Source organism: Sabethes cyaneus, chromosome 2 (genome assembly GCF_943734655.1).
Source record: "Sabethes cyaneus chromosome 2, idSabCyanKW18_F2, whole genome shotgun sequence".
NCBI classification, from domain to species: Eukaryota; Metazoa; Arthropoda; class Insecta; order Diptera; family Culicidae; genus Sabethes; species Sabethes cyaneus.
Genome location: NC_071354.1, coordinates 59,900,104 through 60,044,282, shown reverse-complemented (window position 1 = coordinate 60,044,282; position 144,179 = coordinate 59,900,104). Strand labels below are relative to the sequence as shown.

The 144,179-nt window shown below is 40.1% G+C and overlaps 9 protein-coding genes across 9 annotated transcripts; 4 read left to right on the top strand and 5 right to left on the bottom strand.

Moving 5' to 3' along the window:
- Nucleotides 1–16,383: 16,383 nt before the first annotated feature.
- On the bottom strand, nucleotides 16,384–21,080 carry LOC128738946 (toll-like receptor 6). Its single transcript, XM_053834444.1, has one exon. It carries the CDS (start codon nucleotides 20,794–20,796, stop codon nucleotides 16,885–16,887), a length of 3,912 nt encoding a protein of 1,303 aa, XP_053690419.1. The 5' UTR covers nucleotides 20,797–21,080; the 3' UTR covers nucleotides 16,384–16,884.
- A 2,342-nt stretch (nucleotides 21,081–23,422) lies between these two features.
- On the bottom strand, nucleotides 23,423–28,765 carry LOC128735481 (uncharacterized protein K02A2.6-like). The gene is made up of 3 exons (XM_053829962.1): nucleotides 28,315–28,765; nucleotides 27,671–28,159; nucleotides 23,423–27,604 (listed from the first exon to the last, which is right to left on the bottom strand). The coding sequence occupies exon 3, from the start codon at nucleotides 27,581–27,583 to the stop codon at nucleotides 23,423–23,425; it is 4,161 nt and encodes a 1,386-aa protein (XP_053685937.1). The 5' UTR covers nucleotides 27,584–27,604; nucleotides 27,671–28,159; nucleotides 28,315–28,765.
- Nucleotides 28,766–53,226: 24,461 nt separating this feature from the next.
- Nucleotides 53,227–54,470, top strand: LOC128735480 (uncharacterized). The gene is made up of 2 exons (XM_053829961.1): nucleotides 53,227–53,336; nucleotides 53,531–54,470. The coding sequence occupies exons 1-2, from the start codon at nucleotides 53,227–53,229 to the stop codon at nucleotides 54,468–54,470; spliced, it is 1,050 nt and encodes a 349-aa protein (XP_053685936.1).
- A 6,144-nt stretch (nucleotides 54,471–60,614) lies between these two features.
- On the bottom strand, nucleotides 60,615–62,168 carry LOC128735478 (uncharacterized). The gene is made up of 4 exons (XM_053829960.1): nucleotides 62,148–62,168; nucleotides 61,520–61,667; nucleotides 61,311–61,461; nucleotides 60,615–60,927 (listed from the first exon to the last, which is right to left on the bottom strand). The coding sequence occupies exons 1-4, from the start codon at nucleotides 62,166–62,168 to the stop codon at nucleotides 60,615–60,617; spliced, it is 633 nt and encodes a 210-aa protein (XP_053685935.1).
- A 6,085-nt stretch (nucleotides 62,169–68,253) lies between these two features.
- On the top strand, nucleotides 68,254–69,740 carry LOC128737847 (serine protease 52-like). Its single transcript, XM_053832582.1, has 4 exons — nucleotides 68,254–68,542; nucleotides 68,615–68,798; nucleotides 68,850–69,406; nucleotides 69,470–69,740. The coding sequence occupies exons 1-4, from the start codon at nucleotides 68,345–68,347 to the stop codon at nucleotides 69,647–69,649; spliced, it is 1,119 nt and encodes a 372-aa protein (XP_053688557.1). The 5' UTR covers nucleotides 68,254–68,344; the 3' UTR covers nucleotides 69,650–69,740.
- Nucleotides 69,741–77,630: 7,890 nt separating this feature from the next.
- On the top strand, nucleotides 77,631–80,933 carry LOC128734822 (serine protease 53-like). The gene is made up of 7 exons (XM_053829187.1): nucleotides 77,631–77,797; nucleotides 77,858–77,952; nucleotides 78,010–78,119; nucleotides 78,171–78,585; nucleotides 78,654–78,837; nucleotides 78,898–79,475; nucleotides 79,533–80,933. Exons 1-7 carry the CDS (start codon nucleotides 77,671–77,673, stop codon nucleotides 79,719–79,721), a joined length of 1,698 nt encoding a protein of 565 aa, XP_053685162.1. The 5' UTR covers nucleotides 77,631–77,670; the 3' UTR covers nucleotides 79,722–80,933.
- Nucleotides 80,934–93,960: 13,027 nt separating this feature from the next.
- LOC128735477 (serine protease snake-like) lies at nucleotides 93,961–95,942 on the bottom strand. Its single transcript, XM_053829959.1, has 6 exons — nucleotides 95,877–95,942; nucleotides 95,554–95,657; nucleotides 95,070–95,484; nucleotides 94,826–95,009; nucleotides 94,209–94,558; nucleotides 93,961–94,152 (listed from the first exon to the last, which is right to left on the bottom strand). The coding sequence occupies exons 1-6, from the start codon at nucleotides 95,940–95,942 to the stop codon at nucleotides 93,961–93,963; spliced, it is 1,311 nt and encodes a 436-aa protein (XP_053685934.1).
- A 6,981-nt stretch (nucleotides 95,943–102,923) lies between these two features.
- LOC128737326 (polyserase-2-like) lies at nucleotides 102,924–105,012 on the bottom strand. The gene is made up of 7 exons (XM_053831942.1): nucleotides 104,877–105,012; nucleotides 104,724–104,818; nucleotides 104,555–104,664; nucleotides 104,078–104,492; nucleotides 103,834–104,017; nucleotides 103,194–103,771; nucleotides 102,924–103,138 (listed from the first exon to the last, which is right to left on the bottom strand). Exons 1-7 carry the CDS (start codon nucleotides 105,001–105,003, stop codon nucleotides 102,950–102,952), a joined length of 1,698 nt encoding a protein of 565 aa, XP_053687917.1. The 5' UTR covers nucleotides 105,004–105,012; the 3' UTR covers nucleotides 102,924–102,949.
- Nucleotides 105,013–111,186: 6,174 nt separating this feature from the next.
- Nucleotides 111,187–113,290, top strand: LOC128735476 (ovochymase-2-like). The gene is made up of 7 exons (XM_053829958.1): nucleotides 111,187–111,290; nucleotides 111,359–111,400; nucleotides 111,556–111,626; nucleotides 111,687–111,796; nucleotides 111,859–112,270; nucleotides 112,327–113,049; nucleotides 113,108–113,290. The coding sequence occupies exons 3-7, from the start codon at nucleotides 111,624–111,626 to the stop codon at nucleotides 113,288–113,290; spliced, it is 1,431 nt and encodes a 476-aa protein (XP_053685933.1). The 5' UTR covers nucleotides 111,187–111,290; nucleotides 111,359–111,400; nucleotides 111,556–111,623.
- The last annotated feature ends 30,889 nt before the right edge of the window (nucleotides 113,291–144,179 follow it).

Sequence of the window (144,179 nt, the reverse complement as noted above, 5' to 3'; positions counted from 1 at the left end):
CGGATGTGGGGCATACAAAATGACACAAAACGAACACGATAACATAAAACACATACACGCACGGCTATAGGAGCAGAAGGGACAAGTGAAGTGTGTTATCTAAGAAAAAAAAAGTTGGCCTAATTTGATGGAAGCGAGAAGAAAGCAAAGATCAAACAAGATGTGGCATCGTTCTGGGGCAAAAGTGGTCCGTTGGTAATACAACCCTTACTGCTGATTGGGTAAAAAGTATGTTATTACCAGGTAGCTACCGTCAGGTGTAGGGTTTCAAACTTGCTACTCAAACGAGAGGTACCGTATAAAAGCCACCACCCTTCACGGTACCATATATTCGCGGAAGTCACTAACTGGCTATGATTTTTTCGTTTCGGGCACCAACTCGAACACCTCGAACAGAAACAGGCCAATGCGAGCCAGAAAAAGTTTTATATTACATTATGATTAGGGCCAATGTAACCGAAAAAATTGAAGACATGAACTGTTGGTTGGTTATGATGAGCTCGGGTCGAAAAGATAGAGCGGCACGTTCCGGTAGCAGATGGCGAATCGAAAAACGGTACGGCAACAAATTGATTGATTAGAAGAACAAATGATCGACTTGCTGGACAAATGTGCGCTGTGGCAAAACCTAGGAAAGCAATTGGATATTTTATTCAAATACCTACCTCAGCTTTCGGCCATTTGCCTACAGTTCTTAACCTGAAAACGGGTTTTGTCATCATTTTCAAATGGAAACAATCGTCAGATAATTTTCGGAAAATTATTATTTTTCTTCATTTATAAAATGCAAATTTTGCCATAAAATAAAGATTATTTTAGATTCCTATAATTGCATACTTGCATTACCTGACTTTGTACAATATACAATATATTCACATTTACAATATTTATATAAGTTCTGTCTCGTCAATGGCTGTGTTTATTTTACTATACACAAATTTGTAGGTGTCTTACAAGTTACTTTGCTTTAGAACATCGTATCCGTACGCTGCAGCACTGTGGCTGTGGTGAAGTGATTAAAATTATTCTCTCTATTTCTGATTCTGACTAATGGTTTTTTGTCTTTGTTTGGGTGCTATTTTTCATGTTCATACGGTTCAGTTTTATACAAATCTATTGCGTTTTGGGTCTATGAGTGCTCTGCTCTATAGTTGTGAGTTGTGATTTTGTGCCAGATTCGACTTACACATTTATAAAAAAAAACCTCAAAGATTAACAATTTTTTGTTTCCTTAATTCGCTCCACCTAGGTGGAACCAAAAGTCAAGATTTCTCACAGCTATTACTCGTTAAATGCTATATCGTTTCTTCAAACTGTTATATTTTTCTTCTTTAATTAGATCTCTCTTTTTCTCATTTTCATATATTCAGCGCAATCTTTATTTCTCTCTTTACTTTCTTCCTAGGAAAATACTATCCAATATCTCTTGCTAAAGGCTTCCGTTTCGTGAGCATTTGTTCTATGTTTTAAACTGTTCCTACGTCAATTCAAGTTTCATTTCCCTAAGAATTCTAAAATTCGATCAACAAAACCGTAACTTTTACCAAGAGCTGCTAATTTCTTCAAACAATTCAATAATCTATTTTACTATTGTCTAATGTGTGTCGGCTCGTCGTTTGTGTGCGGTTAAGTAGCAATTTATATTACTTAGTGATTTTTTACGATCACACGCTTCTTTGTGCTTCATCTAAATTAGGAAAGTTCATTATCGTTAATTCGGTTAAGCTGATCAGAAATGCAGTAGCTGCAGTAAAGAAATTCAACAACCGTAGCCGGTTATAAATTCTTGTGCGTTACGTCCGCCGTTCTAGCCTGCCGACCGCGACAGCTAGCTGCCTTAAACTGCTGCGTGTTGATTGGTTTTAATTGAACTTTATAGCGTCTTGTTGACGGCGGCCAGGGCTAGCGACAATTGAAAGTGATCGCCAATCGGTCGCCCATCCCCTCGGCGGTTTTTAATAAGCGTAAATAATGCTTCACGCCGCGCTTGACTTCTATACCTACTAGAGATTTTTATGAAGCGAATAATTCCACAAATTGACTCGAGTGGCTAGGGCTTTAATTGGATGAAAAATGAATCCCGCGAAGGCGTAGACAAGCTGGACACATGAATTCGCTATGGTCAATTTATGGTGCTCTGATTCGGCTCAATAAATCGTTATCAGAGTGTAGCTAGTTATTGAAGAAAGCCGACATGTGGGGAACCAAATGTCTTTTGCTTTCAGAAAAGGTAGTTGAATGTCTCTGGAGTGTTTATTCAGTATGAACATTCCCTAGCAGGTTTCAGTTCCGCTGTTTGTCAGAATAATATCTTATGAATGAATTTATGAATGATTGTGTTTTTCTCATTCTACAAAAACCGTTACTTGGTTTGTCCGTAACTTATGCTTGAAAATTTTTATCTATAGATGCCAAACACAGTCAAAGTCAAAGTCTTCGCCCAAAGTCTCATAACAAAAGTACAGGTTACACCAAATTTTAAACATTACCGTCGATAAATCACCGAACGGTCAAAATTTTTTGCGTAAGCAAATGTAAAATGTGTTAATATTAAAGCAAACCGAGAAGGTAAAAATATTGAAATCGATCGGAAAGCCGCTAAGGTATTAGCGCTCAAAACCTATCATTTTTTCGTGACGCTCGCATTTTTTCATGTTTTGGAATTACCCTTTATACCAGCTAACTTCCTGAGAAACGTAGTCCTACGTCAAAAAAAATATTGATCGAATCAAAGCGGCTAAGACAGTAGCACATCGATGATACGCTGACCTGGAGAAGGCTCTGAAAAAGTTTTTTAGATGGGACACAAGCCTGGGTCAACTGCCTAGCTGACGTGGGTTGCCACCAATGGCAATATGCGCTTATTGTTCACATTTTCTTGAAGCCTTACTGGTCTTAGCATCAATACGGCTGATAAATCACTGACTGGTCATACCGGATGGACACTTTAAACAACACCTCTGAATATCCTTCAACAATCGCGTCAACTCGGAGGCGCTTGAGTTAGCAAAAATTAGAGCACTAAACGTATGAAGTCCACCAGAGCACCAGAAATGGACTACTCCCCAACAACCGAGAAGCAGGAAGCTCTGGTATTGTCAGAGCAAATGTTCCATCTGCCTTCACCAATATTAGGGAAATCGACGCAGAACTGGATACTTGCACCGCAGCTGTTTCTCGCCGTTATAAACAAGATCTCAATAGGAGCCATAAGTAATGAAGCATATTGAGGATTACCCTAGAATCCTTTGGTAATGAAGTAATTAAAGGACATCGACTTGGCCAACGACATTCTTTTACAATCCCACCAATGAGTTCAGACAGCTCCATGACAGCAGGTCTGAAGGTTGTGAAGGAGTGAACACCAACCACTCCCTCCAACTACGCAATACTGAAATCAGCGAGACGTGGTGGAATCGACGCAGATAATGCGAAAATTTCAGATTTTGATCAACCGAGGCCTACGGAACCACCATTCGGTCTTAGCAATCTAGCACTTGAATCTCCAATTCGGAACTCCACCTTGGATGTCACCGACGCCCGATAAAAACAGAAATTCGGGAGCGTAGATAGTGCTAGAACGAATGCCTGGATCAACAAAACAGTTTCGCACAGAGTCCCATGGGGCTTCCCGCGTTGGAATCGTACTGAGGAATTCTGCAGAAGATTTGTACAGAATGCCTTACTTATGGAACCATAAATTCCATAAGTAATGCATTCTGTATTAGAATTCAACAGTTGGAGTCCCCAGGCAACCTCGGTTAAGAAAAATTCCACAAGGGCTTGAGAAAAAAAGTGTAAGTGGCGACTGAAGGGTTTCGAGATCTCTTCAAAGCTAACCCAAGTAGGGTAAAGAACCGGTTTTAAACAGTCTAAGCGGGTCACTGATTGTTTTACCTTATTACAAGCGATGGGTTGACAAAGTGGGGGATATCAGCAAACCAATCTGCTTGCTACCTTTAGTTTTTCAAGCTGTTACCATTGGAAAACACTATTGTTGAGCTAAACTTTTGATTTTTCGCTTTAAAAGTTGGGGCGATGGAACTAATTTTTATCAGATCGAACATATTTTCACCCTCAAGGTGCTTTTTTAAGCAGTCCTGAAATCTGAGTTTTTATACGCCCCCATAAAAAATCCCTCGAACTTTTTCCCCGATTCAGTAAGTTCGCGTTCCTAACCGCGACCTACTAATCGGCATCTGCATTAATAGATTTGATATTTTTGGTCGGTAGATACGTAAAATGCCATCTGTCCAAATTGTTTATCGGAGCATACACTCACTTCGGCAAACGATATTTGTCGTCTCTTTTATTCTCTAGTGTTCTTAAGGAAAACTGCGAGTTTGACGTCACACTCACTGTTCATGAGGATGATGGCAGAACAAAAGAGGCAAACATAGCAGTGTACACGGTCCGACTACAGAACAGTGTTGTCAAAGCAAATAACATTCAAATACATCGTTGCTTCACTAAATCACTGAGAACATCTTCGAAAATTATTGAAAAAGCTGTCTTTTCTATTGTTTTTAATAAAGAAAAATTAATTATGAACATACATTTCTCTTGAAAGTATTGAACCACGTTTTCACCATTGGAGGTTTCAGTTTATTTCAAACCTATAATTCTTATTTCCAGAACCGAAACAGTGTCTTGGCAACACGATAGTTCTTGAGTTACGCTGCAGCTGCTGCTACTGCTGAACAGGTTCCGTCAATTCAGAATTTATTTTCAGTTAAGAAAAATAAAACTTTCGGCTAGTAACAAAGCCTTAGATAAAAGAAAAAAAGGTAGTGAATAATATGGTATGTGACAATTGAGTGCTCGACTTTTAGAATTGTTGTAATCAGTGCTGAAAAATGTGATGGATTGGTTAGTAGCGAGGTGGCGATTGCCTTCAGCAGCTGAAAAATGTACGTTTTTAGACAACAATTTTTAATTGATCATATTTCTTGTCGGAAACCCAGTAAATTGTGTTTGTGTGAATTAATTCTATGAATAAGTGATTTGTGAAAATGTTCCTATCAAAAGATTTTGAAAAAATGAATAAAAAAGTGCATTTTCGGCTCATTTATTTTCAACTGATTAAAATAGGTGACACTACATAACTCGTTCCTTACCCTAACAATTCTAAGTTTTATTACGTTCTTCTAGTAGTTTTCATGACCAATTTTATAAAACTGCTAATAAAACTAGGAGCTCCACCAGAACTTTCTGATGACCGCTATAAAACTGCCTTCTGACCAAGTGGCTCACTCCTTAGAATGTTTTCATAATCGCTATAAGAATCAGGTTATAAGCCCAAGTAGTCGTATCACGCTCTAGCAGTAAAAAAACCGGTTAAGCTTTCGCTGCTTGAAAGCCATCGCCATAATTTAATAAAGCTTTTCGCTTTTCGCTCTGGTAAAAGCCAAATAAGTTCGCCAGCGTTATCAACTTGAAAATTCATCCGAGAGCAGAAAAGTTAAAGTTTTACTGTCAGATAAATCTGATCGATTTGGTTCAAGTATAGCGACCATAATAAAATATCCCATATCCAAATTAATTCAATACATTTTAAGCAATTTTGTTGGTTTGCAACATGTGCGCATTAAATTTTATCGTGCATATTGATAGATGGATAAAATAAATGCGCCACTCAAATTTTGCAATTTTCGACATTTGGTTGTTTTAGCAAAATAAATATATTCAGTTAGGCAATCTCTATTTAGGCAATTCTAGCTAAATCATTTTAGTTTCTTCCTGTGACAGCAAAACCGATTGATAATAACTTTCTTTCTGCAAAACACTTTGCTTTGATGAATTTTTGTTTGAGAGCTCAAACAAAATACTAGAATATGGCAATATGGCTTCGCATAAAAAAATGATTTCGAGGTTGAACTTTAGTATTCTTCATAATAGCAGCAAAAAAAAGCTGTTTGGTCAAGGTGTTACCGTTTTAATAGCTCGATAAAACTAACAGATTTATTGCGGTTTGGCAAGCAACCGCGATAGGATCAATTTCGATTGGGGCGCCATTTTGTATTGCTACGCCACACTTATAGTAAGTTTATAAGAAACGTGGTGCAGCCAATAAGCAACCACAATCAATTTGCTTTATTAACAATTTTATTATGGTTTTCTAGCTAGTTATAAGTGTGTTTAGACTCGTATCCTCTTGGTATTGCCCAATATCACAACAAAACCAGAGGTAATGATTAATAGCGCAATTTAGATGTAGACTAGCGCAAGTATTACATAACCCTTGAGCCATGGTCGAACCGTAGAGGTCTAAAATACGAATCAATAATTTTCTGAAAGTAACGATGACATAAAATTCTGAACAAAATCTGAACAGTTTTAAATTTTATTGCCATTTTTCGTGAAAATGCTGTTTAGTTGCTTGAAAATTTGCAGATTTTGTGCCAAATAGTCGTCATTTGCGAGAAGAAAGCGGCGACTGAAGGGTTTCGAGTTCTCTTAAAAGCTAATGAAGATACCGCTCTAAGCTTAAAAACGCTCCGTTATTGATCCTGTCACTTCAAAAACGGCAATTACTATGCTTACGAGTGTCCGCTTGCAGGAAGGCCCGAATACTTCGTGGATATTGACCAAACCATTTTTAAGTGGTTGCATGGATTAGGAATCCTTCGAAAGCAAGGAACTTAAGACCTAGGTTCCTTAAGATTTTATGCCAAGCCACGTTGAGTGTCGTCCTTTTGTATGTGAATAACTGCTCCGACGGCAAAATAGAAGCGTTTTCTTCATTGCATCATGACGAGAATTTGATGTGTATTTGATATGATCAGGTCAGTGTTATATTTATTACGAGCTATAAATTTAATTGATGCGATTGGCCGGAACACTATGCCCAGTAATGGCCAAAATACGGGCAGAGGCACGAAAAAGTGATTTTACAACATGACAACGCCCAGCCTCATGTTGTCAAACCCGTTAAAACTTAATTTGAAAGACTCCAATGGGAATTTCTATCCCATGCATCATTTTTTTAGTATATTGTGCCGTTCACTTATTACTTTTTGCGTTTAATGGCACATGATCTGGTTGTGTTTGTCCAGTATGTTTTGTTTAATTACAACATTGCTTTCAGCACTGCACAACATCGGCGCAAAATTGCTGCAAATCTCCATGCTCAAGCGGCATACTGTATAAAAGCAGTAAATTGTTCAATTTAGCATGGAATTCAGATAAGCTACAAAGCAGCAAAACACGACCGAGTAAAGCATCCGAAGTATCATAAGTCCTACTTGCCGGAACGAAGCGAATCAAACCGGCTTGGCTTGGTTGGCAGTGATTTTAGAACAACATATTTTATTTTGCTTATTCAATCAGGAAAACAACACACAAACCCCGAAGCCACGCAGCCATACATTCTCATGCGGGTACTCGAGAACCCGAGGGCAACGTTTGGTTACGTTTTTACGGGTATTTATTTCCCGTAGACACGCAACGAATTTTCCTACGTACATACGTACGCATACAAACACACAATCACACCAAATCACCAGTTTGCACCCGCAAGGAAAGCAACAGTAATTAATAAAGCAAATACTAAATCATCAATCAGATTCGCCCTGCGCTTCGCGCACTGGTCCCGTACCGACTCTCTCACGTTGGTTGGCGAGAACCATACCGGGGCGACGGCAGCTGGTAGCGCCAGTGTGCCTCCGACTGGCTGGCCTACGGCAATACACGTACGCTTGTCACACAGAAACCCGCGATTGGATAAACAAATTGGAGCGATTCGGAACTATTGAAAAACCGCGCACCGGCCTACGTGCATGCATGCATGCACAGTGAGTGCCACAGGCTGGGCAGCTTCTGTGCTGCTCCCGGGACTGCACAATCGTCACCTTGTACGGCCGGCTTCGCGACTATATCCAGTTCGTAAGTTGAATAATGGCCGGTAATGATTCAAATCAACACCTGAGGTGGCGGCTGGTTCCAGTCTGCAGCCGACTGGCTGGCCAATACATAGTCTTCGAGAAATAAATCGCGGAAATTGCATTATGACCCGAGCCGACTGCAACAGTCAGTCGGGGCAGTGGAATGTTGATGAAGTAATTATTCTGGTGCACAGTGTCCGCTGAGGTCACGGAATGTTTTCAGCAATTATTTGCGATATTTCGTTCGTTTTTGTGGTCAGGACCGAGCTTATGTGATTTGCTATCAAGTTCGCACCCAATTCGCTGATTCGTCACTTTTAGTCATTCTCTAAGCTCTAAGCTCAATCTAATGTTCCTACCCACAGAAGAAAAATCATAGCCTTTTAACGATAAATTATCAAAGACCATTAATCTTTGTCCTACTCAAGGATCGTTCACATATAGGACCTTCCCAACGCACAGTCGCATTGTGTTTTATTTAGGAAAATAAATCTGTTTCCGGCGGCTTTGTCAAAACAAGGACCCAACCAGTCAGTCAGCATAATGGCTGAACGCCCTTCCACCCCACTCCAAACCAGTCCGTGGTAATGTCACGTAACTAAAATTTGTGGATAAAGGTTTTCTTTCCTCTACGTGGCAAGTAAGGATATGGGAGTACCGACGTCACACTCATACAAAATGTAACCTTTTGTTACGCGATCAGATAGTGACAAAAGCTTAAGTGGTCGGTAGCGACTGTTTCGAACATTTGCACTTTTGGTACTTCTTTTCTTCTTGGTGACGAAATTAATGGACTGAAAATTGTTTATTGGCTTGTGTGGTAGTCAAGTTACCTTAAATAGGTTTTTGTGCCTAATCAAGCGGAAATCATCGGTGCCTAAAAATAAAACGACACCCTCGAAGGCAAAACAGGTCAGCGCTAAATATAAACGAAACGATAACACCGGTAGCTTAGGCCAAAATAGCTTTTGATTTCGAACGAGGCAACGCAAATACTGCGTGCTTTGTAGGTCAGAATAACATTGATTCGACGACAGTGTCACCGCTATGCGGTTTTCTACACATTAAAGTTTTATTTTCAAGCTGTAAAATTGTATCATTACATTCGTGAACGAACTTCTCTAGGAAAAACATTTTTTATAGCTGTAGGTACATTCCATGTCACATTAAAAACCATTTCTAACAAAGGCAAGAAGAAAGGGTACAACTTTTCATACTTTTCCCTCCACGACTCTCCCTTCTTTTTCAAATTATTTCAACCATTTTCCCCATCCATTTGAAATAATCAATGACTAATTGTAAAACTAAATAAATCTTAAACGATTTTAACAGATGAGCCAACCACTTATACCACGTAGCCACAACAAAAGACATTCCCATCCGACAGCAGAGTGGCGTGCGGTGCGGGTCGACCGGCGAGGGAACACCGCAAGCCTCTTCCGCGTGCCCCAAACCGAGGCGCGGTGTGCCCTGAGTGTGACAGTAATTCAGAGCTCTGTTTCCCGCTCATCATGCGGTTTCACTCACTCACTCAACCCGAAAGAGGCCGATTCCCGCTTGGATTGGGAAGACACACCAGAAGACCAAGACCAGCAAAGTGCTGATCTTGATCTCGAAAGACGTGACGCTCCCGATGGAGCAGATATTACCGACCACCGGCCGACAGCCCGACCGAACCGACCGGGCATCGGGGCTTTTGGCAGCTACATTGCCTCGCTCGGTTTCTCGACCATCCATGCCATGGTGTGTTTGAGGAAATGAGGAAAGTTGGGTAAGACTATTAGATCTGCGGTTGTTGGTGCGGAGAAATGACGACGACGACGACGGAAAAAGTCAAACTGGTTTGCGGTACTGTGCGCCCGGAGCCTATCGAGGCCAGCAGCAGCAACCAACGGGACGACTCGTGGGATGCGCCAGCAAACGAACGACGACTGTTTCGGTACGAAAGCAGGAAATTTTAATCTACTCCGCTGGAAATGGTCATTTTTAGCACAAATTGGATTCGTGTTTCGGAAGGAATGTACGAAAAATTTGCTGATGATGATTTCCTATTAGTTTGGGTGGCAATAGCAGAGTCCTTGTATCAATAATGGGAGGAGTTGCTTCACTTCAGTTGTCAAATTTATTTGCTACTCGAGTTAACTCGAACGTGAATTAATTATTTTATGTTCAATTTTATGCTAGCATTTTACAACTATGGTGAACATCATTTCTGTACATAATTTTGTTTTCATTCCCGTTAAATAGCGAAAATAGAATATAAAAATTCTAGCTGTGATTCTGGTATTTTATTCACCAACTAAGTTGCACTAATTAATCGATTGGATTCATATTCTAAGTCCCTGTATGTTTACAGTTACCACCTTCCAAATTGTAAAAAATGAGGTTAAATGTAACCGAGCAACGCTCTATAGGCTAAGTGGTACTGTTTTGTTTTGTTTTGTTTGCTTACAGAGAGAATAAGTGCAGAACGTAATCCATATTAATGATCATAATATATGCATTGAGACTGTAACTTTGGTTACAAAAGATATACGTGCACTTGCGTATTTGAACGAAAAGTGTCGCGGACTATTTTTGGCAGAGTGCAAACGGAAAGCAGACTCCCAGAAAGATATTCCCATCATACAACTGGCTTAAGTTCGGAAACTTCGGTGGGCCGGCCACGACGCATAGATGCCGAACGACTGTGCTTTCAATGCTGTTCTCTTCAAGAACCCCATCGGCACCAGGAATAGAGGGGCTCAAGGTGTTAAATTGTTCAACCAGGTAGAAGCCGACTTGCGTGTATCGAGACACTCTACGAATGGGCGACGAGTAGTCCAGAAGTACAGTGGAGAGAAATTCTTGATACGGCAGGAGACAACCCGGCTCTATGCTGCAAGAAGAAGAAGAAGAAGTAAGCATTAAAAAATTGACTGATTTGTGGTGAAGAATCTACCTATGCTTCACCAATCGTAGTAACCCAGGTTGCCATTATGTCAGATTTTTGTTTGTACGCCAGACAAATAGACAAAGCCCAAAGTCTTCCAGATACTTATTTGGTAATGTGCCATATTTTCATTTCTGCGTCTTGTGAAAAGGTCATTACTTCTAATCGAAGCCAAAATTTTACATCTGCGTTGATCAAAGCTTGCAAAATGCTTCCGAAAAACTACTCGCCACCAGGTAAATTGTTCGCCAGATTTTTGCCAGACACTTTTATTCGTGTTTGCCAGAATTTCGAAAAAACTTATTGGCAACCCTGGTAGCAACCCGGCTATATAGAGAAAAAATTAGATAACGTTATCACTAGATTTTCAGGAGCCATGGCGAAAACACTAAGGCAACTTCGCTCGATGTTTTGTTAGTACTGCCGGCTTCTCCCCGAAGCAAAAAAGTTGAACTTCGTGAGGCACTTCGTGTCCGCGGGATATAGCAGATCAGGCATTTACTTCAGCCTCTTTCTTCTGGAGAAAGATCGAAGGTCGGGAGTGTTGAACGACATCTAAAGAGGAAGACCGAGAGCAGGGAGGCCTATTCCTTCCGCGCCTTGGGTCGGAAGGTCGAAATAATCGGCCAAACGGGAAAGAAGTACCTAGCCAAAATTTACATTTTGATGCGGAAGCGTCAGCCATCGTATCTAAGCAGAAGACAACTATCCAGAAGAAGTGGCTGAAGGTCCTGGTGAAAATCATCTTTCCAGCGAAGTACGACTTCGTGGTCGTAATGGATGACGAGATCGACTTGACGCTACGCGACTTAACCAAAGAGGTAATCGATGACGTCAAATGCGTCTTCCACATCAAGTTTCCGAAGAAGTTCTTTCTGTGGCTGACGATCAGCGAGAAGGGAATGCTCAAACTGTTGTTCTTTCGTTCTGTGAAGTGCTGTGCCAGCTGGAAGTGGCCGTCTCCATCAAGAAGTATCATGTGAAGTAAGATGTGGTCTTTTGACCGGACCTGATCACTGGGGGGGATGAACCGGCCGAAGATAAATGTTGTACTGAAGACTACTAAACTTTCCTACGTCCCGCAGCTGTGATCGATAGAAATTTTTTGTATGAACCCCAAACGAAAGATCTGGTTCAATAATTTCGTGGTTAAAATGGAGAAGCAGTTGATCGCCAATGGCATGGAGCTAAAGAAAATGCCAACTTCCATCTTTTCATCGGCTAAGGCTAAGGTTTTGACCAACTGTAGTAAGGCCGCCTGGCAGGACATCGAAATAGTTTTTTAATAATATTAAAACTTTTTCTTTACTATGCAAACTTTACACAAAAAAGCAAAGCCTTGGGTCTAAACGCCATGTTGAGAACTTGACTCTTCTTTATCGACAGGTTTCGCAGCCGGTTGTTAGAGTACAGAACAATTACAGGGCTAGTGCAACGATCCTACTGACTCCATAGCAGCACCTCCCAGCCGAGATTCGAACATACGACGACGTCCAGTGCCTCTGTGGTTCAATGGTACATTAGTACTAGCGAGCTACATGCCCTGGCGGGTGTTGTGGGTTCGAATCCGGTTATATTCTCTGATTATAGCTCTTTCATCTTCACTCATCTTCGTCAATTGTAAAAGAACTACCGTTTCAAAAATAATAATACGATGATTGGCTTGTTAGACCTGCATAGTACCCCGAAGCAAACGGGGGTACCAAATTTTACACTGAGTTATTTGATTTAGTTAATATATTAATTTAAAATGTTATATTCACGTAGACGCTGCTGTCAAATAGATTAATGATAATAAATGTTAAATACGAAATTTCCAAGATCTGGGAGGATAAGAAGCTACTGGAAGAGTGGATGGAAGTAGTTGTTTGTCTCATCTACAAAACGGGTGATTGACTTGATTGCTGCATAAAGCTGGCCAGCTGGCAGCACTGATAATCGCTGTCCACAAAATACTCTAGTAATATACGTAAGGAATTAGCAAACAGGCTTCAAAGCAGCTCGCGCTACTGCAAGAATACTGCGGACTAAATTTTCACCATGCAATAAGTCTTGCAGAAATGTCAGTACTGTAATCTTCATAGTCTTCAAAGCAGCAAACGATACAGTCGATTGACACCAGATATGGTAGATAATGCACAAACACGTGTTTCCGGACAAGTTAATATGACTGAATGTGACTGTCATTGAAGCGAGGCATGTGTTTGATGCCCATTTCGGGGACGCTTTCGAGCAATGTTGCATATCTAGTGAGAAGCAAACGACTCTCACGTGAGCAAGCATGAAAAGCATAGCACCTAATGCTTACGCCACTAACACAAGCGTACGACAAACAGTCGCCATTGCTGTGTACAGTCATTCTGCTACCTACACACTCGCGAACGCACAGCCTCGTACCATCTCTCTGCATAGCCCACTCACGAGGCAAACAACTCGTAAGCAGCCAGCTGCCCGTGAGGCTAGCGGCACACTGGAATACAGATTTTGTATTACTTTTTCTTTTCTTCTTTATCTTACGCTCTCGATTCTACACGCGCGTGAGAGTGAGCGCTCTCTCGAGTGATCGCTATCAACTGCTCGGGCTGAAATGAGGAGCGACAGTGACGACCGTAGCTGTTAGCTAAATATCAGAACCCTGACGTCGAAAGAATGACTATGCAACCACCATCTCGCTCCATCCAATTAGGCAAACAGGGATCGCTCGTCCGCTGTCAATAACACACTTTCGTCCGTAGCGGAATTCAAAGCGTCCTTCATACCAATAGACTTTTATCCGAGGGTGGGTTTGTTATGGGCTTTGTGAGATGTTGATTACACTTTTAGCTTTAGTGCTTATATGAAGTGTCACCCCGTCGCTAAATATACACTCGCAAAAACTCGTTGCAGTGCATCAATAAATAAGAGCGAGAGTCTGAAAGGGATGCTTATGCCAGCGTGTTCATTAGAACGAGTACGCTTGTGTAAGAAAATTAGACCACACGAGTGTGGGCTTCACAATACTGCTCACAAGCAGGGTTACCACATCCACAGATTATTCTATATTTAACAGATATTTAAAGGAAATCGCCTGTACAGAATTTGTATGCATAGAATACAGATTTTCGCCAAATTACACAGATTAAACAGATTTTTGAGCTTTTACATGAGAGTGAAAGAGACGGAAACAGTCAGCAATATGGCTCTCTATCTCTTTCACTCTCATTGTTTTGTATTGGACAGATTTGTGCACACATTTTTCCTCGCCGTACAGATTGTCAGATTTTTCCAACAAAAAATACAGAATTACATGTGGCATCCCTGCTCACAAAACGCAACGAATATTTAAGCAAAGTGACGGCTAAGCGGTTTTGAGAGGGTGATTCGAAGAGCGGGCTAACTTCTAAGCTTCGTAGATGAATTTGATATCATAGCCAGGAGTTTTGAGACGGTGGGGGCAATCTACGCTAGCCTGAAAGCAGAGTCTAGGAGGATTGTGCTGAAAAGAAATACATCGAAGATCAAATACATAAAAGGAAGAGGCTAAAATGAAATAAACGTGTGACGTCCCCGGATGGTAACCGTTGACGGCGACGAACTAGAAGTGATAGATGAGATCGTGTAGTTGGGATTGCAGGTGATCGCGGTTGCAACACTAGTAAAGAGAACCATCGGTGCATTCAGTCAGGAAACGGGGCTACTTTACATTTCACAAACCGCGACGATTAAGAAGCAGCAAGACGAAGCGGACAGGAGTATGGATCACGAGGCACAGGCACCGCTTGACGAGATTTCCATCGTAAATCTAGTGAAAATCGGTAGGCTACGGTAGGCCGAACACGTCGCAAAGATGTCGGGCGACAGTGCAGCAAAAACGGTTCTCTTTAACAACCGGCGCTAGGAACAGAGGAAATCAACGTACGAGACGGCGACTTGCGACTTCTGAGACTTCTACAAAATTGACAAAGTGTGGCGCAAGACCGAGTTGAATGTAAACAATTGCTTGAAACAGCACAAGTTACTCCTACTCTACGCTGAAGTCGACGTTACGACCTTGCGGCTACAGAGCCTGCTAGTAGAACCATTTACAATTCAAGTTTTTCAACACCCTCCATTGTCACCAGATCTCGTCCCTCTGTATTCTATCTATTCGCAGATTTCAAACAGATGCTTGAAGGAAAATATCAGCGGATGATACTATGATAGATCACCAATAATCAGGATTAAATGGTTGCGATGATGAAGACCCCGAAATAGTTGGATTGAATGAAACAACATTTTTAAACAGAAAAGCCCATAAATCAAGAATTGGTCCGAACAAATGGAGACAAAACAATTCTCGAGGTAAGTAATAATTTGGGTTTTATATGACTGAAATGACCTAAGTTTGCCAAAAAAAACCACAATAGAAACGTCAATAAACAAAAGATTATTACCAAAGTTTTACAAAAACTTATAAGCTTACATACCTATCTCTGGCTAGTTTCTTGAGTAAAAGACATATCATAATTAAATTCGGCCAGATCACAAGCGAGCATATTCTGTTTGAATGCGCCGGTATAAATACTAAGAATCGTGCAACAATCAACCATAATCTAACATGGAAATTGATCTAATTACTTATAAAGGTATTTCCCAATATCGTATGACGGTTACACAAGAAATGATATTAAAAAAATGCTAATCAATCGCTCGCAATCAATTGATATTTCATTTCATTTCACCGCACCCAACAATAGGCTATTTTACTCCAACCGCACCCAGTCCAAAAAAAAAACACATATGTAACACTTTGTCCGACAATAACCAATTCATCAAACGAAAATTCAACTGTCAATACCGCGTGCGATGGCTGGAGGCAAATTTCACAACAAAGGTCCAGTCCACTTCAGCAAACAACATACTCTTATCGCCCGACTTGTTTTCGGTCCAAGGTCGAACACAATTTTTTGCTTCCCTACAATTAATAACCGAAAATCACATGACATGTGAAGTCTGTAACACATGAACTGTCATGCTACCTGTCGAAAAAGATTGTCTTACTAAATCTTACACCAGCGGCAATCACTGTTTTGGTCTGTTACCGATTTTTTTTATCGTCTCATACAATCATTTGCACTTCATTTGGAAACTTGCAGCTCCATAGATAAAGAATGCCGCCCAATCGAGCCGAAAGCGGGAGTGTTTTCCGGCCAGCAAGCAAGTTGCTCTTGTTGATGTTTACATCAGATAAAAGCAAATAAATAATAACTTAAGCCGCACGGCATCGACCGACCGAATAAGTCTCAGTCAGCTCAGCAGCATAATGTTTGGCTTTGTGCGTGCGGAACGCGACCATAACGCGCATAGACAGCAGTCACATGCTCTTCTAACGCATCGCTGAGTGGAAATCCCTTACTACAGTGCGACCCCGTTTTGTCGGTTCATTATTATTCACCGAAAAAAGCGAGTGTTAATTAGAATAGCAAACAAAAACCTACTTTATCACAAACGAGCGTCCTGGAGCTGTCAACCAGTGTAATCTTGACGAAAAATGGCACCCCAACCCGACCCAACCCAACCCAGCAGCCTGGCAGCTGGGTAATTGATGCGGAACGTCCCACCGAAGGCGGTCACTTTCAATTAAAACAAATCAACAATCATTCCGATTATTACGATGAAAAAGCATTACGAAATGCAAGCAGCAGCAGCAGCAGCTCATCACGCAGGGCGGCCTCCGCTGCGGATGTGGGAAATAAGCTCAGCCTCAGCGAACGAGCGAGCGGTTTTACGAATTGGCTCACACCATCATACTGGCGATCAATAGATGGCGCGGTAATGCGTGCGTGACTGACTAGGATGGAAGGCCTGTGAGAAAGAGAGATTAAGATCCAGCGAGAGTGGGTTTCTAATCAAATAAGTCTTTCCTTGTTTTCGTTATTGTTTGACCTAGCCTACAGAATAGTAAACAATTTTTATACACATTTTTTTCACGTTTTTTTAAGATAGGACTATTGAAGCGAGTACGAATGAGTAAATGAGTATGTATGACGGAGAGAGAGAGAGAGCGCGAAAAAGTAGATTTCTTAAAACGGACTAAAAGTAGAGTAAATATTACACAAAGTACGGTCGATTACTATCGTTGCGATTGCTGGGGTGATGCGTGTTGTACTGCGGCTCCGGAATGGTGGAATATACATGGCCCATGGTGCTGGTTCCGCTGTTGGGCTTACTGGCACGGTAGTACCCCACGGGAGCTCCCATATTGTTGCCACCGCTATGATTATGCATAGGATGGGGATAGGTTTGCAGGTGTGGCGACTGGTTGGACTGCGTAGACTGCAGTGGAATGTGATGTGGCGCCGACGGATGAGGCATCGCTGCCGGATGGCCGTGGTGATGGTGGTGCTGATGAAAAGGGGTGGCCGCCATTGCGTGACCTCCTGCGTGATGTAGCGACGGTGCTTCGTACTGCGGCGAGGAAGCATTCGAATGGTCGTCTTCGGTGTTGTAAGTACTGTGGTTCGGCGAGCGAGGCGGCTGCGGAGGGTACTGGACGCATACCTCCGAGTTAAGCCGCTTGGGCCACGTGGCAATCGGGGCCGTAGGATTGGTTGGGGCAGGCGTGTACCGGATGTTGATGGCCTTCCGATGGGGGGCTTTATTTACAGGAGAATTTTTGCCAATATCCGGCATGGAGAAGCGAAGCTTGTCCCAGAAACGACGATCGTCCCACGAGATAACGGTGCAGGTTCGCGTGAGAATGTCCATGATAGGATCCATCGCCAGCATCGAGTGCGGGACCGATGTGATCAGAATGAGTTTCTGCTTTCGCCGAGACGGCCGGATCAGTTCGAGGACGGCCTGCAGTCCCGCTCGAAATTCCGGCTGAGACCACTCGTGCTGCATGAATTTTACACTAACAAACAGTATTAGCTTACGGGACGCATCCGCGGCACTTTGCAACGAGTCCGACAGAAAAGCAGCCGAATGAATGTCCCGATAGTGCAGACAAAGCGCATAACCATTATGTTCTAATTCTTGTGCTATCTGACTAGTTACCGTATCGGCATCGGCAGCGCTGTAGATAAGATAGCCATCGTACAGTTTCTCATTATCTTCGCACCGCTCCATCGCACTGAGCGGGTCCTTGCAGATGCGCACCCCGTACCGGGAGTGGGCCCACAGGCAAACGTCATTCCGAAAGATGAATACCAGCGTCACAATCAGAATCGTCAGCACCAGTCCGGCTAGCACGGCAATCAACAGTGGCAAGTAGTCTATAAAATCATTATCGATAATCGTCCTTTGCACGGTCGGCGTCGCAATCGGGGCGCTCTTGTGGCTTTCGCATTCCTTTATCGCGTCCTTTAGTAATTTATTATTCGAACACTGGAATTCACTTAGCCCATTCGTGTCGTTGAATTGGCGTTCGGCCCACTCCATCAGCTTGCCAAGCGACTCGCAAGCACAACCCAGTTTATTACCACTTAACGAGATTAGCCGGAACGTGCCGCCTAGTGGCATCACCTCCCAGGGCTTCAACTCACCGAGTTTATTGTCACTAATCGTAAGCACTTCTAATGCTTTCTGATAATAGAACGATTTGTTTCCGATCGAACTGATGGCATTGTGCTCCAGATAGAGCTCCTTCAGCTCTCGTAATGATTCAAACTCGGCACCACCTATTTCCTGCAGCCCGTTGTGCTCCAGATGCAAAACCGTAAGGGCCGGGATGCCTCCGAAGGTCTTATTATTCACCGCAGCAATGTGACTGTTGTTCAGATACAGGGACTTGAGCTTCTTTTTGCCAATGAAAACATGACTTTCCAGCTGACCAAAGTTGTTCCCATCGAGATAGATATCGGTGGCATCCATAGGGATTTTCGCCGGAACGGATGTCAGCCCGGCACTGCCACAGTCCACAATGTTTGATTCCCAGGCCGTGTCATGGTAACAATTGCATCGATCCGGACATGTCATCTTGCAGTCACATGCATCAAAATCACAGCAATGGCACGTAGCAAAACAATGGCTCTCGTATTTGCATAGAAACTCACTGGCCTTCATTTCCATCAGCGGCCGTACCAGCTCGCCCCGTTTGTGCTCCATTGTACACATGACCGAATCTAAATCCTTCACCTGCGGGTACTGACGAAGGTAACTCAACTCGTTGATACGTTGTAACCATTCCATGCTGCAGTCACAGTGCACTAAATTGTCGCCGATGTAAAACTCTGGCATTGTTCGAGTGTCCGGAACAAGAGTCAGCGCCAGTGAGGACATTTCCAGCCGGCGCAAGTGATTACCGTACAGTACCACCTTCACCAGGTTCTCCTTGTTGGTAAAAGTCTCCGGGGTAATCTCCTCTATCAGATTGTTATTTAGTAGCAATGTTTCGATGTTTTTGGGGAACGAGCTCGAATTGATGTGTTTGATGCGATTGTGCGAAACGTCCAGCATTTTCAGCTGGAACCAGTTTCCCACATCGTATCGATTGCCCAGCTCGGAGATATTATTCTTGTGTATATCCAACCACTCCAGGGACTGTGGGTAGTGTGAATAATCGAACCATCCGATGTTGTTGTCGGAAATATTCAGATAGACGAGCGACGTGAGGGAAGTGAAAACGCCCGCCACATCCTCCAGCTCGTTGCTATCAAGCCGTATGGCACGCAGCGTAGGATTAGAGCTGAAAGCCGACTGGTCCACGTGGCGTATCCGATTGCTGGCCAGGTTCAGCACACGAATGGTGGATAACGCAAAAAAGGTATCCCGGGAAATCTCCGTTATCTGATTGTCGACCAGCCGCAGTCCCATCAATTCCTCCAAGCCCTCGAAGGAAGAATTGTTAATTTCCGTAATCTGGTTTTTGCCCAAATCCAGCGATTGCAGGAATTTTAAATTTTTCATACCGGACGGAATTTCCTCCAGTCGGTTATCGTTCAGACTGAGATCGTGCAGGTGGGTCAGATTTTCGAAGGCACGCTCGTGAATGTACGCAATCTGATTCGATTCCAGTATGAGCTGATTGAGGACGTACAGCTCGCTGAAATGGTACGGCTCAATCTGGCGCAGCCGGTTGTGCGACAGGAAGAGGGCATGCAGGTTTTTCAAATCGCTAAATGCACCATCGGCAATCAGTTCTATGACATTGTGCTCCAAATTCAAAATCTGCAAACTGTACAGGCCCTTAAAGACGTGCTGATCTACCTTCGAAAGGTGGTTGTAGCCTAGATTTAGCACCACTAGGCGCACCTGACCGGCAAATGTGTCCCGTTTGACCCACGTCGACGTCAGTTGATTGCGGGAAAGGTCCAGTGATTCCAGCCGGTCAAGACCTTCGAACACACCTGGCGCCAGCACCGAAAGAGAATTGTTTTGCAAATGAACTTGCCGAATTTTCCTCGACGACAAAAATAATTCCGGCGTGAGAGCTGTCAATTTGTTGTTGGAAAGATTCAGTATCTCCAACGTACCAAGACCAACGAATGCTCGGTCCGCAATTTCCTTCAGTAAATTTTCCTGCAGGTAAAGTGCATTCAAAGATCTTAATGCCGACAGTCCGTTGTCTGCCATCAAGGTGATGTCATTTCCTGACAAGTCGAGAACCTCTAAACCAGTGTTGCAGGCCTTTCCAGGCGCTATTGGACCTTTGCCCCAGTCAGATAAACCCAACTGGGAAATATCACTCAGTCTATTTCCGGTCAGATTGAGCACTTTCAGAGTATACAGTGGGCAAAATACTTCGTTTGGCAGACTCCATATGTTATTATCTGCCAGGTGAATCTCTTTAAGCTCGGTCAGACCTCGAAAGCTGTCCGGGTGCAGTTCCAGGTTCATCACAGACCAGTCCACATTGTGAGTGCTGAGCGAGAGGCTCTTCAGTACTTTCATGTTGGAAAAAGCCATCGCAGGAATATACTTAATTTTGCAATAATCTATCGACAGTCTCAGCAAACCGTTCAGGTTTCCCAAAAAGTTACCGGGCGTCGTCGTCGATTCTAAGGAACTTTCAAAGAACATTATGTCGTTACACTCTAGTTTCAGCGATTTAATCCTATCAATTTGATAACTACTTATATTAGCCAGCAGACTCTCGGTCTTGGTTATAGTTTTAATTTTACACTGCAGCTCGTCGGACTTTTTCTCCTGCGAAACTTCCAGTACTGCACCGGTCCAGGAGCATCCCTTCGGTAAGGCGTCATCGTGCCGCAGAAAGTTGTTGCGAGCAGCGCTGACTGGCGTGCACAGCCCTAACGCCGCTAACGTCACAAAAACAGTGAGGAACGTACCGCTTTTCTGTGCCGAAGCCAGATTGATCAGTTTCTAGAAGCACCCGCAAAGACCAGCCAAACGATTTGCAAACCACCGACGACTAATTCACTTCCAACAACAGCTTTCGCTCATTCCACCACTGAACTCTTCACATGACATTTTCGCCACACCTGTTAGCCAGCAGGCAGTAGTGTTTCATTCGAGTACACTCCAACCGATGCCGATGCACTTCACTGGCAGTTGTTCTAGTTTCAAATTGCGCATAAAACGCACTAAATTATCAACTTTATTATCTCATCTCATGCAACATAAACACTTCTTTCTATTGCACCATTTACCGACCGGTTTGGGGGTCATGAGGTGGTCACTTGTTTTTCCGTTTCTTCACAATTCCCTTGCCGAACAGTATGTTGTGTCTTCTTCGCCGCTTCGGTACATGAAACTAATACAATCGGCAGCCTCACAGTCGACGGCAGTTGACGCGAATGCGAAAAACACGTAATGGGAAGGATGTAGTACCGTAGGTTCACCGGGTGATGGTGGCGAAGACCGCGCCGGAGAAACCTTCAACACACGAAACTGACGGTTGTTGTTTGAATTCTTTACCACTATTTTTTCACTCTCCCCACTATGTTGCCTTTGCTCGAACCCAGTTCAATCTTCTCCTCTGGGCTCCTCCGAGTGTTCCCCCGGCGGTGATATCCGTTTATAAATAAGCACACACCATCAACAGTAAGCACACTCTGATGCACGGCTAAGCCTATGGAGAACACATTAACACACGGAATTGTTTTATATAGCTATTTTCTTCCTCTTGCACCGCTAACTGCCCAGCTCTTCCTTTTCTACTGACTAATTTTATAATGCTTTTATACTTCGCCTTCTATCTAGTGTGATCAGGCGGCAAACCGTAGCACAAAAACAACATTCAACTCTGTCCGTACAAGAGCGAGAGCGTCTATTCGCTGCTGTATTGGTGGAACGTATTTCGAAACGACTGCGGTTGGATCCACGATTGAAAAAGGCGTCTTTACACGTTCGCGGTTCGGCAGCGACTGGTCAATGGGCTTGCGAAACACGGTCCACACGCGACTTCTGCTAGAAGCACCGCCGAATGAACCTATTTCGCGCATTCCAAGAGCGCGTGAGAATCGAAAAATCGAAACCGAAAGGAACCCTCTCTGTTTATGACCCACCGCGATACGACCGTAAGAGCGATAAATTTGATTGATCCTGCTCGTTTTGATATTTCTCAACGATTCAGCATCAAATGAAAGAGAAACACAAAACTCTGAATGAATATTTTTCCCCAGCTTCATTCTCTCTCGCTGAGTATACACGATTTTGTCTCTTCGCTCGGGCTGAGAAAAAAACTACAAATGAAACTCACGACGCGAATGAGAGAACGTTCACGCGAACGAATGAAACTGTTTGCATCAAACACGTACGTTATATTCATTTGAATTCATCGATTGATGAAGCTACGTTACAGCCGCGAATGTGCGACAGACGCAGGAGAGCCGACCAACTTGTAAAAGTGAATGATTCTCATAAGTACACTTCCGGAAGGCGATAGCGGCGCGGCGGCTTCTCAAGTTTGCCCATCGCTTTTCCATGCAATTTTTACTGGCTAGATTACTTCATTATACGAAGAGCTCGGTGGTGAAGAAAAGCTTCCTCACACCGCCGCCGCGCTGTCCAGTAGCGTTGCGGCAGTCGATGCTTGCCGGGTTTGGAGAGCTCGCTACGTAATAATCAAACCTAACGAAGAAACACTTTTGTATTCAACTCTAGCAATTTGTGATTTATCGGTATCTTTATAGTAATAATTTGTTTTTGTGCAGCAATAACTATTTCAAGCTTGTTTTTTTATTAATTTATTTCGTCCAATTTTGATGCGCTACATTCTAACTCTATAACCTAATTGCAATCTTTACTTTTACTATACTTCACATGTTCAATGTCCAGTGGCGTAAAATATATCTACTTACTTTAAAGTACTTAGCAAAAAACTCACGGACTTTCTTTTTGTTTAGCGGAACGAAGGGAAAAGTAAACTTTCCACTTTGACGATCGAGTTTATTCTAACATATCGAACCAATTTAGCTTTCAGCTAAATTCTTACCGAAGAGCGAACAATATCAATAGCAATCGAAATGACAGCTGGATCATCAATGGGTTCGGACATCTATGCCCACTAGACTAAAGATCAACTTCTACACTCTACTTGATTATTAACCGAACTGTATATATATTACAATGCCTTCACCCTTAGGATCGAACTTATGCTTAATATTTTTACAACTATTTACAACATAATAAATTCGAAATTATTGAAATTATAACATTAGAATTCAATCGAATATTGAACATTTCATTTATAATAAACATAGCTTCCATCGAACTTCTTTTTTCTAGCTCGGCTAGATCTACGCAGATCTTTATCACTGTTGCTTCGAGAAGAGTCGTGTTGAACTCTTGAATCCTTTGATCGTAAAACATTCGGGTGTACTTCGTTTCTAGTTGGTACAGGTAGTTCCAAGTTCGGCGAAAATCCCCGGAATGGTTCGTCGTCATCGGAGCCTTCATGTCGCCTTTTTGAACCCCGGCATAGCGTAGGTGTAAACCGGTCCAACTGAAGCGCCGTATTGCGCCTGCGTTCAGTTTCACTGAGCTTAATCTGCCCCCTGTGGGCCGAGATCAAGGCTGATCCGATCGAGATCTGTAAAGTATTCAAAGAGATTCTTTTAACAAACGTCGCTTCTAACCATTTCTGTGTTTCTTTCATATTATGATTTCTGTAATAAACCTTGTCTCCTGAAACTAGTTTATTGAACGGATCTTTAAGTGCCTTTTCAAACTGAACATGCTTTTCTTCATCGTCAAATTTGGATTGCTTAATCATTTTTTTGAAGTTTTTATTAGGGTTTGTCAAATCTAAAAGCGTTTTCGGTTTATAGCACAAAACTCTTTCAGACGGGAAATCTCCTCCCTCTGTCAGACAAGTATTACGGTAACCAAACAAAAAGTAGTCCAGTTTATCCTGGATACTTAAACTCTTTATCTCGGGATCAAGGAGAAATTTCTTTAAAATATCCTTTGCCACTCGTACTAAGCGTTCCGCTTGACCATTACTTTGTGGATGGTAAGGCGGACTTTTCATCACCTTGATCCCTTGTCTTTCAAGAAAAGAAATAAATTGTTGGGAATTAAACGGTGGTCCATTATCCGTCACCACAACATCCGGTAGACCAAAACGAGTGAATAAACTTTGCATGTTTTTAATAACTTTTTCGGCTTCCGTTCCATACTTCATCCATATTACTTCCAACCATTTCGAAAAACTGTCTACAATTAGCAAGAATACATTTCTTTCATGGTAGAAAAAATCCGCATGGATTCTACTAAACGGTCGAGTAGTTGGCGTCCATTTAAATGTAATGTTTTGCCCTGGCACAGAAACCATTTTTGCACAAACGTCACATTTTTTAACATAACGCTCAATGTCGTTATTAATGCCAAACCAGTATAAATATCTTCTTGCTAATTGTTTCATCTTGATAATCCCTACGTGATTTGCATGGAGTAGCTTCAACATCTTATTTTGGAGCGAAAATGGTATTACTACACGGTTCTGGAAAACTAAACAACCGTCCGTGATTTCTAAATCCTTATGTTGTGAATAAATATTTCTGAAACTTCTCTCTAATCTTTCTGGCCAACCATGCTTTGTAAAATATATTACCTGTTGAAGATATTGGTCATTCTGAGTCTCTTTAGCTATTACGGAAGAATCGAGAGGCAGTTCAATAGAAAAATTTAAACTATTCACGCTATAACTATCAACAGCTTTAGGAACCTCGTTGCTTAAAGGAAATCTGGAACAAAAATCGGCGTTGCTCATTTTATCCGACGGTCTGTACAAAATATCGAAATTGTAAATGGACAACTCCATTATGTAACGTTGCAACCTAGTCACGAAAATTGAATTACGTCCCGATTTACCGAAAATTCCTAAAAGCGGCTTATGGTCAGTATATACCGTGAATTTCTGGCCGTACAGGTATTTATGGAACTTCTTTATCGTTGATACTATTGCCAGTGCCTCCAAATGCAGGATCGGATAAGATTTTTGTGCTGTATTCAGCGAAAAAGAGGTGAAACTGATCGGCCTTTCTACTCCACCAATAGTGTGAGCTATCACTCCTCCTAATCCGTAGGATGAAGCATCAGCACAGACTATAATTGGTTTTTTGGGATCGTACAAAACTAATAAACTAGCATTGAGCAGCTGTAATTTGCATTCATTAAAGGCTTTGTCACATATAGAACTCCACACATACTTAACATCTTTTAGCAATAACTTATACAATGGACTTAAAATTGTAGATAAATTAGGAAGAAATTTGCCATAATAGTTTATGAGGCCAAGAAAAGCTTTTAATTGGGTAACATTTTCTGGTTTCTTAGCTTGCTGAATAGTTGCTACTTTCTCTGGGTTTGGCTTGAGGCCCTCCCCTGATATTACGTGTCCCAAATAAAGCAACTCTTTCACGAAAAACTTACATTTATCAAAGTTAACCTTGATATTAGTTTCATGCAATCTGTCTAAAACTAATAGAAGCCTTTTATGGCAATCCTCAAAATCTCTTCCAGCAACCAACACGTCGTCTAAATAGCAAAAGACCATATCTAGTCCTTTTAAAACCGTGTCCATTATTTGCTGAAAAATTGCAGCACTTGAAGAAGCACCTTGAGGAAGCCTGTTGTAAGTGAAAAGTCCTCTTGATGTATTAATAACGACAAATTTCCGTGATTTCTCTGATAAATTAAGTTGTGTATAAGCATTAGATAAGTCCAAGGAACAAAAACAACTACAATCAGACAAGGATGCAAATAAATCTTGCGCTAAAGGTAATGGGTACGTATTTTGAATCAAAACTTTGTTTATAGACACCTTGCAGTCTATGACAAGTCTAATCGTGTTATCTTTCTTCATAACCGCTATCACCGGCGAGGCCCATAAACTGGTTTTAATGGGAGAAATGATTTTATCCTTCTCAAGTTTTATTAAATAATTATCAACCTTTTCCTTCAAACGATAAGGGACTTGATACGCCTTTTTAAAAATCGGTGTATCCTCCCGCAACACCAAATCAGCCTCAAAACCAATAATAGGAGTAGATAGATTTTTATCAAAAATGCTTTTGTAATTGTCCTTTATATTGCTTACTATCATATCAGAACGATTCTTTGGAAAAGTAGCATTTATTGAAAATATATTCGAAAAATGCTGCCTCCAACCTTCACAAAAAACATCCAGCCAGTCTCTCCCCATTAGTGGAGTAAAGCGATGTTCACTGTTTAAAATTATAAGTTCTAGCAAAGCCTCTCTATTATTGGTTGAAACTCTCACAAAAGCACTGCCCAGTATCTCCAATGTCGATCCATTTACCACCAAAAGCTTTCTATTGTTATTTTTCAATGGAACATTTAGCAAATGTTTGAAGAAATCAGATTTGCTCATCACCGAAACTGATGAACCACTATCAATTTCCATTTTTATCAATCTACCCTCAATGTCAGCTTCTAGGAAACAAGGTTCAGCAATCCTATTAACGGATCTAATCATAAGACATGGATAATCACCTGGAGAATCATCGCTGTCATAGTCGACCCTCAGTTTTTTAAAATAGTCGTACACATTGTCAGAACTAGGCGTCTCTGCGATGAACTTTACGGAATTCTTCCTCTGATTTTTGTAACGGTAGCAATTTTTCTGGATGTGACCCTTCCGATTACAAAAATTGCAAATAAAGTTGGCATATCTTCCACGACTGGAATTCCTGCGCCCCGAACGTGAGCGCCTTCTATCATTACCTCTATGATAGCTATTGTTCATCCTATCTCTACCTCTAAATCTGTCACGACCTCTATCAACTGAATTCCGCGGCCTATAATCCGATTCACGATTTCCTAAACGATTCCGAACAGCGTTAACACCAGTATTATAATCCGAATTTAAAGCACTTGTACTTGACATTATAATTTCTTTATTCTTAATCTTCTGTTCCACAATTCTCAACGTCAAATTATCAATTTCAAGAATGTCTTTTTGCAATTTCTTATCGTAAATCCCGTATATCAATTGGTCCTTAATAGCGGAATCGCGAAACTCTCCAAAATCGCATTGCTCTGCGAGAAGCTTTACGGCAAGTATAAAATTTTCACCAGTTTCTGTTGCACCTTGTTTCCTAGACCTAAACTTATGCCTCAAAATCGTGTCTGATTCGATTTTATCAAAACGCTCCTTTAGTTTTTTTGTAATTGCCTCATAGGTAAGAGTTCTCAGCTCTATACCAGGATAAAGTAATTTGAGTTCCTCAAAAACATGCATTCCCGAGAAACTCATAAAAATATCTTTCTTTTTATCTTGCGGTATGTCATTACACGAAAAGAAATACTCTAGCCGCTCTACATAATTCGAAAAAGACGTGCCAAAGACGTATGGGTCTATTGTCCCCATTAACGCCATACCTGCACCAGATCAAAGCGACTAAAGATATATTTTTATAATAAATATAAAAGGCAATTTAAAAATAATAGACAAAAAAAAACGTACCTTGTCTAATCAGTTGTTAAACAAAACCGTGAAGCTCCTCGCTATTGTCCGTTCCACCGGATTTGAAAAGGCACTTCCGCCTTTGTGTGCTCCACAGAATAGCGCCTTTGTCCGGGATCCTAAAAAATGGTCACCTCCGCCTTTGTCCGCAATCTATTCAGACCTACGAAATGGTCACAGCCTTTGTCCGGAATCTTGTCGTACACGAAATGGCCACGGCCGCCTTTGTGTAGCTGGTACAACAAAGCCCGTCTCCAGGATCCTTTGAACGCTCCGTCCGAAATCGTAATTCCGTATTTCGCCCGCCTCTAGCGCGAAAAACCCGGTCAATCGCCAACTTTTTATACCTTGAAAAAGGTAAACACAACGAACCGGCAATCGGCGAAAGAAAAGCCCAGATTGCGTTAGTGTACTCTATACAACTCTATACCGTAGCATGCAACTATGTTGCCGATGCTGAGAGCGTTGCTTTGCAACCGACTGGCAAAACTAGCAAAAAGGAGAAAAGAAAGAAAAACAAAGGCAAAATCACTAAAAAATGCTTAGCTTGCGGATCACTTTGTCAAAAAAAAAAAAAAATCCTAAAATACACTAAAATGGCGTTCCACTTTTCACTAAAAAAGCCCTGTGGCTTATTCACTTACCTTGCGCTGATTTAAAGTTGATAATTTGCTCTAGATTCTGCCCAAATTCGGCGTTCAAAAACGCTACCGAACGGCACCAAATTATCGCCCTGTACAAAACACTGTGTAGCGAAATTTCAGCTACCACTAAATGCCACTTTATGCACTTATTCAAACACACGCGTAGCTAACCGTTTTGGCTCGTCGCCACTTTAAAGTACTTAGCAAAAAACTCACGGACTTTCTTTTTGTTTAGCGGAACGAAGGGAAAAGTAAACTTTCCACTTTGACGATCGAGTTTATTCTAACATATCGAACCAATTTAGCTTTCAGCTAAATTCTTACCGAAGAGCGAACAATATCAATAGCAATCGAAATGACAGCTGGATCATCAATGGGTTCGGACATCTATGCCCACTAGACTAAAGATCAACTTCTACACTCTACTTGATTATTAACCGAACTGTATATATATTACACTTACATCTCAAAAATTTGCTGTTTCTGATTCTTTAACAGTTTTGGATACATTATAAAAATTCGTTTTTTTAAATGCATAGGATAACCCGGTCTAGATTGTTACAGAAGATTAACCTGATTTTTACTAAACGCTGTTACGATGTGCTGTAGTTACGAAATCTGGGAGTTACTGGAAGAAAATTTCCCGGTTTTTACATAACATTGTTACATTACACTGTAACATTGTGGTGATGTTAATATAACACTGCAATCAAGCTAAAACAATTCAACGTCACATAACGGAACTAGCGGGAAATTAGCAGTCATTAACCTTTGGTCAGAGAGCCCAATTTCGGAAGCAGTTTTTGGGCCCAAAAGCGGGGTTCTGTTTATAAAAATGTTTGAAATTGGTAAAATCGATGACGACTAATTTCACCGTAAGTTAGTTTTATTGTTATATTCTATATTATATATTATATAGATATGGATATATAAGTAGATATATAAATAGATATATTATTTCAGAGTGGAAATTCGGGAGCCGTGCACGAAGCAATTGTTAATAACTTTTGTAGTACAATACTTGACACAATCATAATTTCACAAACATAATTTCAAATAACAAGAATTGCGTACAAAATTGCGTAAATCCAAAAATTCACACAAAAATCAGCGTAAATCGTGCAAACCACATAAAAACACGTAAAAAGCGACTAAAATGCACTCTCAAAACCGCTACATTGATAACCGAACATGCCACGCCGAGTACCGGTCGCAACAATCCCGTCGACTGAACTAACGTCCCGTTAGTAAAGTGATCATATCGGTTACCTAGTCACGGCACTAATTATTTTCGCACAAATTGGCTTCTGCTGACGCGAACAAGACGTTTCCCAATGTTAATGTACATACGTTTATTAATCGCCTTATTAACGTCTCTTTTGGATCATATTAGGTCGTATAAATAAAACAGTCTGCTTTGCTTTTCCCGTGCAAACCTTCGGGTATATGTGAAGCAAACTCTTGTATTTATACAAACTATTAGACCGTCAAATTACGTGGATCTACGTCTTACCGCAGGGTATCAATCCAAATTTTGTATTGATAGCTCTTCCAATTTAGAATTTCCAAACCGATTCATAAAAGATACAGCAATTGTATGGTAGCGGAATAGCGAAAACAGTTTCACCAACATAATTATTATTTTCAGCATAAAAACTGCTTTAAAATCCCAGAAATGAATGACACGTGTTTGGACCTTAGAGATATCAGCTTAGCTTATATTCAAGCCTAATCCAAGCTAAAACTCGCAGTCAGCATTACCGTTTCGATACGAAAAAGAACCTGCGAAACGCCGTCGACGGTTAATGACTGCTTTCAGGGGAACGCACTTCTCGGACCCTGCGTTCAACATGAATCACAAATGCCTACCTAATGCCGATAAAAAATAACGTGCTGTTTAAGGTTTTACGCTACAATGCACAACGCCATACCATGGTAGTGCACGGCAACAAATCGTATCATCTCCCAAAATATGCACGCCTCGCGCGGAGGCCGTAAGCTTAACCTACAACTGCATCGCTTTGTCGCTCGACGCCGGAGGGGAAAGGAAACCACCGAAATGGGAATAATTTCGGTACAAATTGTTATTTGTGTTTAATTCTCCGATACCCATTCTCGGGTGTTTTGTTTAGTACCTTTTCCGCTTACGCGCACGATAGAAAACCGGCCGAACCGCTCTCAAAACCCGACTATTTACTGTAGGTACCTAAGGAAGAACGCGGTGCGCTTATGTTTACCTCCTGAGCTGACAGCTATGACGAAACGTGCGCGCTTGGCTTATTGTTTCCTCTTTTCGTCTGGACAGGGGGAAACGGAATTTTTCCGGGTTTAATGTATAAGAAAGGAACTAATTACGATAATAGTAGGGTGAATTACTAGACCGGTTGAGCATGGTTATGATATAAATATCGGTTACGTTTTGCGGAGCATTCGTTCACTTTTAGGTGTTGAATATTGCCGGTTACGCACCGGCTAGGAACCAAGCCTGGTCCAATAACTCTTCCGGCTGTTAATGTTGCGGTCGATCACCACAACAAAGTGGTTAAGAATGTTCCCGGCGCTGCTGTAATAATGCCGTGTTGATGTCATTAGGTAAGATTGATGCGGTCAAATCGTTGTAGTGGTCGGACGTTCTGTAACGTGAGTCGTGAAATTGGTCGCTTTGAATTTGAAACTGACGTTATTCAAGACAAGAGAATTCAGCAATTATCACGAATTATGTGTGCAATGCAGTCCAAATGTTTCTCTTTGACCGTTGTTCGAAATGTGACGGAATGACGGCCGTTCTGCTAGATTGTTCGTAAATTATAGTTTCAATGATCACTTTTTTCTAATTTTTCTCTAGCTAATGTCAATCGAAGTGACAGGCTTGGTTCGGCGACTTCCAACCTGGTCGGACCGCTTTACGTTGTTACAACGAGCGAGAAATGCAGATACGAAAGAATCGAAAAAATTGCAATAGAGTTTGCTGGGGAAATGAGACTCGGCATTCTAAACCACGAAATGAAACTCTTTAGAAGCAAACTACCCATTCATCAAGACGTTTTCTCATATTTTCGTAAAAATTGATTCGTTGCACAGCAAGTGTATGTCCCATCGACACAATTGAGTGGTAGTCGGAAGGGACCAAGTCTGGCAAGTAAAAATAGTTAAAATTATTTCCGAGCGTCTTAGTAGAACTCCCGTAAAACCGAGAACAAATCTGAGATTTAATACTTTTAGTACTACCATCTCTATACTACTGCCACGAATACTAATACGCGTATTGGTAGCTACAATTTGTAGTTTTAGCGTATGGTAAGTTTCTGGTGAGTAAGCTGCATGTGAAAGACCTTCCCAGCAAATGACTCAAGCGTTTCCCTGTACAGTGTTGCGGTGTGTGATGGAGCATTGTCATGCAACAAAATCATTTTGTATTGCCTTTTTTGGTATTTTGATTATTTTTTATTCACAGATCGATTCCGATTCCACAGATCATATTACCGATTCACCAGGTTCGAGTTGAAATTGAGCATATAGTAAATCATACCCTTGTGATTCCACCAAATTCCTCCTCCTCTGTTGGGTACTCTTACCACTGCGTCCAGTATTTTGTGGTATTTTTCCCTGTATGGACTCGTCACTGCGACCAGTAACGTTTGATCTATTGTGATATCGCCCGGGTGTTTGCTGTATAACCCGCACTTCATTTATTTTTGCTATAATCGCTATTGATTGAGCGATATGCTTATTGAATTTTTTTATGTGTGCTTGTGTGTAATTCCTTCAATGCTTTTCTCTACTTTACCCACCTCGTTCCACATGACAGCGTGCAGTCCCCAATTATAGCCATCCCTGGCGTGGCAAAACCAGTGCATTTTACTATAAGTGTCTGATTTTTGCACTGTCAATAGGCCATATCGGGATAATATAGAATTCAGCAAGAAGGAAGGGTGATGAGGGGCCTGAGAATAAACCCATGCTAAAGTCACTTTGACATCGAATGGCCTGATTCTACTAAGATTCGAACCCATCACCATTCGCTTGTCAAAGCAGACTCGGTAACCTTGCAGCTACAGAGCCCCCGCGACTATTGTGGTATGCCCCGTTTTATTGTGGGCGCATTCCCTTACTGAACATGATGGTTAAAACAGTCGTGTTTCTGAACGGTCGTAAAAAGGGTCGTTTTTAGCTTTTGACAGATACGCTTTCAACGCTGCTTTGCCGAAATTTCATAGTGAATAAAGCGTAGTTTATCCTTCATTATCCAAACAAGCAATAACAAAGCAATAACGTTCGTATTCGAAAGCAATTTGTTTAATGCTTTTGTATGATTAACACGAACTCACGATCAAGGTTGCGACAGAAATGCAGTGAGCCTGTGTTGCCAGTTATGGCAATAAATCATTACGAACTGTGTTGCCAATTTAATCATTTTTTACCTTTGGAACGTTTGAAACAGTACCTGAACTGCCTTCGGAATCCATCGATCAAGTAAAAGCACAATATTATTTTACTATACGCTTCAAGCTTACCTATTACTTATTGAGGAAGGGACAGGCTGGCAGCTGGAGCGAGAAATGTGCCAATCAGGGATGACTAGGTTTATGAACCTAGTACCCTGATCGGCGACGCCAACCAGATCTCCCCTTTTTGAGATACTGCAGTCTGCGTACTATTTGTGCTCCACGATTGCAGAGCAAGTGTTCCGAGGTTAAATATCATCTTGTACGAAACCGAGATTCCGAAGATGACATTACTCGGACAATATCCTGTCGCAAGACGGGTAAGCTTGCTGAGATCTCTCTTATTGAGACTCTGTTTGGCTCTCCATTTGCTTCAGCCCACCCTCCAGCACACAGTCAGAGATCGGGCAGAGTGAATCTCGACCCGTGAGTAGAGAGTTGGAGCCACATCTTCGTTTGTCGACTCACCACGAGTCTGCGTGATGAGGATAGACGAGGATCAGGACTGAACCTCTGCTAGCGCATCGTTCAAGTCCTGCTCCTCCCCTATTCTCCTCTCCACCTCATTCGTTTCTTTGTTTTTCAGCAGAGAGAGCATGCACGGTAAGAAATCGTACACTGCAACAGTGACCGGCTTGATGCAGCAAGGGCAAATTACTGTGGAGGGCGCCCTGGTATTCCACAGGCTCTGTCGCGGCTAGAGAATTTATAGAACCCCCTCCACTATTCATCCCTCGGCACGGGTCGCGTCACACCTTGTATTATGGGGTTATCCATTCAAGGTTTTACCTAATAGCCATTGATAACAACTGTTAAAACCATCCTTCTTTAAGGGCTTTGGACCCTCTGCTTTGGTTCTTAGTAGTCTTACCTCCTACAAGAACCGTCTTGCAGGCGGAGAGTTTACACTCAGCCTTCGCACGAGTGCCCCCTTCTCTGTCCGCATACGACCCTAGTTTCCACCGGTTATCCGATTTCTACTAAGGAACGTATCCCTGATGGTACCACGAGGAGGTAGAGATAGGAGTTGCTGAACTGTGGACTGACTGTGGAATTTCGTGGTAGTTCTGGATCGTATCATTCAACCGTTTACCATCCTTTCACCAAATACAAAGCATTGTATTTCGTTCATAGTGATTTGGTCCTGCAACCGATCTTGATGGTTCCCCTGGACTTATCCAAGATCTTTCTTTTGACCTCCAAATGTATGGAGATGGCTTCTTAAATCATATGCAATTGATCCGTGATGCAATTGATCGTCGAAAAGTGCATGTCCGCGAACTTTTTCGAAAATTTTCCACGCTCTTCGTCTCTTACGTTAAAATCACTATTCAAATTTTTTGATCCACTCAGAGCATTTTGTAAGGAAAGGTCCTAGAGATTTGCAACCTTCTGCAAAAACATGTGTTTTGAGTCCTTCAATAATCGCTTAGAAGCATGTACTCTTGTAAAATGCAACCAACATAAGCCAAATATGAAAAAATAATTTTCAAAGAATTTCTAAAGAAAATGCTCTATAGCTCTGCACTCGATAGTGATAGAAATGTCATTTCATTAGCAAAGTTGTTTGCCTTTATATTTTCTATAGCTTTGGAATGGACGTGTATCGAGCCTATAGTGAACGCAAAACTCATAAAGGTATTAAGTGGTTGGGGACAAGCGGAACCCATACAAGTTTATAGTACTCGACTTGCCCCATTTTACCCCATAGCCTCGTAAAGCTTTGGAAGTTTAAAGCTTGAATATGCGATAACTTAGCAAGTAAAGGTGCAAGAGATTTGCGGTCTTCTGCAAAAACATGCATTTTGAGTGCTTCAATAATTGCCTAGAACATTGTATTCTTGTAAAATGCATCTAAGAAAAGCTAAGTAGGGTAAGGAACGAGTTAAGCAGTGTCACCTATTTTAATCAGTTGAACATAAATGAGCCGAAAATGCACTTTTTTATTCATATTTTTAAAATCTTTTGACAGGATCATCTTCACAAATCACTTAACCAATGTTGCTATTCATCGATAAAAGTACTGATTCGGTTCGAAACACACTCAAAGGTGATTCCATAACGTCAAGTTCTCAGGTAATGCTTTTCTAACTGAGCATTATTTAATGAGAGTGAGAGAAAAGCGAATTATCACTCACTCTTTTTCATTCATGATTTGATCGCTAGTGATGCCAATCAAACACGAATAGCTCGCGTTTTGACTCATCGTGATGAGTAGCGATGATTTATCAATTTTTGAAAACAGGCAAAAGCGCTATCGGATATTGAATTACACCGTCAAAAAAACTTGTACCTAACACTTATGTTGGTTTTTGAGTTCGACTATTAGCACCTGAGATAATTGGAATATACATTTTTGCGACATAATACATAAATGCACTTCAAAACATCAACGTTCTTCTACACCCAGAAAACTTTTAATCTCATGAAACTATTTTAACATATTTTTCATAATTTTTCAACATTCACGTTAAGAGCGTGACAATGACAAGCACCAGTAACGTTTGAAAATGTTTACAAGATACAAACGATTTTTCAGACATGTTGGCAGGATCAAATTTTGAACAGTGACCGACGATTCGGTCTTCGAGGCACCAATTTATAATAATAATATTGCACCAGGTTTGCATTTCATGGAAACAAAATCTTGAAACCATTCTGTTTGTCCGTGTGCCGCTTGAAGTTACTGGTTGTGTATGGTGTCGCAAGTATATGTTGACGTTTGACAAGTTCATAATTATATGTGATACGAATAACGTTTTATATTTGAAAGAGCAATATTTTTTTTTGTAATTTGCCAAAAAATATGCTTGTTAACGTTTCATCGCAAAATACATTCTTGGTTGGATGACAGCGATTAACGATGATTAGCGATGAGTGTGAGACAGAGATACCGACAGAGATATTTTGCTCACCAGTTTTTGCGTCGGCGATTCGTCGTGAGCAATCAGGATACGAAAAAGTTGCCAGTTGATGAAATTCAAATCGCTGACGAGCAGGTGATGAGCCTTCATCGTGATGAGAATTTGCAACATTGCACTTAACCATACATTTGATTCACACAAACACAATTTATTGGGTTTCCGACAAGAAATATGATGAATTAAAAATTATTGTCCAAAAACGTACATTTTTCAGCTGCTGAAGGCAATCGCCACCTCGCTACTAACGAATCCATCACATTTTTCAGCACTGATTACAACCACTCTAAAAGTCAAGCACTCAATTGTCACATACCATATTATTCACTCTCTTTTTTTCTATTATCTAAGGCTTTGTCACTAGTCGAAAGTTTTATTATTTTCTAACAAAACTGAAAACAAATTCTGAATTGACGGAACCTGTTCACCAGTAGCAGCAGCTGCAGCACAACTGATGAACTATCGTGTTGCCAACACACTGTTTCGGTTCTGGAAATAAGAATTTTAAGTTTGAAATTAACTGAAACCTCCTATGGTGAAAACGTGGTTCAATACTTTCAAGAGAAATGTATGTTCATAATTAATTTTTCTTTATTAAAAACAACACAAAAGACAGCTTTTTCAATAATTTTCGAAGATTTTCTCAGTGATTTAATAAAGCAACGATGTGTTTCAATGTTATTTGCTTTGACAACACTGTTCTGAGTCGGATCGTTTGTACTGCTATATGTTTACCTCTTTTGTTCTCCCACCATCCTTATGAACAGCGAGTGAGACGTCAAACTCGCAGTTTCCCATAAGAACACCAGAGAATAAAAGAGACGACGAATACCGTTTGCCGAACGGTGCGGTGAGTGTATGCCCTGATAAACAATGTAGACAGATGGCATTTTACGCATCTATGCCGATACGCTATGCCGATTACGCATCAGATGCCGATTAGTAGGTCGCGGATAGGAACGCGAACTTAATGAATAGGGGGAAAAGTTCGAGGAATTTTTTAAGGGGACGTAAAAAAATTCAGATTTCAGGATTGCTTAAAAAAACACCTTGCGGGTGAAAATGGGTTCGGTCTGTTCAAAATTAGTTCCACCGATCCAACTTTTAAAGCGAAAAATCAAAAGTTTAGCTCAACAATAGTGTCTTCCAATGGTAACAGCTTGAAGAACTAAAGATAGCAAGAAGATTGGTATGCTGATATCCCCCACTTAGTCAACCCATCGCTTGTAATAAGGTAAAACAATCAGTGACCCGCTTAGACTGCTTAAAACTAGTTCTTTACCCTATGAAAAACCAATTTTTGAAGAAGTTTTAAAGAATATGCCCTATAGCTTAACACTCGATAAAGATAGAAATTTTATTTCTTCAGCAAAGTTACTTGTTTTTATATTATTTACAACTTTGCCGAAGAAACTATGTCTATATTTCCTAATACAGAAATGTTATTTTTTTATTTATGTATAGCAAGCGATGACTAACTTTTGACAGTTTTAGATTAAGGGGGATATACGAAGAAAAGTGCTGAAGACCATAAATGATAAAATAAAAGCAAAAGACACTAGGAAAAAAGTTCCACTTTTCGCCCTTTTGGACTACTGTGCGTTGGGGCTAGCACTTCCCAAGTAACAACGGTAGCTGAATTGCAAGAGCAATGGCTGTTTACGGGTTGGTTTAAGGCGATCAAAGCTGCATAAAGTAAGCGCTCAAATGGTGTTTAAATAAGCGATGTGTAAGCTACTTTAAGTTTTTCAAACCAGTTCTCTCTCAAAAGCTGATAAAAAGGCTTAATAGCGGATTTTTTTTTGCTAAACAATCTGCTTCTAAACAGCCATAAACATCAAACCATGGCTGGAACTGACTGGAAAAGTAGATTGCAAAACTATTTCTCGTTCTAAAAATAGAATTGACAGCATTGCGCAAATTGGTTATTTAAAAGTGCAAAAAAGTTTCTATTAAGCTTCATTACAGCTTCGAAAGCAGCTATTAATTAGCCTGAAGCTTGATAAAATCACCAGATTTAGATGTTTAAGAGCTGAAAAAAGGTTTTCATTTCTAAACCTAAACCATAGATCAGCCGCAGGTTGAATAAAATCAGCTATAAAAGCGTTTGATCAGACTGAAATTGTTACTTGGGACTGTATCACAGGGTATTCCATTCAGTTTAACTTTCTTTTAGCAATTTTCGTTGTGCGGACGCAAACCAAATGATTGAACCAAATGTAAGAAAAATGGCAATGCTGATAAATTTTTGAGGTATTTCGAAGCAGCAAAATTCAACTCCGACTAACTGCTATCTGGTTAACCAGAGGTTGCCAACAACAGCTAACGAACTGGACTCTAGTACTTTTCTCATTTTCCCGCCACTCCATCAGAAGCAACAAAATTTCAACCCAGCTGATTTGCAACCGCAATATGTACTTTTACCTACACCTAGCGTGCTTAATTCAAGACACTCACCAAACCGGTTGATTGTTACGCGTTTCGATTCCTAATTCGTACCTGCCGGTGAGTGTACTTTATGGATGCGCTTCGTAATTTTTCAAGTGGCTCCTCTCGAGGGTATATTACTCGGAGTCGCTGTTTTAATCACGGATAACGATCGCAGAAGCGTTGAACAAGCCACAGATTCAAGCTAACAAAATATGCATAATCACATGCATGCCATCGCCACTGGAAAGAGAGGTGGAAAGACTATAAGGTAGACGGGCAGCAACCCAAAAAAAATTAAAATAAACGAGAACTTATACCACACCGTCACAAGGGGAAGGGCAAGAATCTACCGGGACATCTGGAGCACTAATAAAGGTGCACGAATGCGTTGTTCAGCTGCCTCTCTTACCGGTTTGTAGTTTGCAGTTGCAATGCAACTGATGTGCTTATGCGCTACTGTTCGACCGAGACGTCGCTCGCTCCCCGTAGCACGGACAGCCGTGTGTTGTGTAGACAAAAATCCGGTGTGTGCTGGCTGGCTGGCTGGCAGGGCGGATGAGTTTTTTGACTGAACATTATGGTACCTGTGTGGCGTGGCGTGGCGTGGCAGGCGATTCAACGCTGCTGCTGCTGCTGTCCCCATTTTCCAGTGCGGAGTGGTGACTGATGGTCGGCGTCCCTAACAGGCTAAATTACAACCGTGGCAGCTGTAAAGGTCAACGATTTCGGTGCGCTTTGCTTTATTTAGCTTGCCAGACCGAAAGAAAAAAGCGGGGGCAGCACGTGGTCGGATCAACGTTTGGATTGATGGACTCAGGCGGATTGTCTCCCATGTTGTTTCTGTAAACATGGCTTAAGACGATTTGATGTAGAAATTTAAATGCGTTAATTTCTTACCATCGGTTGTAAATGTAACAATTAGATGACATTCGCTTATAAGTACCTACATACGAAACTTGAATCGACGTTCTGTTTCAATAACATCTGACGGAAAATGAATCATGATTCAAATGAAAAAAGGAGGCTGCACGCGTCACTCAATCGGCGATGCACTTCCGAGATGCTATCTGATTCGATTGTAATAGGAACCGTAAATCGTATCTAATTTCACCCCAATAAAACGAATTTCGCCAAAACATGGATCAGTTAAGGAGATAGCAAACTGGTTCCGACTTGCCTTTCCTCTCTAGTTTCGATTCAAATCTCCCTCGTCGTTCGTCGATTGCCTCGCTGACCTGACAAAACAAATCATTCCTCGTTTGCTTCTCTTTCGAGCCTCGATGCACACACCTCCCATACAAGGCCACTTCGTCTTCATTTCAGCCCTAACTGCAAAACAAGAAGAATAAAATGCTAAATATATATTTATCACCCTCCACTCCTCCTTGACCCGAGAGCAGACGCGGATCTTCGTTCAGCCTGCCAGCCAGATCAAAAACGGTTCGCACTGAGCGGCCTTCCGAGCCCCGAGACAAGACCAGCCAACCCAACCAACCAACCAACGACTCGGCTGCAATGCAATGGTTGTGAGCGCGCGTGGCAATTATTTCCTTCAGCGAAGCGTTCAGTCAGCCAGCCAACATACATTATAACAGTTCTGGCAGAAGAAAGCTGACTGACCACGGACGGTGGCCTTGCTGATTCCTTTCTTTCGCAGAATAAGTGGCCGGTAGGATACGAACGAAAGAGGCAATTCAGGCGGTAATAGAAATCGGATGCTAGTTATATTGGCGGTGTTTTCCTCGCCAATATTGGTCAACATAGGCTAGGGTGGATCGTCGATTGTGTGCATAGTTACTGGGTGGTACAGGATTCATATAGGATAATTTTCTATTATCACACTGGTCACCAAAAACAATACGCTGGCGACTGAAATCAGAGTAATGAGATTGGTGATTGATAATGGAAGGATAATAATATAATATAATAATATAAAAAAAAGGAAATTCTGTTTTACCATCAATCCTAACTGCATTTTCTAATCGAAATTTCAAACTCACTTCGATATTTTTTTAGAAGAATGTTGTTTTTCTCAATATTTCAAAATGCCGATAAACTAGATTCAAACTTTGATGTTGAACGAAAGATAATTGACGAAACTTGTTCACAGCACGCGTATGTTTTGGCAGTTTTGGTTAAATGAGGGGCGTTGTGCCCTAGTTTTATCGACAAAAAAAAAAAGATATGAATGTCTCTATCTCTGGATTGATTGACAGTTTTGTAATTGGCTGGAATCGGATCTTGAAAAAAGGCAGCTCTATGTTCGAATTCGGAATCACTAATCATCCTCATTTACGAACAAATCAGGTGTGCCACAAGGTAGTAACCTAGGTTCTTTGTTGTTCTCATTATTCGTAAATGATGCAGCACTGATCCCTGATCATGGCGGACGTCAATTCTTTGCCGACGGTTTAAAAATATACTAACTATGTTGATTCTATTTACCGACTGGTGTGAGAGGAACCAATTGCTATTAAGCGTGGAAAAATATTGCGTCATCACTTACCATCGTACAAAAAATCCCGATTTGATTACAGTATCGCCGGAACCAAACTCAGCAGGGTCGATCAGGTGAAAGACTTGAGAGTGATACTGGATGAAAAACTATCATTCAGGCCGCACCTCTCAACGACTGTTGAAAAATCTAGTCGGCAACTTGGATTTATATTCAAAATACCCCGTGAATTCTAAACTAAACTAAATCTGATTTTATTTCGTCATAACTAACGACTAAATCTGATTTTATTTCGTTATAAAAAATTTAATTTCATGAGTAGTTTTATGAGCGTGTTTACGAAGAACCGGCAGTTAACTCCTAACCAAAGACACAGATTTTCCACATGATTGTAAGGAACGTGCTGCTCGAGCCAAAGATGCTAAACTCATAGCCAGACACCGGAATAATAGCTACATCTAGTGTTTACCCTTTTTTTAACTAAAATATAGTGCTGAAAGTAAACGTTAGAATGGCGAATGTCGAGAAGATATTATTTGGCCAAAGAAACGCTGTCATGCTTAGCCGTTGTCATAATGTAACTAAGAAAATTTGCCATTTGGATTAGATTGTGTTTTTCATCGTCTGGGTTCAAGTGTAATTATTAATATTTAACATGGTCAGTCTGCAGAGAAATTTATCAAGACTGAGCAAACAAATTATATTACTCCTTGAAAAAGACACCAACAAAGTGTCGCAACGTCCGGAAAACATCAAACCTCAGCCTTGATAAATTTTTCTACCCATTATTAATAGTTACAACTATTAATAGTTACAATTGAACCCAGTCGATAAAAAACAAAACCTATCCCAAAAGGCAAATATAGACAGTATATTCGGTACATCGACGTGAATAAGAAAAATCGTCAAAATTACTATAAAAAATACGAGTGACCAACGGACGAAGCAAGAAAACACGACGGATTGCCCTTTTTACATGCTAGGTCGTGCGTGTAAAACATTTAAAAGTATCCTGTCAACATAATTGTGTCTCATGGAACCGCAAGTGTGCAGACGCGCAGTGGTGGTACTTCAAGCTCGCAAGTACACCACACGTGGGCGGAATTTGGAAACGCATAGTGAGACCTGTAAAAGGAAGCGATGTGGGCAATAGACGGCAGAAAGAGGCTTACTGACGAGGTTCTCAACACAAATATTTCAAAAGTTGCAGACATAAAAAATACCCCCCTCTTCTGCCCGACAATACTCAATAGCTAGCAGGTGAAAAAGCAATAACTTCGAAACACTTCCTTTGCGGTTCAGTGATTAGTTTGCACGTTCTAGTAGATGAAACTGTATTAGCAGACTCTATTCGCGATATCTATAAACGATCTCGATACCTGTATGATCGGATGTGGAACAACTGGGTCTCTGAATATTCCGACGATCAACCACCGTAGCAAATGGTTTGACAAAAAACGACTACTGCACATTGGAGACATTGGCGTAGCTAGGAAATTTCGCTGGGAGGGGCTTAGGGGGTGCCTTTAAAAAAAATTCACTTTGTATAAAAACTTATATAAGCGTTGTCGTTAGCAGCATAGAGCCGAAGTGGCTCGTGCTGTTTCAAGCACTCGTCTCCATTCAACTCAATCTTGGGCCACTCGTCGCCAATTTTCAGCCGTCTCAGAAGTCGTGAATCACTTTCAATCCGGTCGAGCCATCCTGCACGTGAAGCTTTTTTGTTCTTGGTGTCAGTTGGGATGTTGTAGAGAACTATTTTTGTCGCATTGTCGTCCGGCATCCTTACGACGTATCCACCGTAGCCTACCATTTTTCGCCAGATGTGCGTTGGGAATCCCTCCAAGCTCGTGATTCATACGTCTCCACCACTTTCCGCTTTCAGTTTCTTCTCCACCAAATATCGTCTACAGCACTTTCCGCTCGAACACGTAAATGGCGCGTATGTATTCCGTGAGCAGCATCCCGGCTTCAACTACGTAAATAACTACCTTTCTAATAATGGTTATGTACATTTTTAGCTTCGTATGACGACGATCGTAGCTTCTCGATCGTAGCGTTTTGCGTCGCAAAGTTCCTGCCTAGGAGTTGACTACCCTTGGTAAACAATGTGCCTCTCGTTTCGATAGCCGCTCATCGGATCAACCCCTCAAGAACAATGTTGAATAGCATACAGGATAAGCCGTCACATTGCTCAACTCTCGCTGCGTCTCAAAGGGACTTGAGAGTGTCTCCGAGATGTGCACGAAACACACACTCGATCCTATCTGATCGAGTCATATCAGTTTATGCGGAAAACTGTGTTTTTGCATTATCTTCCATATAGGTGGTATCGATCGACTGTATCGTATGCTTCTTTAAAAACAATAAAGATGTAGTTCGTGGGTAGGTTGTACTTCCGACATCTGATATGTCTGATCTGTCGAATGGTAAAAATATGGTCCTTAGTTGCCCGAGCCCCATGAAGCCTGTCTGGTAATTCCCTACGAACACCCGGTAACACTCGATGTAACAAGATCTAGTACTTCTACTACTAGTAGATCTAGTATCTAGAGTATTTTGTAGGCGACTTTACCAGTGTTATGCCTCTTCCAAGCAGCACACATTTTAGCACTTTTAGTTACAGCAACTCATTTATGACTAAAATTGGGTATATATCGGTTGCCACAACTTAACAGTTGTTATAACAACTGTACTACCAGGGCTGCTTACATCTATTTCTCCGGTAGCTTCTCTTCCCAAATCTTGGAATTAACCCTCGTCCCTATCACATATTAGATTTCGGTGTGTAATATCATAATTACAAAGCTGTTGATATTCATTTGGTTTTTGCACGAGAAAAATAAGTAAGGAATTATTTTAGGGAACATATACATTGAATTTTTCCGGTTTTCAATTTCCAGTGGTGAAAATTTCTGGAGGGGGCCTGCAGGATTCTGGAGGGGGCCTGGTCCCCTAGGCAGCCCCAATAGCTACGCCAATGATTGGAGATCTAACGTTCATTATGATAGTGGAAAAAACCAAAATTGAGACGTTGCAGAAAAACACAATTGATTCCAAATTCAGATGGAGCAAATGGACTTATGGTTGGTGAACGGCTAGATACTGCGTACAGACCCCATAGTGGTCCTTAGCCTCTTATCCAGCAACTTGTTACCTCCTCGTGGTACCAACCGGAATACGAGCAACCATAGCGGAGATCGGGTAGCCAACCCCGGAGGAAGCTAAGGTTGTATACCGACAGGAAAGGAGGCACAGTGTTGTCACGGCAACGGCACTATAAGATGGCAGCCCCATATTCGGCATCGACCTAGGCAACGAAACAAAAACGACGGATGAAAACTCGGTACTTAGAAGTTCAGATCGTTAAATTTCGCAGGTGGCGACCGTGTGCTGCTCGATCAGCTCGAACCCCGAAAGCTCGACATCGTAGCTCTGCCTAAAATTGGTCGCAGAAGAAAGAAGGTTTGGAAGATTCGCGGCGAACAAGGCTCAGTTTTACCAGAGCGGTGGAACCATCAACGAACTAAGAACTGGCTTTGAAGTGTTGTGCAGAATGCAAGATCGCGTGATACAGACTCTTATCATCATCTGGCAGCACTAGATGTGCGCTCAAAACTACCAACCGTACACAGAAAGAAATCCGATTCCGATACCATGAATAAAATTATGAAATTATAAAGTTTGGATTGCTGTAAAATCATGACTAAACTACCATATCAGACAACACAAAATCATGAATAACAGTTCATGATCTTGCCTTGTACTGTACCACAAGAAGTTCGTAATATCATGATTATTATTCATGGTATATTTTCATAAAACATAAGCTAGAATGCTGAAATCATGAGTCATTTTGCTCATTTTGAAGATTGAGTTTCTACCCGTGCATACCAGACACGTCAAAACCGTTCTTCTCTGCTGCAATCTCACGAACTACACGAGAATACTGGATACGGCATTGTCTTCTTCCAAGGAGTAAGGTGCATCAAACCTCGAAGACGGTTGGGGCAGAATACGATCGGCGCCAGCTGAAAAGCCCCAGAGTAAACAAAATAATCGGTTTTATGGGGAATACCCACAAGCGGTAGAGAGAAAACATTGCTTGGTAAAGTTATCTCATCATTGCCGCTAGGGAGAACTTGACCAACTACCGACGAGCAAGCAACCAGTTGACCACGATCCTGAGGAGTAACAAGCGTCAAACGGAGGACAGAGATCGTGAAGAATTAGAATTATTATTCCTAGCTAATGACACGCGCAAGTTTTACGAGAAGGAGAACCAAACTCGCAAGGGCTACGCACCGAAACCTGATAAGTGTAGGGACGAGGAAGGGAATCTAATCCCTAACGAGTTGCAGTTGTTCAATGAAAACCTCAATGACGACGTTGCAAAAGGAGGTGGAACGTAAGTCAACCTAGGAGTGCTCTTGGAAGATAACAATGTCCCAGCAACTGATCTCTTTTTTGAAGAAGTTAAAAAAATCGGGTTGTTAAGAACCAGCAAAGCCACTGGTAGGGCCCGCATATCGGCAGAGCTTTATAAAAATGGCCGATAAAGCGGGAAATAACTCTACTATGGGTGAATTCCAAGATATGAGATTAGTTTGTCCCATTTGCAAAAAGGGTGGTCGGCTCGACGGCTACAATTACTACACCATACCGCTGGTAAACGCCACCCATAAGCTACTCTCCCATATCTTGCTACGCCGGCTGTTACTGATAGCATAGAGCTTCGTAGAGAATTATCAAGCGAGCTTCATGGGGGCCCGCGCCCAAATTTTTATCATCCGACAGACCTTGCAGAACAACGTGCCCACGCAACACATCTTTATTCAAAGCAGCATACGATACAGTCGATCGAGCCCAGCTATGACAGCTAATGTACGAACACGGTTTCCCGTTTAAACTGACGCGACTGATCAGAGCTACATTGGATCGAGTGGTTCGAGCACATCTCGGGCAAACTCTCGAATCCCTTTGAGACGCGGCGAGAGTTGACACAAGATGACGGCTTATCCTGCTGTTCAACAACGCTCTTGAAGGAGTGCACGGATGAGCGGGCATAATGTTCACCAAACGTAGTTAACTTCTAGGCTTTGCAAACGACTTTGATATCATTTCCAGAAACTTTACGACAGCGGAGGCAATCTACGCCAGACTGGAAGCGGCGTCTATGAGGATTGAGCTAAATGCTTCGAAGACCAAATACTTGAAAGACGGTAACCGTTGACGACGACGAATTAGAAGTGGTAGATGAGTTTGTGTATTTGAGATCGTTGGTGATCGCGGACTATAATGCTAGTAAGGAGATTCAACGGCGCATTCAAGCGGGAAATCGGGCCTGCTCTGCCCTTCGCAAAACGTTACGATCCAGAAGCATATGCCGCCATTCGAAACTGACAATGTACAATCCTCTTATTAGCCCGATAGCTCTTTATAGACTTGAAGCCGTACCGCTGTTCACGAAGGCCATACGCGCCCTTGCCGTGTTCAAGGGGAAGGTTCAGCGGACAACATTTGGCGGAGTACAAACTTAGAGTGGAGTGGCGAAGGCATATGACGCAAGCTACAGCCACTACTTGGAGAGATTCCCATCGTACTTCTGACGAAAGTAAGTAGGTGGGCCGGACATGTCGCTTTTCATGACTAAAATAGGTCAGAAATACCATCATAAGAGTGCTATAAAATTCAAATTGTTGTTTAGGCAGGAACTGGGGGCTCAACGTGTGTCGACCAAGTCGAAAGTGATTCGCGACTTCTGAGACGACTGGAAAACAGGCGACGAATGGCCCAAGAACCAAATGAATGGTAATGTCTGCCGGATTTACTGTCTTTGCTAGCCAAACTGGGAGATCGGCTGATCGAACCAAGCTATAATCGAAGCTAAGAGTCCAGAGTCGAACTTCTCCGCCCAGGTCGTCGTTCCGTCAGCAAAACGAGTTACAATGAGCTCTTCATTCGGTGGTTTGACTATCACCAGGTGGAGGAAGAGGCACAATTTGAGTCTAAAGATAACTCAACGCGCGAGCGTTAGTGCTGTTCGAGGTACGTCGTACGCTTAATAAGGGCGCTGTGTAATCTTCTTTTTATCCAGTGCGCTATAGTTCAAAGGTAATAGAGCCAGTGAGGAGAAGTTGAGTTCGAAACTGGCCATAAATGGTTCCCATTATAGCTAGGTTCGATCAGCGGATCCCCCAGCTCGGGTAAAGAAGAACAATACACTAGTGTGCCAAAGGCCACTCTTGTGTGGTCTAATTCTAACGAACACGCCGGCTTAAGCATCATTTTCGGACTCTCGCTCTTATTTATTCGTTTACTGCGACGAGTTGTAACGAGTGTGTATTAAACTAATCTATACGGTCGTCGCTCTTATTCGTCTCGTGCGGTTACCGATTATTCACAGGGGCTTGAATTCTCGCCCGTGAGTCGAATTGAGGGTGAAAATGAAAAAGAAAAGAAACCTGCGGGTTATGCAGAAAGATGCTACGACGCTGTGCGTTCGCGTGTGTGTAGGTAGCAAAATGTCTGCACACAACAACGGTGGTTGCCTGCCTTACGCTTGCATTAGTGGTGTAATCGTTGAATACTATGCTTTCCATACTCTCTCGCGTGAGAGTGGGCATGGTTGGCTTCTCGCTCGATTTGCAACATTGGCTTCAATGACCCTCCCTTACCTAATTTCCCCTAAATTCCCTTACCTAATCACGCCTCATCCCATTTGTTTGGATACTATAAACACCTTTGTTCCATTACTTTTTTCTAGCGTCACTTCATCAATTACCGTTATGAAAAATTAATTTCCAGATGAGCTGAGCATGCTTACCAAGAACCTGCAGCTAGCGTGTAGCCAGAAAGCAGAAAGAATAACTCAATACAAACACAACTACAAATCAAGAAAGAATTACTTATTATTTCGGTCCTTTCTACCAGCAATCCCAATAAAATTTTTATCTTTATAAATAAAATTATGATCAAACTGATTAATCGCCAGTGACAATAAAAATATTACGTTCACCATCATTATTATACCAAATAATGTATATGCTCTGGATTGTTCAGTTATTGTCTTCTAAAAATCTGTTAACAATGGCAAAATCCATCTGCCGGAGCTACCCTAGAATCTCCTCGTTAAACAAACTGCAAATATCCCACCGGATAACCTCCGTGAGGGTCAAGACATCAACTCTACTGCCCGCAGCATTCGCCTTTCCGTTCGGCGAATACATTTCCTTCTCTCGTTTGATTTATGTGCGCGGGCCAAGATGGATTACACCGCACCAGACCGAGACAATCGTCCGGGGAGTAGGGAAATTGCTTTCCGATAAATGAGCAGTGAACTTGGACTTCGCTATACGTGAATAATGTTTATGCAAAACTAGCGAACAAAACAATGAAGTTGTATTCGCAGTAACAGTTTTTCAAGAGGGAGCGCAGCTCGCCTTAACAAGTAGTGAAATCTGACCCACAACAATGTATTAATGGTCCCACTGCCATCATGACGGACTCCGCGCAAGCTGACGACCGGCCTGGAACGGCCGGCACTGTTCGGTTCGCCTTAATTGCTAACCACATCATTCGGCGCGCTGGCTGGCTGGCACGGTGAACACAGCGAATACGATCTTCGGCCGTTCGGGTTCAATGTACATCAAATTTTTGAGCCAGCGCGACCTCTCATCTTTTAGACCATCTCTCCTGTTGGGAAGATGCCGATAATTGTTTTTTGAAACCTGGACATGTGGGGTAAAAATAGAAAAAAATACGATCAGGTTTCAGCATAAAAAACTTGTGTTTCGGCAAATTGGTAAGCTGCTAAAATGCTTGAAGATTTTACTTGTGTTTCATTATGTCAAACATCATAAAGCTTAAAAAACTGTGATAAAATTCAGACAAACATTTGTTAAAAGGCTTATAGTGGCAAAGGCTTATGGTTTCAGGTAATTAATAACCAATTTATTAAACTTTGGAGCGGAAATTCTATAATTAATACCTAACTAAACATCATGTAACCATTTACTATACGAGGCTATTTTATATTGAAGCGATTATTTATCATAAACATAACAACATCGAAAAATGTGTACATTTTAATAAAATTTCATTTCCAATGCTTCGAAAAATCAGTAGCTTAACCGATAGTCACATGATTTTGATTGCTGTTTTTATACTTGTAATCCAAAGGCTTACCTCAATTACTTGTACAGTCATTTACTTTCTTCCCGAACCTCCGCAAGTACATATGCAAAAGCTGCAGCTTTTGTTGTTTTTCTCAAACCACTTGAGAAAAATTATGAAGAGATCTCCTCTATCGCCACACGGACCCACACACTTCATACCTACATATCTCGAGATGGCAGCCCGAGCGAGAGCATTTCGCGCATCGCATCTGTGGGTTCTCTTTTCGGACGTGCAGACCGCGGCCGCTATGCTGATTCTATTCCACTCCGGTGGTCGCCGTCCTGAGAGGTGGATTATCAACCCTTTTCTGCTTCGGTCACGCTAGGCGAAACACCCAAGAATATCAGCAACTAGAATATCTGCCTGATCTGGGAACCTTTTTAAGGCCCAGTTTTCAATCAAACTCATTATCATTAATTGAAGTCACAGTTTACTCTTGGGCCAATAATATTTTGTCTGTTTATTCAATTTCAGTACGTTTTCTGCTTTCCTCCAGCCAAGAAAAAATGCCCTTATAGTATTGAACGGTCAGATACTTTCCGTCAGGACAGGAAAGGCACTTGTTATAAGAACGTTCCGGTGCGTATTAACCGCCGATGCTTCTCCTCTTCGGACGTCCCAAGTGCGTTGATCCGCTAAGTCCAAAACAATACCAGGTCTTTGGTTCGGTCTTCACTCGTACAACAAGTACCTGTGCACGAGTGCTATTGAATTGGGGAGGTCTTCACCGTACTGACAGTGCCCTGACTGGCTTAACGAAGTGACCCCGCCATTCCGCTCTGCCAGCCAGCCCTTCAGCCGACAGCTGGTGTTAAATTGCACGAGAAACAAAGACCAACCGGGAAATGATGAATGCTCGAAATTACAAATACGATAGAAATTGATGGTAATCATATCTCATGCGAAACAGCGATGCTAGTGCGGGTGATGGTAACGGCGATGCGAGGGAATATGCAATACATGTAGTGCTCACCCATAGAAAAGTTGTTTCGATTATTGAATCAATAAAATTGATTGAATTTTCAGAACCTCAAAATTTTGTTACTGAGTGGTGTGGTAACTGACCCTTGCATTGAAGAATAACGTTGTTTGTCGATAAGTTAGGTTTATTACTTTTTTTAACAGTGCCCACCTGGCGAGAAGTTGGCAAGACGTCCTAATCACTGTAGCAAAATGTTTGCACACTTAAGGCAGTAAGTGAGATGCAGCTAAGTGTAGCTGTCATCTGGCTTTGCGTTAGATCATCTGAGCTCAGGTCGGTGGAGAATCGATGCATACAGCTGCCTGACCGTCGCGTCGCTTCGTCGGTGTCCTGCGGGATCGTGTGAATATTATTATTTTTACACCCGACAACTGAAACTGATAATCGGTTGACCGGATGTTGATCAGTTGGCTGGCATAGCATTAGGACCACTAGCGTGTTCAGGTGTGCATGGATGGTGGGACACCGAGCTCCAATTTATGATGATTTTGAAAATATTTGAACGTATTCAATTCTACCAATCATTATTCTACCATGTTCAAAACAAAATGTAGCTCAGTCATATCAATTGTATTATTACCATTAATATTTACAAAGCTGATGAAAGTACTTTAACATTGTAGAAAACTACGGAATATTTTTTTCTACGCGTCAAATCCAACGGTTGACTTTCTAAGCTGCAAGCTTAATAAAACTGTTTCTTTAACTATTCTGAAAAACTATGATGACTTAAGACAGAAACAGAAATAAAACAGAACAGAATTGGTGGCTTATGTTCCAAATCATCCTGCTTGAAGCACGCCAATGGACTTTGGCTAATCTAACTTTGAACTGATAACCGAAACAATAACAACGAAATTGTATCAATGAAAGGCAGCACTTTTCTAATGAGTTTATTTTGGGTTACGTACTTAATATTGCAATGCTGGTTGTTATGACGCACCAAGCGATTAGACAGCGCCATTTTTGTATATATATATATTTGCTTCAGTGTATATTTTCGTAGCACCTATTAGATTTTACGAGTTCTTGGGTTAATAAAAGTTTAGTTGCGAAAGTAAATTTCCAGATTGCTTGCAAATTGAGAATAAATGCCAAAAGTGAAGCACCGTTAGACCGCGCTTTCCTAAGGCGTTTACATGCAGCGTGTTTCATAGGACGATTTGACGGCAATGGAGATATTTCTTCAAAACAATTTTTATGTTGACAATCTACTCAAATAATTTCAAAATATATATAAGTTAATGGCAATTCCTCGTTAAAATGCATTTCAAATTTAGGAAGAAATACAGATTAAACGTAACTCAACTCAAACGTAAAGCTACTAATTCATTAAGTACCAACTGTCCAAGCAGACGGTACTGACGACTGCGGCGTTCTGAGATCAGGCAAACGGCGAAAATCAGAAGTTGAAGTTTCTGGCAGCAGCGCGATGAGTGACAGTTTATTGCACTCACCTATCACTAAGTCGCCTAAATCCACAGCTCCTAACGCCACCGCCCATATGCATAAGCCCATAAGCAATTCGAAACTGGATACAAATAAAACTGGAGCAAACAGTCATGTTTAAACCGAAAGGCACCCGATGTGCTGAAGTCAGAAAGATGAACTTTCGTGGGATATTTGATCCAATGACCTACGACGTGAAGGGCGTCCATCTCCGACAACATGGACAGGTGGCTGTGAGATATGGTTCGACCAGTCTAGCGCTGAAAATGGTTTACGATGGCTAAATTGAGTTCTCTCAAACTTATGAGGTTGAAAATTATTAAGCGCTGAAGCCGAGGATGAGAATAATCGGTACCAATGACGAAGTAAATAGTTAGAAGCAAAAAAGGCAAAATATTCTACCAGAAAATGATATTCTGAAAGTTGTCCATATTTATAAAAACAAATCAAGCCGCGTTGAAAACATTGTGTCGATAATTCTGCAAACGAGTGTATTTTTCTTCGGCTATCTCATAAAAGTACAAGAGGCAAACATATGCTGGGACCAGTGCTGTTAATATTCATCAGCATAACATTCAAACTTCTGGATTATCAGTCTACTTTGCATTGAAAATCTGCTTGCTTTGATCAAACGTACATAATAACTATATACAGCAAGCATGAACTTCATGCACGAGAATATAGAATACCGTTTTGATTCAAACTTCGAACACTTAAGCCATGCTGAAACTTTCTTCAAAGTAATATGTTCGAAGACGTCTTTATTCTACACCCATGAATGGTTCAATTGCATGACAATTTATTTATTTTCAAGGGAAAATTTTAAAAATGGGGATAAAATGTTATTTTATAATGAAAAACACTAAAAAACTGCTGTTCGGTTTTGATTCAAACTTCGAACACTTTCATGGTCGACATTCAAAGCTCGAATATTTCAGTCTCAGACATCGAATACTTACATTACTTTGAAAAGTATTAATGTTTTTAGTGTCATTCAACTTAAATAAGTGAAATTACATCATTTTTCTAAACACTGTCCTTTTAAATCCACCTAACAGTGTGATTTAAATTTTTCACACAAAAATTAGTTTCAATCCTTATTCTTGAAGTCAATTGCTAATATTTACGAACTCCATGAACCACATCTAAAGGAAGTTTACTTTCTACAGTTTTATCAATGCAGAAAATTAATTTTCCCGAAGGAAAACCCGGAAAAACCGGATATTATTCGTGGGTGTTCGAAGTTTGAATCACACCTCAAAACGTGATTCAAACTTCGAACACTTTTTATTTATCTAATATCTTTGAAATAATGCATGAAATATTGTATTTTAACTATGCTTTAGTACATACATATCTTGCACTTACCTAATAATCGCGCAGTGGGAAGGTAAATGTTCTAAAATTGGTAAAATAATGCAAACGAAAAAACAGCTACTTTTGCACGAAACGCTAAGAGTATGCGAACGAAGTTAAAATCTGTGTTCTCACTTTTTTCCAGCGCCTGCTGATTTCTTACAAAGAGTCCTACAGTTCAATGTCATACCTCACCGGATAGAGGACATTCCAATGAACACGGTGGTGTACAATAAATATAATATTTCATAATATTAGCGATACTAACGAGCATTTTATTCTGAAGTGTTCGAAGTTTGAGACTGTTCTAAGTTTGAATCAGAACGGTATCAGCGCCCTGTGATATTGTAAAGGCCCAGACACAATGCATACGTTTGCGGCTGCGGCTATCCGTATGAATTCCATGCGTTTTGTACTAAATATAAACCGTATGAAATAAACGCATCGAAGCACACAATGCATCCGGTTCGGCATTTGACAATTCTAAAAGTTTATCACATCTCAAAAATGGAAGACACCGAGATTGTGCAGTTGTGCGAAATTTACAGATTATTTTCGTATGTCGGAAGTCACGAAGTGAGTAGAAGAAGGTGGTGGGTCCACCCACTCCTTCAAAAAAGGAACGCGGAAGGTTTCTATGTGGTGAATTACCATTTGATGCGGGAAAATCCAGAGCAGTTCGTGCGAGCAACCCGAATGTCTGCACAATCATTCGACATCCTTTTGGACAAGATACATCGGCGCCTTCTAAAAGGATCCTTGCGGGAAGCCCTGAGCCCCAAGTTTCGGCTGTTTCTCACATTGATGTAAGTCCAATGAGCCATACTAGTCATTCCTTTCTACCGAAGTTGTAACGAAATTTAAAGCATGACTAGAAAGTTTTTGCTAATCATAGACGAATGTCCTCGTGACTCGCCAGAACCAAATCAATAGTTAATATGGCTCAAATGTATTATATCTTAAATTTATTTTTGAATACTAATTGCTTACTTTACAATAGATTTCTCGCTCACGGTCCAGGAGTTCCATTTTTGGCATGGAGCTTCAAGATAGGGGTTTCAACAGCTCGATCGATCATCCACGAAGTCTGCAGCACATTGTGGGAAGAGCTCGTAGATGATTATTTACCTGAACTGGATGCTGATCAATGGAAGCAAAAAGCTATCGAATTTAATGACTTGTGGGATATGCCGAACTGTTGTGGAGCTGTGGATGGGAAGCACATAAATATTGAATGCCCCCCCAACTCTGGATCACTATTTTTTAATTATAAAGGTCATCACAGCATCAATCTCATGGCAGTCAGTGACGCAAAATATAATTTTGTATCTGTTGATGTTGGGGCCTACGGTGGAAATAGCGATGGTGGTGTGTTTGCCAATTCAGCGTTCGGAAAACGGTTTCTTGATAAGAAAGTAAACTTTCCGGATACGGAAGCATTGCCCGGTACTAACCTCAACCTACCATATTACATAGTAGGTGATGCTGCATTTCCATTGAAAGAAAACTTAATGCGACCGTACCCAGGCCAACAACTTCCTGCGCTAAAAGAGAATTTCAATAAGAGATTATCCCGTGCAAGAAGAGTTATCGAAAACTCGTTTGGCATTTTGGTGGCTAGATGGCGAATTTTGAAAAACACGTTGGTAATGGAACCGACATCGGCGGTCAGAATAACTAACGCCTGCATCGTACTGCATAACTTTTTAAATAATACCGCAGAAAAAGAATACCGTCCACCAAATTTTGTGGATATTGTAGATTGTGAGGGAGAAATCGTAAGATCTGGGGATTGGCGTCAAGGAAGCAATCCCTTAGCATCTCTGTCCCATCGCAGCAGTGGAAATAACAGTACTCAGCATGCACTCGATGTCCGTAACCTGCTTTCCGAGTATTTATTTACTCATCCGATAGGGATGACTCGCCTATCTGCAGACTAAAACTGTAAGAATCAAACACAGTGTTACTATTTCTGTAGTAATGTTAATCAAATTATTTCTAATAGATGCCGCCAGTGCCTCGCGTGTGCTTTCAGGATGAAAGCTGCTAGCTATAAAACTTCGATAAAGGAAGCTAAACACGTAATGCCACTCAAAAATCAACAACACATTTACATCAACACACATACAAAATACTACCACTAAACATATGTAATAGCATAGCATAGCATAGACAACCGTACACATCAAGGGGGTTGATATGGTGTACCCGTAAGTACACCATACACCTGGCCATGTCCTTACGATTGTAGAAATGGGTACGTTAGTTGAACACCTACTATAAGAGGATGCGCAAAAACACACGCAATCTTCATAGATGTTCTTGTACCCAGTAATACACGATATGAATAAAACATTAAAAAATAAATGAAATGGAACATATATGGGAAAAATAGAACAATCTCACCAGTGCATCTAATATCCAATAATCAATTTAATCCTTCCTTCTGATATCCATGTCCATTATTCAAACTTGCACGACCAAAGTTTTAACTGTACAGTAGGAGGTGCTTGATGAGCTAAAACGAAACAAATCATTAGAATAACATATGAGGCTTACCTGGCCGTGTGGTTCAGCCGTCTGCCCAAAATCTCAGTTTTGAGATCAGGCATCTGGAAACCACGCGGCGTCGCACCTCCTAGCTTAGCTACTCAATAGAGTATTACCGGGTACGGCCGCGTGGAGGCACTAGGTAGGAGCTTGGGCTGGCGAAAGCTATGTTGGTCGCTTTCTCGTTTGCCTTCCCCATTTCATACCCACCACCACTAAACATATGTAATGTTCTTCTTCTTTTCTTTCTTTTTCGGCGACAATCTGCTTATCGAATCAATGCCGAATTCAGGAGCCGTCTCCACATTACTCGGTCTTGGGCTGCCACTCTCCAGTCGCCTCTAACACCCGCTGTTCTAGCATCCTCGTCAACAGCGCTCATCCAACGGGTACGGGCTCTGCCTCGAAGTCGTCGGCCTCTGTCGGGTTCTCTGCTAAATATTGTTTTTGCTGGTCTCTCATCCGGCATCCTTGCTACGTGGCCAGCCCACTGTAGCCTGCCGTATTTTAGTCGCTTGACAATATCCGCATCTTTGTACACTTGGTATATTTCATGATTCATGCGCCTGCGCCACACTCCTTCGTCTAATATGCCGCCAAGAATTGATCGCAGGATCTTACGCTCAAAAACGCCAAGAGCTCGTCGGTCGCTCTCTTTCAACGTCCACGCTTCGTGGCCGTAGAGTACCACCGGGAGAATTAGCGTCTTATAGAGCGCGAGTTTTATACGGAGTTGTAGGCTACGGGACCTCAGCTGGCTACGTAATCCGTAGAAGGCCCTGTTGGCAGCCGCTATCCGCCTTTTTACTTCACGGCTCACATCGTTGTCACATGTCACTAACGTACCAAGGTAAACAAATTCGTCGACCACTTCAAAAGTATCTCCATCTATTACCACCGCAGTTCCAACACCCGAAGGGCTACCACGCTCTCTACCAGCCACCATATACTTTGTTTTGGTAGAATTTATGATAAGCCCTATCCTCGCAGCTTCCTCTTTAAGATGCGTGTACGCTTCTTCCACAGCTCTACGGTTAACACCGATGATATCGATATCGTCCGCGAACCCTAGGAGCATATGAGATTTCGTGATGATGGTACCGCTTCTCTGCACGCCGGCCCTTCGAATAGCACCTTCCAATGAAATGTTCAACAGCAAGTTCGATAGTCCGTCACCTTGCTTCAAACCATCTAACGTCACAAACGAGTCCGAAGTCTCACCCGCTATCCTGACGCTTGATTTTGAACCATCAAGGGTAGCACGTATCAGCCTAATCAGTTTTGTTGGAAAACCATGTTCAAGCATAATCTGCCACAGCTCGTTTCGTTTAACTGAATCGTACGCCGCCTTGAAGTCTATAAACAGATGATGAGTCTGCAAGTTGAATTCCCGGAACTTATCGAGGATCTGTCGCAAGGTGAACATTTGGTCCGTCGTGGAGCGTCCCTCTCGAAAACCGCACTGATATTCGCCAACAAAGGTTTCCTGTAACGGCTTCAGTCTGAGAAACAGGATGCGGGAGAGAATTTTGTATGCAGAATTGAGGGGAGTAATTCCTCGATAATTGCAGCATTCGAGTCGATGGCCCTTTTTGTAAATTGGGCATATGAGACCTTCCAACCAGTCCGTAGGTAATTCCTCCTCAGTCCATACCTTTAGTATAACCTGATGGATTGCACAATACAGCCGTTCGCTCCCGACCTTCAAAAGTTCGGCGGGGATGCCGTCCTTTCCAGCTGCTTTGCCGTTTTTCAGCTCTCTCGCTGCTTTCCTAACCTCTTCCAAAGTTGGTGGATCCACAGCTTGTCCATCATCCTCAATAGTTATCCTGTTTCTGTTGACCGTTCCATCTTGTTCACCATTCAACAATGCATCTAAATATTGTTTCCAACGCCTAGCCACCTCCGATCTTTCGGTAATCAGGTTTCCCTCCTTGTCGTTGCACATAACAGGAGTTGGCATGGTCCGGTTCCTGATTCCGTTGATCGTATTAAAGAAGCTTCTTGTATCGTGCCTCTCGAAGCAATTATCCGCCTCCGCAAGAACGCGATCCCAGTGCTGACGTTTCTTACGGTGAAGTCTCTTTTCGGCAGCTCTAGCATCTCGGTATCTCTCCCTGCTCTGGCGTGTCACAGTTGCAGCCAAAATGTGACTTCTGGCTCGATTCTTCTCATCAGTCACTCGCTGGCACTCTGCGTCAAACCACTCACTGGAAGTGGTTGCAGCAGTAGTACCCAACACTTCCCGCGCTGTAGTACTGATCGCGTCGTGGATGTGTCTCAACTGTTCGTTCAGGTTCTCTCCGAGATGTTCACCGATCCGCTCATCAGTTTTCTGAGAGTATTCTGCAGCAACTCCCTCCGCTGATAACCGCCGAATGTTCAGTCGTATCTTCCTCGTTGGTTTCGATTTGAATACGTTGGACAACCGGGCGCGGATCTTGCTTACTACGAGATAGTGGTCCGAGTCAACGTTTGGTCCCCGGAAGGATCGCACGTCTGCGACATCAGAAAAGTGCCGGCCATCAACCAGAACGTGGTCGATCTGATAGCAGGCCTCTCCATTAGGGTGTTTCCAGGTGTGCTTCCGAATGTTCCATCGTGCAAAATGGGTACTACAGATAACCATTCCTCTGGCTGCAGCGAAGTTGATTAGCCTCAGGCCATTGTCGTTTGTGGTAGAATGGAGGCTTTCTCTACCAATAACGGGACGAAAAAACTCTTCACGTCCGACCTGTGCATTTGTATCCCCGATGACTATCTTCCCAAGAAGCACTTGCAACATCTTCCATGTTGCTATTTAGTCTTGTTTAAATTGCAAAAAACTTCACCGGTTACAGTATTGAAACACGCAACAAATAAGCAACTTCATGTTATTAATACGTTAGATTCAGGTTATCCAATACTTATACTGGCTGTCACAAATATAGTAGTCTATATCTAGTAACAGGAAACTTCATCGCAACATCGTGTTATTATAATGTCATTGCTAAACAATAATGTCACATGATGTTGCATCATGTTGATTACGGCATATTTTTAAATAAAATGTAACCAAACAAATACAATCAATGTAACATCATATTCCGCCATATTTTTATGAAAAAATATTTTTCAATGAAGAAATGTTTTTATTTAAACAATAATTACACGAACATTCATCAGGAATCCGTGGCTTTTACTAAAATATTATGTGATTACAGTATCTAGTTCGATTTTACACCGCTTTTTTTCATCGTAAACAAATTCTTAATCTGGCTGGTTTAATTCTTTAAACTTGAAAATTAACAAATTAATAACTTTCACGAGGCGCATCAAATAATACAAAGCAAAATTATATTTTGTACGATAAATTTTGAATGGCATGAAGATTAGCTCATAATAGGCACAAAAAACTAAAGTTTTGTTTCGCATTAAGGATATTAATGTAAATAATTTTCGTCTTGGAGACCAGAGAGGAATTTTGCTTCCCGCTATACATAATTCGCGATTACAAAGTTGCTCATAATTGTTTGGTTTTTGTCCGAGGAAAAAAGAGAAGAAAGTACTTTTGGTTTTGCTTTCACGCAAGTTTTGACAACGCGACATAGGATTTCGTGTGAGTGCGAACAGGCTTAAAATCTCTTTTAGTATCGTAGTCGCGAATGGATAGATAATTACCCTTATTCTGCGAGGCGAGTGACGTGACTATGTTGCAGTCACCGCGAATCAGGTGACAATTGTCACCTAGGTGAGTCGCCTTGTCACTTAGGTGACAAGGGTTTCTTACCTAGGTGACACGATTGTCACTCGACTCGCCGTGGCGAGTCACGGCGAATGACAATTGTCGTATTGAGTCATGTGACTCGCAGAATAAGGGTAAATGCGCATTGATGTTTCATAAAACATCTGTGTAACAATTGGTTGCATATAGGCTCCACCTCTTGCGCTTTTGCAATCACATAACAGTTCGATAAAGGTAACTGATGCGAACTTTTACCATACTTGAATGTTTCAATTAGAGTTGCGTAACCCTTCATACAACATATGGTGCTGCTTGGATTTATGTCATGTCTTGGGCACTCTCCATATGTTCTGTCGAGAAGATCATAGAACGCCTCTTTTACGTCATCGGGCTTGTCGTTCGTCGGTGCGTACACATTTATCAGACTGTAGTTGAAGAATTTGCCCTTAATTCTCAACACGCATAGACGGTCATTGATGGGCCTCCACCTAATTACACGCTTCATTTGTTTTCCATGTAATACGAATCCGACTCAATGCTATGCTTTACCGCCGCCACTGGAGTAGATGTGATACTTGAATGACGTTCCCGCAATAGGATCTACTGCGCGGAATTCACGTTCTCCCGTCTTCGGCCACCGCACTTCCTGGATGGCTGCAACCTCGACCTTCATCTTCTGCAGCTCTCTTGCCAGGATACCCGCGCGTGCCGGTTCAAGTAGAGTCCTGACATTCCAATTACCAAGTTTCCAATAATCGTTGTCCTTTTTCTTTTGCCTGGGTCCATGCCGATTATCCGGTTGTAGTTCCTTTCCTGAATTTCTCCTACTGTTTTACCTGACTCACTGCGAATATGCGTGTTATTGAAATAAAACGTCACCATGCGTTTTATTCGTTTATAACGCATATGCAGCTAATATCGATAACAACCGATTTTTTATAAGTTGTGCTTTTGTTATTGCATTTAACTTGTAAAAAGTTGCATGAATAACAATTCAGTTTCACAATACAATTATTGCGTACTACTAGCGCTTGCAATATAACGTTTAAGTACGTTATTTTTAGTGATCAAAATCAACGATATTTTTGATACAATGGCGATATTTTTCGAAACCTTTCGAACCAACACGATACCGCGAATACAACGCTATGCGCAGTGAGTCAGGTAACACAGTAGCGAAAGTTTTTTAAGCATACTGCCTTACTGGGGCTGCGATGCCTAGTCTCGCGGACAGGGCTGCTGTCTTGGGTATAGCTGGCGAGACACAGCGTTTCATAAGTCAGCCGTCCGCTCCGGATCAGTCGCTGTTGTATGCCGCCCCTAACCTGGGATACAGCCGCATACCTGGTAACGGAAACGGCGATTCACCGTGCAGTGGAATCACCGTCGCGAGCCGCCCCTAACCTGGAGTCAGACGCTCACGGCTGGCAAGGCTGTTCTTTCTGCCCCACACTCAGCAGATGCATGAGTGCCTCCTTCCCTGTCGGTATACGACCTTAGCTTCCACCGGGGTTGGTTACCCGATCTCCACCAAGGTTGCTCGTATTCCGGCTGGTACCACGAGGAGGTAGGGAGAGGAGTTGCTGGATAAGAGGCTAATGACCACTGCGGGGTCTATTTTATAACTGCAGGTACGCGAGGTACCGATGTTACGCATTACCCAGCCATTTACCAGCCCATTACAACATTACATACATATATGTAATGTTACTATAATTAAAATCAATAAAGAACTAGATTAAACAACAAAGGAACATTATAAAGTTATTTTAAAAGGAATACCTTGTTTACAGTGACCTGTATTAGTAGTTTATTCATTGTTGCATTCATTTACAGTATTGTAAACTAATTCAAGAACAGATGCTTCCAATTTGTTTGCTGCTTCAAAAGGAAGAGAGCTAAGCTTAACATTTAATAAGTGACAAAATTCATCGTGACGCAGCTTCGGTTTACTTAAATAATTGTCCAGAATCGAGTTCATCTTCTGGTCGACTTCGGACATTTTCCTTTTTTTGGCAGAAATTGGAAAATTATCTAAAACTTCTTCCACGTTCTCATCGATATTATTATTAAGTTCCAAAAATTCTTCCGGATGCTCCTCAATGTTATAATTACTGATTGTTCTAGAAAGATTATAAAATGGTAAAACATATAAAATATTGTTGAATTATTTATGAGTATATTAGTAAAATCTCTAATAAGAATACATCCCGGCTTATTCCTATTTTAAATGTAAGCTACTACCTAGCAAACTTAGCAAGTCTTCGGGGATGTTCAAGGTTTATTTCCAAAGGGGCGCTTTGAAAGTACTATTGATCAGTTGAAGTTACGCCGAATCGGCTAGTGTATATAAAAAACCGCATGAAAAACCTATCAACCCTATCATGGCTTTCCTACCTACATACATACATACAAACAAATTTGCACAACTTCATATATATATACACACAGTGATATAAATGAACATACATACATACAGGTTAATGGAATATATGTATGTGCTTACTTTCTGTGCATTAAATGGTCCTTTAAAAATGACATGGAATCAAAATATTCCCATCTAGGAATGTCGGGCGCATCTGAACCGGACTTTTCCGGTTTAGTTTCTTTGTTAAACTTATCCCTTAAAGACCGCCATCTCGTTGTTATTGCTTTAACTGCAAATAAAAAATATTTGAAGAAATAATAATCATATATATTTAGTAAATTATGTACCTTCCATTTTAAGATCACCTGCAAGTGTTTGCCACAGCTTGTTCCTCGCGTTGTTATTCTTGTACGATCTTAATGACTTATCGTACAGTATTGGGTGCTCCCGAACAAAGTTTATTATGACATCGTTTATGGAATTTTTTTCATCCATCTGAAAAATAGGAATCTTTTCACTTATTTACCTACTATAAAAATGAAGTTATAAAGGCCCCCAAACACGTACGTATATTTTGGGCTCCCAGTGGACAACATTTTGGCTTGGTTTTTCGAGCCGAGTTTTGAACCTAACGTTCATAGCTTTTACACAAAGGCGAATAAATTAGTTGAGTCTGAATTCATTAGCATGCTCACCAATGTCTGGGGGTCTTAATAAATACGAATCTAAAAACCTACCTTGTTGTTTCTGGAAGCAGCTGGCAAAATATTGCGACTCTGAATATCAGCAGTTGTCAATATAAACAACAATTTGTTATATTTTCAACGCATCCTATTCCGCAAAATTTGAAAGTAATCAAATGTTGCGGCTAGCCTTACGTTTAGCACATTTTTAGTACAACACCGCAAACCGTACCGGATGAATTGTGTCTTGAAACATTTGATTACGTGTAATTAAAATGAAATGTCAACGTACCGTAAACCGGAACGGAGGCATTGTGTCTGGGCCTTAACAAACTGATATTCACGTTTGAGCAGTGAAAATCAATAAAAAAAATTTATGTTGTTATTTAGCATTTATTGCGTTCAGCTGTTGGACATAAGATTTTTCTTTTCATTTACTGCATTTAAAATTGTTTTTTTCCTGAAGTGAATATCACCTTCTGGGTTTGAAAATCACTTTCTGCTGTTCTATTTTCACGATATATTGAACTTGTATACTATGATGAAAATCACTGTGCAGTTGTACATACGAAACTCAGAGGCATAAAAAACAATGTATGCTAAGAAAAAAGATTTTCTGTTTTGTTTGAAATTCGGTGATAATTAAAGGCCCTGGCTGGGACCACTTTTCTGCGGTGGGTTCTACGCTTTTAAAGATGTTCCAAATACCGTAATAAGGTGGCCAACTGTAACAAAGAAGTATGTGGAATTTAACCCAAAGTGTGGATTTTAACAACAAACAGAAATTGTCAACTGTTGACTAATTAAGTACGGATCACGCTCGTAGACCTCGAAGTGCCCGAAATACTAAAAATGACTGCAGAAGTCCAAGCTCAGGATCGACTACTCAGTTCAGCAACCTATACTACCTACACCTAGCCAGAAGCTATACCAGATACTACGCGCCCTCATAGCGACCTTCAATTGCAGCCAGCGATTGAATTTGTTCCAGCCCCTGCGGGACATTATCCTTCCGACGAATACGTGACTGATAGTCATGCATCTTCACTCGCATGAACAACTATCGGCCAACTCGGGATATACTATCAGAATGTTAGAGGTTTTCGCAGAGCCGGCGTTTAGGCCGGCAAACCCGTACGGTCGCACAGAGCCCCGCACTTATTGGTGACTAGAGAAAAAATCACTAATAGACAATAGAGAAATCTACGGTAACGTCAGCAACCAAGGTGATGTTTGCTGGGTCCAGAGCTACAGCAGATGAGAGGGGAGTGAAAAGTGGAGAAGAGGACCCTAGTAACACAGTTGCTATAAACTAGTTGTGGTAACATTAATCTAATTTCAGTCAGTGCTGAAAAAGTATGCTACTTGGGGATGCAGGTGTTTTGAGTTTGATGTTATTAGATTTATTCCTGCTGCAAACAGGCTTCTGCCGTGCTCTGAAATTTTGCTCAATTCTCGGTGTTTTACTGGCAAAGCGCAGGAGGCGAATCGAATTGCTCTCTCGCTATCGGATGTTACCTTCTCCGACAAGCAACGAGATTTTGCTTTTGCAGTGCTTTTCTGCTTTGCTCTGTCCCCGAGTGAGCATCAGTTTTGATTCATCTTACTTTTCCTGCCGGAGACTACCAAATGTCTGCTCTCAAGTCACGGAGTATATCGTTTCATTCCTTATAATTGCCTCACTGACGAACTGACATGACACATAGAAGAAAATCCTTTAAAAACCATCCTCCTACACATTTTACTTGCACACTAGCACCCACTGTTGTGCACGTTGCGGAGTAGCTTACATCTGCAGGGTTTTATGCTGTTATGTTTTTACATTTGTATGGTTTTATACAGAAGGAACATTCGCGCGCCGCGGTGTGGCCATGTTGCGAAACATGCTTTTTTGAAAACTGAGTGGTTTTTTATTGGACGATGGAATTAACGCGAGTGTCTCGTCTGTTTGTCTGTGATTGCCTGTCCCATATTCTATTTTGGGATACGGAGCAAATAATATTTTGTCTCCAGTGTACGAAGAAAAGATTAGCTCTGCTTGTAGTTGTGATCCCTCTGCGCAAGATGAGTCGTTATAAGAGAAAACGGTATTCAGGCATCATTCGGAGGGAGAGCGAACGGTTAAATAGAAAACGAACGCGCTTGGTCGTTGTGAGAAGCACATTGCTTTGTCTCTGTATGTTGAAGATCAGCAAAATGAAGCCTGGCTGCAAACCACTTCGACGCAGCTCCTAGTTTTTGGGCCCTATTGTGCAAGTTACGTCGAGCAACTCGACTCGACTCACAATCAGTCACTGTCAAGTGTCGAGTGCGGGAAGTACGGGCAGCATAGCGGCTCAATGGACCTTCAAAATTATAATCAATTACTTTTCTCTTGATTTGTGTTACGACTGCAATTTGATTTTAAGCGAAACCCAAAAACGGCAAGAGAACGGATTGCCTTGTTGTTGCATATTGCTAGCAGAAGAATTTTCGAGCACAAAGAGTGACACTTGCGATGTTTTTGCTGATTTTGAGTTTTTTTTTCAATCGTGACAGCTAATCCGGTTCAAATTGAAAATGTCATCTGCGACGTACGTAACAATGTGTTAAAGCATAGGAAATATTAGTTTTTCTGACAAAGATATTCTTTCCACAGTGCAGGAGTTGAACTGTTCAACAATGCAATGTGCGAAAGCTTTATGTGTTCCAACGTAATATTTATTTTAATTAATTTTTAAACAGTCGCCTTCGCAGGCGATATTCCACACGCGTTGGAAATATTCAAAATCATGTTCCCCATCTTTAAGAAAGGCGATAAACCAAATATAGAAAATTAGCGTGGAAATACATCCCTACGCGCGGTCTCCCAGATGGCCTCTAGGTAAGACTGGTCTAACAAGTCGGTCTTATGTTCGAAGCTCAGCTAGGAGAGACTGTATGCTCGTACCACTAGCCCCGCATTTGTCCTGTACTGTAACAATTGGCAGCGAAGTCTGTCGAATAAAAACAAAAGGTCAAGCTCCGAAAAACGAAATCCATAAAAATAGGAAGTATCGCTAATTTCGCGAAGTGCTCAGGCTTACCACACGGAAGTAACCTGAGACCATTGCTATTTATATTGTTTTTAAGGCCGCTTTCTTTGTTATACCATCTGGACGGTCTCTTTTATACACTAACAAACTCAAACTTTTTCTTCCCGTACGCTCGATAGCAGACTGCATGGAAATACAGGGATATTTGAACCGTTTCCACGATTAGTGTACTCGAAATCTGCTGATCCTGAATGTTGTACGTTGTAAGAATACAATTTACTTGATCTACTCTAAAGTTGAGGTTTATAAATATGGCTGAGAAACGCTGGCAATGGTTCTACCCTGGGTTATTTCCAGATAGACAGATTACCTCCTTTACAGGGTAGATACTCAAGTAGTGGTGGTAATTTGTAATTTTCGATGATGATAAAAACAACCGTTTGTTTTGTTTAAGGCGGAACCGAAAGTGGCTCACGTTATTGTGTTAGTGCGACAAACACTGTACTGTACATCTCATGTGTTCGTTAAAAACCTAAACGTTTATTTGAATATTGCATTAGTATTGGTAAAATATGTCAAATAGCGGAGCTTGCAAACATAAACAGCTGATTCGCAGCCAACCGCACTGACTGCGAATGGTCATGGGTTCGAATCTTAGTAGAATCAGGCCATTCGATGTCAAAGTGACTTTAGCATGGGTTTATTCTCAGGCCCCTCATCGCCCTTCCTTCATGCTGAGTTCTATATTATCCCGATATGGCCTATTGACAGTGCAAAAATGAGACCCTTATAGTAAAAATGCACTGGTTTGCTACGCCAGGGATGACTATAATTGGGGACTGTGCGCTGTCATGTGGAACGAGGTGGGTAAAGTAGAGTAAAGTATTGATGAAGGGTACCCAATTACACACAAGCACGCATACAAAAAAAAAAAATTCAATAAGCATATCGCTCACTCAATAGCGACTATAGCCAAAATAAATGCAGTGCGGGTTATACAACAAACACCCGGGCGATATCACAATAGATCTAACCATAATGGTCGCAGTGATGAGTCCATACAGGAAAAAAAAAACCGCACTGACTACAAACATCCCGAAAAAAAGTTTGTTTTCTTTATCAAGGCATTCCGATTCAATCAAAATTAACAGCAGCAACTGAATAATGCGTAGGATAACTAGGATGTTTAATTAATCCGCTTGCATCGGATTGCGTTTTTGATTCCTGCGTTTGCGTTTTGTTTGTTTATTTCACTCTAAGCTCATCGATGCGGCGAAAGTTGAAAGCTCTTTAAAAGCTCATTGATGTGACGAAAGTTTGATACTGTGTTGCTGCTTTTTCGGAAATCGCTAGTTCAACGAAATATATGCGTAACCAAATATCTATTAACTAATTCCAAATTATACATTAGTCGCTTTTATGAACACGTAATGATCGATATGTTCAGTTAAATTTATTTTCCATTAGCAATTATGTTTTGCTGAGCGTTTGTTGATACACAGCAGATCGATAAATTGAATTACAAGTTTTAGGACATTATAACAGCGCTGGAAGCACTGATTACGTGGCGAAAGCGTGCTCTGCCAATACAGATGCATTTTTAAGGCGCAAAACAATACATGCTTCGAATGGTAGCCATTTATCCAGCCATCTTTGAGCCACTTTCGGTTTCCCCTTAAGATATGGTACTGGCTTTTGGTCGCAGGTTTCGTGCGAAAATATTTATATTCCGTTTAAAGTCGACGTTTCGAAATGTATCCCTTCATCCTCAGGACAGAACGTATGTGAATATTTTCTTAATCAACTAATTTCTGTCATTTGTGTACATAAAGATGGCGGTTTCTCTACAACAGATTTTACCCGGGAACATCGAACACAGATCGAAGAATGGATATTCGAAATATTTCATTATTTTTGCAGGTATTTGGATACTTATTTGATACTTTCAGATGATACTGGAACTGCTAGTTTGATACTTATGAACAGAACAGATTTCAGCTGTAATTAAAATATAGCTCTGCATATATTCCATAAACGATCAATTACAGCAGATATAATTGGACGCTATCCAAAGTCATCGAATTTATTTTGACATAGAATAAACAAATTGATAACCGGTACAACTGGTGGGTATTGGAAATTGAATAGAATATCCGCATAGTAGTTAGAAACAGACGTTTTGTGAAAATCTGATGATTGACTGCATCAAAAGTTGAATCCATCAAAGAAGAGTCGAACTTAATATATACTTTGAGTTCATTCGAGATTTATAATAAATGTCATAAAGTTCAATTTGTGGCATTCCGAAGTTTGCCGGGTCAACTAGTTATTAATAGATATATTAATATAACCCAAGCATTATATGATAAATATATAAATAAATTTTGTTATCGCATACTGAACCATTAATTTATTTACTTATTTGTTCGTTTCCATTCTCAGCGTTTTCTACAAGGTCAAAACTCGAAACAGCATTTTTATAGACTGCTCAGCCATTCCCGAGTTCGCAACAGTTAACATCTTCAACTGCTTCCAACCTGGAGAATGGCTCGAAACGCTAAGTCCATATGGTCGGTAAGAATGAATGACTCGTAAAACTTGTTTGTGTTAATCAAATTTCACTCAGCAGAACCGAGCCGGGGAAGTCCCAGCGATCGCTCAGTGAAGCCAATCAGTTGAGACCGTTCATTGATGCAGGTCAGCCCAGTAATCGTTTATACTTGACCTGTTCGTTTGATTGCAAAAGAGCCACAGACGAAAGACGAAATTATGGAGTTGTTTGGATTGCTGCTTGTCGCAGCTGGAATATTGAAAACATCTTCAACGGAAGTTACCGATCGTAAATTCTTTACGGACATTCCGTCAGATGGATATTTTCAACGGCATTGTTTGGAAGGTGAGTGAGTATAAATACAGTTGAGAGTATGTGGTTGTTATCAAAATTCAAATGCAATCTTTTTATAGACTGTCCATCCCATTTTTATTCCAAAATTGACCAATCTATAACCACACCTGACAACAAACAAGTCCAGAATAGAGAATATCAACATGTGGTAAGTTAATGAAGTTGAGTTGAACTCATCACGATTCAATAATCAGGTTTCTATAGGTTGGACCAACGAAGAAAAAATTCAGTACCGATGTGGTGGAACACTTTTGTCTTCGAGATTCATTCTAACTGCGGCTCACTGTGCCGAAGATAATGACGGGTATAGCAACTAATACGTAAATTATTCAACACAATTATTGTTTGTTTTGCCATAGTATACCACCAGATACAGTATCCTTCGGTAATGGAAATACAGCCAGTGGAGTGAAAGATGCTCAACAAATTCCGATTCGGCAATTCAGGAAGCATCCCCAGTATCGGTTCAGTAGAAAATACTTCGATATTGCAATTATTGAGTTGGAACATGAGGTTTATTTCACCGATTCAGTTTGTCCCGCTTGTCTGTGGTTGGAAAAAGATTTTCCAATGGAACCAATGAGTGCCATCAAGTTGGGGTTTGGAGATTTTTTCGAAAGGTCGAGCCCGAAATTTGAAAAAGTTACATTGTCATTCATTAATAAAACCGAATGCGAGGAACGAATGCCCCTAAGTGAACGATCACTGCCAAACGGATTACTGGATGATCAGTTCTGTGCCGGTAGTGACAATGAGGATACTTGTGAAGTACGTATAACTTGTGGATCAGTTTGTGCATTCGCGCTTAGAATTTTATTTAGTTTTACGTATTTTTTTAAGGGAGATTCAGGTACCCCACTTTTTGTCGAACGACAGGATTTAGATGGAACAATTATTCCTCTCGTAGTTGGGATTGTTTCTTTCGGAACACTGTGTACTGATGGGTCAACTGGAGTTTACACACGTGTCGCTTCGTATAAAGAATGGATCGAAAAGGAGATCCAATCTAATTTGAGCTATTCAGGTAAAATGGTTTAGCATTTAGTGTTGAAAGTAATTGATCATATTTTTGAAGCTTGTAGTCGAAATGCTCAGAGTCACACCAAACATCAAACATATGGCAACACAGCTGCGAATCAACAACTTCCTTACCACCGAGTAGAAATAATATCGAACCACACTGACCTGTATGCATATCATTGCGGAGCCACAATGGTTGATTACAAATTTGCAGTCACCTCTGCCCTCTGCGCTGCAAAAATACATGCTCCGCCCATGTATATCTTTGTAGAATCTACAAAAGAAATTATTCCAATCGACAAAGTTTATGTCCACCCGCAGTACAGTCAAAACAAACCGGAAAACGATATTGCTTTACTACGATTGACCAAATATTTAAAAGGCGAAATGCCATTAGTTCCTGCTTGCCTCTACCGAACTGGTGAAACACAAGTCCTGCTGGATAAGATATATTACACAGTACGGAGTAATCAGTTTGGCAACCGAACCAGGACCCACACAATTCGGATGCAAATCAAGCAAGACAATCAATGTAACAGTTTAATAAACCATCTAAACCATACAATGCACTGCGGAAGGCATCAAGTGCCTTTGATTCCATCGATTTGCAAGGTAGGGGTGTATGTGGTAATTGAATTCCGTTACAAATTATAATAGTATGTATACCATTTTCAGGTGGATTACGGTGGTGCCATTTCACGCAACGTCAGCTCGCCGTGTCTCTACGGAGTGGTGTCTTCATTGAGTCTTGGGTGCAACTCGGATTTATTTGGGACTAAAATTTCACCTTATGTCGATTGGATTGACCATATCATATTGAATAATTACAGTAATGATTTAAACGTTTCTCCGTGATTTATTGCTCAGAATAAATAACGTTCTGTAGGAGTTCAGGGAACATTAATGATCAACTTTTTGTCTTTTGTAAGATTTTAGTTAATTTCGTACCAATCCTATATAAAATTGCTTATCTATGTACTGTGCAGCCAACTATTCTGTAGTTTTTATGCTCAAAATCGAGCTGTTGACTTAAATAAAATATTGCATTACAGGAGTAAAGCCATTCAAAAGGGTTTCATTTTATTATTACTATTATTTTGTGACATTTAGAGAGATAACTGGTGTTTACAGAAAAGCTATTCCAGTTGAAATTTGAAACTAATTTTTCAAATTTTTAAAACATAATCATTTTTTAAAGGCGATCTTATTCGTCCTAATGTCGTCATTTGCATGCATATTAAAAAAAATTGACTTATTTTAACGATTTTTCATTCGTTTACATTGCCACCTGGTGATGGATCCACATAAGTACCTACAAAAATGCGTTATCAGTCGATCAAGTGAAAATGGTCAAGCAACTACGCTCGATGTTTTGTTCGTGCTACCAGCTTACCCTCGGGGTGAAGAAGTTGGACATCGTGAGAGACTTGTGTTCGCCGGATGTAGCAGATTCGAAATTCACAACATCCTTTGCCCTCTAGAGAAAGGCGAAAGCGTCAAACGGAAGCATAACTCAAAAACGGCCGTATTTGAGCAGCAGCCAGAAGGAACAGCTAAAAATCTTGGTGAAACACATCTTTCCGGTGAAGTGCGACGTCGTGACCATTGTAGATGATGAGCCTTTCTTTTTCCATGTGTGGACTCATTACTGCGACCAGTATAGTTGATCTATTGTAATATCGCCCCGGTGTTTGCTGTATGACCTGCACTGCATTTCTTTTAGCTATAATCGCTATTGAATGAGCGATATGCTTATTAAGTTTTATGCGTGCTTGTGTGTATTGGGGTTTACCCTTCCTTCAAAGCTTGATCTACTTTACCAGCATATTCCTCGCTGCCAGTACTATTCCATATTATAGCCGTCCCTGGCGAGGACTCATTCGTACCTCTGACCAGTACATTTAACTATAGGAGGGACATTTGCACTGTCAAGAGGCGTCAGAGGGTAAATATAGAATTCAGCATGAAGGAAGGGTAAATGGAGGGGCCTGAGAATAAACCCATGCTAAAGTCACGACATCGAATGGCTTGATTCTACTAAGATTCGAACCCACGACCACTCGCTTGTCAAAGCAGACTCGATAACCTTGCGGCTACGGAGCCCCCCATGATGAGCCTTACTTGACGCAAGGGACTCAAATTGTTTTTGTTTTGTTTTGTTATAGAAAAAAGAATCCGGTTGAAGCGCTTCGTTTAACTTCTGTTATCATTTTCTGTACAGCCAAAGAATCTCGCTTCCAACAGCTTTTGAGTCTTCTTCAGGTTCCGATTGACGATGTCCCAATATTTATTAATTGGGTGGAACTCTGCCGTATTGAGAAGGTCTTTGTCGGTAGGCACCACCAGCACATTGTTGGAGGCACACATTTTCATGGCGTTTATTCCATTATGGTGGTGCTGCTGCTTCAGGGAACGTAGCAGACGTTTTTCTAAACATTCCTTCACGTAAATTTTTTGGCTAACGGTCCCGTTGCAATGAAGTTATCACTTTTCAAGTCACAGGTAGTGATAGCTTGCCAAATCAATTATCTCTAAGCAAACATTGACAGTTTCATACGCTTAAAAATGTCTGCCACATTTCCCGTTCCGGTTGCCAGGTATAACTCCTACCCAGGAAGCTGTATGAATTTTGAAACCTTGACATAGGTTACGTCGTCCATTACCACTGAATAGAACTGTTCAGCATTATCAAATGCAGCTTCCGGGATCGTTTCTGCTCAAATTTTTGTTTATCATTAGTGTGCTGAGTAAGAAAACCTCCCTACGTATTTTAACTTATATGCGTCAAACTTAGCCTGCAGGGTATCCCAGGCACGGTCATGCACTTCACTTATTTTCGTCCAAGGGGACAGGTTCAGGATCATCTCTAGGCATTTGTTTTGTACGCGCTGAAGCCTCAGCCTGTGTGTCCTAGTACAGCCCGACCAGACCGAGACCACGTAGACAGCCAGCTGATTCATCAGGCTTAATCTAGATGTTCTGGATATCATCGAGTACAAAAACCGGAAGAGTTTGCTGCCTGTCTGGCGTGATTTTAAGATAAATGACCTCATCGGACCATTGGATGACCAAGCCAGTGGGACTTATTGGGTGTGTCCCAAAACGGCCGAATAGCCTGAATAGCCTGGGGTTTAACAGCATTGAAAAAATAGTCTGTCAGAGCATCCAAGCTTCTCTGAAGCTTGCACTTATAACGTGGCGCGCATACATCATTGCTGTGTCATCCGCAAACTAAACAATACGCTACCCTCTGAGATGGGAGGGAAGTCAAATGTAGATATGCTATATAGAATGAACCCCAGGATACTTCCTTGTGGCACACCTGAAGGGATGTTAAATATTTGCGAACAGACACTATTCAGAGACACTTGGCAAAACTCCGTCAGACAAATAACTATTGATCATCTTGACAAGCTGCATCGAAAAGTTGTATTGATGCAGCTTGAATACCAGACCGTCGTACTACATCAAGCTGTCTGATTGATCAACCCTCAGCGACAGAGTACTCGTGTGGGCCGACAAAAATCTGTCCCGGATTGTGAGACATTACAAACTGCTGACCCAGCGCGTCCGCATTTTCACTTGGACTGATCAGTATAATTGCATCGCCTTAGCCCCCCATAAGACACATGAGCAGGGATAGGCTCTTAGCTCTTCTTGGGGACCTGAGTCATGGACCAGAATGGTTTTGAATAGGTGGAATTTGTTGGAGATTCTGTTGGAATTCCCTGTTTCTTAACTCTTTAATCCGCTCCTGGATAACCCTAGAGAGACTGTTTGTCATAGGTTTTTTCTGTCGGTCGACTGTTCTAGACTAGTTATAGAAAATATAAAGGTAAACAACTTTGCTAAAGAAATGACATTTATAACTCTATCGAATGCAGAGCTATAGAGCATTTTCTTTGGAAATCCTTTAAAAATTAGTTTTTTATATTTAGCTTATGTTGGTTGCATTTTACAAAAATATATAATTCTAGGCGATTGCTGAAGGATTTAAAACACACGTTTTTGCAGAAGGTTGTAAATCTCTAAAACCTTTACTTACAAAGTTATCGCTTCTGGCTCGTGAAATTAATGAAAAATAAAACTTATATAAGCGACAACTTCGTAAGCGAATATGCGATAACTTAGCAAGTAAAGGTCCAAGAAATTTGCGGTCTTCTGCAAAAACGTGTGTTTTGAGTGCTACGATAATTGCCTAGAACAAAGTATTGTTGTAAAATGCAACTAACAAAAGCTAAGCATGAAAAAATAATTTTTAAAGAAGTTTTGAAGAATATGCTCTATAGTTCAGCACTCGATAAAGATAAAAAATTTATTTCTTCAGTAAAGTTGCTTGTTTTTATATTATTTACAACTTAGCTGAAAAAACTAAGTCTATATTTCGTAACACAAAAAAGTTATTTTTTTATTTTTATTATAGTAAACGATCACTAACTTTTGACACTGTTATATTAAGGTGAATACGAACACAAGTGCTGAAGCCCATAAATGATAAAATGAAAGCAAAAGATACTATGAAAAAAGTTCCACTTTTCGCCATTTTCGACCACTGTACGTTGGTGTAAAAAGCTAAAAATCGGATTGAAATAGTGTCTATTCACTAGGGATGGGAGCTGTCATTAAAAATCGTTACTGATGACTGTCAGTAGTTTCCTTTACGTTACTGATAACTATCAGTAATTATCAGTAATTTTGCCCATCGCGGCTTTGCGCAAAAAGAATAGGAAATTGTAATATTAAAACTGCGTTGTTCGTTGTAAGTTAATATTGTAATTTACCAGGCGGGCTTCATGGGAGCTCGTTCAACCAAATTTTTATTATCCTATAAATCTTGCAGAAATATCGAGAGTACAACGTGCCCATGCATGTCATCTTTATTGATTTCAAAGTAGCATACGATACAGTTGATCGAGACCAGCTATGGTACATAATGCACGAAACCGGTTTTGTGGATAAACTGATATCACCAAATACATGAAAGGAAGAGGCTCAAAGCATACAAACGCGTGCCTCCCAGAGACGGTAACCGTTGACGGCGACGAACTAGAAGTGGTAGATGAGTTCGTTTATTTGAGATCGCCGGTGAGCGCGGACAACAACACTAGTTAGGAGATCCAACGGCGCACTCAAGCGGAAAAACGGATACTTTGCCCTTTGCAAAATGCTTCAATCAAGAATCAAGAAGCATACGCTACCGAACGAAGCTGACGATGCAAAAAACCCTTATTAAACCAGTAGTTCTTTATAGACTTGTAGCCGTGTGTGAGCGGAAGGTGCTGCAAACGATATTTGGCGAAAGTCGGTAGGCTACGGTAGACCAGGCGCGTCGTAAGGATGCCGGGCGTGAGTGTGTCGAAAGCAGTTCTCTTCAACAACCGCACCGGCTCCGGGAACAGAAGGCTTAAGGTGCGAGATGGCTCGACCAAGTCGAAAGTGATTTGCGACTTCTGAGACGACGGGGAAATTGACGACGAGCAGCCCAAGATCAAGTTGAATGGAGGCGACTGCTTGAAACAACACGAGCCACCCGGCTTTATGCTGCCGACAACAGCGACGACACATTGTGTCCTCTTCGTCTTTCGTACGCAACCACCGACCACTAAATTTAATCTAACCTAACTAATTTCTCTAACAGGACGACGAAACTGTATCAGTAAATATCAATAATAGCAAAACCTTACTGATACTTAGTGATATTACTACTTACTGATTACTATCAATAGTTAATGATAGTTTTCCCATCCCTACTATTCACCATGGGTGAGTATTTACCAGCAAAGAAGAATGTTTCTCAATAGTTTTCATGTGTCAACGCATAAAATAAATGAATGTCTTCGATATGAATAGTGATTAAGAAAATTACCCCATAAATTGTGGTAAGATCTTTATAGTTTAATCATTGTTTCAGTAATCTTCCGAGCATGTCGCGGCAAAATTTCACTCACCATCAGATAGGCCAAACTTCATAGAATATAGTGAAAGTGAAAAATCTTCCGCCTGGTTCCTCTTTAACATTTTTTAGACATTTCATTATTTTAAGGTGGGGGTCTTTCGGGTAAGACCAGCACCCCTAGAGCTTTACTAGAAAGCATTGATTGATTTTGTTATTAAACACTTGACATATTAATGTTTATTATTTCAGATATTTTAAAACAGATCGAGCTTACTTTGAATCGTCAAATATCAAAAAAATAAACAAAACAAACGCGTTTGCCGCTGATGCGCAGCCCGTTGTAACTTTTCGCGAGTAAGTATTAAGCTTTATTTCTCAGAAGAATTTTCAAGCTAAATTTTATAATTCTACGTATTCTTACATATTCTTCTTAAGTTGGAGGTAAATCAGTTTTAAACTGAAGATGATGATGACTGCAGTGACTATGAAACAAATGACTAGAATGTGATGCTTCTACATATATACATCCTACACATTTGCAGACACACATACACCTCTACATGCTCACATACATTTGGTCACAGACACACCCCAGCTAGCATTTTCATATGTATAAAAAAGGTAAAAATCAGCATTACGTACAGATATACATGCTAAATAAATCGTATTTCATGCGCAAAATTGGCATATCCGTACCATTTTGGAGGCGATATACGTGATTACGAATAATTTTGAGCGTTACGACTATATGAGTATTTATATACGATAATATCCGATTAAGCGCGAGTCGCTCCGTACTACTCTACGATTTTGTGCTGAAAATCGTATGTATGTCAGTTATTATCATTATATACGACAGAAAATCAACTTGATCCCACTTAATCCAGCTTTAGTTACGATTTCGAGTTTGTGGAGAGATATTTACGATAGTTTTCGTACATTGATATACGAGTTGGTGCTAGCTGGGACATATAAACACACATCCCAACACCTAATAAACGGTTATAATTTTATTCGGTTTTTTATAAATATAGGAGAAAGACACGAATTGCACATTACAGGGAATTAGTTGCCAATTTCTTTAACTTTGTATGCAGAATTTTAAGATATCAAATTTCTGATTATTTTTTATCGATATCGACTGGAGAGAAGCAATTTAGCACTTTGGCCAGCTTTTTGGTTCAAATACCCCGTATGTGCAGCGGACTGCGAACGGGCCTTCTTTAAGGCGAGCATTCAACGTGGGAGGTCTTTATCATGGATCTAATTTGTCTGCTCTTTGTCAATTGTCTTTTTTGTGGTAAAATAACATGTCCCAAATTATTTTCGTCACACATCTGTTGCTCTACTTGTTTGATTGAGTCGTCACAATTTGGATTTTTTTGCACTGACGCTCTAACGTTCACTTACTTCAGATTTTGATAATTGTGTAGAAAATAATTTAGTACACTATTAGTATTGATCATAGAACGAAACAATTAAAATTTGAATTATTTAAAATTAGGGATAAAATGTAATACTGTACAGTGAAAGTAAGCAGCACTTGTCTGGCGAAATTTTGAAAATTACTTTGGCACACAAATCGTTCTCCATAACAAAGACTAATGTTTTACTAACTTTTTTCAGTCTCGTTAATTAACAAATTTTTGAACCGATTTTTTATCAACAAGCCATTTTTTTTTGAAACAATTTCTATTTTCAAAGTGTATAACTCAAAACGAAGAAAATTTTCTGACTCAATCTTCTAAAAGAATAAAATAGACGCGTTCCCTGCCATGTGTTCCCCGTATTTTTGTTTTTTTTTATAAAAAATTTATTTTGTGCCATATAATTTCTTCCGAAAAAATAAAAAAGTCCTATACACTTAAAAAACTCAGCAAAATTTGCCGAGATTTGGACAGCCGAGCGTTCGGTGAAAATTTCAGTTTTGCAAATCGACGTTTACGGATCTTTACTAACTTTTGCCATCATAAAAAATTGTACCGAACGCTCGGCTGTCCAAATCTCGGCAAAATTTCGCTGACTTCGGCACTTTTTTTTAAGTGTGTACTAGAGATGGTCGGGTAGCGGAAAATTTGCCCGAAACCCGCACCCGTACCCGTACCCGCCGGGTTCGGGTCGGGTTCGGGTATTGAAAAAAAATAATTTGCGGGTTCGGGTCGGGTACGGGTTCTTAATTTTTGTTTTTGAAACCGGGTACGGGTGGGGTCGGGTATCTCTATTGACCTTTTTAACACTAAAGATGGTCGGGTACCCGGGCCCGTCCCGTACCCGTCGGGTTGCGGTCGGGTTCGGGTATCAAGAATAATAAACTTGCGGGTTCGGGTCGGGTACGGGTTTTTAATTTTTTTCTTGATCGGGTACGGGTCGGGTTCGGGTATTCAAATTTTCATACCCGACCATCTCTAGTGTGTACCTATCCCTGTCGAGAGAGTAACAGATCCGTTCGTAATTGATTACACGAGGTTGCACGAATTAAAATTAAATTAAATGCAGAATTATCAATACAATACGAAGATACAAGTAATTATTACCTACCAAAGCGAAACAATCAATCGAGTACCAGAGTTTTCCGGCATTCAATACACGATTGTTTCACGACATTTTAGTTGCGGTTTAAAAGGTACCTACTCATGTATTCTAACTGTTGTCATTAATGCAAAATAGTTTAAGTGAGGCGTGAGGGATTTTCGCGGTCTCACCTAATAAGAAACAATTCACTACAGTACGTTGATAGTCATCACACTGCAGTGTGATCGAAGTTTTAACAAGAGAAGATATGGCTTCACGTGCCGGCAATGCTGTTACAACCTGTTTGTATTGTCTGACACAGGTTGATTCATATTCGATTAACATTGCATACGAACGAAATCTACTCGAGATGAGCTGTCTGATCACATTACGACTAAGCGAGTAGCGTAGTCGTAAAAGTAAGCTCAAAGCGTTCTAATGGTTTAAACCAGAGATTCAAAACCGAAACATGAAAACAATCGTTCTGTTTTGGTTACTCGTTGAAATTAATTTACAATGGCAAATTAGGATTGTAAAAGCCCAGCATTTTACTAATACACCGCCTTCCGATTACTATCACCGAAAATCGTTGGCAGGTAGGTAAATAGTATCTTCTAAGAAATCGTATACTAAACAAACTGTACAATTTTAAATAGATTGTCCCAGCCGCTTCTATGCTAATCGTGATCGATATAATACAAAGTTTGTATACAGTGGAGAACGAGCCTTTCGCGGTGAATTCCAGCACATGGTGGGTATAATTTTAATTATTTGTTTTGAATCTGATTACCAACCGATCTTGAAACAGGCAGCTGTAGGGTGGACGACAGCAAAAGGTGTCGAATATTTATGTGGAGGAACACTGATAGCTCCAAAGTTTGTGTTAACAGCAGCACATTGCTCAATAAATAGCGATGGGTATGAAATTCGTAGGTAAATTCGTAGGTTTTTGCTAACATCCTCTTGCAGGAAGCAACCGGACACCGTTCGGCTAGGGGATACTGACCTAAGCAGCACTGAGGATGACGAATTTGCACAACAGATCAAAATTCGAACATTCAAAAAACATCCACAGTACAGGCCAAGCCAAAAATATTTCGACATTGCATTGATTGAACTTGAAGAGTCAGCCAAGAATTCGGAAGCCGTCTGTAGTGCCTGTTTGTGGTTGGAAAAGAAGGTTCCTTCGGAAACTTTGAATGCCGTTGGTTTCGGCGCATTAGGATTTGCTGAAAAGTTAAGCCCGACTTTGCAAAAGGCGAAGTTGGCTGTTTTTAACAATTCACATTGTTCAGATCGCATACCTTCAGGTTCGCGGTCGCTACCAAGGGGACTTCTAGAAGAACAGTTTTGTGCAGGTGGCGGGACCATGGACACTTGCGAGGTATGTACTATGAAAATATGTGTAATTTCAATCTTTTGATAATTATGTCATAAAAATGTTTTCTACAGGGAGATTCCGGAGGGCCGATCCAAACCGAAAGGCCTGACGCCGACCATTCAGAAGGCCCCTTAATAGTCGGTGTCGTATTGTTTGGAACACCATGTACCGAAGGATCTACTGGAGTGTACACTCGCGTGGTCTCCTACCGAGATTGGATACAAAATGAAACCAACAAGAGTTTTAGCTATTTGGGTAATAGTTGAAAATGAGTTTTTTTTTTCAATATTGCTAATTTTAATAATAACATTGCAGACTGTGTACGAAATTCAGAATGTTTTCACAGGAAAATAGTAACGATTGGTATAAGTTATCCACCTACTCTTCCTGTCTTTAGGGTGACTCTACACTGGTTTGAAAGTGGATATTCTCAATACCACTGTGGAGCAACCCTAATCGATTACCGTTTCGCCATCACGTCTGCCTCATGCGTAAGTGCACATTCCTTGCTTCCTGGCTACATAATGTCAACATTGAGTCAAGAAAAGATAGCAGTAGAAAATGTTTATATTCATCCAGAATATAGAAATGGAGATAGACCGGAAAATGACATCGCCTTAGTGAAGTTGGCTATGTATTTGATTGCCGAAAAAGAACTCCTTCCGGCCTGCTTATGGAGAGACTCTGAGATTAAAGAGCAGTCTGGTAAACTGTACTACGCGGCAGACACTAGAGAGTTTTGGATACGTGATCCTTCTCAGTTGAACAATCGTCAGCAATTGACTATTGAGAGTAACCTAACTGACAATGGACGTTGCACTGATCCTCTACAACAGCGACGAAATCTGCTCTGTTCAAGCAATAAAATAACGCTCATTCCATCGGTTTGCCAGGTGAAAAAACCGCAAGTTATTCCATATTATTATGATAAAATGACGATAAATTTTCAGATGGAATATGGAGGGCCGATTTCAAACATTGCGACTAACCGTTTTTTGCCGTATCTCTACGGTGTGGTATCGAATCTAAGCACAGGATGTGGTGAAGATTTAGTGGGGACCAGAATAGATCCCCACATAGGTTGGCTCGAAAGTATCGTGCTCGATCATACCCACGATCGGTTAATATTTACGCCTTAATGTGAAATTATTTTGCATAGAATTAAATGAAACTTATATGTAAACATGTTCACCCTGCAGGAAAAACATACTTCCGGTATGATTTTTTTAATTACCGCCCCACGGGGTGACTTAGTGCCAAAAACCAACAATGTTTGTTTGTAAAAATAGACTAGATCTATGTATACTGATGGCTCAAATTCAATATGATTGTAAACATAACATATTTAATCCTAACGTGGAATGGAACACAAATAATATTAGCGAACAGTTTTGCTTAAAAAGGGTTTCAAACTTTTGGGTTAAAAATGCTAGGAAAAAACGTTGACAATAAATGTCCCATATAAACAGATCCAAACGAGAAATCGCATCAACTTGCTATTCTGAAGATAGATAAAGTATTCATTTACAATATATAGCTCCACGAGATGGGGATACCCTATATGGCATAAAGACATTTGGCATAATGCTGTTTGGCATAAATCCATTTGACATCACGGTCATTTGGCATAATTATCACTTGGCTTAATGGTTATTTGGCATAACGACATTTTGACATAATTGATAATCTAGCCAGATTTTGTTGTTTGGTGCTTCGTCGCCTCACAAAGAAAGAGTGATCCGTCCTTACTCGCTATCGCTCGTTCGGACCCAACTGAAGGAAAGAACTAGAGGTCATCAAACCTAGGAAAACAAATAAACCTAGACAGAAGTGATATCTGCACCTGATACAATATCTGATGCAATAAAAACGAGTGAAAAGATAAAAAAAAAACTTTCTCAACATCCTGCCTAAGTAAATCAAAACACCACATCAGCCCTACTTTCTAACCACAGATGCCCTACTTTCTGCCAACAGCAAAAATGTTGTCATACTTTATATGATGAGATGATTTATGTGAAAAATATTTAAGAAAACATGATAACTGCTAGAAAAAAATGTAATCAACAGAATGCTACATCATTTAGGAACTATAAAAGGATCTTTCCGAATGCAGCAACTTGTATATGGCCGCAATTGTAAGATGTACAATTTACTGCGGATTTTGACGCCGCCTGGTGACAAACTCATAAAATGCTATCCCCCATACGAAAGGTCTTAATCTACTGATTAACTTTGCTGAAGACAGTAGCTTTCTATATAGCCTGGATTCCGAGATATTCCGAGATAAAGAGTGTTGTACAAAATACAACGCGCGAGTATCCGTGTTACAAAAGTTGGCGCGAGTAACGAAAGGTTAATAAATATTATAAAACTAAATATAAACAAAGTATTTTTTCGTTTTACTGATACTGACTTTTTCGTGGTCAAACGCTCCTCTGCTTTAATCAAAATAGAATAAACAAAGTAAATTAAATGATGCTCACAAATAACTACGCGCCCCAGTAAAAACAAAATAATTTTATTACACACAGTACGTTCTTGTGAATTTTACTGTTAGATAACGATTTTGATAACTGATAATTAAAAATATAGTCAACTTAATTATAAATGATCCTGAGAAAAAAAATATTACAGTAGAAAGGCCAGGTCACACCGCTAGAAGGATTAATGCAGGTTTTTTCGTTTGCATTATTTTACCACTTTTAGAACCTTTACCTTCTCTTTTCGCGGTTATTAGGTAAGTGCAAGATATATATGTACTAAACTAAAGCATAGTTAAAAAACAATATTTCAAAGATATTAGATGAAAAGTGTTCGAAGTTTGAATCACGTTTTGAGGTGTGATTCAAACTTCGAACACCCACGAATAATATCCGATTTTTCCGGATTTTCTGTCGGGAAAATTAATTATCTGCATTGTAAAGCTGTACAAAGTTAACTTGCTTTAGATGTGGTACATAGAGATTGAAAATATGAGCAATTGACTACAGAAGTACGGACTGAAACTAATTATTGTGTGAAAAATTGAAATCATACTGTTAGGTGGATTTAAAAGGACAATGTTTAGAAAAAGGATGTAATTTCACTTATTTAAGTTGAATGACACTAAACACATTAATACTTTTCAAAGTAATACAAGTGTTCGATGTCTGAGACTGAAATACCCGAGCTTTGAATGTCGACCATGAAAGTGTTCGAAGTTTGAATCAAAACCGGACAGCAGTTTTTTAGTGTTTTTCAATGTAAATTGACATTTTATCCTCATTTTTAAAATTTTAACACGAAAATAATTAAATTGTCATGCTATTAAACCATTTATGTGAGTAGAACAAAGATGTTTTCGAACATTTTCTTTGAAGAAAATTTCAGCATAGCTTAAGCGTTAGAAGTTTGAATCAGAACGGTACTAATAAAAACCGCTTTTAATCGTTCCTGAGAGGATAAATCCTTAGCTGGCAGTCATTTTAGTGTACTATGGTTGTATAGGTAAGCAAAACATTAACTGGTACTTTTATTTTGTTGGTCAGAAGGCAAAATGGTGAAAGGAAAGTATTTAACCTTCTAACGGGTAAGACCGTCTGTAGACGGCCTTCGATTTGGAGCTCCAGAGCCACATACGAAATTTGTCTTGAATTGACTATATGAAAAATATGTTTAGAACAGATTTCCTGACATTTTGATATTAATATCACAACATTCTGAACATGCGTTCAAAAGTTATCAGCTTTCAAAAACACGAATTCTGAAAAATTCTGAAAAATTCTGAAAATAATTATGGAGGGAAAATACTCTTTTTTACTTTTGAAGAAAAATGACATTTAGAACAAACTGTTCGACCTCAATTTTTTTCTATGAGTAATTTACATGCTTTTTTTTCAATTTTGTGAAATTTCTGAACTGAAAAAATATTTAGGTAGTGAATTTGTGCAAACTTTGTGTACTTATTCCAGTTTTTGAAAATTTTAGATCCATTTTTTTCTTATTTGGCGCTTAGAGTAATCTCTAAGAAATTATGTATCGAAAAGCTGAATCTCCAAAACAAAAAAAGTATCTAAATTTTTGATAAGTTATGTAAAAAATTCCAAACAGTTAAAAAAATATAAATGCTGGAATCGTTTTTAACCTTCTGTCTGTACAAAAAAATACTTACGTTGTCTGTACATTGGGGTCAATTTGACCCCAAAATTCAAACTGCTATATCTCAGCGAAAAATGGACGGATTTCCGGATTTTCAAATGTTTTAGAAAGGTAATTTAATGTACCAAATGATAAAACTATGAATGGCGACTTGGCGGGGAGGGGACGTTTTACAAGGAGGGGTTTAGTGAAAACAAATCGGAAAAATCGGGTTTTTCCAGATTTGTGACGTTTATAACTTGAAATCCTTACCAGCTAGAACGATGCTTTCTTCTACAAAAATATACGCGAACACGAGATCTTCAAAGTTATGTGTGGCATTTTACTGGATTTGCTCGCTAGGTGGCGTTTATCCGGAAAAAACCGATCTTTTCTGGTCTCAAATTTTTGGTTTCTGCTCGTTCTTGTTCTCGCTAAAGTTGATTATATAGACAAGATACGAAGTATACATAGTCCGGTGGTAGATAAGACCTTGGTGAACGGTTAAGAATTCATCCACCAGGTGGTGTACGTGGACCATTTTATAAATATTGGTCGCAGTCAAACAAATAGATGACTTGCAAGTTTCCTGTCTACGGCAAGATTGGTCAGGTCATTCTATGATAGACAGTTTAGCACAGCATTTATCCACCAGCTGGCGCAAGTATGCCTTTTGTTTTAATTTATTTATTGTGTATGATCATTTTGTTTCGATAAGAGATCGTCGTCTTCGACATTAATTAGCAAAAATAAACTAGTAATAATTATTCGCAATACTATATAGCCAATACATTACCGATTCAGCCAGGATGTATATTAAAACGATCCGCAAAAATTGAACATACTACCGGAAGAAAATGAATACATCGTCAGCGTCACCTGGCGACCGAATTTTGTACCGAAATTTCCGGAATAGAGCGGTCTCGACTATTTGAACAATTATACCATAGACAAAAAATCTTCTATCTAGTCAGTATTCTAAGCTGCGACAAAAACATAAAAACAAATGGAGCACCAGTGCCACCTAGCGATCAAATTCTGAATCACACTATTAGCCATAGATTTTATCTGTCACAAACTATATTTACTGCAAATCTTGTCTATCTGTCCAATTTTTCCGCGAGCAAGAACTATTTACACGACTAGCATTCATAAATTTAAGACAAAAAAAGTTTATTATTCTCGCCTTACCGCCACCTAGCGAGCAAATCCTGTAAAATACCACACGTAACTTTGAAGATCCCATGTACGCGTATATTTTTGTAGAAGGAACCATCGCTCTAGGTGGTAAGGATTTCGTGATATAAACGTCACAAATCTGAAAAAATTCGAATTTTCCGACTTTTCATTACTAAAACCCCTCCTTGTAAAAGGTCCCCCTCGCTAAGTCACCATTCATAATTTTACTATTTAGTTCATTAAATTACCTTTCTAAAACATCTGAAAATTCGGAAATCCGTCAATTTTTCGCTGAGATATACCAACTTGAATTTTGGGGTCAAATTGACCCCAATGTACAGACAACGTAAGTTTTTCAATAAATTCGTCGCAAAACGTAAGTTTTCGAAATTTTTTGATCAAATAACTTCTATTATAAAAGATCTCCGGTAGACACACCTAGTCGCGAAAAAAGTAGATGAATTCATTGAAAAATAAAAAAGTTATAGCTACTCAAAGTGGCCTGGGGTCAAATTGACCCCAGTGAACAGACAAAGGGTTAAAGTCATTGCAAGGAAACGCCTAAATTCAATGTTTTTGTAATTTTGCCAAAGCTTGGGTGCTTTGAGTTTCAAACCAATATTGTTAGTTACCCATATTTTAAAACTTCTATTTACTGCGAGCAACTATTGTATTTGCCTTACTAGACTCCAGAATGAATATATGTAGTAAATCAATAATTTAAAAACCAAAGTGCCACAAACCTTTCCGATTGCGGGTAACAGCAAGAGAAGAAAATTACGATTGAAATGTTTCAGAGAACTTCCTGCTTAAAACGCTGGAAAAAGAGCCATTTTTGTTCGACTATTTTTAATTGAAATGAAACTTTTCTGATGTGTTGGATACCATTCATTTTCTATGAAAATTAATTTTTTTCGTCAAGCGTAACTGTTCAAAAGGTCGTATTTAGAAATGAGGTCAATATTTAATATATAGCCTAAATTATGCTCTAAAATCTGGTGAAGTGTTATCGATACGGACACTCCTTCGAATTGAAAAGAAAAACTTTAAAATTTGACATTTTTTTTAGAAAATACTCAAATTTTACTTTCTTCAAATCAAACCCAAACAAAATCAAATTCTACGTATAATTTTGAACAAAATATAACTTTTTTCTTAGGCCCAGCCATTCTCAAGTTATTGTTAATTCGAGTTAATGTTAAAATCTAAAAATTAATTCTACGCGAGGTATCCGAGAATGTAATCGACCTTTACGGATTTAAAGCAAATTTTGTCAGACTATCCGTTTAAGGTCAAAAAACAAAAACCCAAAATTGGCACCGGTTGGCCTTCCCCACGGTTAATGGGAGCACCTCCTTTTCACCGAAAAGAGATATTTGTTAAACCCTCTTATTTTCTTTTCCGGAAATATTTGGTTTAAGAAAAAATCATCTTCACATTTCCAAAAAAAATTGACCAAGAAATCCTAAAAAGTATTATTTTTTTAACGGCAGTGCTACCAAATACTTTTTAATTCTATTTGAAAACAAAATTTCTTTTCTTCACCAGATTTTAGAGCATAATTTAGGCTATTTTTAAAAACAATATGAGACAAATCTGGGGGAACATGTTTTGAGATAATTCTCATTTTATGATTTTAATCATGGTTTTTCAAGAGCTTTTGAAGTTTTGTTGTGTAATTTTTTGCTGAAAATACACTTAATTTTCGACCACTTTTTCTTTGACGTCATTTTGAACAAATAAGTAGGTTTTGAGATACGAATTTTTAAAAACATAATAACCTCATTTCTAAATACGCCCGTTTGAAGAATTACGCTTGACGAAAAAAAATAAGTTTCATGGAAAATGAATCCTTGCGTGGTATCCAACATATAAGCAAAATTTCATTTCAATCAAAAATAGTCGAATCAAACCGTTTTGTTAGTTGAGCTGGAATTGCTCTTCATCATTTTTCCTGTATTTCAATGCAAATTACAAAACTGAAAATTGTACACACATACATCATACATACACACATACATATATGCACATAGATACACATACACATACATACATACATACAAATATACAAACATACATACAAATATACAAATATACATACATACATACAAATATACATACATACATACATACATACATACATACATACATACATACATACATACATACATACATACATACATACATACATACATACATACATACATACATACATACATACATACATACATACATACATACATACATACATACATACATACATACATACACATACATACATACATACAAATATACAAACATACATACAAATATACAAATATACATACATACATACAAATATACATACATACATACAAATATACATACATACATACAAATATACATACATACATACATACATACATACATACATACATACATACATACATACATACATACATACATACATACATACATACATACATACATACATACATACATACATACATACATACATACATACATACATACATACATACATACATACATACATACATACATGCATACATACATACACATATAGATACATACATTATATACAATCGACCCTTGATTGATATATTTTGGCTTTGCAGCTTTTGAAAGTTTTAATATACAGTGCTCAAGTGTTAAAGTTTAAACCACTTTTGAAGGAATCATCCGATTTTCAATAACTCGGTTTCGTTTGTTAGATCTCAACAGTAATTTTCAAATAACAATAAATTGTAAAGTAAATGTAAATCCTATTGAATTAATGCTTATATGTAACAAAAATACGTTTTAAATACTTTTGTAACACACTCCTTTACGTAACTTGGTCTTGCCATCTCCGAGAAAAGTGAGTGAGATTAAAAGCGTTAGTTACATACACATACACATTTACATTACACACACACATAGAAAATGCTCAGTTTTCGAAACTGAGTCGAATGTTATATGGCACTCGGCTCGCAGGACCTTCTTTCCATTTCCGAGTGATTTCTATACCTTTATACTATATATTTATATAGTAGAAAGGCAAAACGTGTGTATGTGTGTGTGCGCGCGCGTGTGTGTGTGTGTGCGCGCGCGCGTGTGTGTGTGTGTGTGTGTGTGTGTGTGTGTGTGTGTGTGTGTGTGTGTGTGTGTGTGTGTGTGTGTGTGTGTGTGTGTGTGTGTGTGTGTGTGTGTGTGTGTGTGTGTGTGTGTGTGTGTGTGTGTGTGTGTGTGTGTGTGTGTGTGTGTGTGTGTGTGTGTGTGTGTGTGTGTGTGTGTGTGTGTGTGTGTGTGTGTGTGTGAGGGGGTGGATGTGAGTATATGTGGGTGAATGTGTGTCTGTGTGTGTAGGTGAATGTGGGTGTGTGTGATAGTACTCGCGATTTAGGGATGTTGTTGTATCTTATAATGTACTTAGCAACTGTCTGAGTGAGTTGAGATTAGATTCGCTGACGAGATTCAATCTGCGATGGATGGTACTCAGGGCTGTGTTCGGATTTCGAGTGGGTTGTCAAGTTCATTCGAATCGCACAGAGGGCTTCGTCAAAGTGATGGTCTCTATGGCGAACCAAGTATACAAAAGGCGGTTAAGGCTGAACGGATACGATGGACAAGGCATGTTGCAAGAATGCCGGACAACTACCCTGCAAAGATGATGTTTGCCAAAAATCCGGTAGGAACAAGACGACCAGGGGCGCAGCGTGCAAGTTGGTTAGACAAGGTGGAGCGAGATCTGGCGGAGAGTACACGGTGTCCGAGGAATTGGAGAGCATTGACCCACACCCGAATGCATTGGAGATCTTAGGACGCCAACTAAGTAAAGTGAATAAGTTCAGGAAAAAGAAAAGTATTTGGTCCTGGCTTATTAGTTTTGCGTGTTTTCCGAAAATAACGCAGAACTGTACCGTACGATAGACTGTGATCCCTTGCAACTTCCCGAACTTTCTCGGTTTGTCTTGCTTGATCAAGATCGTGATGTAATACATTTAGTATTATAGCGTTTCGAGTTCTGTATATTGATTTTCCTAGCACGTTTTTTCGTTTTACTGAAAACAAATTACAATTTTAGTCAAAAGCAGCGAACCCTGTTGATCTATATGTTTGACCCATAACACTGGGAAAAGTTAATTTTGCTGTATTGTGGGCCATTGTTTAACTTCGTATATCAAAAGCGGAAAACGAATTTTTTAAGTGGTTTCACCGTAATTCAATGAATACATACCTATTCCCTCAATTTTCATTCATTTAGCATTCAGACACACAAATTTACGCCGCTGTTCAGCTTATAATTCACGACCGACTTTTTATAGGGTAGATGCTCCAGTAGTTGTGGTAGTACCAGTAGTGGTGGAAACGCGAAATATATCATAATTATGGCGGATTTCGAGATAATTTCAATTTTCTATTGTTAAATATATATATTTGTTAACAGTTTTATCTAAAATACACAGTTAAAAGTGAAGATGTTGATGCAACAATTACAAATTCCTTTTGAGAAGACCAATAAAGTGCATTTGCTTAAGAAATTCGTAACAATCCATAACATTTTAACAAGCCTACGCTGTTATCCACCTGCTTCCATGCTCACTGCAAGCGTTACTAAGGGCGGTAAACAAAATTCCACTATTATAGACAAATTTTCCACTATTATAGGAACATTACCACTACTTTGGGAGCACAGACTAATGTCAGGAAAAGCAATATTTTAGATATATAAACCAGCAGAATGGTATAAGTTTGGTATGTATTTAAAGCCAACATTATGGTGCACCATATTATCATGTAGTTCAATTGGAAACTGATAAATTGAGCGTTCAAATTGTCTTTAAACACTATCCCCCGACATAATCCCTCCATTACTGGAGCATCTACCCTAACTGCTGCAAAAATAACAGCAAATCGACAGTCGATTGGAGCCAACTGCCAACTATCGGAAAACTAAGAAAATTTACGCATAGCTTATTCTGAATCGTGAAGACCTGTACTAACACGTTGCGAAAGAAAATTTTATGTACAGCAAAGTTGCATAATCGCACCCTTCAGACATACAGCGTGCTCCATCTCATATCCAACCTAGGATGGAATTCGCCCAAAAGCACATGTTGTGTTGTGGGAAAAAAATTGAGCAGTGTAAATTTTTCGGTCGAGAAGAAATTCAATCTCGATTGCCCCGACTACTGGGCTTATTACTGGAGTGATTTGAGGAAGGAACTAGAAGTCAAACTGAATAGAAACTTTGATGGCGGAATGCTTGCGGTTTGGGCTGTATTTCGCGTAACTGAATAATACCTGGTGTGACGATTTCAACCACGATGGAGTCCGAAAAGTACGTAGAATTGTTGCAAGAGGTCTTGGTTCCCTTTACCGAGAATATTATGGCAGAAGATTTCATTTTCCAGTAAGATAACGCAGCCTACCACGTTAGTAAGAGAACGTTGCAATGGTTTGACGAGCGAGATATCAATGTTTTGAAATGGCCTACACGTATTCCACGTATTCCAGAGTTAAACCCAATTGAAACCCTTTGGAGTATTCTAGTGCAGTTTGTTAACCAAGATGGATGGCAGTTTGGAACAGTACGGGAGCTCGAAACTGCAGTTAACCGTTATGTGTGCGATAAAAATAACACCTTTAGCAGGGCGACAAGGGTACCCGGCTACCCAAAATTGATATTGTTATAACATCAATAATTTTAAACCGATTTTGATGAAATAGGTGTCATTTGATTCGTTAATTTATCTAGTTTTGAATTCTTTGGCTATTTGGCCATTAAAAGACATACGGGGCCCGAAAATCCGGAATTCCGACAGAGTGTCCGCTGTGAGGTAGAGAACTGGTTGTATTGCAGGAAAATCAGTCATGCGGATATATAAACTCTAAAAATTCATACAATGAACTATTTCATATAATGAGATGAATCAGGTTGGTCGTTCCGGAGTAGGTTCCTGTGGGGTCATGGGTGGCCAGTCTAGGATTGGAGGTAAAACCTAGCAATATGGGTATCAAAGTTCTTGGAATTAATTCGGAAGGTGATATTATTTACATTTCGATGTATTTTGATTGGTTATTTCGAAAATGGTTTCTACGGGGTCACAGATGATACCGCAGGATTCAAGACAATGCTTAGCATTATCAGAACAGTTTAAAACGTAGAACCATCCGTTATACATTTGGAACCTGTTCCGAAATTATTAATCAGTACTAAACTGGCCATATCCGTTCAAAACATCTAAAAGATCCGCTAAACCAATTCTAATATTGGATTAGGCACCCAACTGGCCATCTGTAACCCTACAGGGACCCAATTCTGGAATGGCCAATGCGATCTAAAGTCACCAATTTATATAATAAGATGAAAAAAGGGTCCACAATGTCAAGTTCAAAACTAATAGCTTTACTGAAGGCTGATAATCTCAAAACAAGCGGCTTCCCACGTTTTACCGGACGTTGCTCCGGAATTACCGATTCCCGGGAACTACATGTCATTTGATGGCCAAATGCTTTATCTAATCAAAACTAGCTAAATGTACGAATCAAATGCCACTGGATTCAGCCAAATCGGTTCAAGATAGCCAAAGTTATGAACATAGCAAATCATGGGTACCCGGGTGCCCTTGTCGCCCTCCTACGTAATAAAAAAATTCAAGGGCCTCTCATTGCTAATCCCCTTTATGGATATGCACCAAAAAAACCTCAATTACTTAAGATCAACGAGTTTTACGATGTCGCAAAATTTCAAAAACGTATGTTTTAAATTGAATGAGTTATAACTATTTTAAAACTGAAAAGGTACCCGGGTACCCTGTTGCACAAATAACGGTTAAAGAATCCTGGAGATCCATTCATGTCACAATACTGCAAAAGCTCGTCGATTAGATTCCGGACAGGATTTTCGAAACAATTCGAAATAGCGTAAAGCAAACGAGATGTTAAGTATTGTTAACTGTTAAAATATTACTCACATCCTTGTTGGAACCAATAAAAGTTAAAATGCGGTTAAACGAATTTCCGTTATTAAAACCCACCTTTGTCCTTTCCTCACTGGAATTTTCCTCATTGTATTGCATTAGAGCTACACGCCAATTCCACCTGCGATTTATATTTATCATGGTTCACTGAGAGAGGATAAATGTTTTTCAGGGAAAAATGAAATGAGATATTATCAACTCTCATTTTGTAGTGGAAAAACCCGATTTAATCCACCTATTGGTGAAAAGAACCTTTGTTATACCATCTCATTTGTCATTTGAGATAGAATTCGACACGCCCGGAACATATACATAATTCAACTTTTTGATAACACTATGGTAGGTATCATCAATACCTATGCATGTCTATGTAATATATTGATAAATTTGTATAATATTTCAAAGCAATCAAAAAATGTTTTCCTTTTATTTGTAATTTGTTATTTTGAGTAAATAGCGGGGTCGCATTCTGGTGTTTGGTTTAAGTTAGAAACTGGCCGTTTTCCTGGATGTATTCGGAGTGTTCCCAGGACGTGTCCGGCTGTGGCCAATGTAATCCTGGACACTTTATATGACGACAAATGAACTACTTTTGCAATTTTGAGTACTTTAAGATGTCACATGTTGTATTTCAGTTCAGTTCAGAAACTGATCCCCGATTCGGAACATTGCCGGACGTGTTCAGAGGTAGCCGATGATGTCTTGCACATTTTATACGACTACCAATGGTATAGTTATGCAATTTCGAATACTTGGACGTGTCGCATGACGGGTTCATTATGATTCAAGGTGCTTCTAAGCTCAAGTTTCATATATTCCGGACCTTGTGCCGGACATATCTTCGGAACCGTACATCCGATCCAAATTCTGTTCAATAGAATTCTTCTAGGCCACAAAACTTTCAGTTTGTTAGTTATTGCAATCAAGTCGGTTCAGGCATTTCCGAAAAGCAGATGTTTATTGTTATATTTTCACTACTGAGACTATTAAGACTAAGACTAAGATTGAGGCTAAAAGTAGTGAAAAATCACATGGGACTGTTATGCGTTTATGGGTAGTAATGGTAGTTATCATCAACACATATGCGTGTGTATGTAATATACTGATAAATTTGTAGAATATTTCAAATCAATCAAAAAATCGTGTGCAACGTCCTTGGGTAGGATTGATATTAAAGAGGGACCCTCACTGGAAAGTCGAAAAACTTGTTTGTTTTTCATTTTCAGAAGCCTTTTATCTTCAGAAATGTTGAGCCCAAAGTATTTTTCGGTACGTGGTCTCGTTGAAAATTTACAGTAAAACTGTGGGATCACTTGAAGGAAAGTACAGTGCTGTACAATAGTTTAAACGCGCTCTCCTCGAAACCATACATATTCAGCGACGAAGCGTGTAGCTCAGTATCTAGAGGATCGATTTGGCTGATTTTTTTTTGACGTGTAAAAATGAATTATCTAAATTGTGACGTACCCGCTTTTCGATATCTCAATTTTTCAGATTACGCTGCATTTTAAAAAAAATCGTCACAACTCGCAACCTGTAAGAGATAGATAGATACTATGTACAGCAAAGTTGTTTATTTTACTGTGTTCTATAATTTTTGTGGAGACACTGTACTTTTTTGGACGCATTTGAAAAAACAAAAATTTATATCACCCTAATAAATAGATTTACGGTTACCCTAATAGAGTAAAAAGTTGCGCCATATTTTTTAATAAACTTTTCCAAAGACACACCACCTGGAAAATTAAGCATTTTTACGCTAGAGAACTTGATCGCGTTTTTTTTTCTTTTTGGTTCATATCAGTACAGTTTGCTTAAATAATTTCATCAATGTTTTATCAAATAACTTTTGACTGATCAGGCCGATTCTAATAAGATTTAGCACATATATTCACAGCGTTAGGCCCTCTCGTTTGATACTGAGATAATTGAAATCAGCTTAATTATCTGGTTTTAACCGTTATACGTTAACGTTATAAATAATTGTAAATTTTATTATGCTGCACACGACTGCTCATAACTTCCAAATTAAACATCCAATCAATAACCAAATCAATAGTAATCTATGAGGCTACATTACCTAACAAATGAGACTAATAGCGCATAAATCGGTTTGGCCATCTCTGAGAAACGTTCGACTAATTGACACCTTGAAAAAGAACATTTTTAAGTATAACTTTTGAACTACTTGATTGTTTTCGATAAAACTCTCCCAACAAATTTGCAGTAGCAAAAGCTTTAATTTGATACTAAAATTGTTGAAATCGGTTGAGCGGTTCCGGAGAAAATCATGTCACGTAAGTTTTACATTTTTGCTTATAACTTTTAAACAAAATGTCGGACCGCAAAACAATTCAATAGTGAGGTGATAACACCTTTCAAATAAGCGTAATAGCAAACGAGTCGGTCCAGCCATCTCCGAGAAACAGACGACTAGACGACTAAAGTCAAGCGTCACATACACACATACACACACACACACACACACACACACACACACACACACACACACACACACACACACACACACACACACACACACACACACACACACACACACACACACACACACACACACACACACACACACACACACACACACACACACACACACACACACACACACACACACACACACACACACACACACACACACACACACACACACACACACACACACACACACACACACACACACACACACACACACACACACACACACACACACACACACACACACACACACACACACACACACACACACACACACACACACACACACACACACACACACACACACACACACACACACACACACACACACACACACACACACACACACACACACACACACACACACACACACACACACACACACACACACAGACATTGCTCAATTCGTCGAACCTTATCGATTGGTATATGTGCCTCGGCCCTCCGGGCCTTGGATCAACTTCGTGTTTTTCAACCAATTTTTAAACCTTTGTTATAGTATAACAAAGGTAAAACGTTTTTCTTTCGCTTTGTACAAATAGATAACTACAGAATCTAGTTGTTATATGAGCATAATGGGTGAACGAAAAACGTTTATCCTACATGTAAGTGAAAATTATAAACACTAACGTTTACTAAATATTAATCGATCGCGGGTGTGATCGAGCACAATACTTTCGATCCAGTTTATGTGAGGATATATTCTGGTCCCAATCAGATCATCACCACATCCTGTACTAAGGTTCGATACCACGCCGTAGAGATACGGCAGAAAGCGGATGTTTTCACGATTCGAAATTGGTCCTCCGTAATCCATCTGAAAATTTAATGTGGTTTTATTGATCTTGTAAAAAAAGCATACGTTTCTCTCACCGTGCAAACCGTCGGAATAAGCGAAATTTTATTGCTTGAACAAAGAAGATTGTGCTGCTGATGTAGAGGATCAGTGCATCGTCCATTGTCAGTCATTTTGCCTTTAATGAATAATTGCTGGCCACGATCACCCGGAGAAATATCGCTAGTATAGACTGAATAATATATTTCATTGAACGCCTCTTCAACATGACCCCTCCATAGACAGGCCGGAAGTAGGTTCTTTTGGGCAATCAAATACATAGATAACTTCACTAAGGCAACATCATTTTCCGGTTTATTTCCGTTTTTGTATCCTGGATGAATATAAACATCTTCAACGCGTACCGTTTCGTCACTTATAGGGGACTCTATGAAGCCGGGGGAAGAGGATTGTGCACTTACGCATGAAGCAGACGTAATGGCGAATCGGTAATCGATCAGGGTAGCTCCGCAATGGTATTGAGAATATTCTTTTCCAAGCCAACGGAGAGTCACCCTGAAGATAGGATATACACGATCTTCTATACCAATCCACGTTTTTTTCCTGTTAGAACAGTTTGAATTTCTTACACAGACTGCAATGTTGTTTTGAGCGTTAGTTTTTCCATAAAATATGATGCTTTACAATTATTTACCCGTATAACTAAAACTCGTATTGGTTTCGTTTTCTATCCACTGTCGGTAGGAGGCCACACGAGTGTACACTCCAGTGGATCCTTCCGAGCATGGCGATCCAAATGATCCAACCCCGACTATTAATGGGATTTGTGAACCGTCCACGTCAACCCTTACAGTTTGAATCGGTCCACCAGAGTCTCCCTGTGAATAGTTTGTAGTCAAATTTTCGAGACCTAATATAAAATTATACATATTCGGTACCTCACAAGTGTCCATAGTCTCACTACCAGCACAAAACTGTTCCTTCAAAAGGCCTTTCGGTAGCGACCGCGTGTCTAAAAATAAGCGATGCATGCATTCTGAATTATTAACAGTAGTCAACTTCGCTTTTTGTAATGTTGAGCTTAACTTTGCAGCAAATCCCAACGCGCCAAAACCAACGGCACTCAAAATTTCCGGTGGAACATCCTTTTCCAACCATAAACAGGCATGACAGACGGCTTCCGAACTTTTGGCCGGTCTTTCCAGCTCAATCAAAGCAATATCGAAATACTTTTTACTTGGTCTATACCGTGGATGTTGCTTGAACCTTCGAATTTTGATCTGCTGTGCAAATTCATTATCCGCCCTGCTGCTGAGATCGATGTCCCCAAGGCGAACAGTGTCCGGTTCTTTTCTGCAAGAGAATGTCAACAATAGGCAGTATGTTGTTTTGAACCATGAAATTTAATTCTGATTGCCTTACCCTCCTGCAGTGCAGTGTGCTGCTGTTAATACGAAGTTTGATGTTATCAGTGTTCCACCGCATAAATATTGCACACCTTCTGCTGTTGTCCACCCTATAGCTGCCTGGAACAGATCAATCTCAATCAATCTAGTATAAAACAAATACTTACAAAATTAATTGATGGTTACCATGTGTTGGAACTCCCCGCGAGAAGCACGTTCACCAGCGAGTATAAAATAGAGATTGTATCGATCAAGATTAGCATAGAAGCGGCTGGGACAATCTGTGACAGGTTTTGAATTTTTAGTTTCAAACGTAATTTTGTAAATGTTGTGATTTACCTGACAATGATTTCCGATGATAATAATCGATAGGTGGTGTATAAGTAAAATATTGGGCTTGTACATGTCTAATTTGCCATCTTAAACTAACTTCAACGAGTACCCAATACAGAACGGATATTTTCATGTTCCGGGTCTGAGGCTCTGCTTTAAACCATCAGAACGCTTTGAGAGAACTACACAACTGGTTTAGTCGCACAGTGTTCAGACGGCTCATCTCGAGCGGCTTATGTGCGTATTCACCAACTCAAATAGGCACCAACTAGCGTCAGATAGACAACAAACAGGTCTTAGTGCCATTGCTGCCGACGCTGATATCACTTGTTATCCTTGAAACTGACCTCGACCAGCACAGTCACTTTGCTGATATGTTGCCAAAAGAATTCAACCATTAAGCTCATTACTAAGTAGGCTAGATTGAGGTACAATCGAATTATCGCATGGTTACACTTGGGTTAAAAAAAGTGTACGTTACTAACTATTTTTCGGAGCATAAAATCATTGTGATCCACTATGTACCGGCCGAGAACTGTTTATACCGTTGTAAGATTGGTAAGTTTCAAAGTCATACTATCAAGGTTGTTCAATATTTAAGTTTTTAATTCACAGAAAAAAACACATCCATCAATAAAGAAATTACCGAGCGTCTTGTGTTACTACTTATAAGCGGTCTTTCACTGTTATAATGTCTTATTTGACTATTATAAATTAATAGTTGACCCGACAAACTTCGTAATGCCGCAAATTAAAATGTGTTGTACATAAATCGTGAATGTGAGTTTAGTAGATTTTTAAAGAGCTCAATAACTCATTTTGGCAGTTACGTCACTATGAAAGCATGGGTAGTTTAATTTACAAATTTTCAATTTTTCCTCACTGTAAAGTAGAAAACAATGCCCCCTAAAATAAAGTGGATAGCATTTAAATATTCGCCGTGATTGTATAACATTTCGCCGAATAACATTTCGCCGAATAACATTTCGCAAAAAACCTTACGCGGAATGTATCATTTGATGGAAAACCTTTTCGTGGAAAGTACCATTTCGATTCTCAAGGTGATCCGCCCCTTACTCATTGTCGCTCCTTCGGACCCAACTGAAGGAAAATAAAAGGTGAGTAGACCTACGAAAACAAATAAACCTAGACCGAGGTGATTTCTGCGAGGGGCCGCAGACAGTTTTTGGTGGTCTTGTTATTGTCTGTTATGTTTTATGGAAGAGTCTAAAATTTCTCGAGTTCGATTAGTTTTTGAGTTACGCAAAAATTTCTGTTTTGCTTGTATGAGAGTCCTTATCCCCCCCCCCCCCTTTAAAAAAATGCTACATCCTATAAAATTCCTCACATGCCAAATTTGGTTCCGTTTGCTTGATCAGTTCTAGAGTTATGAAGAAATTTGTATTTCATTTGTCATCATTCAAGAAACCCCCCTCCTAAAAAGTGAAGGGATCCTAATTCATCATATAAAAAATTCTTGCCTCTAAGAACCTTCTGATGCGAAATTTGGTTCCATTTGATTGATTAGTTTTTGAGTTATGAGGAAATGTGTATTTCATTTATATAGGAGTCCCCCCTCCTAAAGTGGGATGGGGTCCTAATTCACCATAGAAGAAAATTCTTGCCTCCAAAAACCTTCACATGCCAAATTTTGTGCCATTTGCTTAATTAGTTCTAGAGTTATGAGGAAATTTGCATTTTATTTGTACAGGAAAACTGCTCTGTTCAAGCAATAAAATAACGCTCAGGGGTCAGTCCCGGCGTAGTGGTTAGCATTCACGCCTCTCACGCCGAGGACCCGGGTTCAAATCCCAACCCCGCAGAAGTCACGAATGACCCAAGCTGGTAAAAGTGACTATAATCTAACAAAAAAAAATAATAACGCTCATTCCATCGGTTTGCCAGGTGAAAAAACCGCAAGTTATGCAATATTATTATGATAAAATGGCGATAAATTTTTAGATGGAATATGGACTAACCGTTTTTTACCGTATCTCTACGGTGTGGTATCGAATCTAAGCACAGGATGTGGTGAAGATTTAGTGGGGAGCAAAATAGATCCCCATATAGGTTGGATCGAAAGTATCGTGCTCGATCACACCCACGATCGATTAATATTTACGCCTTAATGTGAAATTATTTTGCATAGAATTAAATGAAACTTTTGTGTAAACCCTAGCCGGAAAACATGTGCTTTAGGTATGATTTTTAATATTGTGCATTTGTGATGAATTTAAATGAAACTTTTGCATAGATGTTTGCAAGTGAATAACATCAGCCGGAGACAAATACGACTTTCGACATCCTACTGATGCGAAAAACGTATTTGATGTAGAACATCGTCGCACTTAAAGAGAAGTATATAAAATCAAAATCCAAAAGTGGAGAAAGATGCAGGTTTTAAATGCAAATTGCTCATTTATTTTAAGCGAATTAAAAAAAATCGCATCAATCAATCATAAAATGCAACGAATTGGAAAATACGAAAATTCGCAGAGTCCAATCCGGTGGAGTTTCCACCACATCCACATCCGACACTTGGTCCAATTAGCGCAAGTACGAATCCAGAATCTTCTTAGATCCTTTTTCTGAAACTAATGAGCTGGTATGTGGGCTACCTGCTACGAATTCGGCGATAGCAAATTAAATCAAAGTAGGGTAAAGTGGTGCAGAATGCACCGCTTAAGCAACCCAAGTAACAATGTGAGTTTTATTGTACTCTTACGGTGGTCTTTAAGACTATTTTTGGCCTTGAATGCCATCATAAGAGTGTAATAAAACCCATATTGTTACTTGGGAAAACATCATTTTGCAGAGCAACGGCGTGTTTGTTCCACGTTTTACCTTTGTTATACTATAACAAAGGTTTAGGAATTGGTCGAAAAACACGAAATTGATCCGAGGCCCGGAGGGCCGAGCAACATATACCAATCGACAGGGTTCGACGAACTGAGCAATATCTGTCTGTGTGTGTGTGTGTGTGTGTGTGTGTGTGTGTGTGTGTGTGTGTGTGTGTGTGTGTGTGTGTGTGTGTGTGTGTGTGTGTGTGTGTGTGTGTGTGTGTGTGTGTGTGTGTGTGTGTGTGTGTGTGTGTGTGTGTGTGTGTGTGTGTGTGTGTGTGTGTGTGTATGTGTGTGTGTGTGTGTGTGTGTGTGTGTGTGTGTGTGTGTGTGTGTGTGTGTGTGTGTGTGTGTGTGTGTGTGTGTGTGTGTGTGTGTGTGTGTGTGTGTGTATGTATGTGCGGAGCGCAACTTTTCTATCGCCTGTTTCTCGGAGATGGCTGAACCGATTTGTTCGCTATTACTTTTGTTTGAAAGGTATTAGTGCCTAGTATATCACTATTGAATTGTTTCGAGGTCCGACATTTCGTTTAAAAGTTATAAGTAAAAAAGTAAAAATTACGTGACACGATTTTCTCCGTACCCAAATGACCGATTTCAACGATCTTGATATCGAATGAAAGCTCTTGTTAACACTAAATTTTTCGGATAAATTTTATTGAAAACAAACAATTAGTTTAAAAGTTATGCTTAAAAAACCTGTTTTGACAAGGTAATAATTATCGCCTGTTTCTTAGAAATGACTAAAGCGATTTAGACGCTATTAGTCTCATTTGACAGGTAACATAACCTAATAGATCACTATTGATTTGTTTTTACCTTTGTTATACTATAACAAAGGTTTAAAAATTGGTCGAAAAACACGAAATGGATCCGAGGCTCGGAGGGCCAAGTCACATATACCAATCGATAGGGTTCGACGATTTGAGCAATGTCTGTGTGTGTGTGTGTGTGTGTGTGTGTGTGTGTATGTATGTAATGATTTTTTCTATCGCCTGTTTCTCGGAGATGGCAGAACCGAATCGTTCGCTATTACTTTTGTTTGAAAGGTATTATTGTCTAGTAGATCACTATTGAGTTGTTTCGTGACACGACGTTTCGTTTAAAAGTTATAGACAAAAATGTGAAAAATACATGACACGGGTTTCTCCAGAACTACACGACCGATTACAACGATCTTAGCATCAAATGAAAGCCCTTATTAAAGCTAAATTATTCAGGATTTTTTAATTGAAAACAAACAAGTAGTTTAAAAGTTATGCTTGAAAAATCTATTTTGACAAGGTAATAATTATCGCCTGTTTCTCAGAGATGGCCAAACCGATTTATGCGCTATTAGTCTCATTTGAAAGATAATATATCCTAATAGATCACTATTGAATGATTTTTTGATTGGATGTTTAATTTGAAAGTTATCAGCAACCGTATACATCACACCAAAATTAACAATAATTTATAATGATTTTAACCAAGATAATTTACCTAATTTGAATTATTTTAATATCAAACGAGAGGTTTTGACACTACGAATATATATGCAAAATTTCATAAGAATTGGTTGTACCGGTCAAAAGATATTAACCCTCGAACACTCGCGCCTACTTTTGTAACACAGTTACTCGCGCGCACAATAGCCTCAAACCAAAGAAAACGTGCGTACTAGAGTTTTGACTGGGAAAACTTGGTTTTAGGTTTATCCAACCTTTAGAAGAGTTTCTTGAAATTAAAAGCTCTATCGTCTGGTGGAATCTAAATTTTGATTAATCCCCCTAAAAGTGAAATAAAAAAAATTATTTTTCTTCAGTGTCAATATAACACATTGATGTGTTCTGCAAAGTTATAGAGCATATTATTACAAGAAATTTTGCTAGGGACAGTAACCTTCCATCTCTGCAGCTAAGATAGAAAAATCTTATTTATTGTATATGAATTTGTAAACTCAGTTTTTATATTTTTGCTCTTTTTGTAATTGTTGTATGACTTCTGCTTGTATTACAAAGTTGTACAAATGATAAAAATACACAACTTTGCTGAATATAGTATACTTCTATGTTTGCTTGTTTAGGAACTGTAGAACTTTGATTATAAAAAATACCTTAATTTTGACTACGAATTACTCGACTACCAGCAGACGGATACATTTTAAACATTTTACATTGGCTAGTTTTGCTGCATACAGACACCATTTTTCCGTATGAAGAAACGAGAGAAAATTCCAGTTGGGGTCAATTGCGGTACACCTCGCATGCTGATTCTGCTTCGATTCTGTGATGTCGGTTTATGCTGATCTATTTTCCCAACAATTTAAATTATTAATGCATTGAATAATTATGATATTTTGCTCAGAATAAGTTTATTGAACAATATACGTTAGTTAAACAACGATTTGTAATCTTATAGCAATATGGCGTTGGAAAACCTACACGTGTTGTACAAAATACAACAGCGTGAGTAACCGAAGGTTAATAAAAATTGACGAAAATTATTCAAGAAAACTCTATTGATGTGAATCAAATAGAATGGCATTACAGGAAATTATTTATAGTTCAAAAACCTACCCGCATAGAAATGCATAACGAATATTATTGTAAAAACATTACGGTTACTATGAATTTTACTGTTTACAACACTTTATGCTGTAACTTCACTTTTCATATTAATGTAAAAACTTTACGATTACAATGAATTTTATTGTTTACTACACTTTATGCTGTAACTTCACTGTACCGTTCTTGGAAAATTTTTCATATAATTCGGCAATAATGCAAATTGTTTAGAAGCAGGAAATAATCTCTATCTAAGGTCCAATCCTTGGCAGGTTGAGTTATTTGCAGACATAAATTGTGTCTCTTCCTCCGTCTACTGTAGAAACCGCCGATCGAGAAGTTTAATCTAATTCGTTTTACTAACGGGACGACACCACTATGCAGGCGCTTGCGACTTACTTGTTCGTCTATCAACATATTAGCCGCGATTCTTAACGCGGGTGTTCGGGAAAAGGCTCCGTTCCTATGGAATAGACCAACCTCGTTGTTTCTACGTCTTGACATCGAATGAGTGTCAGGCATATTATTAAGTTTTTATAACGGTAGATTTTACAATTGACAGACGGAAATGACTTTCAAGTTCAAAAAGAAACCAGGAGCTGTCCTTGATGTTACAGTAAATGAGAAATCAGTACATCGAGTGAAATTTATGCAGATCTCATATTTCAGCAATGGAGCAGTGGTATGTGTCTAGGTTACCAAGAGGAGTACTCGAGTTCGAAACTCGAGGCAAATTATGAAAATAAATTATTATTAATAAACAATCATTATTCTTCTGATCTAGGTTTTCGATCTAAGCTTATCATTAATAACCAAAACAGATGGTTTAGTTAAGGAAAAAACAGGGAAAAGTGGAAAATTACTTTTTAATTTTGAGATTATAGAAGTTTTTTTTTCGAGCTGAACAGCGTTCTATACAGCGACCTAAGCAAACTTTTTGCAAACTTTCTAGTTCTGTTTCAAAGTTGCTTAGCATTCCTACTTGAAACTTGAAACTACGGTTAGTTGCCTAAAATTAAGCTGAATAGAATTCTATTCATGATAATATGGGTAGCTGATTAAGCTAAAAAATTCACTTTTATCGGAACTTTTGGTTGCTTGGGGAGTTCGTTTATGTTGTTTAGATCAACTTGCTGTGAAATTTGAAAGTGCAGCACAAATTTTCCCCATACAAAGTGCACCCTGTGCAAGACGCTTATTACACCGGTTGTTCTCTACGGATTTGAAACATGGATAACACTCGCAGGAGGACCTGCGATTGCTCGGAGTTTTCGAACGACGAGTGCTAAGGACGGAGTATGGACGCTGAGAATGAACCATGAACTCGCACAGCTCTATGGCGACCCCAGTATCCAAAAGGTGACTAAAGCAGGACAGATACGATGGGAATGGCATGTTGCAAGAATGCCGAACAACGACCCTGCAAAGATGACGTTCGCGTCAAATCCAGTAGGAACAAGACGACCAGGAGCGCAGCGAGCAAGATTGTTAGACCAGGTGGAGCGAGATCTGGCGGAGAGTACTCGGTGTCCGAAGAATTGGAGAGCCGTAGCTCACAACCGAGTTGCATGAAGAAACCTTGTTCAAAAGGCTTTGTCTTAGGACGGCAAGCCACTTAAGTAAATAAGTAATTACCAAAGACTACCAATGTGTATTCGAACGTACATTTTATTTGCTGCAGAATAATTTCCCTTTAAGTCGTAAATAGTAATCGATCGTGGGTGTGATCGAGCACAATACTTTCGATCCAGTTTATGTGAGGATATATTCTGGTCCCAATCAAATCATCACCACATCCTGTACTAAGGTTCGAAACCACGCCGTAGAGATACGGCAGAAAGCGATAGTGTGCACTATTCGAAATTGGTCCTCCGTAATCCATCTGAAAATTTAATGAAATTTAATTGACATTGTAAAAAATCGTACGATTCTCGCACCTTGCAAACCGTCGGAATAAGCGAAATTTTATTGCTTGAACAAAGAAGATTGTGCCGCTGATGTAGAGGATCAGTGCAACGTCCATTGTCAATTATTCGCCTTTCAATGGTTAATTGCTGACCACTATCTTCCGGAGAAGGATCCTGTATCCAAAACTTGCTGGTAGAGGCTGAATAATACATTTGATTAAACTCCTCTTTGATCTCAGAGTCTCTCCATAGACAGGCCGGAAGTAGGTCCTTTTGGGCAATCAAATACATAGACAACTTCACTAAGGCAACGTCATTTTCCGGTTTATCTCCATTGTTGTATTTTGGATGAATATAAACATCTTCAACGCGTACCGTTTCGTCACTTATAGGGGACTCTATGAAGCCGGGGGAAGAGGATTGTGCACTTACGCATGAAGCAGACGTAATAGCGAATCGGTAATCGATCAGGGTAGCTCCGCAATGGTATTGAGAATATGCTTTCCCAAACCAGCGGAGAGTCACCCTGAAGACAGGATATGAAGGTGGAAATTCTATACCAGTCCTTTCTCTTTTCCTGTCAAAACAGTTTGAATTTCGTGAACAGTCTGCAATGTTATTTCGAGTATTAATTTTTCCCAAATAAAGAACATGTTTTACAATTATTTACCCGTGTAGCTAAGACTCTTGTTGGTTTCATTTTCTATCCACTGTCGGTAAGACGCCACACGAGTGTACACTCCAGTGGATCCTTCCGTGCACGGGGTTCCAAATGACACAACACCGACTATCAATGGGATTTGTAAATTGTTTACGTCAGCCCTTTCGGTTTGAATCGGTCCACCAGAGTCTCCCTGTAAATAGTTTCTGATCAAATTTTCAAAACATAGTTTAAAATTACACATATCCAGTACCTCGCAAGTGTCCATAGTCTCACTACCAGCACAAAATTGTTCTGCCAAAAGGCCTTTCGGCAGCGTCCGCGTACTTAAAGGTATGCGATGTATGCATTCGGAATTGTTAAAAGTAGCTAATTTCACTTTTTGTAATGTTGGGCTTAACTTTTCACCAAATCCCAACGCGCCAAAACCAACGGCACTTAAAATTTCCGGTGGAACATCCTTTTCCAACCATAAACAGGCACTACAGACGGCTTCCGAACTTTCGGCCGGTCTTTCCAGCTCAATCAATGCAATATCGAAATACTTTTTACTTGGCCTATACTGTGGGTGTTTCTGGAACCGACGAATTTTGATCTGTTGTGCAAATTCATCATCCACACTGCTGTTGAGATCGGTGTCCCCAAGGCGAACAGTATCCGGTTCTTTTCTGCGAGGGAATGTTAACAGTAAGATGTTTTGAACCATAAAGTTTAATTCTGATTGCCTTACCCATCGCCATTGACGGCGCAGTGCGCTGCTGTTAATACGAAGTTTGATGTTATCAGTGCTCCACCGCATAAATATTTCACACCCTCTGCTGTTGTCCACCCTATAGCTGCCTGGTACAGATCAATAAGCAGTCTAGTATAAAACAAATACTTATTAAATTTTTGGTTACCATGTGTTGGAACTCCCCGCGAAAGGCACGTTCACCACCGAATGCAAACAAGACATTGTATCGATCAAGATCAGCATAGAAGCGACTGGGGCAATCTGTGAAAAGTTTAGAATTTTCGTTCTGATACTTTATTTTGTAAAAGGTTTGATTTACCTGCCAATGATTTTCGTTGATAGTAATCGAAAGGAGGTGTATCAGTAAAATATTGGGCTTGTACATATCTAATTTGCCATCTAAAACTAACTTCAACGAGTACCCAAAACAGTATGAATATGATCATGTTCCGGCTCGGAGGCTCTGCCTTAAACCATTAGAACGCTTTGAGAGAGCTTAATCGACTAAACAACTCGTTTAATCGCTGTGTGTTCAGACGGCTCATCTCGAGTGGTTTACGTCCGTATTCACCAGCTGAAATATGCACCAACTTGGGTCAGATAGACAACAAACAGGTTTTAAAGCCATTACTGCCGACACTGACATCACTTGTTAACGTTGAAACTAACCTCGACCAGCACAGTCACTTTGCTGAGCTGTTGCCAAAAGAAGTCAACCATTGAGCTCTTCACTCTTCAGTTTGAGTTACAATCAAAGAGTTTTGAACGTCGTCCACTCAGTACTCCAATTCTTGCTTGGTTACTCTTAGGCTGAAAAGGTCCGCTTTACTAAGTATTTTTCGAAGCACAGAATCATTTTGACCCACTGTGTACTGGCCGGATAATGAGAAAATGCAAGTTGAGTATCTTCCAATATTGGATGAATTCATAACGAGACCTGTTATACTGTCATAAGGTTGGTAAGTTTCAGCATCATACTATCAAGGTTGTTTAATATTTAATTGTTTAATTCACAGAAAAAAGCACATCCATCAATAAATAAATTACCGAGCGTCTAGTGTTACTATTTATAACGGTCTTTTGTTATTATAGTGTCTTACTTGACTAATATAATAATAAAAATATAATAATACATAATATAATACTAAAATTGAATGGAATATTTACTTTTTTATTGATTACTAGCTGACCCGACAAACTTCGTATTGCCACAAATTAACTTGTGTTGTACATAAATCATGAATCTCGGATGATCTTTGTCACAATCTCGAGTTTTGCAAGCCCCCAAGTGGGCCCGCTTCCGACGGCGGGTCACCGGCAACACTCGCGACCGTCTTGTCCTGAATGATCTAGTGTTACTATAGATAGTTTTTGTGGTCTTGTATTGACTAATGTTTTATGGAAGAGTCTCGAATTTCTCGAGTTCGATTAGTTTTTGAGTTTCGCAAAAATTTCTGTTTTATTTGTATGAGAGTCCATATCCCCCTACCACAGGGGTGAGAGGTCTCAAACTATCGTAAAATAAATTCAAGACTTCAAAATCTCCCACATGCCAAATTTGGTTCCATTTGCTTGATTAGTTCTCAAGTTATAAGGAAATTTGAATTGCATTTGTATGGGAGCTCCCCTCTTAAAAGGGGAAAGGGTCGTAATTCACAATAGAAAAAAATTTCTGCCATCTAAAACTCCCACATGCCAAATTTGGTTCCATTTGATTGATTAGTTCTCGAGATAAGAGGAAATTTGCATTTCATTTGTATGGAAGCCCACCCTCTTAAAGGGGAGATGGGCCATAACTCGCTTTCTAAAGAAGAGAGGGGTCTCAATTCACCATAGAAAAAAATCTTGCGTCCAAAACCACTAACATGTCAAATTTGGTTCCATTTGCTTGATTAGTTCTCGAGTTATGAGGAAATTTGTTTTTCATTTGAATAGGGGCCCCCCTTCCCCTCTTAAAGTGGGGAAATCCATAGAAAATATACCATAGAAAATATTCTTGCCTACAAAAACACCCATATGATAAATTTGGTTCCATTTGCTTGATTAGTTCTCGAGATAAGAGGAAATTTGTATTTCGTTTGTATGAGAGCCCCCCCCTCTTAAAAAGGTAAGGGGTCCTAATTCATCATAGAAAAAATGGTTGCCTCCAAAAACACCCACATGCCAAATATGGTTCCATTTGCTTGATTAGTTCTCGAATTATGAGGAAATTTGTATTTCATTTGTGTAGAAGCACCCCCTCTTAAAGTTGGGAGGGGTCCTAATTCACCATAGAAAATATTTTTGCCTCCAGAAACGTCCACATGCCAAATTTGGTTCTATTTGCTTGATTAGTTGTCGAGTTATGAGGAAATTTGAATTTCATTTGTATTGGAGCCCCCCTCTTAAAGTGGATAGGGGTCCCAATTCAGCATAGAAAAAATTTTTGTCTCCAAAAACACCCACGTGCCAAATTTGGCTCCATTTGCTTGATTAGTTCTCGAGTTATGAGCAAATTTGTATTTCGTTTGTATAGGAGCCCCCCCTCTTAAAGTTGGGAGGGGTCCTAATTCACCATAGAAAATATTCTTGCCCTCGAAAACTTTCACATGCCAAATTTGGTTTTATTTGCATGATTAGCTCTCGAGTTATGAGGAAATTTGTATTTCATTTGTATAGGAGCCCCCCTCCTAAAGTGAGGAGGAGTCCCAGTTCATCATAGAAAAAAAATTTGTCTCCAAAAACACCCACGTGCCAAATTTGGCTCCATTTGCTTGATTAGTTCTCGAGTTATGAGCAAATTTGTATTTCGTTTGTATAGGAGCCCCCCCTCTTAAAGTTGGGAGGGGTCCTAATTCACCATAGAAAATATTCTTGCCCTCGAAAACTTTCACATGCCAAATTTGGTTTTATTTGCATGATTAGCTCTCGAGTTATGAGGAAATTTGTATTTCATTTGTATAGGAGCCCCCCTCCTAAAGTGAGGAGGAGTCCCAGTTCATCATAGAAAAAAAATTTGTCTCCAAAAACACCCACGTGTCAAATTTGGTTCCATTTGCTTGATTAGTTCTCGAGTTATGAGGAAATTTGTATTTCGTTTGTATAGGAGCCCCCCTCTTAAAGTGGGTAGGGGTTCTAATTCACCATAGAAAATATTCATGCCCTAGAAAACTTTCACATGCCAAATTTGGTTCCATTTGCTTGATTAATTCTCGAGTTATGAGGAAATTTGCATTTCATTTGTATAGGATCCCCCCCCTCCTAAAACGGGGAGAGGTCCCAATTCATCACAGAAAAAAATTTTGTCTCCAAAAACACCCACATGCCAAATTTGGTTCCATTTGCTTAATTACTTCTCGAGTTATGAGGAAAATTGTGTTTCTTTGGTACAGGAGCCCCCCCTCTTAAAGTGGGGAGGGGTCCTAATTCACCATAGAAAATATTCTTGCCCTCGAAAACCTTCACATGCCAAATTTGGTTCCATTTGCTTGATTAGTTCTCGAGTTATGAGGAAATGTGTATGGAAGCCCCCCCTTTTAAAGAGGAGAGGAGTTATAATTCCCCTTGTAAAGAGGGGAGGGGTCTCAATTTACCATAGAATAAATTCTTGTCACCGAAAACACCCACATGCCAAGTTTTGTTCTATTTGCTTGATTAGTTGTCGAGTTATGCAGAAATTTGTGTTTCATTTGTATGGGAGGGGGGGGGTTAGAAAGCCCCGCCCCCACTAAGAGGGGGGGGGGCTTTCTAACCATCACTAAAACCTTTCCTGGCCCCAAAAAACCTCTACATGCATATTTTCATGCCGATTGGTTCAGTAGTTTTCGATTCTATAAGGAACATACGGACAGACAGACAGACAGACAGACAGAAATCCTTCTTTATAGGTATAGATAATAAGCATATTGCCAGATGGTATTACTCGAAAAGTGACACACGGATTTTTGCTCCATTTCAATATTTATTTACATCTGTCCGAACTAGAAAATTATCTTCTTGCTTTTCGCTTGCTTTGAAAAACAAACAAATAATCAGCAGGGGTTTCTTCCAAACAAACCACATGGTTGACGTAAGACTATGTAAAGCAGATTTTTGCATTAAAACCTTCAACATTGCAGAAAACTTTAACCAAAGCACAATACAAATATTAAGTACGTAGAGCAGCTTTGTGTTGCTAAAATTGAACTGCTTCCACTGTAGTTATTCCGTTCCATTACATAATTGAGACGCTTATTAGACCGGTTGTTCTCTGCGGGCATGAAACTTGGACAATGCTCGAGGAGGACCTGTGAGTGCTCGGAATTTTCGAACGACGAGTGCTAAGAACGATCTTCGGCGGCGTACACGAGAACGGAGTACGGAGGCGGAGGATGAACCATGAACTCGCACACCTCTATGGCGAACCCAGTATCCAAAAGGAGGCTAAAGCTGGACGGATACGATGGGCAGGGCATGTTGCAAGAATGCCGGACAACTACCCGCAAAAATGGTGTTCGCCTCAAATCCGGTAAAAACAAGACGACCAGGAGCGCAGCGAGCATGATGGTTAGACCAGGTGGAGCGAGATCTGGCAGGGAGTGCCCGGTGCCCGAGGAATTGGAAATCGGTAGCCCACAAGCGAGATACATGGAGAAACCTTGTTCAACAGTTCTGATACTGGTACAGTACTTTTTCTGACTAATTAGTGCTCGAATTAATTTTTTAGCCGCGTGTGCTCCAAGTCATAGAACCTGTTCGTTATATGCCCGCAAATCGATCTCTTGTGCACTCATGAAATTGCCATATGGAGATTTTTTGAAAATTTATGCAAGATATTGTCTGCCTCTTGCAGTTCTTAACAAAGTACCATTCTGCTTCAAATGGAACAAAATATTCCAGGTGGCAGTACTGTTTCACGCACATAGCGAATAGACTGCTATTGTTGGCTTAATGTGTAAACGAAGAGTCCTTTTACAATACAAACAAAAGAAGCTCTCCGTTTAGTAGTAAAATTCAGTAATTTTTGAGTATCTTGAAGGCTGCACACTTCGAAAAAATCCTGTAAATTTACGTCTTTTGACACCTACTTAAATGGAACATCGTATATGATTTACGTGTTATTTCCCAACATAAAATATCGCAGCGTGTGTTGCATACAGTAGGCTTTTTTAGTAGTTTGAGGTATTTAATGGAAAAACATAGGGTACGGGAGGATATTCCCAGCACGCTACTAAATTCGGCATACATTACCTTTTTTTTGCTGCGCATTCCCAAATAAAAACTTTGCCGCTATATAACAATACTGAAACGAATGTAGCACTCATAAGCTTTAATGTGTTATAACTATTTTCATAAAAATGTAAGTAATTTGCTAAATTTTGTTCAAGGCTGGCTGAAAAAACCAGCAGCAATCGCTTACGCGTATCCGCTCTTGATGATGGTTTGGAAAACACACAATTATGATCATGTTTACTTTTTCGAGAAACTAAATAGCTGTGAATATGGTATCACAGAACAACTCTACTTCTTTTTATCACGGAAGAACACAAAAATTCCCTTCTGATAATATCTGAAAATATAAATCAATTTTCATTCACTGGCACTTGCAGCATTTTGTTTTTAATTTCAGCATATGGCGCTCTATTTACACTACTACCAATGTGTGAGGCAATTACTCCTGAAACTATTCTATCGTGTTGACATAGCAAGTATTTGAGTGACAACCACTTGCTTCTGGTGCTAATGTATATGCACGATTCAATGATACACTAGCGCCAGCAGCAAGCTGTTGTCAATGCAAAACTAGTTATCTTCAAAGAGCCGGTATATAGGCTATACCGACACGTTATCCATCGGCCTCTATTTTGATCTGTTTTTGAAAAGCATTTAATCCCTGTGCTGGCTATTTCGGCTGGTTGGATTTAAAAAACACAGACGCCACTGTAGAAAATGGACTCAATTTAGCCGCAGCGACTTCATCATTTCTCGCGATTATAACTCAAATTCAGTAGCGTTTTATTAAGACCAAAATACACGCCGATATTCAGTAAATATTATTCTATCAAGCTAGATAAGTTCCTTCGAAACCCGTTCCATATTTGGAAGAAATTTTAAGTAATTGTATGAGACACTCTATAGCTGAAAGACCAAATGGCATAATGTTGCACCAAATCAGTTTTCTTTTCATTCAACAGTAGTAACTAAACTGAGATAAGTGATTCATTATTTTTTATTTACGAGAATTCATCCGCATTGGCGCAAATGTCTTTACCTCTCCATACAAACATCCAGAAACATACACACAAAGAACGCAAAATACGAAGCAACCGTTCGTTGTGCTTTTCTCCAGGTGAATCCCCGAACGGATGTGTAAAATGGCAAATTAATCGGAAGAAAAGCAATGTTGTATAAATTAATAATTTCTACGTGTTGCTTCCGACCAGTTATGGGTGCCCGTTGCTTCCATCTCTAGACAAGCATCGGAACAGTATTGTCGCAAAACTGAATTTCTCGCATGGTGCAACAACCCACATGGGCCACCCGTAGTGGACTGCCGTCTGAGATTCCACTTTCAGATCATTGAACATATAAATAGGCGCAGAAAACATGACGCACAGGTTAGTCCTTGTGTGCAATCGGTTCTTCTAAGTCAAGATAATGTTCCGTCATTACATTATCTTATCGTTTTTGAAAGTGCTGCTTTCATCAACCAGTGGATTGGAATATTTTGACAGGATACCTTCAGCGGACTATTATCAGCGATCGAGCATTTTTGGTGGGTATAATTATATGCGAATCAAAGCAAAAGTATAATTGTTATGATATGTTTTAATTCCGGTATAGATTGCCCTCAAAGATATTATCCACCGAAACAAACTCTAAATGGTGAGTAATCGCATATCGCATAATATTTTTAATTCATAGATATTATGTATTTCCCTTCTGTGAGTTACTGTAGTTGCGCATTTATCAAAATTACAAAATTGTTCCACTCAAAAACTTACATTTATTAAATATTTTATTTAACATCTTTTTTAAAGCATTCGAACCAGTTAACCATCCAGAGGTGGCAGGAGGTTTCAGGGCATTCAATGGAGAATATCAGCATATGGTAAGATTAATAGCTGTGATCTCTACTTGAGTTATAAATTTTCAAAACAAAAATTTTCAGACTGCGATTGGTTGGGATATTGACGGAACGATTAAATATTTCTGTGGAGGAACATTGATTCATCCCCGATTCGTGCTTACGGCGGCCCACTGTGTGCTACCAATTGAAGGGTACATGCTTTCACTGAACCTAGTTCGGACCACAATTTCATAACAAAATCCTCTGTTTCCAGTATTTTACCCAGTACGGTACGACTCGGTGACACCGACTTGGGGAGTTCGACTAATGATTTCGATGCGCAGCAAATTGGAATCAAACACATCAAACGCCATCCGGAGCATAAGTTTTCTCGAAGTTACCACGACATCGCACTGTTGGAACTAGAGCAGCCAGTTAGATTGAACGAGTTCGTGTGCCCAGCTTGTCTGTGGATGGAAAATTATATTCCTACCGACCAGCTGCGAATAGTTGGTTTCGGGGAGGTAGAGCAAGCCGCCGGACTTAGTTCGACACTTCAACAGGGACGCGTATCTTTGATGTCCAGCGATTCTTGCACAGAAAGGTTTCGCGATGATCGTAAAATAGCCGACGGATTGAAGGATTCTCAATTCTGTGCTTCACATGCAACGATGGATACTTGCCAGGTAAACATTGCAATTAGATTTTACCAATTTAAGTACTCAAAATAAAAATTCTTTAGGGAGATTCAGGTGGTCCAATTGAGGTGCGACGGATCGATATGTCAGACTTAGAACACCCACTGGTGGTTGGTGTTACTTCCTTCGGGACGCCTTGCGTTAATGGCTCAATCGGAGTATACACCAAAGTTGCACCCTACATCGAGTGGATTGAGAAAGAACTTAACGAAACAATGAGCTACAAAATGTGCACTTCATTATGCCCGATGAGAAGTAGTGGCGCAAACTTTCTAGGACCAGCAACCTTCCGAGGGATCGTTCATTTGTTGAGGAATAGTTCCACAGAGAGTCGATTCAACTGCTCCGGTACATTGATAGATGATCGTTTTGTACTGACAACAGCCTCGTGTGCAACGGTTCCACAAAATGTTAGTTTTGTGTACTTTTCCGTTAATCAAGAGACTGTTCAAGTTGATGAAATTTTCGTGCATCCTGAATTTCAAACAAAAGGTTCAGAAAATGATTTGGCTCTTCTTAAGCTAAGTAGATATCTCCAATCGGCTCAAGAGGTGATAAAGCCAGCCTGTTTATCAAATTCGTCATTGGAAAAGACGAGTTTGTATTTCTTTCATATGAACTATGAGTACAAACTTGCGAATAACAAGCCCAAAATGCTATACTATTCAAAAGGTGCCGAAACTAAGGCTGAAGCCTGTCAAAAGCCAATCCCCAAAAACACCATCTGTGCCATGAACAAACAAAGGACTGTACCAAATATTTGCAAGGTAATATTATGAAAATATTAATTTACTATAAAAATTAGCATTCAAAAACTTATATTAGCTCGAACACGGCGGACCAATAATTCAAAACGATGCTTCGGGACCGTACATCGTTGGAGTTGCAAACAATCTTAATACCGGCTGTGATGGAACACTGTACGGAACTCTACTAGACGAGCATATCAAATGGATTGAAAGTATCTTAATGGGAAGGCACATGACTGAAGCATTTATATTTGTTTAATAAAATGAATTGAAACTTAGTAACTAACTAGCAGCAAAAACGTTTACTAGCCAAGTGACCAATATTAAATAAATGAAATTGATTAAGATGAGTTTTCGTATTAGCAATTGTTTTATTCCCATATAAAATTATCTGGGAAACTGTGACTGAAGTACTAGGGCAACAAACAGTGTCATAGACTGAGACTGGGACATTAGGACAGTGACTGGGACATTAGGACAGTGACTGGGACATTGGGACAGTGACTGGGACATTGGGACAGTGACTGGGACATTGGGACAGTGACTGGGACTGGGACTGGGACTGGGACTGGGACTGGGACTGGGACTGGGACTGGGACTGGGACTGGGACTGGGACTGGGACTGGGACTGGGACTGGGACTGGGACTGGGACTGGGACTGGGACTGGGACTGGGACTGGGACTGGGACTGGGACTGGGACTGGGACTGGGACTGGGACTGGGACTGGGACTGGGACTGGGACTGGGACTGGGACTGGGACTGGGACTGGGACTGGGACTGGGACTGGGACTGGGACTGGGACTGGGACTGGGACTGGGACTGGGACTGGGACTGGGACTGGGACTGGGACTGGGACTGGGACTGGGACTGGGACTGGGACTGGGACTGGGACTGGGACTGGGACTGGGACTGGGACTGGGACTGGGACTGGGACTGGGACTGGGACTGGGACTGGGACTGGGACTGGGACTGGGACTGGGACTGGGACTGGGACTGGGACTGGGACTGGGACTGGGACTGGGACTGGGACTGGGACTGGGACTGGGACTGGGACTGGGACTGGGACTGGGACTGGGACTGGGACTGGGACTGGGACTGGGACTGGGACTGGGACTGGGACTGGGACTGGGACTGGGACTGGGACTGGGACTGGGACTGGGACTGGGACTGGGACTGGGACTGGGACTGGGACTGGGACTGGGACTGGGACTGGGACTGGGACTGGGACTGGGACTGGGACTGGGACTGAGAACTGAGAAACTGAAACTGGGCAGTGGGACTTGGACAACAGTACAGGGCCACTGGGTCACTGGGGCTGAAACTGATACTAGGACACTGGCAATGGGGCACTGCCGCTGGGACACTGGCACTGAGATACTGGGACTAGGACACTGTTACTGGGACACATGCGCTGGAAAACTGGGACTGAGAAACTGGGTCTGGAACACTGACACTGAGACTTTGGGACTGGGACACTAGAACTGGGAAACTAGGACTTGGACATTGGGGTTGGGACTCTGGGACGTGGACATCGAGACAAGGACACTGGGTCGCTGCGACTGGAACTGGGCCTGGGACATTAGAACTGGGGTATTGGGACTGAAATACTTGCACTTGGATACTGGAACCGGGACACTGGGACTAGAACATTGGAACACTTGATACTGGCACCGGGACACTTGGACCAGGACATTACGTTTGTGACTCTAGGACTGAAACACTAGCATAGAACTAGGTCATTAAGACTGGGACCAGGATACTCAGACAATAGAATAGGAATTGGGACTCTTGGATTAAGTCACTAGCACTGAGGCACTACACAAGGCCCTTGAACGTTATTAAGACTAGAATCGAGACACTGGGACAGATGTTTTTAAAATAGAAATATGAAATTGGGATATTAGACTGCGATCTATCATTGGGAAGCAAGGGTACTAAACTGAATATTGGCTTGACCAAGATGTTTTGAACGTCTTCTAATCTGACTAACCATAATATATTAATACGATTTGAAGATTCTTTTAGGAATTTGCGTCTGCGTCTAATAAACCAGTACATTTTGTTTGCTTATCTTTAAGTTTAATTGACCCCAAAATAAACCATTTACCTTAGTAATGACGAGAGGTGAGATCGTTCATTATCATCGTTTTGATGAAGGAACCTTTAACGATTTATCTTTTCACTCTAAGGCCGTTCGAAAATATAGGCGCCGATGTAAAACGCACATGATTCACACTCCATGACTCTTCGAAGGCAGTTAATTTATGTATCACGCAGTCTCACAGGACAACATTCAATTATTTTATGTGAATTTGATTGAGATTTATCATTTATCAACAGCACCGTTTGCCATGTCTTCGCTGCATTCCATTCGGGCGAAACGTTTATTTGCAGAAAAGACTCACTTTTATGCCCTCCCATATGTGCAGTAAACAATGCTGATACGAGGACTATAAAAGCAAAACTCAACACACAATGTTGTGATTCTCTGTGACTGACTTTCCCTGGTACATCGCGTTTGAGGCAGTGGGTCAAATATGTCAAGTGACTGTACATACACACTGCAACAGGATGCTGAAATAATAAAACTCAAACTGCCGGGAGACATTCCTTCCATAAGGGGATCTTTTGACCCTAGTCAGGCAGAGCTTGGATGACCAATCTTTGTTATGCACAGTTTGCTCAATAGTAACTAATTTAGGTTAATTTCAAATTTCAAATAAATCAAGAAACAATTAGAAGAATCTTCGATTCCAGAACAAAATTCAATAACAAATTCATAGATGATAAAAACTTTCAAATCAAAATGTCCCCAATGCATGCTCCGTCATCTGATATACTAATAGCATTCCAAGCCATACTAAGCAAGTCATTTCAATTATTGCGCTCTAACTGAACTAGGGAAGCAATCTCCAAAGGAGAAACATCAATATTTAACCGTATTTACAACTCGTTAACAATCCACGTATGAATTCAAAGCAGCTCAGTAGCATGAAGTGTATCTTCATAACAACTCTGCGCTAATAGTGTCATAAATTATTGACGCTATAGTGTGAAAACAAAACCTGACGGTGCGCACCTATAGTCGGAGCGGAAAAGTCAGAGGAAAATTTTTCTTCCCTTGCTCCCGTGTTTTCCACTAGGTAGTGTTTTCCTTCTCGAGCAGAAGTATGCACAAACATAGGAAAGCAAGCATAGAGAACATTTCAGGATCATACATTTTTCATTTCGTCTTACTTCGCCGCTCTATGTCAGTATAATAGAATAGTAGCAGCATACACTGGCAAAGAGGATTGGACAGTTTTTCTTTCCCTGCTTCGTCGTACAATACAGCGCCATGTGATTCTTGGGATAGAAGCCGGGAATAGCAACAAGTTTTTCCTTCATTTTTCACGTGGCTACATTTGTATTCAGTATGCACTCGCAGCTCACGCCCCATTCCAGTCCAAGGTAGCTCATGTCACGTGCCGGATAGGTATGAGTTATTGCACCTACGATCTTCAGTTTACGACCGGAGGCGTTGGACTTCTTGGCCCCGACAACCTGCAACAGGTATTTATCTATTCATAACACTCGGTATTGTGTCATTTTCTCCCCGCTCCAATTCCGTATTCAAGCAGGACGTTATTATAATCTGTAAATTGTATCCCGAACGTGTGTTCTCCATTTTATTCAGGTTTACTACATACTCAGCTTATGTACGAGTTCCGGTCACTCCGTTCTGGACCACCCACCGTGAGCATGTTTGTCATCTTGAACTTGAAGTAGGCATATGTGTTTTATAGAGTGTGCCACTACTAAAGATCAAATGTCTTCGCTCATCAAAGGGCGCATCATTCCAGTTTCTTTTTCACTTTTTAATTAGGAACAAGCACACCTTCCTATTACTGTTCGTTCCACGTTGCTGCCGGATCCAGTGGAACGCGTCCGATCGTAAGTATTTTAACGGTTGGTCGAATATATTTTCTCTTTCAATGAATTCCAATACAAAATGGTGAACGAACAAATTTAAGATTCGTCATAAACTGCCATTTTCTTAATATTCTCCTTCCATTCCATATAAAATGTTAGAGAACAACTACTGAAATTATCCAATTGCATGACTGAAATCAAATGTGGTGAAATGCAAGTAAACTTGATATAACTATATACAGATTTCTAAATTTCTGAAGAATAATAAAGCCACCGGAAAGGAACGACTCTCAGCAGAACTATTAAAAATGGCCAATAACCGCTATAGCGCGCTAGTAGCGGCATTTCACTGGATACTTCCAAGCATTTGGAAGGAGAAGAAACTATCGGAAGAGTGGACGGAAGGTGTGGTTTGTCCCATCTACAAATCCATTGGCGGACGGCTAGATTGCTAGATTGCTGGTCAACGCCGCCTGAAGGTGCTCTCCCAGATTTTGTTAAGTCGTCTATCCCCAATAGCAAGAGAATTCGTAGGGTAGTTTCAGGGGGGCTTTATGGGGGCCCGTGCTATTATGGATCAAATTTTCACTATACGACAAATTCTCCAGAAATGTCGGAAGCACAATTTGCCCTCGCATTATATTTTCATGGATTTCAGGGCAGCATACGATACAGGTGAGCGTGTACAGCTATGGCACGTGAAACGTGTACAGGTTTCTGGACAAACTGACGCGGCAGATAAAAGAGCTTCCCTGGAGCGAGTGATGTGCTACGTGCGTGTTTCGGGGGCACTCGTGAGTCCTTTCGAATCGCACAGAGAGTTACGGCAAGAGGTTGGACTGTTCTGTATGTTATTCAACATCGCTTTTCAAGGTGTGAGCCGCTGAGCGGGCGTCAAAACGAGAGGAATGATCTTCAGCAAGAGTAGCTCACCCCTAGGTTTCACAGACGACCTCGGCATAATTACTGTCATTACCACCTTGGGACTCTGGAGGCAATTTACGTCAGACCTAAAACGGAGACTATTAGGATTGGGTTACAAACCAATTCGTCGAACTCCAAATATATGGTAGGAAGAGACTCCAGAGAAAACAACATTCACCTCGCACGGACAGTGATTATTGACGGAGATCAACTGGAAGCGGTTGATGAATTCGTATAATTGGGATCTCTGATCAATAATAATACCAACTAACACCATGATAATACAAGTACGGAGATTCAACGACGCATTCAAGCTGGAAGTCGAGCCTACTTTTCCCACTGCAAGATGCTTCGATCAAGGAGCATAGGCCGCCGCTCGCATCAGGGAGGTTTTGATCAGCCACGTCAGTTTGTTCGGAAAACCGTTCTCGTGCATTGACAGATGGTAGATAGCTATTCACGCTTGACAGTATCATATGCTGCCCTGAAATCCACGAAAATATGATGCGTGGGCACATTGAACTCCCGACATTTCTGGGAGATTTGTCAGAGAATGAAAATTTAATCCGTAGTAGTACAGGTCCCCATAAACCATTCAGATTTTGTAGCTTTTATCTCCGAGAGTTTTACTGTGTTCAACAAAGTTGTGTATCTGGAATATTCGTACAACTTTCTAGAACCTGATAAAGTTGCTTAACAAACCCAAAATAAGTTATAATCAAGAAACTGTGCGCGCCCAGTTAGCTTCGGGGTATGATGCTGGCCTAACAAGCCTGTCGTCGTATAATTGAATCTCGGCTGGGAGGTGCTGCTATAGAGTCAATAAGATCGTTGCCCTAGCTTCGTAATTGTTCTCTACTGTAATAACCGGCTGCGAAGTTTGTCGATAAAGAAGGGTCAAGTTCTCAACAGAACGTTTATACCCATGGCGTTGCTTCTGCTTTTTTTAAAAGAAACTGATTTTAAAAGTTAATGTTTAAAAAATGGGGGCGTTCCCCGTCTTCATTGGAGAAATAAAACAATCTTTCATTCATATTTCATTCCTATGGCGGATTAATCAAAAATAGAAAATCGCCAAATTGATCTTACAATTTCAAGAAACTGTTCCAAAGGCTAAAAACATGGGTTCCTATTCAAAATTCAGACGATTGCGTTATTTTAGTCTTGGACCACTATACTATGGAGTCTATATTACGCATTATCCAGCTGTTCATCAACTGGTTCCTTAAATTGTTGTCACAATAAATATTTGAACGTTGAACAAAGTTATTCAATTTGGAACAGTCTCAACGCATCATATACCGTGACCGCCCCTAATTCTGCGCAGCTCCTAATTCTGCGCATTTTTCTTTATATAAGTATTTTTTAGCATTGTGCATAACTATGATCATTGCGTTATTTTTTTTATAAATGTCTGTTGAATATTACGCCATTATTCACAAACGGACCGTAATATTTGAGAGCGAAATAATTTAGCGTGAAACTGAAAGTATTTTATATGGCAGAAAACATCGTCGTTAGCACCAACGCTAAGATTGTCCTTCTAGAACATATACAAATAAATGATCGAAATTCTTTGCAATGATCAAATTATCCAGCATAATTAGAAAGAATAATAAGTTTTAGTCATGTTTTAGACAAAAAGAGTGATTGCATGCATTGCTTTCCTTAGAAAAATGCGATGCAACAATGCGCAGATTTAGGCACAGATTTTTTATTCATGTTCCAAATTCTGCGCAGAAATGTATCCCACGAAGAAACCGTGAAAGAATACGCAACCTCACCCAAATGGCTGAGGTATAGAGGCATGAAAATTCAAGTAGAATATTTAACTTGCATTGATTGGAATCCTGTGCTGTGTCTCGGGGTCCGAACCTACGAGCGCCAATTCATGAAACCATGTCTTCTATTTTTTTAATGTCCAACCTCATGGGGCTGTCAAAGAGTGGGGAAGTGGTTTCTATTTGAAATTACAATTTTTAATATTAGTCTAAAGTGTAATATTCAGTATGCAGAAAACCCGAATAAATTTGCCCTTCACGTTATCGAGAATAAAATATTTACAATGAGGCAATCAAAATGATAACAATATTCCTTTGCCATCCGGCCTGATCGTGGATTTAATTATGGTAATGGCTAATGCCGGATTTTTTTTGTGTGCTTTCAGCGTATAAACACATAAACAGCATGGCAGGAGTATTTATTTTCACTTTTCGAGTGCGCAGAATTAGGAGCAAACATGCGCAGAATTAGGAACATGGGCAAGAAAGTGCGCAGAATTAAGCACACTGGATAAGTTTACAAAACGAAAAATATAAGGTACCCCGGGGCAAGTGGGAATACGGCGTAAATGGGAACGGAGCTCATAACTCTTTTCAACCTCATTTTCTCCAACCGAATCTGTTTTGAAATGAAAGATACAACTCAAACGCATGTATTAAAATTATAGATTATTTATAACAGGCATTCCAAACATCAAAATTGGACTTTCAATTTAAGCGTTATTTTCAATTTGCGTTGTAAGTGTGACGCACCTTTCTATAAATGATATTTTGGCCACAGGCTTTACGTAAAAGTACATATTTTTCTGACAGTATGTAAACATAATGAGTGTATTAACAAATTACACCCGAAAACTAGTTGTTTAATTTGACAAACGGTATTAAAAAAATGGGTCGAAATAAGGTCGGCACTTCAAAGCACCCGGGGCAAGTGGGACCTAATAAAAATAAAGTGTTTCGGCACAAAAATTCCTGTCTTAATACATTTTTTAGATGAACTATCGAACATTTTCAGTTCAACTACATAAAATTTATACCAGTAAAGCTTTAAAATAAAACCGAAAAGGACTAAACCAAGGGGCCCCAAAATATAAGTCCATATGCACAGCTTGTGAGGGAACAAACAGTTTGGTCACATTTTGGTTACACCTAAACGATGTTAATTGAATTTAGACAGTCAAATTTGATATAATTAAGCAAATCTCAGTCTTTGTTCGGCTATCAGCGAGTTCACATCGTTTTGTGCAATTGGCGATTATTCGATTCGATTGACTATCTACTTTCACGGATACCCTCTTCCCCGGGACGCATATTGGAGAGTTGTTGTATATTTTGTGCTTACGGCGCTGGTTCATATAGCTCGTCGCGCAAAGTGGTGTTTTTCGCGTGGGCCAATCTTGGCATACCACGGAATAGGTTTTGACGGTGCTTGAGACTGGTCAAGGTCGTCCATTTTAAACAATAGTGTTGAACAATACTGTGCTGAGTGGTACAGGGAGAGAAAGTATATAAACTCTGAGTGACATTTTCTTTGGTCTTTCTACGACTAGTTATCAAAGTGTTTGTAGTGTTGAGGTTTTAACAAGCGACATTCCCCCGTCGCTATGGCGACCGGAGGGTTTCGTAGGGGAGAGAACTTCCCAGTGTTAGGCTCTCCCCCTAGAAGTGGTGATGAGATCAAGTTCGCTCTTGTGGAACGCGATGGTGAGAACCCGTCCCTGACCGGTGTTTCACCCTTCGTCATACATCGCTCCATTATTAGTGTAATCGGTGACGTTGAAGATTCGCGAACAGAACAAAGTGGGGCTAGAATCATTCTCAAAGTGAGAGGCTCTCGAAAATTTGAGAAGCTACTGAACATCACTACACTTTTCGATGGAACAAAGGTAAAAATCACTGAGCACCCAACGCTCAATTACTCGAAAGTAGTTGTTTACGCACCGGAGCTCATCGGTATGCCTGAAAAGGAACTTTGCGATGAGTTAAAAGATCAAAAGGTTACGAAAGTTGAAATGATAAAAAACACAGGTAATTTTATTCTCACGATTCGAAGTAGCACTGCTCCGTCAACAATAGCCTTCGGATTTTCAAAGAAGATTGCAAGAACTTATTATCCACGTCCCATGCGCTGTTTCAAGTGTCAGAAGTTTAGACACATTGGAGCAAAGTGTAATGGACAACAAAAATGCAAGAACTGTAGCGAAAATTTTCATGGAGATGAAGTCTGTACTCGTCCAGCAAAATGCGTCAATTGCTCACAACCTCATCCATCTACATCATCCGAATGCCCTATTTTTAGAGCAGAAATGCAGATTGTCAAATTGAAAGTCGACCACGATGTACCTTACCCTGTTGCTCGAAGGATGTTCCAAGAGGAATTTGGAAACAAGTCCTATGCCGAAGCATCTAAATCTCAGCCTAGCTCTAGTTCTGCCCCAAGTACCAGCATCAGTTCTTTTCCACGTCGTAGCTGTGGTTGCAAATGTCTCTGCCAAACTACTACTCTAGATTCCTCCCAAACTAAACCAGATAGTTCTGCCTCTATTGAATACAATACAAAGATTGCTTTTCCAAGCAATAACAATACTAATTTAAAACCCCGTGAAAATCAGTTCGAAGCCTACTCTGGTTCAGGCATTGGTAAAGATAATGAATTTTTATCTAATAATGACATTAATACTAAATCTGATAACAAAGTTACAAAAAATAAAAACAAAAAGAAATCAGATCCAGTTCAACCTAAAATTCAGACGCGCAAACAAAAATTAATATCATCCTCTCAAAAAGACGGTTCTCCTAAACAGCCTTCAAAAAAAACTTCGAACGCAGTCTAAATCCCCAGATCACATGTCATCATGTTCCTCAGAAGCTTTTCATGAAACTGATGTCAATATAGATATTGATGCGATATAATCGCAATCTAAAAATCAGGGTACCCCTCTCCCCTCCTTTTTTCGCATTCACCATCCTTCAATGGAATATCAATGGAGTAAACCCACAACGAAATGAGTTAAAATATTTATGCCACAGCAACAACCCTCATCTCATTGCTTTACAAGAAACGCATCATAAGACTCCAATTCAACTAAAAGGTTATACGCTGTATGATAAATCAGGTCCAGGCTATTCTTCCTCTTGGGGAGGTGTAGCAATTGCAATAACAAATGATTATCCTCATAGCTCGATACGCTTATCAACCACCTTACAGGCAGTTGCTATACAGGTAACTCATCCGTTTAAAATATGCATTGTTTCATTGTATCTTAGATCTGGTCACTGGAACAAGACTGAATTAACTCAGCTTATAGAAAGTCTACCAACACCATTTTTGATCTTAGGTGATTTTAATGCCTCCCATCCAGCTTGGGGCAGTCAAGAATCGAACACCCCTGGAAGGGTTGTTTACGAAGTAATAACAGAAAATGACTTGGTAATTCTCAATGATGACTCAGGAACACATTTTTGCAGCACCTCGGGAAATATTACAGCCATTGATTTATCGTTAGCTAAAGGATCTGCAGTTTTAGATTATCATTGGGACGTATTACCGGATCTTTATAGTAGCGACCATTTTCCAATCAAAATTACATTAGGAGAAGATAGTGCTGTCACACTCAGACGACGGAAAGGATGGTGTACTCGTAGGGCAGATTGGGAACAGTATGAAATGTTGATTGATATGGAGCTTCCCCCGGGTTCAATGGCCATTATACCAGAAATTAATGACGCTATCATTAAAGCCGCTAGTGAGTCTATTCCGCAAACCAGTGAAATTGTTAACAAAAGAAATGTACCGTGGTGGTCTCAAGATGTTCATAATGCCGTAAAGAAAAGACGAAAAGTCCTCCGTGCTCTTAGGCGAATAAGCAAGAACGATCCTCGGTATAGTAGGTTCCTCGACGAATTTAAAACAGCCCGCAGTGAATCAAGAAAAACCATAATTAAAGCTCAAAAGCAATCGTGGTCTGATTTCACATCTTCGTTCAATACAGACGCTCCCATAAATGTGTTGTGGGATAAGGTGCGCTCCTTGAAAGGAATAAACAGCAATACAAAAACGAGAATCGTTCAAACTCCTAATGGTAGTTCTAGTGATCCCATCACTGTTGCTGAAGTTTTAGCAGATCATTTTTCAAAAGTATCGGCAGATTCTTCATACGACCCCGAATTTCTAAAAAGAAAATTACGTCAAGAGCAACACGCATTAGAGATACTACCCAGTTCAACAGAAGATTATAACGCTCCTTTCAAAATTAATGAACTGCTTTACGCTATAGATAAAGGCAAAGGGAAAAGCTGTGGTCTTGATAATATCAACTATGACATGATTAGGCATCTCCCATATCACGTGAAACAGACACTCCTAAAAGAGTTTAATAGGATCTGGGCTTCTGGAGATTTCCCAGAAAACTGGAGAGAGTCACTCATTGTTCCCATACCTAAGCCTGGTAAACCATTTACGCTTCCTGAGAATAATAGACCAATTTCACTAAACTCGTGTTTATCGAAAACCATGGAGAGAATGATATGCAGCAGACTAATAACAACTCTAGAAGAAAAACAACTATTGGATGCTCGGCAGATTGCTTTTAGGAAAGGAAAATCCATGGATGAACATATCTGTACTTTTATAGGCGATGTACAGGAGGCTTTCAGGAAAAAACATATTGTTGATGCAGTATTTCTAGACGTAGCCAAAGCTTTCGACACAGCTTGGAGATATATGATTATCAAACAACTTTATGACTGGCATATAAGAGGAAACATGTTGGTTTTCATCTTCAATTTTCTCAAAAACCGAACTTTCAAGGTGATTGTCCATGGTGCCCTATCGTCATCAAAACCCCTAGAAAACGGAGTTCCGCAAGGATCTGTTCTCAGCGTGTATTTGTTCCTAATTGCTATGAATTCTATTTTCCCGTATATTTCTCCGAATGTTAAGATCCTAGTATTTGCTAATGATATATTAATTTACACTTCAGCAAAAAGTGGAAAGCGTACCAGAAAAATTCTCCAGAAAGTACTTAAAAGAGTCGAAAAATGGTCTGCAGCTACTGGATTTTCTCTGTCTCCGAGAAAGAGTATAGTTGTTCGTTTCTGCAATAGTAGAACTCCTCTACCTCCTAAACCATTGTTATTGAATAATGTAACGTTGCAGGATAGAAACGAAGTTAAATGGCTTGGAATCAGTCTTACGTCCAAACTAAGTTTCTCTCCTTTCATCCGTGAAACTTCTAAACGTTGTGAAAAACGGTTTAACCTTCTTAGAGCTATTTCCAACATCAATTCTGGGGGTGAAACTAAAGTGCTTCTCAATATTTCTCAAAGTCTTATCTTAAGTTATTTATTTTTTGGAATGCCAGCCCTCATCCATGCAAAACAAAGTGACCTCAGAAAGCTCGAAGTTATGTACAATAAATGCATTCGTACATCAATAGGCGCGTTTCGTACTAGTCCTATAGTGAGTATTATGGCTGAAGCTGGAGTCCCTACTTTTAAGTATTTGTTTTTGACCCACAGCAGTAAACTCTTAGCTAGGTTGTCAATGACGGACAACTCAGATCTAGTGCGTGTTATTCAAACCCCTCGTTTTGAAGCAATTAAAAACTCTGTTCAGTGCGAAATTTCGTGGAATCTACCTGATATTGAGTCCGTTATGCCATATTCCGTGGACTGGAAGTACTCTAAGCTACCTGTTAGTTTGGATCTGCTTACCTCCATTAAAAAGAATGACCCGGACTATGTTGTCCGCATAGTATTCCAATCTTTCGCAAAAGAAAACTTTTACAGACATAAATATGTATTTACAGATGGTTCAAAAAAAGATCAATCAGTGGCTGTTGGAATTTTTTACCAAGAAGATAATCGCTCAATAACTGTAACACTTCCGGGATTTATTAGTATATTTTCGGCAGAGGCATTTGCAGTTCTATATGTGTTGCGTGACTACGAAAATACCACAACACCCGTGGTCATTTTTACTGATTCCGCTAGCGTACTGCTAGATGTCGATTCAGAATATTCACGGCATCCGTGGGTGCAACAGATTATCACCATTTTGAGAAAAAATCAGCTACTAAGACTGTGTTGGGTACCGGGTCATAGAGGGATTGAAGGAAACAAAAAGGCAGATGCTTTGGCTAAGGCAGGATTGGATAAAGATCCAATCTCGATGGCTGTACCATTTAAAGATGTAAACAACGAAATCAAGCGTATATGCTCAGTGCTTTGGGATAGAGAGTGGACTGAAATAACGGAAAATAAATTACGTGAAATCCGTGGTACGACTAGGAAATGGATATATAACACTAAGGTGAGGCGTGAGGAGGTCGCACTGCATAGATTGAAAATAGGACACACTTGGTTGACTCATCACTTACTTACTTTACTTTACTTTAGTGGCAACGGTCCGTTACCGATCCTGCGCCGAACGAATTATAGTCCTCCAGTACCGTCGGTCCTGGGCTGCCGTTCTCCAATCCCCACGAACACCAGCTGAACGTGCATCGTCTTCGACAGCACACACCCACCGGGTGCGGGGTCTGCCTCGGAGTCTACGGCCTCTTCCTGGTTCTCTGCTGAAAATAGTTTTGGCTACTCTTTCATCGGGCATTCTGGCCACGTGTCCAGCCCACCGCAGCCTGCCACATTGCACTACCTTCACTATATCAGCATATTTGTATACTTGGTACAGCTCGTGATTCATGCGTCTGCGCCACACTCCATTTTCCATTTTGCCACCAAGTATAGATCGCAGAATTTTACGCTCAAAAACCCCAAGCACTCGCCGATCAGCTTCCTTTAGCGTCCATGATTCGTGTCCGTAAAGGGCCACCGGGAGGATTAGTGTTCTGTAGAGCGCCAGTTTTGTGCGAATTTGCAAACTACGGGACTTCAGCTGGCTACGTAATCCGTAGAAAGCCCGATTCGCGGCTGCAACTCGTCGTTTCACTTCGCGGCTTACATCGTTGTCACATGTCACGAGTGTACCAAGGTATATAAATTCCTCCACTACTTCATATCGTTCCCCATCTAACTCCACCTCGGCACCAACACCACTTGAGCTCCCACGTTCCCTACCAGCAACCATGTACTTCGTTTTGGCGGTATTAATGGTAAGTCCCAATCTCGCTGCTTCCCTTTTAAAGGGCCTAAAGGCCTCTTCTACTGCTCTACGGTTGATTCCGATGATATCGACGTCATCCGCAAAACCAAGAAGCATGTGAGATTTCGTGATGATAGTTCCATTCCTTTCCACGTTTGCTCTTCGTAATGCACCTTCCAAGGCAATGTTGAATAGCAGGTTAGAGAGTGCGTCCCCTTGCTTCAGTCCATCCAACGTCACGAAAGCAGCTGAGGTCTCACCCGCTATTCTAACGCATGATTTGGATCCATCCAGCGTCGCACGAATCAGCGTAACTAGTTTCGTCGGAAAACCATGTTCTAGCATTATCTGCCACAGCTCATTTCGTTTAACTGAATCGTACGCCGCTTTAAAATCCACAAACAGATGGTGTGTCTGCAAGTTGTACTCCCGGAACTTGTCTAGCAACTGGCGCAGGGTAAACATCTGATCCGTCGTGGAGCGACCCTCACGAAAACCCGCTTGGTACTCGCCGACGAAGGACTCCGCTAACGGTCTCAGTCTGCAGAACAGGATACGGGAAAGCACCTTGTAGGCAGAATTGAGCAATGTAATTCCTCGATAGTTTTTACACTCCATTCGATGTCCCTTTTTGAAAATTGGGCAAATGAGGCCATCCAACCACTCCTCCGGCATTTGTTCTTCCTCCCAGATCCTGACAATGATCCGGTGGATTGCTTCGTACAGCCGCTCGCTCCCCGCTTTAAGAAGTTCAGCCGGGATACCGTCCTTCCCAGCAGCCTTACCGTTTTTCAGCTCACTGATTGCCTTCTTAACCTCTTCCTGTGTTGGTGGCTCCACAGCTTGACCATCGCTTACAATTTCTATCCTGTCCCTACTGATCTCCTCATTTACCTCTCCATTCAATAGTGTCTGGAAGTGCTCCTTCCACCTGGCTGCTACCGCCGTTTTGTCGGTAAGCAGGTTGCCAGCACTATCATTGCACATCACAGGCATGGCAAAATTCCTGCTTCTCACCGTTTTATAGAAACTCCGTGTGTCGTTGCTGGCGTATCGCTCCTCTGCGCCGACAAGCACGTGCTCCTCGTACTCGCGTTTCTTTAGACGATGGATTCTTTTTTCCGCAGCTCTAGTCTCTCTGTATCTCTCTCTGTTTTGACGCGTTGCCGCAGTGAGCATGCGACTCCTGGCCTGGTTTTTTTCGTCTGTCACTCTCTGGCATTCGGCATCAAACCAGCTGTTACGCTGTCTTCCACGCGTCGTGCCTACCACCTCTCTCGCTGTTGTTTGGATGGCACCATGGATGTTCCTCCACAGCCCATTTATATCTTCTTCTTCTACCTGCTGTTCTGCGATTCGCTGGTCAAGCTTCCTGGCGTACTCCACTGCAACGCCGTCTGCCGTTAACCGCTGGATGTTGAAACGCAGCGTCCTTTCAGTGCGAGCTTTCGCCGTGTTCGACAGCCTTGCGCGAATCTTACTCACTACGAGATAGTGGTCAGAGTCGATATTTGGTCCACGAAAAGACCGTACATCGATAACATCCGAAAAGTGTCGGCCGTCAATCAAGACATGATCGATCTGAGAGCTAGAGTCTCCATTTGGATGCCTCCAGGTTTGTTTCCGAATATTCAAACGTGGAAAGTAGGTGCTACAGATGGCCATCCCTCTGGCCGCGGCAAAATTTATGAGCCTCAGACCGTTATCATTGGTCGACAGATGCAGGCTATGTCTTCCAATAACTGGACGGAAGAATTCCTCCCTCCCGATCTGCGCGTTTGCATCTCCGATGATGATTTTCACGTCGTGTTTTGGGCACTCTCCATAGGTCCTCTCAAGCTTGTCGTAAAACTCATCTTTAGCATCATCGGATTTATCATTTGTCGGTGCGTATAAGTTGATTAGGCTATAGTTGAAGAATTTGCCCTTAATCCTCAACACGCATATACGGTCATCTACGGGCCTCCACCGGATAACTCGTTGCTTTTGTTTTCCCAACACTACGAAACCGACTCCATGTTCAGCTTTCTTACCGCCACTGTAGTAGATGTGGTACTTAAAAGAAGTGCCTGCAATAGGGTCTACTGCACGGAACTCCCTTTCTCCGGAATTTGGCCACCGAACTTCCTGAATAGCAGCGATCTCCACTCCGAGTTGATGCAGCTCTCGAGCAAGCAAGCCAGCCCGTGCCGGTTCATGGAGAGTTCGGACATTCCAGGTACCAAGTTTCCAATCGTTATCCCTTAATCGTTTCCTTGTCCCTTGCCGTGTCCTATACCGATTGTTCCGTCCTGAGTTTCTTTGTTCGTTGTTCGTGGTAATTGAGTTTTCGGTATACTACCTCACCGGGGTCGCGATACCTACATCCCGCTGATGGGTCTGCCATCTTAGGTATAGCTTGCGGGATACAGCATTTCATATTCAGCCGCCCGTTACGAGGCAGACGCTGTGTGAGCCGCCCCTCACCTGGAGAACAGGCGCTCTAGTTCGCACCTCCTAGCTTAGCTGCTTCAGTAAGTACATGAAGCATTTCCGGGTAAGGCCATCGACCGTCATCATTTGACTTAGATCTGCGTGGAGGCGCCAGGTGGGAGCTTGAGAGAGCCAGAGCTATGTTTGACGCTCCTTCCAGGTAACTCTCTCCATTTCATACCCTGACTCATCACTATTTAATGGATAAAAGTAGTTCAACATGCCAAACATGTGGAGATTCGCTAACTGTAAAACATCTATTGTTAGAGTGCAGAGAATACGAACAAGCCAGACAAGATTGTGAGTTAGGAACTACAATTGGAGAAGTATTGGGGTATAACGATGAAGCCGAAGAGAAAATTATTAAATTTATTAAAGTTACTGGCCTGATCAACAAAATCTGAATTATAAAACAGTGTCGTGAAATTTGTATTACTAATATTATTGTAATCTAGCTATTAAGGTATTATTGTATTTGTTTTTGCCAGACCTGAATGAATAAATCTATTTAAAGGGTCGTTAATAAAAAAAAAAAAAAAAAAAAAAAAAAAATTAAGCAAATCTGCAACTGGAATTGAAACAATAAAGTGTTGTGGTTATTATAACGTAACTATTTCTTATGAGTAGCTCTACCGAATTGGGCACGGTAGAACAAACAGATCATAGTCGTATTTTCGAGCTATTAAACAATGGTTAATCCTATATTACGTCTCGCAAGAATTGGATACAACGACATATTCAACTACATTTCATTACAATAATGCTTTACAGCGTAATTTCTCACGATCTGTGTTTTATATAAATTATAAAGTCGACCGTTGTGATCTGATTTTGTTACGCTATTTCTGAATGAACCCTTCGTACAAATATTGTTTTTGATTGCTTCTTGCAATGCTTTAACATTGCTGTATATTAACTTACACAATTTACTATTATTTTATGCTTTTTAATCAAATTTGAATATAGGTCCCACTTGCCCCGGTAAATGGGGCAAGTAGGACCTATCGCCATAATTTTGAAAATTCTCCTCCAGATTCATTTCATGTAAATTGATAGGCCTTTTTCGTAATTAATCCTTCGAAGTGATACCACTGGAGAGTTTCTGTGCTGAAAGAAGTTTGAAATAATCATAGGTATAGAAAACACAGTGGAATAAACCCAAACTATGCACCCAGCTAGCACCAACTCGTATATCAATGTACGAAAACTATCGTAAATATCTCCTAACAAACTCGAAATCGTAACTAAAACTGGATAAAGTGGGATCAAGTTGATTTTCTGTCGTATATAATGATAATGACTGACATACATACGATTTTCAGCAAAAAATCGTAGAGTAGTACGGAGCGACTCGCACTTAATCGGATATTATCGTATATAAATACTTATATAGTCGTAATGCTCAAAATTATTCGTAATCACCTATATCGCCTCCAAAATAGTACGGATATGTCAATTTTGCGCACGAAATACGATTTATTTAGCATGTATATCTGTACGTAATGCTGATTTTTACCTTTTTTATACGTATGAAAATGCTAGCTGGGCATTTTTTAGGTCCCACTTGCCCCGGTGTACCTTACTCAATTGTTGGTTGACTTATAATTCCAATATTTTTTACCAGATATTATAGACTGTAGCACTACACGTTGAGGCTATCCACGTTGTTAATTTAAATCTAGAATACTTAGAATAGCGGAAGAATCATAAAAATGTCTTAACTGCGTAGAATATTGTACGTTCACGGTATTTGATTATAGTTTAAAATTATTTGTTGGTGCAAATTATCTCGGTTGGTGAATTGTAACGTGATACAACCCATTTGGAATTGCCCTTTTAAAGAAATTTGCCAAATACAGAAAAAAGTAAAACTAATTTGCAAATCTTAAGTTCAATATCAGTCTGCATACCTTATTTCCGGACTAATATCTTCCATTAAATAATATTTTGTCTACCGTGCTGATGCTTTATCGTCATCTGTATAAAAGAAAACTTCTTTCGAATGGCCCATACGCTCGAGGAAGTTTTCATAATTTTAACTTTCATGCCAAGATTGTTTACAGTATATGTTTACCTACCGCGTCGTCTTTGTTTATACTTTGTTGCAATGTTGCCCCGCTCACGGTCATATCGTGTGTACGGTACGCCCTATGCAGGATGTATAAAAATATTGTACTCATCCATGTTCAAACAAATATCGGACAAACCGGACGCGTCAGTTTGCACACCTAGCTAGTGAGTGGACTTTACAACCAAATATATTTTGCGAATAATCTGAAAGCGTTGGATAGTCAAACTATTACATGGGATAATCAGGTTCCACTATTGCATTGCTATGAGTTGATAGACTGCACGTACAATACTGTAGTTGTTGTGGAACGAAGCTTGTTGTTTTCAATGCTTTATTGCTGTCATACAAATGTCCTAACACTACCTTTACATAACAAAGTCACTTGCACTTGCACTTTTTTACTTGCATCCATGCCGCTGAAGAAAGCCAACTCGTAATTTGGTATGCATGACTTGCTCATTTTTTAGGCATTTTGAATGGAATATTCAACGCTAAATGATCATTTCCTGCGCATATACCACTAATGAATAGGCCTTTGTAGGTACATTTATGGAATCTGTTGTTGTTAGTTTAACGTGAAGATTCTAATACATATAATTATGACCCTTCAAGCGAGAGCAGCGACTTTTTGTTTGTATGTTGAATTATAGTGGCTTAATTATAGAATTCAATTATATTGAAGGTGATAGATTTGACACAAATTCGTTCCATAAAAGCACGTGTGGAGAATTTAACTAATGAGAAAAACTTTTTGAGCAGGTTGCATCAATCACACGAAAAACGCTATCATTTTTAATCAACTGTGATCAGCTATGACTACCAGAGTTTTGGCGGTAAAACATCAATCGGTTGAATTAAAGTTTTATCAAGGATACATCGAGTTTAAAAATTAAATTAAATAAGTTAGAGAGATCAAATTTTCCCATCCAATAAAAAATCGCTGTCTTTCATGAATCAAGTTCAAGCGCTCGCAAATTCAAGGTTCAAATATTTCACTGCGGATACGAGTAATAAAATAAACTGTAATGAACGGCAATCGATTTCTTGCTTTCTGAGGAACGCCCCAGCCCACAAGTGTGGCACCATATCGGAAGCAAAATTTGATTCTCGTCTGTAAATATTTTATCAGAAGTATTTCGGTGTAGCTCGGCGTTGGAATTCCCGGCGAAACTCCAGCAGCATCCAATCCATTTCCGGACGGAGCACAAACTCAAACACTACCGTGCCCGTCGGCCAAATGAGACTCCCTAATGTAGCAGTAATTTTAATCGGTACCGTTTCTCAAGAAACCCTCGACCGAAAGCGTATCGCCTTCCGTTCCCTGCGCCGACGAGTTGTGGCTCAATCCGCAGTGCCGTAGGTTGAAAGACGAGTGAAAAATAGGATCGGGTGTTTATCTAATAAAAAGGGAAACCTTTCAATTTTCCAAAGTGAAAACGAGGAGTACATCAATCCTTTTGGTTTTCGAGAATATCCTTGCCAGTGGAGATATCAAATGAATCGATGGAGCAGCATATGAAGCCGAACGCTAGATACAGTGCTGTGAACTGTACTAACCGGAAATACCGCAAATTAATTATGCATTGACCTGAATTTATCAGAGCCTTCCCAGAGGTAATTTGGGATAACAAGATGTTTGATAATGGAGGAATATCACCATCAATATGCATCTACTAAACATTTATCTGAAAGGTCATAGGCGAATACCCTAACCTCGTACATTAATTTAAAAACCAAGGTTTCAATTCTCATTTCACTATTTTTTTATTTGATATTATTATTTTTAATTGTCAACAAGCGCAAGTTTCAAATGTTGCAAGCATTGAGGCCTTGTATGTTAATAAGAAAGAATAAAATAATTCTGCTTTATATGAAATTGTTAGTAGAACATTTACGTCCAAAACAAAATTATAGACTTTCTTCGCTAAGTAAAACAAAGCTTACAAAACATCAATTACAAACCAACTAATCGTAGAGTAGATGATGTTTACAACATCTTAATGAATCATAAAATACACAGAATGTTCATCTCCTCAATCATATCAGAGATAGAAGACAAAAAAAAACCGCAAACGATTAGTTTTCGTTTTTTTTTTTGTGGACTTCTCTGTCACCGAGACCCAAACTTTCCATTTTTCATCGATACCTACCGATCGACCTCCTCAAGCACAAAAGTACTATTTTGCTCAACCATTTGCAAATGGTGCGCAAAGTGGTAGTGATCAAATTGATAGCTTCCCGTCCGCAATAAAAATAAAACTGTGCGGCAAAACTTTCGCACATTTCGCTCTAAACTTTATGCATATTTTATGTTCGCAAATTGTATCCTACCGAAGCGATGTGTTCATATGTTGGAACGATTGAGACTTGGTGGCGCCTACCCGTTACGGCACGGACGACAACTCTTTCAGGCCATATAACACTTTGCACGTTCCGCCTTCACCTATGTATATACGACCGCATTCCCTTTGGTGAGCGTATTATTTCCGGCTGTGAAAAGGGAAAAGGTTTCGGGAAATCTTTCTGTTATTGGTTATCAATTGATTCGTTCCACCACCGGTAGTTCGGATTTTTCTATTGTATAGAAAACTGTGCCGGGTTTGAGAAGGTAAAAGCTTAACCTGCGTATGAATAACATTGCCTTATAATTATACCACAACTTTCACCATAAGTCAGAACATTGCGGCAGTCGTGCCTTTTAACAAAAGCAACATAGATCACTTTGGGATATGTTTTTCCTTGGTAGATAAAACAGATCAACAGAGTATACGACCGACGCAAACCGTAAAAGAGGAAAAGCGACAAACAATAACGCATTCACAGACTTATTAACATATTTATACGCAAAAGTTGCACAGCAAAGTGACAATCAGATAAAAGGTCCTATCTTACATTGCAAATCTTCGCATAGGAACCGTAAAATGGTCCATAACATTTATTTTTCCTAGATTTGCAAGCTCTTTGTTACAGAATTTATTAGGCTTTTAGTAACAGCAATGCTCATAGCAATTTTTCATAAATTACGACAACTTAGCGTCAGCCGTCAGTCTGGCAGAAAATTTATAACAATATTTTTTTTAGACTTGGACTTGGACTAGGACTTGGACTTGGACTTGAACTTGGACTTGGACTTGGACTTGGACTTGGACTTGGACTTGGACTTGGACTTGGACTTGGACTTGGACTTGGACTTGAACTTGGACTTGGACTTGGACTTGGACTTGGACTTGGACTTGGACTTGGACTTGGACTTGGACTTGGACTTGGACTTGGACTTGGACTTGGACTTGGACTTGGACTTGGACTTGGACTTGGACTTGGACTTGGACTTGGACTTGGACTTGGACTTGGACTTGGACTTGGACTTGGACTTGGACTTGGACTTGGACTTGGACTTGGACTTGGACTTGGACTTGGACTTGGACTTGGACTTGGACTTGGACTTGGACTTGGACTTGGACTTGGACTTGGACTTGGACTTGGACTTGGACTTGGACTTGGACTTGGACTTGGACTTGGACTTGGACTTGGACTTGGACTTGGACTTGGACTTGGACTTGGACTTGGACTTGGACTTGGACTTGGATTTGGACTTGGACTTGGACTTGGACTTGGACTTGGACTTGGACTTGGACTTGGACTTGGACTTGGACTTGGACTTGGACTTGGACTTGGACTTGGACTTGGACTTGGACTTGTGCTAGGGCAAGGCCTAACCTTGGCTAGTAATTGATGATCAATCCTTCTTGGATCCTAGACTTGGAATTGAACTAGAAATAGGACTTGATATAAGGTAATAAATTAGACTTGAATTTGAACTAATTTCAGTTTGAAGCTTTACTTCAAGTTGAAATGGAAATAGAACTTAAAATTGGATTTACAATTAGACTTAAATTTAGAGCAATTTTTTTCGGCGGTTTTACTTGGAATTATACATTTAGCCGGACTTGAAATCAGAGTTTCAATTTGATTTAGAATTGAACCTAAAAAAGGAATTAAAGTAGCAATTAAATCTTTTAGACTTAGGTTTTATCGGCTCATCAGTCATCTGATCATCTGACTGAAGAGCCGATAAAACCTAAGTCTAAAAGATTATTGAATACAGTCGATAACCACGTCAAATAGTAGAACTTAAAGTAGAAGAGAAATTGGGCTTAAGATCGGACATGAAGTTTAACTTGAAATGGCGCTTGACGTTGGACATTAAATTAGACCTGAATTTGGACTAATGTGCACTTGGAGTTTTGCTATCAACCTGACATGGACACCACACGCTATGACCGAAGGCACTTATTATTTAACTTTCATGCACCTCAGGTTTTTCTTCACAGAATGTTAGTATTGGTCAAAACAATTACTTTAAAGAAGGTCTTAAAATATTCTATCTCGGGTTTTTTTACAAAACTCATTTTTCAAGGTTATATAGGTGTCACTCCCTCTAAAGTGATCATATCCGTTGTAATCGATCACCTCCGATTTCAACCAAATTTGGTATAATTGCTCATTTCATCAAATGCAGTAAAAATGAGTTTTTTTCGAAAATCTGAGAAAAATAGAGAAGTTGCACTGCAACGGGAATTGATCAATCCACACAAAACTTTAGGAAATTGAATGTGGGATATTCAACTTCCTAAAGTTTTGTGTGGATTGATCAATTCCTCTTGTAGTGACGCATCTCCAGTTTTCGCGGATTTTCGAAAAAAAAAACTCATTTTTATTGCATGTCACTGCAAGGGGGATTAACCAATCCGTACAAAACTTTGGGAAATTGAATGTGGGATCGGAATGAGCAATTATACCAAAGTTGGTTGAAATCGGAGATGGTCGATTACACCGGATATGATCACTTGAGAGGGATCATAACCTTGAAAATTGAATTTTGTAAAAAAACAAGATAGTATATTTTAAAACTTTCTTTAAATTAATTGTTTTGGCCAATACTGACATCCTGTGAAGAAAAATCTGAGGTGCATGAAAGCTAAATAATAAGTGCCTTCGAACATAGCGTGCAACAAATTAGACACGAAATGTTATTGAAATTAGCATTGACATATTTCGTCTTATTCTCTCAGTTGTTTTACTTCTTTTCTGTTCCGTGTGTTCTCTTTTCCGGATCCTTTTTTCTACAATTTGCTTCGTTTTTCTCCTTGTTTGTATCGTTTTTTTTTATTATGGCTCAGACTCTCCATCAATTTTTCCTCTTTTGTTATCATTTTCCCTTTTTTCTGCCCCGTGTTTTCTGTTTGAAGGTTCCATTTTTATTCTTTTCTTGTCGTTTTTTCATTATTTACAATTTTGTGTTTCCCCATAGTGACATTCACATTTTTGTAATTTTCTTTCCCGTTTCACGTCTGTTATTTTCTCTTTTTCCATTTCTTTTCGTTTCCAGTTTTCATCTTTTTCTAAATCTTATTATCTCCTTTGTTTTTCGGCTTCGTTCGCTCCGTTGTCCCTGTTTCTAATGCCTCATTTTTCTGTCACGTTGACCTGTCTTTCTGACTTTTCTGTCATGTTTATTCTGTTTTTGGTTGCCTTTTTCCTTTTGCGATTTCCCTTTTTATCTACGCTATTCGTCTTTTCCGTTTCCGCTTCCGTTTAATCTCTTTCTTTAGTCCGTTAACTCTATTTATTTTTCTTCTTTTTCTGCCTCATTTTCCCGTTTCTTGTCCCATCTTTATCAGTTTTTATTCTATTGGAGCTCTTCTCCTCATGTTTCCTATTTCCTCTATCGGTTTTTCCTCGCTATTCTTCTTTGAACTCTTACTTCTGCTTCATTTTCTTTTCTATTTTTTTCGTATTTCTTTTTCTTTATTTATCCTAGGCCTGGTTTTTGTCTTTTCCTGTCTCGTTTTTATTTGACATTTTCTGTCCAATAATCGATTTTTTTCTTTTTATTTCGTTCCCGGTTTTCATCTGTTTCGCTTTTTTCTCCTTTTCCATCCCGTTTAACTTTACCTCTGTTCTCGGTGTATATGGCTTATAATGTCCCACTTTTAGTCCTTTTCTGTTACGTTCTGTTTTCTTCTTTCTTCTCCATGTTTTTTCTGTATCTGTTCCGTTTTCCCTCTTATTTTTATGTTCTCATTTTTCCATTTTACTTCTTCCGTATTTTCTACTTCTCTGTTCCTCCTTTCCTGTATGCGTTTTCTCCTTTTTTGTTTTATTTTTCCACTTTTTCTGTAAGCTCTAATTTTCTTTTTCAGAGAAAATAGTAGTACATGAAGCAAAACGAGTCCAAACATAAATAAATAAACTTAAAGAATCAAACTTTTTAAGTACACAAAACCAATAACATCAATGATTGGGAGGATCCTACAGGGTGCTTGTTTGAAGCAGTGTGCTTAGTGAGAGGGAAGTAGTGAACTTCCTAAGGTTAATCTTGGCCCGGCTAACAACACATTGTGGATAATGAGCGGGCCCTTCTCCCCACCTTTTGAGGTCATTCTGCATTGGGGGGCTTACTTAACGATTGACTCACGCGATTTAGTTTCTGGAAGGAGATTCTTAAGCAACCCTAGTACGTGCAAGTGATGTTGCTTGCCGACCGATTCCTTTTTGGCCATTCACAAATACATACATACATACATCCATACAATCTCTAATTTCCTTTTACGTTTTCTCAATAGTTTTCATGATTTTTCCTTTGCTCTCATTTTTTTGTTTTCCTGTCCCGTGTCTTCCACTATTCTTCTTTTTTTGTACAGTCTCCTCGTTTTTTCTATTTCTCTATTTCTATTTCATGAAAAAAGTTAAACGAAGGAAAAACGTAACCGAATGGGAGGGAACGGGACATAATAGGAGAAAACAGTGTAAAAAGGGAAAACGGAATAGAGAAACGTTTTCCCTTTTTCCACTGTTTTCTCCTTTATGGTCCCGTTCCCTCCCATTCTGTTACGTGTTTTCTTCGTTTGACTTATTTTCATGCCAGTTTTTTTTCTTTTTCTCTCTTATTTTTTTCCTCTTTTTCTGTCTCGTTTGTTTAGTTTTCGTCACGTTTTCTGTTGTGTTCATTTTCGTTTGTTCTCATTTCTTTATGTTTTTTTTTTTTGCTGGAGAGAAGCAGACGACAGATTACCTCAAGATCCAGCGGTAATCTATCTGTAAATATGCTAAGAAAATTTACTAACATTTTCATAGAAATGTTTGGATTTGGTAAATATTCAGGAAAGCCGAGCTTTCCAGCCATAACTCATAATAACCACAATCGTCGCTCTTGCTCGTCATTACAACCGAGCAGCTAATACCGATCACTTGCGAGGGCTCGTACTTCTTCGAGTGTAGAATCCAGGGCGTTAGATGAAGGAGAAAAGAAAAACTAATTGCTCTCCTGTTGCCTTGTAGAAATCAATTGTCATCAATTGTGATTGTTTGTATTACCAACCCTTCCCGTCGGTCGTTGAAGACATTTTGCCAATTCGATCCCATTTTATCCGCAGCACAACGTTGTCACAACACAATACATTCTCTTTTCACTACTCTTCCAGTAAAATGTCAACCGAATACAACAGCTGTAGTTCACTTCTCTAACGCAGATATAAAATTTGCCGATGATTAAGGATTAAAAAAATTCGACGAGTGGACGAGGGATTTTTGTCACTATTTCTGACGCATTTTCATAACCCATACATCAACTAGGTCTAGGTTTAATCGTCGTATGAAAAAATATCTTCCACCTTCTGGGAGAAGGAGATTTTGTCACTGGGGTCAGTCCCGGTGTAGTGGTTAGCATTCACGTTTCTCGAGCCGAGGGCCCGGGTTCAAATCCCAATTCCGCAGAAGTCACGAATGACCCAAGATGTTAAAATGATTATAATCTAACAAAAAAAAGATTTTGTCACGATTCCCGGCGTACTTCTCAAGCTGAGACATCAAATTGGTCTAGGTTTAATCGTGGTAAAGAATCTTCGAACTGTCGGGATGGGAAAATCCTGTCACTTTTTATCTAAAAAGCCGTTAAAACATCGTCTTTTCCAGCCTACCAAGAAGCGAGGATTTCCAATTGAACAATGCTTCATTGATTTCCATTTTTCAATAGTGCAATCTCAAGAATCAATTTTTTACTTCATTTGGGTCGACAAGTAAAAATGTTTCCATCGACTGGAGCAAAAATGTAGGAAATCGATCAGGAAAGTTATTAGCTTTCAAAGCACCAAGGTGAGGCACGTGCCCTAGTGTCCCCAATATGAGCACGTCAGTGTATGCTACAGATCGATGAAATTTGAGGAAGTCAATAGCAAAAAGTTTAACCGTTATGTGTTCGACAGGGTACCCGGGTACCTTTTCAGATTTCAAAGTAAGAAATTCTAAAGTTTTCTTCGGCCCAGGGTACTGAAACTCTGTGACATCTCAGAACTAGCTAAATTACAAGTTTTTATAAAATAAATTTTCATGTAGCACTTAAGGGGGAGGAAAGGGGGGCTTCGAAATTTTTTACCCTTTAAGTGCTCGACAAGGGTACCCGGGTACCCACAAATTGAAATGCTTGTAACTTTGGCAATATTTGACCGATTTGGACCAACTTACCACCTAAAGATTCAGGAACTTATCCACTTCCAGTGGGGTTACAACAAAACCGGAAGTGGTTCATCTGGTTTCCGGAAATCCGGTATTCCAAGGATGTGTTCCGGAATTAAAGCTAAAAAGTGCTGAAAAGGATTTTTCTATCTTCGCTAAAGAGATAGAAGGTTACTGTCTTCTAGAAAATTTCTTGTAATAATATGCTCTAAAACTTTGCAGAACCCGTAAATATGTTATATTGAAACTGAAGAAAAATAAAAAAATTATTTTACTTTTAGGGGGATTAATCAAAATTTTAATTTCACCAAACGATAGAACTTTTAATTTCAAGAAGCTCTTCCGAAGCCTTTATAAACCTAAAATCAAGTTTTCCCACACAAAACTGTAATACGCACGTTTATTTGGTTTTGAACCACTGTGAAGCCCCACGGGAATATGTTCCGGAATGGCCATGCCGGGGCAAAATCATCAGATAGAGTTAAAACAATGAAAAACGACCTTCCGGTGAATTTAGATACCCATATTGCCAGTGTTGCAATCCAAACAGTTCTGTGGCCACAGGAGGTCCCATGGGAACTTGTTCCAGAATGGCCATTCCGAGGATAAATCATTATACTGTTTTAAAACTATGAGAAATGACCTTTCGGAGTCATTTGAGGAATTTTGGATACCCATATTACTATGATTACATCCAAAATCTTAAAAAGTGCTTTAATTCCGGAATACACCCTCGGAATACCGAATTTCCAGGAACCTTCCGGTTCTGTTGCAACTCCACTGAAAGTGGATAAGTTCCTGAATCTTTAGGTGGTAAGATGGTCCAAATCGGTTGAATATTGCCAAAGTTACAAGCGTTTCAATTTGTGGGTACCCGGGTACCCTTGTCGAGCACTTAAAGGTGTTTTTTTTGTCGAACACATAACGGTTAAATTTCACAGCACCGAATTTCCCTTATAGGTGGAAGGCGTCGAACCTCCGAACGTTTCGGTCTCCTTGCTACAGACTCAACAACTCGAGAAAAATTATGATCCCTTATAAGCTGTGCAAGTAAAGTGATAAGCCAAATGCCTCCCAAATATTGTTTCCATTCTAGCAACATCCTTGCAACATTAGTGGATAAGAAAAGAATATTAGTCCAATTCCAACATATATTTAAGTGAACCGGAAAGAACTCTAGGCGCCCCCGAGAATGCCACGGATTAAATATTTTTAGTTAATTTCTATATTGTTATATCTCTCAGTTGGCCTTAAGGTACGATGCTGGTCTAAGAAGCCAGTCGTCATATGTTCAAAGCTCGGCTGGGAAAGGCTGTTAAAGCCAATAGGATTGTAGCACTAACCCCGCAATTGTCCTGTGCTCTAACAGCTGTCTGTGAAGTCTATCGTATAAAAACAGAAGGTCAAGTTTCGATCACGGAATGTAGCACCTAGGCTATGCTTTCCTATATTTTTATTCTCTGATAGTCCAATAGTATAAACAGTTAAATCACAAGCAAACAGACATAACACTTTACAGAAAATCTCATACAAAAAATCGTCACGCATATTTTGCCTGAGCCTCAAATGTTATTTTACAACAGCAGTGTTTCTCGGATAAGCCCGTATTTTATAATTGATGTTCGCTTCTTTTCGTCAAAAAGCTCCACTTTGACGAATACAGAGACATTCACAACCAACACTAAATTTGGAATTTGGAATAAAAAATAATTTGCGTAGATTGTTTAAAGATAAAGTCCCGATAGTGCGTCACACTCTTCTCTTCTGTTTGAAATTAAAGGTAATTTATTTTTCTTTAAATTCTTTCAAATTTATTCCATAATAAAATTCCTGAAAACAAAACAAATAAATTTCATACCAATTGCATTCGCGCATTCCACATGTCTGCAGGAAATGAGACAATTTTGCTGCGTGCAACCGTTACTCGTTAACTGCCACGAATGGTAACGACGACAGTAATTTGAGACATTACCGGCACTCAGCATCGCATAAGTCACTTTTCTACGGGCCAGCTGATGCAACACATATGGACCTCACATTGGAGTTCTGTTTGTTCCCACCTAACGGCGGCAGTGTCAACGGCTACCGAACCAACAGCCAGTGCTCGGCTCGGTAGCAGGCATCGTTAAAAATTAAAAATACCCAAACACGCTGGGCCGCCGCACGACGCGGTGGTACAGAAAATCAACACAGGCGTTATGGCATCGCGAGTAGACGACTAAAATTAAATCCTAATTACTGTTCAACTTTGACCTCCGCCGAGCGGATGAGCTGTCAGTGTTTCGACTGCGTGGTCCTGGCTAAGTATGATACCGCTCCCGCCCGATTGGTGCGATAATTACTTTTGCAGCTGACGTGGCGAGATTTGGAAATTTCGAAACCACGATGCCAGTTCGACTCACAATGGATACCACCTTGTTTCAGCCAAGCTGCATTATAATGATCTCGTTATTGGCGAAGAACAAACCACGACAACCTCAATAATGGTTATAATCCTTGATTATTTGTTCTGAAAAGTCTCCCAAGCGTTCAACCACGACCAGATAACTATATCATTTTCTTTATCAGACCGCGTATTGGTGTAATTCCTTAATAAATTCCTCGATCGTGCAACTTCATCGATCGGCCGTAATCGGGAACGACCTCACGTTCAGTGTTGATCGTACATATGCCTTTATCGCAGCCTGCACTCTCATGGCCCATTGTGTACCTATCATGCTCAAGAATGAGGAAGATCTCGAAGCAATTTATTCTCATTCTCAAAATTTATAAGTTCGTGAACTCATGTTTACTTACTACCCGCTACCTCTCCTTGGTGTCCTCGTCGCGTCATTAAAGGCACAACAGAGCGACGATCGTACGTCCACATAGTGAATATATCTTAATCTCGCTGCGGTGAAAAAAAACGTGCAGGCACACAAAAACAACGAAAAACCAACAAAAGCCATACTTACGGAGCTTGACTCGATGCCAGGTATTATCATTATCGATCGATTTTCATCATCAATTTTTATGCAATAGACCCTCATCTGCCCCACGTAGACGGGCCGTACCACATGTTTCTGGGAAGATTGGAAACGGTTCGGATAATACACAAGCTTACGCTGCTGCCCTCCGCAATCGGCAGTGATTAAGAAAAGGTTTTTGCTCGAATGGGGATCTGCTCCGTTGTTCGGCTACGAAGTGAATTACTTTTGGTTGTTTTGATGCAGTGTACTCAGCAAGGGATTAAGATATGTTGAATCTTATGAAACTGGTTTTAGGCACTGCGAAAAGGCTTGCACGTTTTGCTAAGCCTTTGTTATGCAATCTATTTAGAACTGGGTACGAACTCAACGTATCTATCCACTAACTAGAAACACGAGCGGTGAAGGTTATGAAGAAAAAACGAAATCACGTGGTGGACCACGAAGCGCTTTGCCGTGAGAGTGGAATGTGAATTTTCCTGCTACTAATCCGGATTACATGTGGTATTCAAAGTGTAGAATTCCACTATGCTGAACCGAAAACTGACCGTGCACATCTTGCAGAAAATGTTTGGTTACAAAAAATGTCTTGCAGAAACGCGGAAAAAATCAAACTTTTGGGTGCACAGCCGCCCCGAAAGCCGCATTGCAAGGAAATGTTAAGACCACCGTGTTCGCAACGTGTTTCCTTACTCTCTCTGCAGCTATCGGGGACTGCTAAATTGGACTCAATCACGATTCGTACTTATTAGGCGTAGGATTCTTTGTTTCATCATTCAGCGGGCTTTATAAATATGATATGTGGAAAGGGTTAAGGAAATAGCTATGAATTGGTTATCTGTATAATTCTCATAATTCTTGCCACTATAGAATTTCTGCTATAGGATATAAATCTAAAATTGACGCTCTTAGTTACAACATCCTTACGCGTGCTAAAAAAATTTTAGGTACTGACTTCATTCAGCTTCACTGCTTTTATCAAAGTTTGAAACGTTTCCGAAAAACAAGGATATAATTTCTTAAACTTACCGTAAACAATCTGACGCAACCATAATGTGAATACAACGTTAACTTTGTCCATGTTCTACTGAAGGGAAAAACTGAAAGTTTAGGCTGCTTTTTTTCTGTTTCCCGTTCTCACACATCACCCACAAACAGACAAAATAACCCCAGCGTGGAAAAAGTCCTTCGGAAATTGAGTGGAAAATCCTGCATAGGCTTCACAGTTGCTTGCCAACCATGGATTTTCTTCTCTCTCATGCGCCACACCAAATCTTAGGAATGTAAAAATATGTTACAATCCGCCGAGTTGAAAGTTTTCCTGCAAATTATAACATTTCTTACCTGTCACTTGGAATTCAACCGAAGCAGCGTTAAACAGCTGGTTCCCGCTGCTGTGGTG

Bases quoted from the DNA above. Each gene is read 5' to 3' on its own strand.
- LOC128737326 (XM_053831942.1), bottom strand. From the start codon at position 105,003: ATGATCATATTCATACTGTTTTGGGTACTCGTTGAAGTTAGTTTTAGA. The intron at 104,018-104,077 runs GTACTGGATATG...AACTATTTACAG, and splicing joins AGACTATGGACACTTGCGAG to GGAGACTCTGGTGGACCGAT. The intron at 103,139-103,193 runs GTGCGAGAATCG...TTAAATTTTCAG, and splicing joins TTATTCCGACGGTTTGCAAG to ATGGATTACGGAGGACCAAT.
- LOC128735478 (XM_053829960.1), bottom strand. From the start codon at position 62,168: ATGCCTCCGTTCCGGTTTACG. The intron at 61,668-62,147 runs GTACGTTGACAT...CCTATTTTTCAG, and splicing joins TGCCTCCGTTCCGGTTTACG to ATGGATGAAAAAAATTCCAT. The intron at 60,928-61,310 runs GTAAGCACATAC...TAATCTTTCTAG, and splicing joins GACCATTTAATGCACAGAAA to AACAATCAGTAATTATAACA.
- LOC128735477 (XM_053829959.1), bottom strand. From the start codon at position 95,942: ATGTACAAGCCCAATATTTTACTTATACACCACCTATCGATTATTATC. The intron at 95,485-95,553 runs GTAAGGCAATCA...ATTCTCTTGCAG, and splicing joins GCACACTGCACTGCAGGAGG to AAAAGAACCGGACACTGTTC. The intron at 94,153-94,208 runs GTGAGAGAAACG...TTAAATTTTCAG, and splicing joins TTATTCCGACGGTTTGCACG to ATGGATTACGGAGGACCAAT.
- LOC128734822 (XM_053829187.1), top strand. From the start codon at position 77,671: ATGAAAACAATCGTTCTGTTTTGGTTACTCGTTGAAATTAATTTACAA. The intron at 78,120-78,170 runs GTATGAAATTCG...ATCCTCTTGCAG, and splicing joins TGCTCAATAAATAGCGATGG to GAAGCAACCGGACACCGTTC. The intron at 78,838-78,897 runs GTAATAGTTGAA...ATAACATTGCAG, and splicing joins CAAGAGTTTTAGCTATTTGG to ACTGTGTACGAAATTCAGAA.
- LOC128738946 (XM_053834444.1), bottom strand. From the start codon at position 20,796: ATGTTCTTTGAAAGTTCCTTAGAATCGACGACGACGCCCGGTAACTTT.
- LOC128735476 (XM_053829958.1), top strand. The intron at 112,271-112,326 runs GTAAACATTGCA...AAAATTCTTTAG, and splicing joins CAACGATGGATACTTGCCAG to GGAGATTCAGGTGGTCCAAT. The intron at 113,050-113,107 runs GTAATATTATGA...AACTTATATTAG, and splicing joins CTGTACCAAATATTTGCAAG to CTCGAACACGGCGGACCAAT.
- LOC128737847 (XM_053832582.1), top strand. From the start codon at position 68,345: ATGGAACCAATGAGTGCCATCAAGTTGGGGTTTGGAGATTTTTTCGAA. The intron at 68,543-68,614 runs GTACGTATAACT...TATTTTTTTAAG, and splicing joins ACAATGAGGATACTTGTGAA to GGAGATTCAGGTACCCCACT. The intron at 68,799-68,849 runs GTAAAATGGTTT...ATATTTTTGAAG, and splicing joins ATCTAATTTGAGCTATTCAG to CTTGTAGTCGAAATGCTCAG.
- LOC128735481 (XM_053829962.1), bottom strand. From the start codon at position 27,583: ATGGCGTTAATGGGGACAATAGACCCATACGTCTTTGGCACGTCTTTT.
- LOC128735480 (XM_053829961.1), top strand. From the start codon at position 53,227: ATGTCTGCACAATCATTCGACATCCTTTTGGACAAGATACATCGGCGC. The intron at 53,337-53,530 runs GTAAGTCCAATG...ACTTTACAATAG, and splicing joins CGGCTGTTTCTCACATTGAT to ATTTCTCGCTCACGGTCCAG.